At 46.9% G+C, this 119,115-nt stretch overlaps 8 protein-coding genes across 11 annotated transcripts in view; 3 read left to right on the forward strand and 5 right to left on the reverse strand.

Moving 5' to 3' along the window:
* rxrba (retinoid x receptor, beta a) overlaps nucleotides 1–1,238 on the reverse strand; it is a 12,832-nt gene extending 11,594 nt beyond the window's left edge. For all 4 annotated transcript variants that reach the window (XM_072448235.1, XM_072448233.1, XM_072448234.1 and 1 more), the window contains exons 1-3: nucleotides 1,136–1,238; nucleotides 324–456; nucleotides 1–185 (exon numbers count right to left, since the gene is read on the reverse strand). The exon at nucleotides 1–185 is cut by the window's left edge and continues 51 nt beyond it. In XM_072448235.1, coding sequence (XP_072304336.1) covers nucleotides 1–185; nucleotides 324–339 — 201 coding nt within the window. In that variant the 5' untranslated portion in view covers nucleotides 340–456; nucleotides 1,136–1,238. The remainder of the gene's footprint in view (nucleotides 186–323; nucleotides 457–1,135) is intronic.
* A 14,270-nt stretch (nucleotides 1,239–15,508) lies between these two features.
* Nucleotides 15,509–17,493, reverse strand: LOC140361487 (major histocompatibility complex class I-related gene protein-like). Its single transcript, XM_072447200.1, has 2 exons — nucleotides 17,187–17,493; nucleotides 15,509–15,666 (listed from the first exon to the last, which is right to left on the reverse strand). Exons 1-2 carry the CDS (start codon nucleotides 17,407–17,409, stop codon nucleotides 15,524–15,526), a joined length of 366 nt encoding a protein of 121 aa, XP_072303301.1. The 5' UTR covers nucleotides 17,410–17,493; the 3' UTR covers nucleotides 15,509–15,523.
* A 4,021-nt stretch (nucleotides 17,494–21,514) lies between these two features.
* slc39a7 (solute carrier family 39 member 7) lies at nucleotides 21,515–29,690 on the forward strand. Its single transcript, XM_072448237.1, has 7 exons — nucleotides 21,515–22,134; nucleotides 23,105–23,273; nucleotides 23,891–23,959; nucleotides 25,016–25,150; nucleotides 25,465–25,566; nucleotides 26,516–26,712; nucleotides 29,399–29,690. The coding sequence occupies exons 1-7, from the start codon at nucleotides 21,523–21,525 to the stop codon at nucleotides 29,651–29,653; spliced, it is 1,539 nt and encodes a 512-aa protein (XP_072304338.1). The 5' UTR covers nucleotides 21,515–21,522; the 3' UTR covers nucleotides 29,654–29,690.
* Nucleotides 29,691–35,753: 6,063 nt separating this feature from the next.
* On the forward strand, nucleotides 35,754–55,452 carry LOC140362174 (chitin synthase chs-2-like). Its single transcript, XM_072448238.1, has 22 exons — nucleotides 35,754–35,805; nucleotides 36,113–36,248; nucleotides 36,353–36,541; nucleotides 36,628–37,504; nucleotides 37,585–37,768; nucleotides 37,866–37,961; nucleotides 38,050–38,211; nucleotides 38,298–38,472; nucleotides 41,995–42,096; nucleotides 42,405–42,546; nucleotides 45,096–45,296; nucleotides 49,053–49,168; nucleotides 51,835–52,003; nucleotides 52,159–52,338; nucleotides 52,468–52,746; nucleotides 53,195–53,354; nucleotides 53,451–53,482; nucleotides 53,561–53,625; nucleotides 53,752–53,862; nucleotides 54,131–54,342; nucleotides 54,434–54,527; nucleotides 54,973–55,452. The coding sequence occupies exons 1-22, from the start codon at nucleotides 35,762–35,764 to the stop codon at nucleotides 55,141–55,143; spliced, it is 3,897 nt and encodes a 1,298-aa protein (XP_072304339.1). The 5' UTR covers nucleotides 35,754–35,761; the 3' UTR covers nucleotides 55,144–55,452.
* A 10,039-nt stretch (nucleotides 55,453–65,491) lies between these two features.
* LOC140361528 (fMet-Leu-Phe receptor-like) lies at nucleotides 65,492–67,316 on the reverse strand. The gene is made up of 2 exons (XM_072447240.1): nucleotides 67,142–67,316; nucleotides 65,492–66,376 (listed from the first exon to the last, which is right to left on the reverse strand). Exons 1-2 carry the CDS (start codon nucleotides 67,310–67,312, stop codon nucleotides 65,492–65,494), a joined length of 1,056 nt encoding a protein of 351 aa, XP_072303341.1. The 5' UTR covers nucleotides 67,313–67,316.
* A 7,498-nt stretch (nucleotides 67,317–74,814) lies between these two features.
* On the forward strand, nucleotides 74,815–77,905 carry LOC140361530 (sialic acid-binding Ig-like lectin 14). Its single transcript, XM_072447241.1, has 7 exons — nucleotides 74,815–74,820; nucleotides 75,165–75,321; nucleotides 75,518–75,684; nucleotides 76,294–76,447; nucleotides 76,708–76,844; nucleotides 77,341–77,479; nucleotides 77,808–77,905. Exons 1-7 carry the CDS (start codon nucleotides 74,815–74,817, stop codon nucleotides 77,903–77,905), a joined length of 858 nt encoding a protein of 285 aa, XP_072303342.1.
* Nucleotides 77,906–87,526: 9,621 nt separating this feature from the next.
* On the reverse strand, nucleotides 87,527–88,840 carry LOC140361531 (C3a anaphylatoxin chemotactic receptor-like). The gene is made up of 2 exons (XM_072447242.1): nucleotides 88,694–88,840; nucleotides 87,527–88,339 (listed from the first exon to the last, which is right to left on the reverse strand). The coding sequence occupies exons 1-2, from the start codon at nucleotides 88,838–88,840 to the stop codon at nucleotides 87,527–87,529; spliced, it is 960 nt and encodes a 319-aa protein (XP_072303343.1).
* Nucleotides 88,841–91,376: 2,536 nt separating this feature from the next.
* Nucleotides 91,377–92,687, reverse strand: LOC140361532 (C3a anaphylatoxin chemotactic receptor-like). Its single transcript, XM_072447243.1, has 3 exons — nucleotides 92,541–92,687; nucleotides 91,738–92,186; nucleotides 91,377–91,449 (listed from the first exon to the last, which is right to left on the reverse strand). The coding sequence occupies exons 1-3, from the start codon at nucleotides 92,685–92,687 to the stop codon at nucleotides 91,377–91,379; spliced, it is 669 nt and encodes a 222-aa protein (XP_072303344.1).
* Between the last annotated feature and the right edge of the window lie 26,428 nt (nucleotides 92,688–119,115).

Consider the following 119,115-nt stretch of genomic DNA (forward strand, 5'->3'; position numbering starts at 1 on the left):
GGGGGAGCCGAGCGAGGAGCTGATGACGGAGAAGGGCGAGCCGATGCTGCTGATGGGGCTGTTGACTCCTGTGCTGGTGATGGGAGGCAGCGAGGTCATGGAGGCTGCGGGTGAGGGCACCAGGGGAGGAGAGCGCTGTCCTGAAGGAGGAGAGGACACCGACGAACTGTCCGGGCTGTGAGAATCTGAACACAGAGGCATTTACAGATGAGGCAGTTATTATGGCACTTTTTTCATGAACTAAAATACTACATTCTAGTGTATTATGAGGGTGAATAGTTTAAAAACATGATGCATTTGCATTAACATACAGATGTACTCACCCCTGCTGTCTCCCATGATGGTGGATGTGACCAGAGCAGCACTGCACACAAATACCTCGCCTGGAGCAGAGTCAAACTCTAGACCGCGGACTGAGGCCCGGGCCTGAGCTGTTTTAGGAAACCAAAAATGGCTCTGAAATTCCGACACAAGAAAAGATGAGCTAGTTTGATTAGGGTAAATGTCTGCACTGACTTTTCTGTCTGTGTGGTAATGAGAAACAAACATTCTGCACCTTAGTTTATCTCAGTTTATTCATAATGTTCTTAGTATTACATTCAGTTTGATTTTGAGAGGAAAATGTGAATGCCGCAGGACAGAGCCACATCGACAATGTTCTTCACTGTAAAAGGTGATGAAAATCAACTACAGAACGTTGCCTAATACACGTGTAATAGTGTATTAATGTGTATTAAACACTTTAATAAAAGAGCATTTTCTGAGAATTATCAGCTGCAAACAGAAAAAAAACAAACCGTCTGAGCAGGCTAATGTTAGCAATAGCCCAATATCTCTCCAGACAAATGCGCGCAACGCAACATTTACATGAAATCACATCCGTTTGGATCAAACAGAAGTGACTGCACCTGGTACAAGAGCAAAGGCAGGTGAGCTCTTCTCTACACATGATGTCGCATGTGTTCCAGTGGAAAAGCTGGAAAAGCTTCTTTAGCTACAAAGGTTAGCCTCAGCTAGCCCGAAGGCTCGGGCCAGGCGCACCTCCAAAAACACGATTTAAAAGCAGGGCCAGGTTCAGTCAAGCAAAGCGAGGTCATTAATTACAGCAGGAATAATATTTATAACAGATACACACGTTTCTGATGTCCCGGTTGTTCGCATGAAAAGGATGAGCGGACCGGGCCCGTGTCTGCCTCCCCCCGCTGTGCCGCTCCGTCCGCCCTCCCTCCTCTGCACGGATGAAACATGACCACTGGATATGGCTCTGGACCAAGGATCTATTATATTATCATCATAATATATGTACACGTGATGTTTTACAAACGGGACATCACTTATGGCCTCGCCCTCTGAAGGACAGGCGCGGGGACATGTTATGCCCGCGTGTCTCTGCTGGAGACCGGACCAGTGGAAGAGGTCACGAGGTCAAGACAAGTTCAGCGACTGAGAGTCAGGCCCGGGACTAGGACCAGGGACCAGGGACCAGGACCGGGACTAGGACCAGGACCAGGACCAGGGTCTGGGATCAGGACCAGGACCAGGACCAGGACCAGGACCAGGACCAGGACCATATTATAATAGACCCATGACCAGGACAAGGACCGGGACCAGGACAAGGACCGGGATCTGGACCAGGACAAGGACCGGGATCGGGATCGGGACCAGGACCAGGACCAGGACCAGGACCAGGACCAGGACCAGGACCATATTATAATAGACCCATGACCAGGACAAGGACCGGGACCAGGACAAGGACCGGGACCAGGACAAGGACCGGGATCTGGACCAGGACAAGGACCGGGATTGGGACAGGAACAAGGATCAGGACAAGGACCGGGACCGGGACAAGGACCAGGACCAGGACAGGAACAGGGGCCGCGGGTTATTCTCGGGCACAGCCTCCTCATCCGCCGCCCGGAGACACGCACGGGACTGATAGAGTCTATTTGACTTTTTAACAGACTTTCTTGGACTATGAGCCTGGTAGATTGGGTGGTCCCGGGGTGGTCTGCTCACGTGCCTGCAGCTCAGACTCTTTTACACTAGATTTAAATCCTGAATAATTTTTCAATCAAGTTCTACTACTGAACACAGGTTGATTATTACAATACAGCCTATGCACTTTTTGTTATCTGATTTTAGGGTTTTATATTCTTGTCACACTGCACATTTACTTTAAGTTTATTTAATTCTATTCTATGAACTGAAATATGTACCATAATCTTACATTTCACACATAGTTTATAAACAACAGTGGGTGTTTTTAATAGCCTATTCTTAAAGACATTCACAGTTTTTAATAAGTGTGATTTTAGCTGGTAGATTTACATGATTTAGCACTTTCAAAAATAATAAGCAACGCAATAGGCATTTATTTCCGCTTTGAATCCCTCTTAAATACAGCAATGTTTGGTGTCATTCAAACGTTTGATTCAGTTGAATACCAATTATAATATCTCCCTAAAGTATTACTCATAATAATGTGAGTTTGATGCAATGTTAACAAACAGTAAATTACTTTTCCATGCTATAACAGTAGAGTAGAACTTTCATATACACAGATTTTTTTAATATATTTGATGAAATTATATATATATTATATTTAATTGCAAAAGTTTAATAGTTTGATTTTATTTATTCATAGAGCCACAAAGCATAACAATGGCACACATTCATATCACATAAAAATATCACACAAATGATGCACTATTTTTAACCAAAACAGTTCCCTTCTAATGACTTACTTATTTTTACAATCCCTCATTTAAGAACACAGTTTCAGGTGAATCCAGGGGAAAATCTGCAATAATTAACTGTCCAAATATTTTCAGATGCTCAGTGTGCGCGGCTGCCCGTGAGTGGGCCTGCGTTAAGGATTAGCCTCAGTGTGCGTCCACCAGTGATTAGCCTGGTCAGTGGGCCTGTTGTGCAAAGACTCAGCCCATTAGCATATTAATACAGCCTCACTCTTGATCTCCTTCCCGCCCTCTCTCCGTCCCTCGCTCTCTCCCTTTCTCCATACATATTTCCCAGACCCAGAGTTGTCGCTTCCTGCAGTTTCAATCTATAAATCTCACCAATTTACGCCATCCGTGCTGTGCGGTAGAGGGCTTCTTCGCCACACAAATTTGAAGGTGGCCACTTTTTTTTTAAATTTTCCCTCCAAAATATCCCCTTGTCCTTGTCCTCAATCTGTTGGATCTCCGGCTTCTTTTTGAGCGCGCCGTCTCGCTCAGTCTCTGGCCACTTCATTCAAATCCTCTACTTTCCCTCATTTTCCCCGTTTCTTTTTGTCAAGTCTGCCCCCTGAACTTTGTCAAACATACAAACGCACACAGACAAATTCACAGGACTCCACACCTCCTACGCTTTCATTCAAACCCCTTTTCTCACTCGTCCAAGGCACTTTTCCCCTCTCTCTCTCTCTCTCTCTCTCTCTCTCTCTCTCTCTCTCTCTCTCTCTCTCTCTCTCTCTCTCTCCTTCACTGCATATATCTGAAGAACGTACCAAACACTTTCACCTGATGCTTTTCAGTTTGAAACATCTAATCTTTCCATCCAAAAACATCGTCTCTGTATCCATGCAATATCGCCCACCTGCAATCAGAAAAAACAAAACAATGTCATATTCAATCCGTTTCCTGATATGGTTCTATACATTATGCCAGCTTCAGCATCAGCTATTAAAACGTCTTTCTTGTGGAATTTTAGTACATCAATTTGCAAGTTCATAATACGTCAGTTTTAATCCAATTTGACTTTAGGCTTGTTAGATTTTTGTAGTCCAAAAAAGCCTCCAAAAGCCTCCAAAAAGTCTCAAAAAAGTCTCAAAAAAAGTCTCAAAAAAAGGCATAAGATAAGATAAGATAAGATAATCCTTTATTGTCCACACATGGGGAAATTTCATTGATACAACGCAGTAGATACAGAGGAAAAGGACAGATCACAGAATATAGGAAGTTTAAAAAACACTCTCAATAGAAGAACTCTTATAAACAAAAACTCCTATAGACAAAACCTCCCATTTCCCAACAAGGGATGGAGGGGAAAAATTAGAATGTCCGCCGGGATAACGTGACAATCTCCGGGTAAGACGATGGTTTTCCGCAGTTTCATGAACATAGAAGATATATAGAACATATTGTTTCCCCCGATAGCATTTAAAACACTCATAAAGTTTCAATTCTTCGTGAATATGTAGAGGCCAGGGGCATGATGTCCATCCACAACTCCTGGTTTCACTAAGTCAGACGCAAGAATTGCGTTTGGACAATCAGCTCCGGACCTCCATGTCGCTCTGTTTCTGCTCTGAAGTCATCTGAAATTTACCATATGAACTGGAGTTTTCATATCCGTCCATTCATTGTTGACTTTGGGGTTTAAAAATGGCCTTTGACCCCTTGTGGCCTCAGGTCAGTGATTGTGGACAAGAAAGAGTGACAGAATAGAAGTGAGGATGGAGCGGGAAAGAAAGAGAAAGAAAGGAGAGAAAAGAATAGTGGAGAAAGCTCTAACTCATGCTTGTCCTCTGTGTGGGTGACACCATGATGAACGGAGGGGTCACCACCCGGGGGCAGGCCTGTCCAAAAGGAGCCGCGATGTGACCTCATACAAAAGAAGAAGTGGGTCCCCCAACGGTCACACAGATCAAAGAAAACAAAGGCCTGAGATGATAACTCAGCACAGCAGTAGAGCGCATTATCATCAGACACATGAGCAGCAGCAGTAGTAAATTTAACCGAGGAGGCGGGAGAGCGCTGGTCAGGAAGAAAAAGTGAAAATGCAAAAGTAAAGCTGTGACTGGCTCTAATCTGATTTGCAGTATGCAACATTTTCTCTTTCTCTGATTCTCTCCGTGAGGCGGTTTCTCTTTCTGTGGGAGCCTTCTTTATCCAAATGATGTGGTCTTTGGTGAGGCCTGGCCTATTCATGGGAACCCCATGTGCTGTGTGCCCACCATTGAGGTGCAGAGCAGCATGGCCACAAAGGAGGGCAGCATTTCAGAGAGTCTTTCCCAACACTTATTTCTGCAGATCAAAGTTTTGTGTTAAATTACAAAACAATATGTAATCTTGGCATGACTATACAAAACAATGCATACATTTACTATCATGATTTACCAGTAATCTGCTATGCTGTGCAACTTTGAACTTACATTACTTTTGAACACCTGCATCACCACATGAAAAGTCAGTGCAACATGACAATCCTCCATTATTAGCCTAAGATCAGCAAATTAATTGTTCTAAATCCATTTTAACTTCCAGATAACAATGTTGAAGCTGTGTTTTAGGCCACTCCATCTGTTCATGTCACAAATGCTCCAAACTGAAAGATTTGTAACCAATTGGAAGCAGGACGAATTTCGAAGCGGCAGTTGAAAAGACACAAAGCAAAGTAAAAAATATCAAAAGTGCACTAAATGTTTGAACCTTTGGGCCTAAGCTCTAGAGTCACTGCATAAAGCTGATGCTGAAGTGGCTGAAGGCCTCAGAGGTTTCATCCTTACGTGTGCGGTGGCGTCGCCGTGGCCTCCTGGTCTCCAGCGGCCGAGCTGAGTTGAGTTTAAGTTGACCACGGCTCTCGATGTCTGAATGCACTTGTCCTGCTCCTCCATCTTTCCCCCTCAGAGTCTGAGCCTCCACTGATCCTGCGTCCTCCAGCCTCCCCTTCTTCAACTCTTCCAGCAGCCCCCTCCCTCCGCCTTTACATTTCCTTTACCCCGGCTCTGTGGCCCCGCCCTCTCTCTCTCTCGCCTTCACTGGTTGACTGTCTCTCGACCTCTCCCGCTCCTCATTTCATGCAGCGGTGGGGTTACCTAAGAGACTGGGCATCAATAGAGAAAATCTCCTTTGGTACAATGAAGTGGGTGAGAGGCAGAGGGAGGGAGTGGGTGAGAGGAGTGATGGACAGAGCTTTGGGGGTGTAAAACTGAAGTGAAAGTCCGATGCAGAAGCCTGTAGAGTTGTAGGAACACATGATACTAAATATATATTAAGTTAGTGATCTCTAAATGTAGTGCTTATAAAAATGTAGCATGCTTTTAACCATTAATGCTTATACCCATAAATATTTCAACCAGGAAGGCCTCCTAACATGATCCTTTTTTTTTTTGCAATTTGCTGATAGATCCTCCAAAACATCTATTCTATTCCAATCCATCAAATTACAGTCGTAGTGTTGTTTGTTTGTTGAGGCCGTTGGGAGACAACAATAAAACAATTACATCAATGGTGCTAAACCATCAGTGGGCCCCTCTCTTTAGTAATTACACTGTTCCCCGTTAATCTATTCATTAGGCCTGTATAAGAGGTGTTCCCCAAAGATGAGGACAAAACACACACAACCTTGTTCAGAGGTTAGTTACTGATTAGCGCCAAAACTGTTGCAGTTAATTTTCCGGCTGCACCTTATTGAGCGGCTCGGATGCTATTCAGCTCATCATTTGTTTCTGAGTTGGCAAACAGATCTCCCACTGCTCAACTCTGTGTCTTTACAACTCTCTCCCTGCGCCTTTTCTCATCTGAGGATGTGAGAAAACAATAGGGCTAATAAAAGAAGCAGGGAGATAATTACGGCAGCACCACAATGTTAGTGCTCCTACGCCCCTTACCATAAATACCAGCAGTGTGAAATGGGATATGCTGGTGACTTTGGGATGTCTTTTATGCGTTCATGTGCCAACAGCGGCGTGTATTCTTGTTTTCATGTATGGTCCGTGTAGATGCCAGGGTGAATCTGGGATCTGTGCAGTAATGACTCTATCAGGCCTGATTTCTGAGGCCCCTGCTGCGGGAGCCGGTCCAAGGGGACGAGTGTTTGAATGTGGCCCAGGAGGAGCTGGGGGTGCAGTGTGCTCGTATGTATATGTGGGACAGAGAGGAGAGGGTGAGGCCGGATTGTCCATGGTCCACGGTCCTCACCCCTCCGGGCGGGGCTGAATGAAGTTATTTCCAGGCCCCTGTCCATCTGTTACCGTGGCAGCAGCAGTGACCAAGGTGTTGCCATGGCGAGGCGGACACAAAAAGGCGTGGCGTGGGAACGGGTCCAGGGGTCAGGAGTAAGGGTCAGGGGTCAGGGGTCATAGCCAGCTGGACAGCACACAAGAGGAATCCAGGGTGAGAAAAGAAGGAGGGAAGCTTTGGTTCTCTTTCACTTCTCTGGCCTTTCTTCTCTGGGCCTATGCAAAGGAGGGACAGGTCCAAGGAGTGGACTGCACTGGACATTAACATTGAACTGGGCGGTGAGATGAAAACCTCTGGGGTTGAAGGGGGTGATCGGGAGAGCGGAGGGCCGTGGGGTTCACAGAATGGGGCCCCATAAGGCTTTGGGGGGTGCCCCTGTGTTTGGCCTGATACCTACTGGTGTCTAATCGCACATTGCATTTGACAGGCAATTGACTCTGTTCAGTGTGAACGTAAATGTGAGCATTGAGGGGATCGGCTGCGTGTGTCTGTCTGTGTGGTCAAGGCCAGCACTTTAGCCGGATAAATGATACCACAGGAAAACAAAAGCCCATTGGACAACATTTCAGTCTGGCCCTGCTCAATATAGACAGGTCTGATTAAAGGGGTAATAAATCAATATTTGCCTCCACATCATGGGAAAATTCTCCTGAAACGTTCACGGATACAATTCATTTGCATTTCTCTAATATGATATGGTTATTATATTTGATAGAATGGGAATTTGAATTAATTTAACTGGATTTGATTTTCAATTATTTTGTTTTATGACTTACATCTAAGCCAAAGCAAGCTGTGCCCTCCTCTGTCATGTTACAATGTGGTAACTCATTTGAAACAGAGTAATTAATAATGTGTTATGATTGGCATGTCACGATATCAAATTTTAGGGTTACGATTGTTGTGAGAAAAAACATAATGACTTAATGATTATTCATGATTATTGTGACAAACAGCAGTGAAATCTTTAATTTTCTTTGAGTTTCTTTCATTCCCGCGGTCTAACATGTTACTATGCCTCAAGTGTGAAACTGCTTTTATGAAACGGAACTTTCTCAAAGACAAAATAAAGTTAAATTTGGCAAAAAACAGATGGATAAAAAAGTTTTTTAACCGAAGATTGAACTAAAAAGTCTTGCTTTTGCTTCTAAAATTGTCACCATTATTATTTTTTGGTTCTTAGGATTATATCTGAACCTGAATATCTGATATATGATTATCGATTAACCTAATGATCTTTTGATATGTTTAAGTTACTTTCATGCTTCAACATTTGAGAAAGCATATATAAAGCAATAAAAACAATAAATGCTAAAACATCAGAATGATCTTTTAACTGTTTCATAATTAATGCAATGTCCTGTGAGTAATGAGTATTCTACGTCTTAAGCAGATTTAAGCAAATTTTCCAAATTGAAATGTCCCAAGACCCGTGGCGAAGTGAAGATGGCGGCCAACCTTGATCCGCATCAGTTGATAACACATTATGACAACATGGATAAGAAGTCGCTTACAATGCAATTACACACAAGAACACGCACATGCAAACCTGCAGGCAAACACAGGCCTGGTAGTTTTATGGCTGCTGGGGTGGTGGGTCTGGGGCTGCCTTGCTCCTCTGCAGCCCACAGTAATAGGATTAGGAGCAGGCCAAGTCCAGAGCTCTGTTTGACACCTTTTGTCCCTTAGCCCCGAGACGCACATCACAGCAATAGGATGAAGGACAAAGGCTTTTCAACATTGTGTTGTAGCTACAAATATTCCTCGTTAGGAGAACGCTGGGCCCCAGCACTAAGAAAACTAAGGGTTTGACGTCTTAATAAATGAAACCCCCATCAAGAAATCTTAAGGCAATGTTTTATTTTTGGAAAAATTCTGACAAAATCATGATTGTGATGACATTTTAAAATTAAGATTCAGTTCACAATGTTTAATCACATCATGAAGTCTTTTTATATGAGAAATACATAGTTTGAAACTAAACATAAAAACCAGATACATTTCAGAACAGGTTTAGCGGGTTTTATTTATTTTTCATCCATGCAATAAAGATGGGATATTTGCAGAAAACATGACGATTAGTTCTATTACAGTGGAGGGTCCGCCACTTCCTCCACAGAGATGTTATTAGTTTGCATGGAAGCCACCTGCTGGTCCACGGAGATGTAACTCTGAATACAGTATTCCATTAACCCGGCACAGCAAGCCAATGAATGCACCTCCTTTCCTTTTGTATAACTTTAAAAAAGGTATCTTGAAAAACCCCCTTTGTCTTTGTTGACATAAACGGCAGAACGTGGCTGAGTGACTAGCACTTTTGCCTCACAGCAACAATATCCGGGTCTGACTCTGGTGGAGTTTGCATGTTTCTCTCTCAGGTTTCCCTCATCAACCCAAAACATCCACAATAATCCTCCAGCTAAGGTCGTCATGACCAAGCCTGCCAAAAGATCCCCGGGGCTGCACTGCTCCTGACAGGTCGCCCCCGCGGCATTAAAGGATGGGTCAAATGCAGAGGACAAATTATTCTACAGGGACAATCAAATGTACCTTAACCTTAATCTGTCGACAAAACGTCATCAGAGGGTGCGTGGACTTCACCTGCTGGAAGTGTAGTCGTTTATATGGAGCCAGAAACGGTGGTAGCGCTCATGAAAAATGCTAAACTACAAAGTGGAGGCAATTTGAGCACTGACATGAAAAGAAAAAGTCTGTGGACTTTAGAAACGCAAAGGAGCTTGGTTGATTACAACATGCTGGTTTGGAATAGTGAGGGCAGGTGTTCTGAGTTCTAGAGAGGGAGATAGACTAAAGATGAAGGTTACTACACATGTCAGGGCTGGGCTATCGAAGGCTAACACATAACACTCACATTACATATCCACCTCCAGATCATGAGCTTGACCGACCTTCTCATTGTAAAGCACGAGCATCGACCACTCATATTGATCAATCTTGATTTTCAATTCGATTTTGATTGCTTTCCAAAAAGTAAAAATGGCGTTTAGTAATGATTTAATGAACATAAACAATACAATCTTTTAATCTGTGCCATTTAACACAAACAAAAAGAAACGTTTTCCTCCAAAGTCTGACCTCGGCTCAAAACCACATGTTTTTGCTGACAGAGGATCGACTGTGGACTCTGGATTCAAACCGCCCCCCAAATAATTGAGGATTTCACATGACTTGATTTCGATCCGTGTATCTTTCGATTATTTACCCAGCCCTTATTAAACCATTATATCCTGGCATGAGCATGAGCTAAAAAGTCATAATATACTGACGATGCAGGCCACTATTTTCTTATAGCGACTCTTCCAATATAATCTTAGACTTTAGTGACCGATCTTTCCTCCCTATAGATTATGGCAAAGATAGCAGGGCTTTCTACAGGTGTCAGTGGTGTGTCAACATTGATATTCAGGTGGTTTTTGCTTCTCTTCCTCAGATCCAGACCCTGCCACGTGAGATGACACAGGGATGCTCTGTCCTCCAGCTCCAGTGCTCCAGACGCCAAAGCAGTTTATGACCAAACGTCCTCTTCCTGCACAACCACAGGCACGGATCAAAGTGCAGCACATAGACAAAGTAGTTGAGGTATTTTGAAAGTTTAAACGTTTGATATTTTACATAATATTGTATCTACAGCAGGGCATCTGATCAACTCTAAAATATTTTTTTTACGTGCAAGAACTAATAACTGTTGTGGAAATAATTCAAATAGCCCAAAACAATTGTAAACAGAAGCAGGAGACTATGAATGTCTGAGGCAGGAGGAGTTTATTTACATGCTGACCATATTTCCATTGTAGAGAGTATTTGAAATGACACCCAGAGTTTGAGGCGTCCTTGGAGATGGAAAATTGAGCTGCTTTGGAGAAGTGAATATGTTGCAAAGGTATGTTGAGATTACGGTTGCCAAGCAAACGGTTAAGAGTGAGTCCAAGGAGTAAGTTTATGAATGTTGTCAAAGTGTACATGAAGTAAGTGGGTTTGATAAAAGGAGGAGGAGGAATTGCACACACAGTGCAACAGTTTAAAGACAAAGCGGGAACAAGTGTAGCTGCTTTGAAACCTCTATAGACCAGGTCTGGCATTTGGCGCTTGGCATATTTGTCCAACATTTACAAATGATAGGTAAATATATATCAATTTTTTAATTATAATTATAATACATTTTTGTTCATTTTATAAATGTCCATTGCTATTTGAGCCCAGTCCTTGATAGTTGGTTCATTCTGTCTTTGTTATGCAGAATAGTTCGTTTGGTGGTGTCAACAATACACACAATTTAAAAGCAAGGACAGTTTGTATCTGATAGTTCAATCAATCTTTTGAAAAATGAAATTGTGGAAGTAAAATTATATTTGTGTATTCACATAATAACGATTATGTAAATTAGATGAGATTTTGCCCTTGTTTACAGTATGGTTACTCGGTAACAGCTATGAAATGACCTCTACATGTCAAATCTGCTGCTCATGTCCAACCAAGAAGTAAAATTATAATAATGATTATGATTTGTCAACGATAAATGACATACTTGCTTTAAACACACCTGAGCGTAGCTATGGGATTTCACAAACTCTCTCATTCATACTTCAGCACTGGAGGAAAAGTGGGCGTGTTTTATCTAAGGACACAATGACCAGCCACACCCGCCTCACTGTGCTCAGGCCAAATCATTAACTTAAAATTTAATTAACTTAACTTCCAAGTTCTGACAAGATCAGTCAGAAAGGGAAAACAGGCAAGATTTTCTTTTCTTTAACATCTTTAACATACATAACTATGATTTAGTTGCACTTTAAATTATGACTTTTTCTCACATCTGTAATTATATGCATCTTTCCCATCTTTCCCAGACCTCTGCCATGTTCTAGAAAGCTTGGAATTATTGTATTAGTTAGGATAATGTATTTTATATATATATATATATATATATATATATATATATATATATATATATATATATATAAAAACTTTTCCCCCTGGCCCCTGGGAGCTTCAACTTCCAGTTTGGGGGTCACTGCCCCAAGTGCTCCGGTCACGTCGGGCACCACCGATACTTTCAGGCTCCAGGCCTTCTCCAGCTCCTCCCTGAGGCCTTGGTGTTTCTCTAGTTTCTCATGTTCCTTTTTCCGGACGTACCCATGGTACTGCAATGTCCACCACCACGGCTTTCCTCTGACCCTTGTCAACCAACACTATGTCCGGTTGGTTCGCCATTACCATTCGATCATGTATTCGGTCTGTATCTGGAAGCCCCAGAGGACCTTGGCTCGGTCGCTCTCCACCACCTTTAGAGCTGTTTCCCACCTTGTCCTTGGGGTCTCCAGCCCGTACTCTGCACAGATGTTTCTTGTACACGATGCCAGCTCCTGGTTATGGCGCTCCATGTAAGCTGTCCCTGCCAGCATCTTACATCCTGCAGTTATGTGTGGGATTGTCTCACAGCCCTTTGAAACATGACAATAACAACCTATATCCCAGTGGACAGTTTGGATCTATACAGAGCAAAATATTTAATATTCATACTCTCATACTGTATGAAGCAATAGATGGAGCAGCATCAAACATATTTCCAGTGTCAGCAAAGTGCTGGTTAAACGCATATCAAATATATTTTTCCTTGCCAGATTAATTGCATCTTTAATCATTTCATTGGGTAAAGAAGGAGCAGAGTTATGTGATAGGGTTTTAACTTTTAACAGCCAAAATGGAGAAGAATTGCTCAGCGAGATGCTTTGGCTTTATGAACAGTAGAGACATATTTATTGTGCTTATGACAAAACTGCTGCTGATTTGGTTGCTGTGGCTTTTGTCCAGGCTTTGTCACATTTTCGAGATTCTGCAGCGATGTCTGGACAAAACCAGGGATTATTCTTATTTTTGTCCCTGACTCTATAGGACCTATTAACAGTTATACATGCAGTTATACATACTTTAATTTACTTTATAAACAATGGCCAGTAAAATCATGAGGAAAGACACAGCTACATTGGGAGTTCTCAGGTTTGTTAGTAAGATAATGTCCAGTAATGTTGCTTTAAGTGGGTCTTAAGGGTCAAGTCGGGTGGGAGCAGTAATACGTTATGTCAGGTTTAACCCATTAGATTCAATAGTTTTTTGAAATGTTGGAAGTTTTTGAAAACTAATCAGTATTATTACCTAAAACCAGTAATTAAATTCAAGTGTATTTATGTAGTACTTTTAAAACCAGCCCAGTTGACCAAAGTGCTTCACATAACAAAAGACCATACTGTACAAAGTACAAATTCAGAATTATTATTTACGTGAAAATAAGTCCTCTAGCTCATGTCTCATGAAATAGCATTTTCTTAAATTAGAATATACAAAATTATTTTGAGCACAAATATTTAGCTATAATCTGGTGCGGAACTTCTCTGTTTCTCTGTTTCCTGTCCCTTCAAATAAGACTAAACTAAACTATGCATTTTAATTAGGCATGCACGTCTTGATTGACAGTGACCATACCCCATAGTTTTTACCATTGTAAAGAGTGGTCCCCCAAAAGTATAATTTATTACTCTTATTTATTATTATTCATTATCTGTACCAGACACATATGTCATGCTTTAAATGTAGTCAAATGTATGTGACTTCCCTGTTCGTGGATGAATGTCTTTCAAAGTGTATATAGCAGTGCATGGTTAATTAGTGTCTATAGGTTTCAGAATGGGCTGTTGCCATAGCGATGAACAGTGTAAAACAAATAGTCTTTTGAATTGGAAAAAAATCCTCCAAATGCTGCATGTAACAGGAAACTGAAACCCACAAAGTGTCTCCATGATCTTAGTTGTGAGGAGATAAGTTTTGTACCTGTTTTCACTTGGAGTTGTTATGTTCCTTCTCAGATAAAGCTACAGCTCTCAGGTTGCTGGGAGATCCATGTTGCACCTGCAAAACTGTGAAAGCATTTGTGAATTGCGTAAGAAATAGTCATTGTTCACAAAGATTCTGTCTTATTATCCTCCTATATATTAATATATTAACTACTTCTGTCATAGTCAAAACCGCTGTATTCAATATTTGAAGTTGTACTTTGGGTAAAATAAATAGATTTATAGCAAACCAAATGCACAGCAAATAACGGCTTTTGTATTATAACTGCTCTCCTGATGATGACGGGACAAAAGCATTTACTGCTTTTTCCACATGGTATCATTTAAATATGTGAAAATAAACTGTAAATAAACTCCATTTTAGTTGTTATTTTTGTCCAACAAACCCAAAGTCTGAATAAGAAAATCAGTCCGAGCTGTAGTGGGTCCTGAGTGAGGCCTGAGGTCAGACAGTGACAGAGACGCTGCAGAGGAAAGTCACATGGTCAGAAAGTCTGAGAGAAAGAGCGGTACATACAATTATGAGACCAGGACTGGACAGGGCCAAAAGGGCAGCCTGCAGACAGCCTCAGAAAAGGACATTTACCTTGAACTCCAGTGTCCCGTCTGTGGGGCGGGGCCAGGCATGACAGGGTCAAAGACGGGAGGCGGTTGAGGAGCAGGGCTACTGCTGCCCGCAGGGTCATGGGGTGCTAACCCAATGGGGGCAGAGAGTGTGGGCAGTGGGGGAGGGTGCTATGATTTTGTGAGGTGCAGATGCTCAATATGCAGATGTCTAATCGAATTGTGTGACAATGAATTGGCTCCTCGTCCTCATTTGCATCAGGACAATCCCAGCCGGGACTTAGGGGTCAGCGGAGTTCCCCTGGACAAAATGAGCAGCCGGCTGCAGACACCCCTGAGAACGTGTGAACTTGAAGTAGACTTTACTCAATGACAAGAATATTGATTGATTAAAATTTCTGTCTGTCTGTCTGGGAGAACGTTGGACATCTGTCCTGGAAATGTTTTTTAAATCATTGAGAGCTTGAAATATTTTCTCAGCGCTTTTTAAATAGGCTGTATGGGCAATTTAGGAATGCACTAAAATAGTGTAAAAACAAGGAGTTTAATTAAAGAGCCACATAATAGTTTTTGTAGTGTGTGTACATACTTCAGAATTGGTCCCTTTAGTTTAATTCAGTCTCACATCTTAAAATCTATACATAGATTAAAAAATAAGTATTGGAAGGTTTGTTTTGCTGCAGTGAGCCAGGACAACAAGGTGATGAGCAAAAGAGACACAAACTAAAGTATTTAAGATTAATGTTAAAAAACAACAAAAAGACAACACTGAAACAGAACAAAAGAGATTACAAGGTAGTAAGTGAGTTTTATTAAACGTTGTTTCAACATGGATTGAATAGTTTGTTGCTTCTCCTTGTGGCAAAAAAATAAAACAAAACAGTAATACTTTCTCTTCTTTACACATACATTCACACTTGTGTGGTATACATATTTACATGGTTCTAGTGGTGTCAGTTAAAAGAACACAAATGCTTGACACAGACTTGAGTCTCTTCAGCAGGTCTGAGACTCTGTGATGCAGATGTGAAGTGCGTTTGGTTAAACATTTGAATCACTCACTATATTAGTAACAATTGACTTACATTCTTGATAGTGTCCAAATCTGATTCCTCCGAGAAAGGATTATATTGTAGTGTCTTGACCACAAATGTCTGACCTGTTTAAACTTTGCTTAAATTTCCAGGCCCCGAGACAAACAATGGTAATAATCAGGGCCCCTACAATGGCTCCGATGACGAGGCTGATGGGAAACTTTGAGGACGGATCTAAAAGCAAACGAAACTGTGATGACATATATATATATATATATATATATATATATATATATATATATATATATATATATATATATATATATATATATATATATATATATTGCATTTTTAGCTACCAAGCTCCTGTGTTATGGAATCAGCTCCCGACCCATGTTAAATATGCTGACACAGTCTCTTCATTTAAGTCTAGGCTTAAAACGTTCCTCTTCGAAATCGCTTATGGTCGGACTAGTTAGGAACAGAAACATAAACCCACAGCTTTAGCTACGCTGCCCTAGGAGTAACTATGCTGGGGGAAGTATGACAGCTTGAGCACTATCCTCTTCTTCTTCTGACTACTTATGCTATCAAACAATATTTATTTTTTAATTCCACTTGCAAACTGTTCACCGCCTTCTTTTTCTTTCTCTCACTCCTGAGGACCTGTGGACCCAGATGTCCCTCCCCTGGTGAAGTGGTCCCTGCCCTGTGTGGACGGTCCCTCATCTGCCTGAAGAGTGGCTCCAGTTCGCCTCAGTCGGTCCCTCATCTGCCTGAAGAGTGGGTCCAGCTCGCCTCCGACGGTCCCTCATCTGCCTGAAGAGTGGGTCCAGCTCGCCTCCGACGGTCCCTCTTCTGCCTGAAGAGTGGGTCCAGTTCGCCTCAGTCGGTCCCTCATCTGAAGAGTGGGTCCAGCTCGACTCCGACGGTCCCTCTTCTGCCTGAAGAGTGGGTCCAGCTCGCCTCAGTCGGTCCCTCTTCTGCCTGAAGAGTGGGTCCAGCTCCAGTCTCCTTGTGTCCGTCTGTCCGTCTGTGAGAGTCGGATCTCTCCTTCACTGGAACTCCTCCAGGTTTCTACGCTTTTTTCCCAAAGAGGTTTTTTTTGTAGTTTTTCCTGGCCGAGAAGGAGAGTCTAAGGACAGAGGACCCTGGGACATCGTCCCTCGCCACCACAGACATTGTCTGACTTCATCGCCACCACAGACATTGTTGATTCATTTCTCCCTGTGGCCCTCAGAGGCAACTGTTGTTGTGATTTTGGGCCTTACAAAAATAAAATTGATTTGATTTGATGATTTTTGTACTTGCACTTTTAATTTTGCTTAAGGAAGTAAAGACTGGTGGGCTGTACTCAAAATGATCAACCGACACAAAAGCTGTTCCATCCCAAAATGCACTTGTTCATTTATCTATTTCTCATAGTATTATTGCAACTTTTTTGCTATTTGGCACATTGTGGCCTACAACCCTGTGTGGTCATTAAGACATGAGTTCACTGCCAGAACAGGGCATCAACATGGTATCCAAAGGTGGAGGAAATTACTTTAGATATTTTAACCCTTGTGCGATCCTCACAGTGGGTTAAAAACACATTTAATTTTTTTGATTATTTATTTTTTAAACACAAAACGCCATATCACGAGGGCTTTAACTATGTACTGTGTGAAATTAATTACTTTGTTAGTTTCTGAGGGGCCATTTGTTAGCTATACATTTTTAAAAGAAATGCAATGTACTTTTATGTGACTTACGAGAGTTGGACTTGATGACGTCTTTGTCCAGTTTGACGCTGATGGTGTCCTCTGTGTTGTTACTAAACTTGAACACACAGTGGTACCTGCCCCAGTCTTCAGATGGGATGGAGGACACGTCCAGCTCCACACTCTTCTGGAAGGTCCCGTCGTGGTTGGGCAGAATCTCCCCGGGGTCCACGTCCTCAAGGAGCTCGTCTCCATCTTTAGTCCAGAACAGCATGGCTCTGTCGGGGAAGAAACCTGTGGCGTGGCAGGTGACGGGGGACGAGGAAGACTTCTGCAGGAGCGAGATGGAGGGGAGAACTGGAGAAAGATATCAGGTGATGAATTAAAACTGGAAAGTCTGAAACAGTTTGAAACGAACATCTTAAAGAGCATTCTGGGGGTGACTTTTACAGTCATTAGGATTTGCATATTTGTACAGTGATAATCTATAGAATGTTTTGGATGCTCAAAGACACTTTGTATTAATAATTGTAATGTGCCCCATCCGCCGATCACCACCAATCACTCACATTCATTCAGTCATTGAATGGAAGTGTCCAAGGAAAAAAGAATGCTCTCGTCTCTGTCTGTGTTGGGATCAAACTGCTGACCTTTGGGTTGCTTTACTTTGTACAAATTACAGCTGGTTTTAGTATCTTATTCTTATAATGATGTTGTTTGAGCTTCATATTTGATCCTACTTGTCATTGTCTTTACTTGCATTGATTGCAGTTCCTTGAGACTCTTTAGAGACTCTACCACATAAATATCTTATTTATTCCTTTTGGAGACAGGGCAGGACTTCACACAAAAATGTTGACTTGGACAGGAAACAGTGACTTGACTAACAGGAAACAGTTAGAAAAAAACACTGACAACTGTCCAAGGCATGAAAACATTGTTAACTTTACATCTACAGTAACTATGTTGTAGTTACCATGAAGTTAAGTTACCACACACACACACACACACACACACACGAGCACACACACACGCACGCACGCACACACACACACACACACACACACACACGAGCACACACACACACACACACACACACAAGAATACATTGCCCTGCCCAGTAAGAATGCATACAATTTAAGTTAAGAATTATTATAATGTACCAAAATGTGGTCCAAATTAAAAGGGTTTTCATTCGTTGACCATTGCAGGCTGTCAATAACAAATATGTTTTACCTGAAGAGGAAACCTTAGCGATGAGCAGCAGCATAATGACAGTTGACACAGCAGCAGCCATGTTACGGCCGAATGGCTTCTATGTGCAGATGAATGCAGGCGTGTCATCTCCAGTGAAGGTGTGGCCACATCACACAAACTGGTCAAACCTGAGAGACAGTTTTATGAACTGTGTGTGGCCTTGTTCTCTTTCACTCCACCTAGTTTTTTTTTTTTTTTTGCAATGCTTCTTAGATGTAGATATACATATAATGTTGAATTCTTTGTTTATTAGTGATTCATAGAAAAAAAAAACATGTAGTGCGGGTTTGGCTGCTGAAGCCTGGGAACCCTGAGAGAACGTACATTTTTACCATAATGGGAAAATTCCAGCAGGAGATAGAAGGATGCAATCAAAAAGAAAGATAAATAACAATTAAAAATCATAAGTCGGTAAGTGCAAGTTCAAGTTCAAGTAGGTAATAAACATATAATGCTACAACGCAGTGCAGCACAGGGAGAGAAAAAATAGATACATACATCAAATGAATATCCCTGTCAATATTGGGCTGTTTTCATGCTGCATAATATTAAATTCAATCATCCCAGACAATGTGGGCCTAAATGAACTTTCCTAGAAGATGGACTTTTCCTGTCTTTGGTCTGAGTTTTGCTGCCCCCTCCTGTACAAACATTGCAGTGACCTTTTCCCCCTGGCCTTGTCCTACACTTGGACAAATCTTTTGAAATTATATTTATCCAATACTGACAAGAAAAGAAAGATGTATATACTTAAATCAAATCTAAGAACCTTTTTGATATTGATATCAGTCTATTTTACTTGAATATGAGCTTTAAATAACACATAGGCCAAAATAAACAATGGTTTAATAAGGGCTATGGAGATCATGGATTCTGTTGTCGTGACAATTACGGTCCATGTGACAGGTTTGTATGTTTTCTGATTATTACTTGGTTTGTTGGTATAAAACCTATGGTAAATATTTATCACAGTTTTAGATAACTCAAGTTAGAGTTCGAGAAGGAAACTGAAAAATAAAAAGTTGCCATATCTGCTATTCATGTCCAAAATATTCATATTAAATATATTTGGTTCACTTTGGGGAAATGTGTAGTCTAAGCTGTCATCTAATGGTAGATATTAGTGGTCCTAATAATACAGTAATATACAATAATACAGGAGTGATTTTCACCCTAAAACACTCCACTGCAGTGCAGTTTGTGTGCCACGACCACCTAAACCAACATATGAACTAAAAAGATCATTTATTTTATCATGTTTACATTAGTATAGTAGGGAACGCGTTAGATACAGCACAATACGTGGTATTTTATATGCATTTTAATAGATCCATGAATCTCCCAGTCAGAACATGGCTCCTGGAACCGGATGTCGGTACGTTGCCATGGCGAAAGTTCCGTGTTCTTCTCGCGCGATTTCATTTGGAGTAAAACTGTAATGCCACGTCTTTCACCGCAGGGACCAGTGTCTTTGTAAAGAGTATATCTGTGGAGTTGGCTGTGCAGAGAGGATCCTGCAGCGGGCACACGGACACATCCGCACACTTTGGTAAGGAATGGCTTTGATTGGAGACATTGTTTGGCTGCAGCAACATATTAGCATGACATGTAGCTAGTTAGCATCTTTAGCCAAACTTAATTGAAGCCACCGATGATGGCTGAGTTGTCACAGTTTGACAGATAAAATCACCTCATTAATAGTTTAAGCTAAACTCTCTTTCAAGTACGGCTGACGTGGATAATAAAAGATTCAGCACATCTCCATCTCTGCGCGTCTGAGCAGCTGTTTGTAACTCATGAGGCGGAAGACTGAAGACAAACATGGATTTCCCCCGTGGATCGTGAGAGTGACACAGCTTTTACAACCAGTGCATTGTCGCTCTATTTAAAGTAAAATATATTGTGTAAAATGTACTTATGAGTTCCAACTGTTTTCTTTTATCACCAGCTTAATTGTAGGATCCAGGCGTGTTTGAATAACTCTGTATAAGTTACATCTGAAACAAGGGTCAGATTTACTCCAGCAGACAGCTCATGGTAACCAGAGTGTAATACCTTTGGAATCATTCAATTGTCCCAAAAAACAAGGGAGATATTCAGATTTTAAGAGTGTCAAAATGAGGCTGAAGTGTCCTCACATTTCAGCCAAAGTTGTGACCTCTGACCTCTGCTGGCCAGTGGTCAGTGCTGCTGTGCAGGGGTCACCACCACGGTCAGTGTCACTGGATACATGCATCTGACCACATCATGATATGTCAAAAAGTTATTGAAGGAGTTTCATTAAACGTTGATTTCCAAGTTATAAATGTATTAATTAAGGAGGTAACAGAGTCGTATATCTGAACTTTCTGGGCATGTATTTTCACAAACTTGATCATTTCATACAGATAGTCAAGCATTTTGAGCTTCATGAGGCAAATATTTCTGACCCGACGCCTCGACTAGACGAGCAATATAGGAACCGCTAAAAACATACTTCAGTACTTCAATTTTCATTTGTTGCATTAGATCACAAATCTTCTGTAGTTTATCTTTCCTTAAAGAAAATTAGGGTGGTAAATGATCTTATCTGTATATTTTCAGCATTTTCGTGAAGTACATTTTCAATCCTTTTATATTCCTTTTTATATTGTGAATCATCATGACTTAGGTGGTTATTTACAGCTGTAGCACAATTTCCATCGATGGTATTGGTTTGTGTCGCGAGATGAGCAATTTCTGTAAAAGTTGGCAAACGCAGTCCAGCGGGCACAGGCGGGCACAGGCGGGCACAGGCGGGCCAGCACTACTGCAGGATGAATTATGAATTTGCAGTGCGCCTCTCGTGGATTCGGACATACCTCTATTGTCCTGCATTGGAGGCGTGCGATTGGGTCAGACATGTGGTGTAATGTAAGGGCTAAACTCACACTGGACACATGTCTAAGAGAGAGAGAAAACTGACCAAAGAAGAAGAGTTTTGCTTGCAGCGTCTCCTTTAAATTGTTTATTTTGCAACAAAATGTTTATAGTTTAATACTAAATAAAGGCATAATATGATTCTTTTAGAGAAACTCCTACTTTTAAACCTTTCATAATCAATGTTGCATTTAATATTGTTTCTGATTTTGTTTTTTCTGCAGTGGTTAACATGGGCCGTGCACATCTACTGGCACTGACACTGGCCACATCATCCATTCTGCTGTTTGCCTCTCGGACAGCCGTCGCTCACAGCCATTCCCACGGAGACCATCACCATGGACACCATCACCATGGACACTCGCACGATGACCACGATCACCATGAACATGAGCCTCAGGTGAAGATGTTCCACGGAGCGAGCAAATGGAGCGCAGAGGCCAATGTCCCTACAGAGGAGGACCACGACCACGGGCACGACCACGGGCACGACCACGGGCACGACCACGGGCACGACCACGGGCACAACCACGGGCACGACCACGGGCACGACCACGGGCATGGACACGACCACGGGCACGACCACGGGCACGACCACGGGCACGACCACGGGCACGACCACGCCCACGGGCACAACCACGGGCACGACCACGGGCATGACCACGGGCATGGACACGCCCACGGGCACGCCCACGGGCACGACCACGGGCACGACCACGACCATGGACACAGTCATGACCACATTGCCCGCGTGCACAAAGAGGACGTCGGTCATGAGCACCTACATGGGGAAAAGATGGAGGGTGGAGGAGAGAAGAGAGACACGGTGGAGCTCTGGACACAGGTCTGATTGGCAAAGAAATGACGTCATCACTCTTACTTCCATGTCCAGCTCTGGTCATCATGGCAGCTTGGTGATTTTGAACAAAGCTGAGCAAAAAACAGATCCTCTACAGATCGTTTTTAGAAATAATTGGCAAATTATTTTTTCCATTCAAATCTGGGCAAAAAAAAAAGTTATACACACTGATATTGTTCAGTCTGAAACAGTTTCAGTTTCTTAATATGGCTTTAATTCATCAGGAAGCTCAGACAAAAACATTTGGACTTGTGATGTCAAAGGTACTGCTTTGAGACGGAGGGTCCAGAACCTTCTTTAATGAGGATGCTGCTGTTTTGCCTGTCATTTCCCACAAAATAGCACAAAGCTGAGCAATCTTTACGTAAAATGCAGTTAACTTTACCAAAATCTGGTATTTTAAAAATACAAAATGCCTGTAATAGAATAAATCAGTTTAATGTTGTACGATGAGAAGTTCCAGCCAAAGCAAAAACATTTCCCTGAGTCAAGCGGGTGAGGGACCACCACCAGAAAACACACAGAGTGCCTTTAATAGTCGGCTGAAGCATTCTGTTCAATTCATCAATCAAATGACAAATGTTAAACACAGTATTGGTGCCATTAGGAGAAGGGATTTTGCCAAAAAACAATGAGTCACATTTTACTGTGATTGGTTAAATCCATCTATCAATCACTCAGCATGATGAAGGCTAACCAATCCGAAGAGTGGGTGGGGTTAAGTGTCTGTGTTTGAATTGATTGTAGATTAAATCCATCATTCAGTCATGAACACGGCAGAGGAATGTTCAGGCTCCTAAAGGAAAAGCAATTACCATACGGTGTTGAGAGAGGGACATTACAAGTCCCTTACAATACAAACAATATTTCAATGTTATTATTTTTGTTCTGTGGTTCTGTGTCGGGCAGCACGGTCAGATTAGTTTTTCCATTTGTGTTCTTCTCTTTTCTTCAGGCAGTGGGGGCCACGCTGCTGATCAGTGCGGCCCCGTTCCTGATCCTGTTCCTGATCCCGGTCCAGTCCAACAGCGACCAGCACCAGAACCTGCTGAAAGTACTTCTCAGTTTTGCCTCCGGGGGGCTCCTGGGAGACGCCTTTCTCCACCTCATCCCCCACGCTCTGGGTGAGTCCTGCTGTTTCTGCCCTTCAAAGTTCATTTATACATAACATGGCTTTGTATTTGTGTGCACCAAACACACACATAATAATGATAATAATGATGATAATTTTATTATTTATATAGCACTTTTCCTATGATTTTTTTTTTTATTTTATTTAATTTTATTAGTAAATTTGTAATTGTTTGCATGCCTTATATGATATATTTTGATGTTTTTATTATTCGTTGTTGTGTGTTGCACTTTGCCGCCAAATCAAGGTCCTAGTTTGTGAATTTTGTTCACCCACAAGGGCAATAAACCTTTTCTGATAAACATAGACTCAATGTGCTAATGCCATGAAAGAACAAATATGTCAAGAAAAAGGGCTCTCAAAAAACATGATAACAAATTACTTATTTATCTGTTTGAGTGATGTTTACTGATGATTAACATTTAAATATCCCCGGCACCAAAATTATAATTTTTATTCATCGATTAATCTGTCAAGCTTTTTTCCCAAATAATCCTATTCTTAGGTGCATGGCATTTTCAGAGAAGGTATTCTATAATGTGTGCACACATATTTGACCCTGTAATAGTCTTTATTAATCTAATGTAATGCCATGTTCTGTTTGCACAGCGCCCCATTCGCATCATGGTGAAGATCACGGACACTCGCATGAAAGTGAAGACCACGGACACTCTCACGGTGTGTAACCTTCATATCAGTTTAGCAGCGGCGGCTGATGGTGCAACATATAGGGGGCGCTATTTAACATTGACTGAATAAATACATATTTTAAATACACATTTACCACTGAATTATTTAAGTAAACACAATTTATTTCCACTTTCGTTAATGATAATACAATGACTAAGAGGCAGATCCCATTTGTGAGAAAATACATTTGACATAAAATGACATTTTACACTTTATAAAATATCAGATTGTAAAGAGCATAACAAAAATCCCAGTGATACTGTAACTTACAGTGCAGAGTAGCAATTAAGTGGCATTAGTTACCCTGAACTACTTAAAGACATGTCATTTATAACATTCTTTCATGGGTTTTCTAATATCCAAACCATATTTTCATGAATAAAAGCTAAGCGATACTTAATGCTTATGTAATAAACTAAAAAAAACTCCTCTTTCAGTCAAGGTAACGGAGCACGACGTTTGACACATCTGGGATTGATATGAAATCAGCCGCTTTCACCTCAACATGAATTATTTATTCACAGCAGCAAACAGTCGAGGAGCTCACTCTGGATCGTTTTGGACGTACCTTTTGTACACAGACGTCTGTAGAAGCAGTTTAAAAATGTAAACACGGAAAACAAAGCGTGTGGCACTTCCGCGTACACATGTCTCTGTCTCCAGCGTAAACTGCGTAGCTCTGGGGCGTAACCACGACGCTGAAAAGATAAAGAAATCGCTCATTTCAGATAGTCTTACAATGACTTTTCCCAAAGTGTCAGTCACTTTTTCTCAGAATGTGATTGGCTAAAGATTCTCATTGCTTTTCTATGTGGCTCAGGGGCGCTTTTCAAACAGCCCCACTGGTACGTACGAAAAGTGACACAGGCAAAGTAGTAGTACAAAAGATAATTTTATAATATATATATTTTTTTAAACTCGTTTTACCTGAACAAAGCATAATATTTCCTGCGTCGATGTATAAAACCTACACAATAATAGTAAGAAGGGACAGTCTCCAAATGTCTGAACCAGTTGTGACTGGAGTGACTCTGACGTTCACAGGAGCAGCCCACGGTCACATGATGTCTGTGGGTCTGTGGGTTCTGGCTGGGATCATCGCCTTCCTGGTCGTGGAGAAGTTTGTGCGTCTGGTGAAGGGAGGACACGGCCATGGACATTCTCACAGCCCCTCACACGGTAAAAGACTATTTACATTTTCACATGACTTATTTTGACTTGGTTTGTTGCTGAAGGCATGAACGAGGCATAAAGTGAATGTGCTCTTTGAAAGGTCACATGTTATATTGCATAAAAACAAACATCTTAGTATGTCAAAGGGGCCAAACCTGTAGTTAAGACTGACGCATGCTTTTCAGTCTGTTTGGATGTGAACAGATTCCTACTGTTAAAATATAAAATCTAATCACAATTGTAATGTTAAGTCAGAAAAAATGCAATTGATTGATGTTCAACAGTTTTTGAGTTGACACATTTAATTTTTTTTTTTTTAGCAGCACCAAAAGAAAAAGACAGTGATGGTGAGGAGAAGAAGGAGGAAAAGAAGGACGACAAAGTGACTAAAGACAAGAAGCAGGAGGAGAACAAAAGTACAGGTAAGACAGAAAAACACCAGATACTATGAGCCGGCATTCAGATAATATTACTGTTTGGTGATTTTATCTGATCATTTCCATTACATTTTCAGACCCACTTTACACAGTTGTTGTGCAAATAAATGCATGCATAAATAAAATAGATAAATAAATAAATACATACATAAGAACATTATGGGAAGATGATCAAAAGGATTGTCGAGACACTATAGTTTTTATGTTGCCTTCTGTCAATGGCAAGTTAACACCCCATAATCTAATGGTTAAACATAAAGGATTGAATGACTTAAAGATACACTATGTAACCTTTCTGGTGGATGGTACGCCACGTGCTTGTCTTCCACAGCAAGTGTTGCCACCAGCTCAAGGTCAAGGTTTGAGGTCTTTTCAATAACACTTATTGTGGAATTCTTTCTAAAAGTGTCTGTACTTCCTCAAACTCGCTCGTTTTAAGTGAGGATTTTGTCTTTGTGAAAGCCTCCACAGGAAGTCAGGAAGTGTGGGGAGTCGAGGCATCTCAAGTCTCAAGTCAAGGCATATCTCAATATTTGTTTGTAGTATCTTCATAACAATATTCAGACAATGCACCAAAAATGTGGCTGTATATGTCTGCTGAGGTTCAAGTAATAATAATAACAATACCTTTTATTTATATAGCGCTTTTCAATGACCCAAAGACGCTTTGACATAGCCAATAAGAGGGGTATTTACAAACGGGGGGGACGGCACGTACAATACACATTAATATACACAGTCCGATAAGAGAACAGATAAAAAAGTACTGTACCAAATGTTGAATGGACCATGAAAGAAACCTCTTTATATGTTTAGTCTGAACAACACGGCCATTGTATGACCTTTATATGTTTCTATAAGTTTGTGTTGGTTTTTACATCCAGTTCTTTACATCTGTCCTGAACATCTGTTGCGGTTGTTGTCATTGGTGCAGATATCAAGGTGTCTGGGTACCTGAACTTGGCTGCAGACTTTACACATAATTTCACGGATGGCTTGGCGATCGGAGCGTCATTCTTGGTCAGTCCAGCAGTGGGCGCTGTCACCACAGTCACAATCCTGCTTCACGAGGTCCCGCATGAGATCGGAGACTTTGCCATCCTTGTCCAGTCGGGATGCACCAAAAAAAAGGTAATGGAATAAAGGCTGTTAAGTCTAATTATTTATATATATATATATATATATATATATATATATATATATATATATATATATATATATATATATATATATATATATATATATATATATATATATATATATATATATATATATATATATATATATATATATATATATATATATGAGATGGAGATGTATACGCATAAAGTTGTAACAATATCATTTCAAATTAGTCCTTCATTTTGTTTATACAGACATTAAGAATAAGATGAAAGATTTCTACCAAAGTCATGATGAAACCAATACTTTGTTCCTCCTTTATCGTAACATAAACTGAATCTCAAATGATCAGAGTTATGAAGCGAGTTACATTAGATATTTAAAGTTTGAATAATTTTGGTTTGTTAATGTGAAGTAAGATTGTTTTAGTATGGTTTGTATTTTCTATGATACAGTAATCAAGATTGTACCCTCAAACTGGCCAATTCATACTTTATAAGTATAAATTATCATTTGTGAAATTCAGATTAAAACCAAAAAAGAATGGCATTATATTTTTCTGTTCTATGTTCTAACCAGCCATTTTGATGAACATTACAGTTAAAACTTAAAATCACCGTACTTTACTGTACTGTACTTCTTGCTTCTTATGAAGTATGAATTGGCTTTACTCGGTGCTTAAGTATATTGTTTTTTGAAATATTATTCTGAAAGCATACTTTTACTAGCCTACACGTGTACATGTCACTTAAATCAATAATACCGGTCCATCGGGAGTGGCAGGTTTCGGCTGTAATATAGAAAGTGGAACCAGTCGTGGTGCAGATAAGAGCGTAGATAGACATAAAGCACATTGTTTGGTGCTTGAAGTTGAACGCAGTTGCTTGTGACTCATGCTTTGTTGTGTAACTTAATAATACGTTTATATTTAGGGTTGAACTACTTCAAATATACAACTGCAAATAATCTTATTGCATTTGGGGTTAGATTCACTTATTATTTTGAATGAAGATTCACTTATAATGTGCCACAGGGTGAACTTTGCCCTCCCTGTGTCGCGCAGTCAGACACGCTGTCTGTGACACTTCTGAAACATCATGGGTCATTTGTCATTGAGAACAAAATCAAACTTCTCTCTTTGCCCATTGATTCTGCAGTGTTTTTCAGTCCATGTGATTTTTTTCCTTTGTTTGCTTTGATATGGACAGACCATGCTTGTCTCTGATTGGCTAACCTGTCAACCACGCTCATCTGAACGAGAGATGAGTCCCTCGGGGCTCATACTAAAGCATGAAAAATGTTCTAGCAATAACACTTCCACATATGATATTGCTCTGGTTTCCACAAGGCGAGCGCTTAGCAATGAACCAAACTAGCTTGTCAATCAAACCTGCAGCAAACACAAGCTGGAGCAGACTTCGGGGGAAAAGGCACAAGATTGGTTGGTTATTATTGTTGTTCATGTCTTGATTTCCAAAGACAATAGCAAAATAAAAAATGTTAGTATCATAAAGAGCATTGTCCAGAATGATGAGTCTGACAGCAGCATTTACTGAGATAGTTTCAGCTGAATTTGAGCCAGTCTGCTCACTTCCTGTTTGAAATGCGGCGGGTTTTAGGCTAGCGCTGTCCACTCGTATATTTATGGATCCAAAGTGATATCACACACTTGTTGCTACTGCCATCTTCAGGATGAAAACCACATGCTCACTGCATTGCTCACCGTTGATTGTGCCAACAAAAAGACTCAAAACAAAAGATTTCTCTTCTGTAACATCCCCAATGACCCCGTTTGTCCAGAAATGTCCTACTGCGGTCAGGAGGGACCAGTGGACTTACAGCGTCATTTCCGACTGTCCGGGTGTTTTTAGGATCAGAGTTACTCATCCGCACACAGTCTGTTCCCCTTAAAGCTTTGAGGGTTTGTCCCAGTTAAACACAAGACATGTCCCAGTCCCGGTTTTTGACCCCTTTGAACCCAGCAAGAGTAATTGGTGTTTCTTTAGCCAAAATGGATCAAATCAGTCTTTAGAATAAACGGAACACAAAGCTTCCTTCATTCTCTCTGATTCTCTCTCGAAGTCTCTTAGATTAAATAGTGACTCACAAATGAGGCCTGGAAGAGGCGTGAATGAGCCATGAATATAATGGAGAGTTTACACATTTGACCTGTTTTTAATTTAGAAAATCTGGCTTGATATAAATGTCAGCAAAAGTTTGTTGTGGTAAGTTGTGCCTGCTTTTAGGGGTCAGCGACTGTAGATGAAGATCTAACTCCATATCAATCTTTTTCCTTTGCAATTATTTGTGCCGTTTTTCATGACCATCTAAAGGAGGAGAGGAAACAGCATGTGACCTGGATCTATTATAATATCGGTGGTGACGTCTTCAAATGTTGACTTCTTGACCTTTATTTAACCAGGAAACTCGCACTGAAATGTAGCATCTCTTTTTCCTGCAGACATGAAAAGGTAAATCAATCCCGGGACCTTTTTGCTGCGATGCGCTAACGTGTCCAAATATTATAGTCACATGACTGAAACCCATGACTGCAGCCTATGGTCACAATGCACTGCTTTTGTTATACACTTAATGGGGGAAAGAAAACGTAATAACTTACAAGACAAACATGTAGCTGCCTTTATCCGTAGCTTGTTCATATGCTTTACATTTTGAACCTCCTCTGTCCCCGTAGGCCATGTGTCTGCAGCTGCTCACTGCCTTGGGGGCTCTGGCCGGGACCACGTGCTCTCTTTTGGCTGAAGGAGTCGGAGCTGCGGCCACGGCCTGGATCCTGCCCTTCACCGCCGGGGGGTTTGTCTACATCGCCACGGTAACGGTGCTCCCCGAACTGTTGGTGGGTCGGGCTAGTTTCGGACAATCCCTGATGGAGATTCTGGCTCTGCTGTTTGGAGTTGGAATGATGGTGTTGATAGCCGAGTATGAATGAAAGAATCGGCAACGACGTGGAACGCACGGCCAAACGGTTGAATTAAAACACAAATATTGTTTTTTTTTGTATGTTAAATTGTCTTTTTTTCCCCCCATCAGCACTTGCTTTACTTTGTCCCCTTTTTTTGATGTAAAAATGGAATGTAAAGAAACTCCTGTGTCCAACACGCACTCTCAGGTGACGTACTAATGCTGTTTTCCAGTTGTCCTCAGAGGTCAGAACTCGGGCCTCGGAGCGACGTTTTCTCAGAGTTTCTGTGATTCAGCCGAGTCAAAGTCAAGTCGGGGACAAACTAGGAGCAATACATAACAGTTTAAGGAATGTAAAGACTCAAAACGAACAATAAAACCCACAAGAAGGTGCTTTCAATTCAACCGAAATATGGATCCAATTAAGTTACTTTATTAACGTGGACAGTGTTGTTACATCTTTAAGCTGTGAATCAACATTTGAATGCTTTTGTTGTCGTCGGCTCCGGCGGCAGTGGCACAGGAGCAGGACGGTAAAGGGTAACGAAAGGGAAAATAACACAAGTACTATCAATATTTTAACTGACGGCTGTATAAATATAACTTTAATTTGAACTGACTCTGATAAACTCTGGTTTCTGAAGTGCGGGTTCTGAGTTCTGTGGCTGTTTCCGTGTTAATTATGTCAGAACTTGGACAATCCCACCTCCGAGGACAACTGCAAGAAAGTCTGTAAGAATGTTGCTCACTTTATATTGGTAATTATAAAATGTATGCCTTTTACATTCCGCTGAATAAAAAAAAGAATATCTCATAAAGAAGTTTAATTATTTGATGTATTTGAGCAGTTTGTAAATGAGTCCTACAAGTATCAGAAGTACAATATGTACACACTCACCCTCCTCTCCCTTGTTTTACATGTTTTAAGTGTTAAGTAGAGCGCTAAGAGTATTTGCAAAACAACCGTGCCCATAAATCTATCTACACGGTAAATCTTTTTAGATAACCACAGTAATGCACTTAATGCTCCTCTGAAGGGGCGCGGCTGCTATTTCAATAACTGGTGCAGATTAACGCTAACACATGAAATATGATGGACTTTGACAGATTAAAAATACTTTGGTGCGTCACACCTGCAGCCTGACAAGTTTACAAAGGAGTGTCGCCTTACGGTTCATGAATATTTCCTGGTGCAGCCTTTGTCTTTGCTCAAATGCGTCGACTGCAAAATTCCCCCCTGAAAATAGTTGATTATCCAGGATGTGCTTTTTCAAGTTTCGAGTGAAGTTATTAATATCTACAGACAATTTCAGACTCTCTGGGAGTTGATGCCACTGTCTGATGATTAAAAAAAAGGAAAAGGCCCATTGTGCATTTCGTGCCTGTGGAGAAGACGCTCAACTTTGTACCAGCAAAGTTATTATCATATATCATAAACCCTGAGGAAGGGAACACGAGCGTTTATAGCAGAGGTTCATATAAGTCAGTTTTATATAATGCGTCTCATAATAAATCATCTTCAAATGTTTTATTCATACGTGATTTTATGGGATATTTTGTAATTACATTTTTGCTGATTTGTTTTCGGGCAAAAGATATCGACTATGACACTCACCAGCAAACTAATGTAACGTGAGACCGAACTGGGAGCGACTGGTGGCAACAGACAAAAGCCTTTCCAGACATGGTTGTTATGAGAAGTGGCATTTCTGGTATTAGATCTTAGATATGTGATGTTAGATATGTGATACGTGAACTCTGCTTAGGCCGGGTTATTGTTCAGGGCTTTGTTGGGTTTCTCTCCTCCTTATGGTACGGTCATTTGAGTCAATTCCTGGTGATTGCTTCCTATCGTTTCTACTCTTACACCCGTCTTTCGTGGGGATTTAGTCCAATGCAGTGAAGTCAACCGCGAAATATGAATTCAGGGGAATTTAAATAGACAAAAAGGGCTTCCTGGTTCCTCACTTCTGCATACTTTAAACCTGTATTTACTTTAAACCTGTGCGTACTTTAAAGGAAGAAAGGAATCGATTATGATATCATGACATAAGTCGTTTGCCAAGTCTGCTTTATGTCACTTTTCTGGTAGTCTGGGCTCTTATGTCATGTAACGTTAGATTATTGCTCAGTACAAGTCCTTAATCCAGCCACAAAAACAAAGCTGATATAATTCACTGGCTTTATTAATTTCATGAACATATTACGTACAGCAAAACTAGTCCACTGTATCCCTCCAAAGTCTGAACTCAGACACTCAAACTGATTATTCAAATGATTGGATCTCGGTTCATTTAAAATGGCATTCTCAATATTAGTGTCATGTGAAGCTGAAGAAGATGAAGAAGACGAGTCGACCAGAGATTCTGAACAAGCCCGAGTGTCAGAAAGAAAAAGAGCTTCTGTTTTGAGTTTCAGTGGAGCTGTTTAGCAGGTTTGGAGATCTATATTTGAATATATATTTGCAAAATGATCAATCCATAGTGTTATAAAATGAAGTCTAAAGTCAAACAGATCTCACAGAGGACTTGTCTTACGCATGTTCTTCTCAAAACACTGCAGCCGTTTCTGACGCTGTCGAGAACATGGCATAAAACTGTATTTATAATGTTCCATGAGTGCAGGCAGAAAAAGACCAACATTGTGAAACAACAGCATCAAAATCCTTTCCTCTGTTCAAATATATCAGGTGTTTAATGTGCTCCGTCTCATGTCCAAAGGTTTGCTGTGGGGATTTCACATTATATCAGGCATTTTAATCTTACACTGAATCGACTTCATATTTCAGGAATCACACCTGAGAGTTCTTGCTGAAATGAAATAAATAAAGCCGTTTTGATGTTTACAGACCAACATATCCCACAACTTCTTCCACTTTATGCTGGAATATGACGTAAGGAAGTGTATAATTGTAGGTCTTAATCTGTCTGTGATTTGAATGCTTTTTGAACTGTCACGTGACGCACTTTGAATTGCCTTTTGTATGAATTGTGGTCTACAATAAACTTTCCTGGCCTCATAATTACTTTTCTGGTAACTACGGCATGCTGTCATCAGAAGAATGTCTCGTGAGATGCCACCAACCATATTTTTGAAAGCGTTCAGAGTTTCTGGTTCACCTCAACGTTTTACTGCCGTCAAATCAAGTTCACAAATTGATGCGCGACAGATTTCAATCAATCGACCTTTATTTCTAGAGCCCTTTACGATACTCGAGGTGACAGAGCGCTTCACAATAAAAAGGCAGTACAAAAGCATCAAACAAAGTAAAAACAAACTGCAAAATAAAGTTTCGATACATTACTGAGCGTTAAAAGACGGTCCGAACAAATACGTTTTGAGCCTGGATTTAAAAAGGCTAAAACACAATACTATCTCTCGTACGCACTGCTAATACACACAACACTTTTAAGCATATGTTGAAGTCATGTTTACTGGAGAATCAAACTTGTGACAATAATGCTGCTGTTGTGCTGCTGCCCGATGTGTCTCCGTCCAGTGTCATCTTTTATATTTGTCTCCTAATGCTAATTGTACTGTATAATCATGTAAATGTATGTTTTGTATATTGCTGGCATTCTACACCTTGCCTGGGACTACAGTTGGAAACTAGCTGAACATAAGCAACAGTGATTGTGGCATAATTACGTAAAATACCATGTCAAAGCTGCTAACAATGTGAAGCAAAAAAATATAAAAAGCCTTTATTTATTTTTTTTGCAATTACTCTGATCCTGCATCTGAAGAGCACCAAGAAAACATTTGGATAAAGGTGAGCAAGATTCCAGCAGCTTTCAGCTTTCTGTGAGCATCTGCTAAGAAAGTAGTTTAGACCTCGACAAAAACTTAAATGTGATCTAAACAAGTGTAAAAAGCGAATGAGAACTTTTAAGCTTTAAGGTCACAGTAAAGAATCTAAGCCTAAAATAAAAGATCATATTTATCATTGAGGAATTGAAATCAGTCGAGAGTATTTAGCCTTTTACTCAATGTCTGAATCAAGTTTGAAAGTTTCGTATCGTGACAGCATAAACTCAATCTCTCTCTATCTCTTTTCTTCAAGTTTTTTGCTCCAGTTTACGATCAAAAGAATGTCTCTTTCCCCGTGCTTTCCTCCAAACGTTTTTCTTTCCAGACGTGCACTTGAAAAGCCCGTTCATCTGTCACGGTAATGGTTAAGTTTGTTGCGGGAAAATAAAAACACAGCGACACCGTGGAGATGTGGGTGGATGTCGGGAAGACGGTGCATGACGCCTGTAATCAGAGCGCCATGTTGGTGCTGGGTTTCATATGAGTCACGATTTAAAAGAGCAAAGGCAACAATCTGCAGTTTATACCAAATACATTTTCCACTTTTGTTTATTTCTATGGATGTTTATAGTTTATTTTGTTTGGTTTGGTTCATTCACACTTGATCTTCTTTACTCTTCGTATTAGCCCAGTTTGAGTCCCAGTTTGATACTTGGTCTTTTCCTCTTTTAGTCCCGGGTTTAGTCCCAGTTTGAAACTTGGTCTTTTCCTCTTTTAGTCCCGGGTTTAGTACCAGTTTGATACTTGGTCTTTTCCTCTTTTAGTCCCAGTTTGATACTTGGTCTTTTCCTCTTTTAGTCCCGGGTTTAGTCCCAGTTTGGAGCCAATTTGGTGATTGTGCAAATGTGAACGCCTTAAACAAGAGCAGGCCTGTAAATGTGCACTGTGGTGTGTGGTGCTGGTGGTTGGAAACGTTGCTGAACTCGAGGTGTTCATGAGTTTACAGAAGCTCTTTATTACAGCTCATTATTATACTTAAGCACTGAATACTTTTAAAGTCTTTCAGTTGTGTTTAGCTGCTGTTTGACCACATGCAACATATTTTTGCTTGAAAATGTTACCACTTGAATTTTGGATTTCTGTAACTCTTCTCCAGCTCATTATAACCTTTAGGTTTAAAAAAAGAAAAGTATTACCCTCTTGAAATGAATTCCTCTTGAAATGAATTCCTCTTGCGAAGTAAGTAAATAAATACCTTCAGCAGCCTGTCTGTCAGCGGCCTGTCAGCGGCCTGTCAGCGGCCTGTCAGCGGCCTGTCAGCGGCCTGTCAGCGGCCTGTCAGCGGCCTGTCAGCGGCCTGTCAGCGGCCTGTCAGCGGCCTGTCAGCGGCCTGTCAGCGGCCTGTCAGCAGCCTGTCAGATTTCCAGTCAGCTGGAGAAAGTTGTTTTGCATCCACACACTGATCTGTTGGATGCAGTGACAGAGTGAATCCACTGGTCCATATTCACCTGCCGACAGTGAAAGATCTGACTCTTCTGCATAATTGTGATAGGACAAGTCAACTGACCTAATGGCAGCATGTAGAGGTTGAACAGAAGGGGCCCCAGGACTGACCCTTGGGGCACCCCACAGGTCAGGGACACATGTCCCTGAGATGTACTTCCTGTCTTCCAGATAGGACCTTAACCAGATTAGGGCAGTGCTAGTGATGCCCACCCAGTCCTCTAGTCTCTGTAAGAGGATCCCATGATCGACAGTGTCAAAAGCAGCGCTCAGATCTAACAGACTTATAAGATAATCCTTTATTGTCCACACATGGGGAAATTTCATTGATACAACGCAGCAGATACAGAGGAAATTAAGACTGAGGCTTTGCCCGTGTCAGTGTTCAGACGGATATAATTTGTCACCTTGACAAGAGCAGTCTCAGTGCTGTGATGAGGTCTAAAACCTGACAGAAAAACATCTAATGAAATGTTTATTAAGAGGAAATCTGTGAGCTGTTGTAAACAACCTTTTCAAGGACAAACTGTCAGATTAGAGATGGGCCGGTAATGACTCAGTATCAAGACTGCTCTTCTTAAGGAGAGGCTTTATGACCGCAGTTTTCCTACCCATTTTTTTTGTCAATATAGGCTTTTTCTGGTTGTTTCACCTACACCACTTTCCGAATATCACTGACATTATCTTTTTTAACAGGAAACAGCATGATCAGCTTCTCGTAAACTTGGTAAACCAGGTCACGCTCATATCACATTGAGAGTTTTTCAGCAGTGCCTTTCAGGAGCAATGGGTGGAGTCCTCTCACTGACGTCCCAGTAGGAGGAACTCAGTACAAATAGCAGTGCAACCCTGATCCATCCATTCGACATCAGCTAAAAGCACCATGGACGAGGACATGGACAACTTGGATAGCAGAGAATTCCCCAAGTAACTTCCTTTTAATACTTTAAGATTTGTGTTCATTTGATTGTTTAAATGTTTTATTCTTTCTTGCTTTTTTCTAAATTATAATTATTTCTATAGATTTTTTAAATTGTTGCTGTGTGTTTCATTACATACATTACAGTAATGTATATAAAGGCCATATACCACATTTACATATACTTTACTGTATATTTTACTTTACTAAACAGGATTGTACAAGTGTGGAATTGTTAACATGCATCACTTTCTCATGTTACTAATACATAGTTATTACAAAGCTTTATTCACTGTGGATTTTTGTGTGGAACAGGAGGCCGTGGGATACAGCCCGAGAGATGCCCATCATCGAAGATGAAAACACACCATGGAAACTGATCAAACTGCTGCGCTTTGTCACGCTCTGTGCAGTCGCCTTCATCGTGTTTGGATTAGCCCTATGCAGCAAGGTTTGGCAAATTTATAGTACTTATTTGAAACTTTCAAGCAGATTCTTCTTCTTTTATGTGTTTAATTTTATTCAATAATTAACGTTTCATTCACCCCACCTCAGACCTCCTTCCTGCTCCTAATCACCCTGTCGAGTGAGGGCACACAGGTGATCTCTGAGAAGCAGAAGCCAGTGTCTCTGCTGTGCATCGGCTGTGCCCTCGTCACCTCCAGTGTCCTCCTCTTCATCAAGAGCGCCTGGAAGGCCTGCTACAAAACCTCCAAGTTCCCCCGTTTAACCACAACTGCTCTGGTGAATATTTATCATTATTTATATTTATGAACACTACTGGAGTTGTGAAATTCATCAAGACATTGATATTTATTGTCATATTCCAGGTGTTATTTTTGGAGTTTGTGGCCTCTGCAGGAGCAGCGATCCTCACTATAGTGGCCATGCCACATCTGGACATTGTGACCAATGTGACCATCTTGAATGGAGCGGCCTTTCTGTCGGCGCTGCTGCAGATGGTTGCTCAGTGCACGGCTAAAGAGAGAAACCGCTTCCTGGTTCCCTCCATCATTGCCCTTCTCTTCATCCTGCTGGGCTATGGCCTCTTTCTGGCTCTCTACATCATGAAGGACCCCAAGGACTTAAAGATGGCCGTCTGGGTGGGGCTGGCAGTGGGCTCCTCGTTGCTGGTGTCATTTAACTGGTGGGAAAACTACTTTGGACTGATTAGTGAGAACAGCAGCTCCATAGTGGTCGAAGGACTGTATCATGACATGAGGAAATGCCAGAACATTCTCAACATGTTGTCCAGCCTGCTCCGGATCGCTGTGACCGCCTCAGTTCTGGGAGCCTACGTCCCTCTATCCCAGATGGACTGGGACGTGGTCAGGTCCATCCCGGGGCCACAGACCCAGGTCATAGCCATCACGGTGGGGGTGCAGCTGGTGTCCTCGGCCCTGTGCCACTGGTTCTCTTTGGCGGCCTGTAAAATGCACGCCATGCGGCGCTGCTTCGTCCTGCCTCTGTACCTGGCCTCTCTGTCTGTCGTGGCTGTGCTGGTGATCCCTGTGATCGTTTATTATCAGGACTACAGGCTCAGCCTGAACGGCACTAGCACCAACTTCTCTCACTACTGCAATGTGGTGGTGGAGGCACGAGACGCCTCCCTGAACTCCAGCGTGTTCTCTGAGCTGGTCTATGACGTCACCCAGACATTGTGCTTCCTGGACATGTCTAAGATTAGCGACATTGGCTTTCTCACAGGTACAAACAGCTCTTAACAAAGCTCCAGATGCACGGTTCTGTCTCTGAGGGAAAGTCACTGAACATCTCGTCTTCCTCAGGCGCGGCAGTGTCGTGGTGGCTCGGCTTTGTGCTGTGTACCTTCCACCTGTGGCACCTCAGTCTGCACCGCATCCAGAGGACTCAGGACCTGTTTGTGCGCAGGTTCTACGAGGGGGGCTTCATAGAGCAGTCTCTGCTGCTCAACACACGCTTTGAGGTCAAGTCCTCAGGAACGCTCAAGAGGTAAGTGATTTTCAAGTTCAATGAGGTCTAGGAGTCTGGGATCTGATTTTGTGAGTTGAATAAATCAATACTGATAGTTATACATGTTCTCCATAAGCGCCAGAGCCTTTGATCCTGCCATGATTTATCTGTGTGCAACGATGTGGCATGAAACCTATGAGGAGATGATGAATATGATAATCTCCATCTTCAGGTCAGTGCTTTGGATGTTTGCATGCTTGTACTTATTATAATTATACAATAATTAACACAGAGTAAATACACATTTCTTCACTTTTCAGATTGGATAAATACAGACCACGAGACCAGGCAAAGTTTACTGACTTCAGCTTTGAGGCACATATCTACTTTGACGACGCATTTTTGGACATAAAGGGAAGTCGAGGGCGTCACCTAAATGAATACGGCAAGAATCTTGTACAAATCATTGCTGAGGTTTATGGGTAAGAGAACTGCGTTTTATTAATTTATATTGCACACATTTTTAATGTGTATTTAATATGTTTTTTTGTTTGTTTATGGTTTAAAGTATTTTCACAAACATAGATGAGAAAATTTTCATAAAGAAACAGCAGCTTCCAAAACAGAAGATCGTCAAAACGCCGTATGGAGGTCGTATTGTTGTTAAAATGCCTCACGGGAATAACATAGTGATTCATTTCAAGGACAAAGACTGCATCCGCCACAAAAAGAGGTGGTCACAGGTAAAACTAATCACATCTTCCCACATTTCTAATATATATGTATTTATTTTATATTCAGTTTAGAACTTACAGTAACATCTCCTGTCCAGCTCGGTCATAATAGAATGGAAACAGCATTATTAACAGAAGCCTCTTATGACGACGACACAATCAAGGCAGTTCACGTCGCCCGGATCGGCGTCACCGGGGCCCCATCCTGGAGCCAGGCCTGGGATGGGTGCTCCATGGCGAGCGCCTGGTGGCCGGGTCTTACCCCACGGGGCCCGGCCGGGCACAGCCCGAAAGAGCGACGTGGGGCCGCCCTCCCGTGGGCCCACCACCCGCAGGAGGATCCATAAGGGGCCGGTGCAGAGAGATCTGGGCGGCAGTCGATGGCAGGGGCCTCGGCGACCAGATCTCCAGACACAGAGACTAACTCTGGGGACATGGAATGTCACCTCGCTGGGGGGGAAAGAGCCTGAGCTTGTGCGGGAGGTTGAGCGATACCGACTAGATATAGTCGGCCTCACCTCCACGCACAGTTTGGGCTCTGGAACCCATCTCCTCGAGAGGGGCTGGACGCTCCACTTCTCTGGTGTTGCCCGCGGGGAGAGGCGGCGGGCTGGTGTGGGCTTGCTGATAGCCCCTCAGCTCAGCCGCCACGTGTTGGAGTTTACCCCGGTGAACGAGAGGGTCGCGTCCCTCCGCCTTCGGGTGGGGGACAGGTCTCTCACTGTTGTGCCGGCCTACGGGCCGAACAGCAGTGCAGAGTACCCGGCCTTCTTGGAGTCCTTGGGAGGGGTACTGGACAGTGCACCGACCGGGGACTCCGTTGTTCTACTGGGGGACTTCAACGCCCACGTGGGCAATGACAGTGACACCTGGAGAGGGGTGATCGGGAAGAACGGCTTCCCCGATCTGAACCCGAGCGGTGTTCAGTTATTGGACTTCTGTGCTAGCCACGGATTGTCCATAACGAACACCATGTTCAAGCACAAGGGTGTCCATCAGTGCACGTGGCACCAGGACACCCTAGGCCGGAGGTCAATGATCGACTTTGTTGTCGTGTCATCAGACCTCCGGCCGCGTGTCTTGGACACTCGGGTGAAGAGAGGGGCAGAGTTGTCAACCGATCACCACCTGGTGGTGAGTTGGATCCGCTGGCGGAGGAGGAAGCCGGACAGACTTGGCAGACCCAAGCGCATTGTGAGGGTCTGTTGGGAACGTCTAGTGGAGCCCTCTGTCAGTAGGGTATTCAACTCGCACCTCCGGGAGAGCTTCTCCCATGTCCCGGGGGAGGCTGGGGACATTGAGTCCGAGTGGACCATGTTCTCCGCCTCCATTGTTGATGCGGCTGCTCGGAGCTGTGGTCGCAAGGTCTCCGGTGCCTGTCGTGGCGGCAACCCCCGAACCCGGTGGTGGACACCGGAAGTAAGGGATGCCGTCAGACTGAAGAAGGAGGCCTATCAGGCCACTCTGGCTTGTAGGTCTCCGGAGGTCATCGACGGGTATCGGCAGGCCAAGCGAGCCGCGGCTCGTGCTGTCGCAGAGGCAAAAACCCGGGCCTGGGAGGAGTTCGGGGAGGCCATGGAGGAGGACTATCGGTCGGCACCAAAGAAATTCTGGCAAACCGTCCGGCGCCTCAGGAAGGGGAAGCAGTGTCTCACAAACACCGTTTACGGTGCGGGTGGAGGCCTGCTGACCTCGACTGGGGATGTCGTCGGACGGTGGAAGGAATACTTTGAGGATCTCCTTAATCCCTCAGTCACGTCTTCCGAAGAGGAAGTAGAGACCGGGGACTCGGAGGCTGGCTCATCCATCACCCAAGCTGAAGTCACTGAGGTTGTTCGCAAACTCCTCGGTGGCAGGGCTCCGGGGGTGGATGAGATCCGCCCTGAGTACCTAAAGTATCTGGATGTTGTAGGACTGTCTTGGTTGACACGTCTCTGCAACATCGCGTGGCGTTCGGGGACCGTGCCTCTGGACTGGCAGACCGGGGTGGTGGTCCCTCTATTTAAGAAGGGGGACCGGAGGGTGTGTTCCAACTACAGAGGGATCACACTCCTCAGCCTCCCGGGTAAGGTCTATTCCAAGGTACTGGAGAGGAGAATCCGACCGATAGTCGAACCTCGGATTCAGGAGGAGCAGAGTGGTTTTCGTCCCGGTCGTGGAACACTGGACCAGCTCTATACCCTCCATCGGGTGCTCGAGGGTTCATGGGAGTTTGCCCAACCAGTCCACATGTGCTTTGTGGATCTGGAGAAGGCTTTCGACCGTGTCCCTCGGGGTGTCCTTTGGGGGGTGCTCCGGGAGTACGGGGTCCGGGGCCCTTTGCTCAGGGCTGTCCGGTCCCTGTATGACCGGAGCAGGAGCTGTGTTCGCATTGCCGGCAGTAAGTCAGACCTGTTCCCAGTGCATGTTGGACTCCGCCAGGGCTGCCCTGTGTCACCGGTTCTGTTCATAATTTTTATGGACAGAATTTCTAGGCGCAGTCAGGGGTTGGAGGGGGTCCGGTTTGGGGACCACAGGATCTCATCTCTGCTGTTTGCAGACGATGTTGTCCTGATGGCTCCATCAAACCCGGACCTGCAACATGCACTGGGACGGTTTGCAGCCGAGTGTGAAGCGGCTGGGATGAGAATCAGCACCTCCAAATCCGAGGCCATGGTTCTCGACCGGAAAAAGGTGGCTTGCCCTCTCCAGGTGGGTGGGGTGTCCTTGCCCCAAGTGGAGGAGTTCAAGTATCTCGGGGTCTTGTTCACGAGTGAGGGAAGGATGGAGCGTGAGATCGACAGGCGGATCGGTGCAGCGGCTGCAGTGATGCAGTCGCTGCATCGGACCGTTGTGGTAAAGAGGGAGCTGAGCCGAAAGGCAAAGCTCTCTATTTACCGGTCGGTCTACGTTCCTACCCTCACCTATGGTCATGAGCTTTGGGTAGTGACCGAAAGAACAAGATCGCGGATACAAGCGGTCGAAATGAGTTTCCTCCGCCGTGTGGCTGGGCGCTCCCTTAGAGATAAGGTGAGGAGCTCGGCCACACGGGGGGAGCTCGGAGTAGAGCCGCTGCTCCTCCACGTTGAGAGGAGCCAGCTGAGGTGGCTCGGGCATCTGTTCCGGATGCCTCCTGGGCGCCTCCCTCGGGAGGTGTTTCAGGCATGTCCCACCGGGAAGAGGCCCCGGGGAAGACCCAGGACACGCTGGAGAGACTATGTCTCTCGGCTGGCCTGGGAACGCCTCGGGATCCCCCCGGAGGAGTTAGAGGAAGTGTCTGGGGAGAAGGAAGTCTGGGAGTCCCTGCTCAGACTGCTGCCCCCGCGACCCGGCCCCGGATAAAGCGGCAGAAGATGGATGGATGGATGGATGTTCACAGCTTGTTTCCTGGTTTTCTGTGATTCCTCAGACTGGGTTGGGTTTAGGCTTTAATCAATTACATAAAGTAGACATTAGTGTTCTATTTCCATTCTATTTCCATGATTAATTACATGTACTTAACATAATTATTGTGTGTAAAGCATAGTGTCTTATCCTGTACTTTATTTGAAGGTGATGTACCTTTACTACCTTCTGGGATTCAAGCTCATGACCAAATATTACTCCCGTTGGAAGAAGGGAGAAGATGAGGCTTTTTTAAAGCAGAATCTCCAGGTAAACTACACCAGGACTGATACTGTACGTCTGAATTATATGTTATGATTAAAATCTACAGACATATTATGTAAAATCCTCTTTAAGCAGTGTTCCCTTGTCATTTACTTACTCAGAGTTGAATTTTGAGTGATTCATGCAGGTGAACCTAAAAGCTTTAGAGGCTTCAGTGCTCAATCCTACTTCTCCACACACTTTCCTCTATTTGCAATTGTTCTAAAGAGTCAGAGTCCAGGTCATACATGAGTTAAACAATGTCCCGTAGCTCCCACCATGAAGCTCAATAGTGTGCTTCCTTGTTTGAACAGAAAGAGAAGCGCAACACGTACCTCCTGGCTTTAGACGGTGACACAGACTTCCAGCCCACTGCAGTGCTTCTCCTTGTGGACCGGCTCAAAATGTACCCTCGAGTGGGGGCAGCGTGTGGCAGGATTCACCCCACCGGGTCAGGTCAGTGCTCATGTTGTGGGACGGTAAATAAAGAAGATAAATAATACAGAGAATCGTTTCCTGAATCCCCCCCTTTGGAGAGTGTTAGCAACCATTTGAACTTTGTCAGTTATTAACCATATATGGTTCAGTTTAATACAGTTTTGACTTGTGATGTTTCAAATGAATAATTCATTTACAACATGTAGGTAGAATCATCTATCGCTTAACAAAGCCTATCATGTCTAAACCACACACTTAGGACACACACTCAAGACACACACTTAGGACACACACTTAGGACACACACTCAGGACACACACACTTAGGACACACACTCAGGACACACACTCAGGACACACACTTAGGACACACACTTAGGACACACACTCAAGACACACACTTAGGACACACACTTAGGACACACACTCAGGACACACACACTTAGGACACACACTCAGGACACACACTCAGGACACACACTCAGGACACACACTTAGGACACACACTCAAGACACACACTTAGGACACACACTTAGGACACACACTCAGGACACACACTTAGGACACACACGTAGGACACACACTTAGGACACACACTTAGGACACACACTCAGGACACACACTCAGGACACACACTCAGGACACACACTCAGGACACACACTCAGGACACACACTCAGGACACACACTTAGGACACACACTCAGGACACACACTCAGGACACACACTTAGGACACACACTCAGGACACACACTTAGGACACACACTCAGGACACACACTTAGGACACACACTTAGGACACACACTCAGGACACACACTTAGGACACACACTTAGGACACAGACTCAGGACACACACTCAGGACACACACTTAGGACACACACTCAGGACACACACTTAGGACACACACTCAGGACACACACTCAGGACACACACTCAGGACACACACTTAGGACACACACTTAGGACACACACTCAGGACACACACTTAGGACACACACTCAGGACACACACTCAGGACACACACTCAGGACACACACTTAGGACACACACTCAGGACACACACTTAGGACACACACTCAGGACACACACTCAGGACACACACTTAGGACACACACTCAGGACACACACTTAGGACACACACTCAGGACACACACTTAGGACACACACTCAGGACACACACTCAGGACACACACTTAGGACACACACTCAGGACACACACTTAGGACACACACTCAGGACACACACTTAGGACACACACTCAGGACACACACTCAGGACACACACTTAGGACACACACTCAGGACACACACTTAGGACACACACTTAGGACACACACTCAAGACACACACTTAGGACACACACTTAGGACACACACTCAGGACACACACTTAGGACACACACTCAGGACACACACTTAGGACACACACTCAGGACACACACTTAGGACACACACTCAGGACACACACTCAGGACACACACTCAGGACACACACTTAGGACACACACTTAGGACACACACTCAAGACACACACTTAGGACACACACTTAGGACACACACTCAGGACACACACTTAGGACACACACTCAGGACACACACTTAGGACACACACTTAGGACACACACGTAGGACACACACTTAGGACACACACGTAGGACACACACTTAGGACACACACTCAGGACACACACTTAGGACACACACTCAGGACACACACTTAGGACACACACTCAGGACACACACTTAGGACACACACTTAGGACACACACTTAGGACACACACTCAGGACACACACTCAGGACACACACTCAGGACACACACTCAGGACACACACTTAGGACACACACTCAGGACACACACTCAGGACACACACTCAGGACACACACTCAGGACACACACTTAGGACACACACTCAGGACACACACTCAGGACACACACTCAGGACACACACTTAGGACACACACTTAGGACACACACTTAGGACACACACTCAGGACACACACTTAGGACACACACTCAGGACACACACTCAGGACACACACTCAGGACACACACTTAGGACACACACTCAGGACACACACTTAGGACACACACTCAGGACACACACTCAGGACACACACTTAGGACACACACTCAGGACACACACTTAGGACACACACTCAGGACACACACTTAGGACACACACTCAGGACACACACTCAGGACACACACTTAGGACACACACTCAGGACACACACTTAGGACACACACTCAGGACACACACTTAGGACACACACTCAGGACACACACTTAGGACACACACTCAGGACACACACTCAGGACACACACTTAGGACACACACTTAGGACACACACTCAGGACACACACTTAGGACACACACTCAGGACACACACTCAGGACACACACTTAGGACACACACTTAGGACCATATGCACTTAGGAACTTTAGTTTCATGCAACATTCAAATATGTTAAATATGGTTTGATATATTTACGAACTCCACATAATAAAAACAGCAGAACGTATTTTGTATACACCAACTTTATACATATTTGTCTGTTTTTTTCAGGCCCGGTAGTGTGGTTTCAGAAGTTCGAGTATGCTATCAGCCACTGGCTGCAGAAGACGGCCGAGCACGTGATTGGCTGCGTGCTGTGCAGCCCGGGATGCTTCAGTCTGTTCAGGGCTGAAGCGCTCATGGACAACAACGTGATGAAGAGGTACTCCAGCAAGTCCATCGAGGCCAGCCAGTACGTCCAGTACGACCAAGGTGAGAGCGCTGCTTAGATCATGACCGTTTACTTAAACGCTAAGGAAACTCAGCAGTAGGACTTTAGCTACAAGAGTAGAGAGAGTTCATCCAGGCAGATGTGAAGCTGTTCATCTAGATTAGAGAGAGTTCATCCAGGCAGATGTGGAGCTGTTCATCTAGAGTAGAGAGAGTTCATCAGGTAGATGTGAAGCTGTTCATCTAGAGTAGAGAGAGTTCATCCAGGCAGATGTGAAGCTGTTCATCTAGAGTAGAGAGAGGACATCAGGCAGATGTGAAGCTGTTCATCTAGAGTAGAGAGAGTTCATCCAGGCAGATGTGGAGCTGTTCATCTAGAGTAGAGAGAGTTCATCCAGGCAGATGTGGAGCTGTTCATCTAGAGTAGAGAGAGTTCATCCAGGCAGATGTGGAGCTGTTCATCTAGATTAGAGAGAGTTCATCCAGGCAGATGTGAAGCTGTTCATCTAGAGTAGGGAGAGTTCATCCAGGCATATGTGAAGCTGTTCATCTAGATTAGAGAGAGTTCATCCAGGCAGATGTGAAGCTGCTCATCTAGAGTAGAGAGAGTTCATCCAGGCAGATGTGAAGCTGCTCATCTAGAGTAGAGAGAGTTCATCCAGGCAGATGTGAAGCTGTTCATCTAGAGTAGAGAGTTCATCCAGGCAGATGTGGAGCTGTTCATCTAGATTAGAGTGAGTTCATCTAGGCAGATGTGAAGCTGTTCATCTAGATTAGAGAGAGTTCATCCAGGCAGATGTGAAGCTGTTCATCTAGATTAGAGAGAGTTCATCCAGGCAGATGTGAAGCTGTTCATCTAGAGTAGAGTGAGTTCATCTCGGCAAATGTGAAGCTGTTCATCTAGATTAGAGAGAGTTCATCCAGGCAGATGTGAAGCTGTTCATCTAGAGTAGAGTGAGTTCATCTAGGCAGATGTGAAGCTGTTCATCTAGAGTAGAGAGAGTTCATCTAGGCAGATGTGAAGCTGTTCATCTAGATTAGAGAGAGTTCATCCAGGCAGATGTGGAGCTGTTCATCTAGAGTAGAGAGAGTTCATCAGGCAGATGTGAAGCTGTTCATCTAGAGTAGAGAGAGTTCATCCAGGCAGATGTGAAGCTGTTCATCTAGAGTAGAGAGAGTTCATCCAGGCAGATGTGGAGCTGTTCATCTAGATTAGAGAGAGTTCATCCAGGCAGATGTGAAGCTGTTCATCTAGAGTAGGGAGAGTTCATCCAGGCATATGTGAAGCTGTTCATCTAGATTAGAGAGAGTTCATCCAGGCAGATGTGAAGCTGCTCATCTAGAGTAGAGAGAGTTCATCCAGGCAGATGTGAAGCTGCTCATCTAGAGTAGAGAGAGTTCATCCAGGCAGATGTGAAGCTGTTCATCTAGAGTAGAGAGTTCATCCAGGCAGATGTGGAGCTGTTCATCTAGATTAGAGTGAGTTCATCTAGGCAGATGTGAAGCTGTTCATCTAGATTATAGAGAGTTCATCCAGGCAGATGTGAAGCTGTTCATCTAGATTAGAGAGAGTTCATCCAGGCAGATGTGAAGCTGTTCATCTAGAGTAGAGTGAGTTCATCTCGGCAAATGTGAAGCTGTTCATCTAGATTAGAGAGAGTTCATCCAGGCAGATGTGGAGCTGTTCATCTAGAGTAGAGAGAGTTCATCCAGGCAGATGTGGAGCTGTTCATCTAGAGTAGAGAGAGTTCATCCAGGCAGATGTGGAGCTGTTCATCTAGAGTAGAGAGAGTTCATCTAGGCAGATGTGAAGCTGTTCATCTAGAGTAGAGAGAGTTCATCCAGGCATATGTGAAGCTGTTCATCTAGATTAGAGAGAGTTCATCCAGGCAGATGTGAAGCTGTTCATCTAGAGTAGGGAGAGTTCATCCAGGCATATGTGAAGCTGTTCATCTAGATTAGAGAGAGTTCATCCAGGCAGATGTGAAGCTGCTCATCTAGAGTAGAGAGAGTTCATCCAGGCAGATGTGAAGCTGCTCATCTAGAGTAGAGAGAGTTCATCCAGGCAGATGTGAAGCTGTTCATCTAGAGTAGAGAGTTCATCCAGGCAGATGTGGAGCTGTTCATCTAGATTAGAGTGAGTTCATCTAGGCAGATGTGAAGCTGTTCATCTAGATTAGAGAGAGTTCATCCAGGCAGATGTGAAGCTGTTCATCTAGATTAGAGAGAGTTCATCCAGGCAGATGTGAAGCTGTTCATCTAGAGTAGAGTGAGTTCATCTCGGCAAATGTGAAGCTGTTCATCTAGATTAGAGAGAGTTCATCCAGGCAGATGTGAAGCTGTTCATCTAGAGTAGAGTGAGTTCATCTAGGCAGATGTGAAGCTGTTCATCTAGAGTAGAGAGAGTTCATCTAGGCAGATGTGAAGCTGTTCATCTAGAGTAGAGAGAGTTCATCCAGGCAGTTGTGGAGCTGTTCATCTAGATTAGAGAGAGTTCATCTAGGCAGATGTGAAGCTGTTCATCTAGAGTAGAGTGAGTTCATCTCGGCAAATGTGAAGCTGTTCATCTAGATTAGAGAGAGTTCATCCAGGCAGATGTGAAGCTGTTCATCTAGAGTAGAGTGAGTTCATCTAGGCAGATGTGAAGCTGTTCATCTAGAGTAGAGAGAGTTCATCTAGGCAGATGTGAAGCTGTTCATCTAGAGTAGAGAGAGTTCATCCAGGCAGTTGTGGAGCTGTTCATCTAGATTAGAGAGAGTTCATCCAGGCAGATGTGAAGCTGTTCATCTAGAATTATGAGAGTTCATCCAGGCAGATGTGAAGCTGTTCATCTAGAATTATGAGAGTTCATCCAGGCAGATGTGAAGCTGTTCATCTAGATTAGAGAGAGTTCATCCAGGCAGATGTGAAGCTGTTCATCTAGATTAGAGAGAGTTCATCCAGGCAGATGTGAAGCTGTTCATCTAGAGTAGAGTGAGTTCATCTCGGCAAATGTGAAGCTGTTCATCTAGATTAGAGAGAGTTCATCCAGGCAGATGTGAAGCTGTTCATCTAGAGTAGAGTGAGTTCATCTAGGCAGATGTGAAGCTGTTCATCTAGAGTAGAGAGAGTTCATCTAGGCAGATGTGAAGCTGTTCATCTAGAGTAGAGAGAGTTCATCCAGGCAGTTGTGGAGCTGTTCATCTAGATTAGAGAGAGTTCATCTAGGCAGATGTGAAGCTGTTCATCTAGAGTAGAGTGAGTTCATCTCGGCAAATGTGAAGCTGTTCATCTAGATTAGAGAGAGTTCATCCAGGCAGATGTGAAGCTGTTCATCTAGAGTAGAGTGAGTTCATCTAGGCAGATGTGAAGCTGTTCATCTAGAGTAGAGAGAGTTCATCTAGGCAGATGTGAAGCTGTTCATCTAGAGTAGAGAGAGTTCATCCAGGCAGTTGTGGAGCTGTTCATCTAGATTAGAGAGAGTTCATCCAGGCAGATGTGAAGCTGTTCATCTAGAATTATGAGAGTTCATCCAGGCAGATGTGAAGCTGTTCATCTAGAATTATGAGAGTTCATCCAGGCAGATGTGAAGCTGTTCATCTAGAATTATGAGAGTTCATCCAGGCAAAACTGATACTTTCTTGGAACACACAAGTCAAAAATCCTGCAGACTTACTGACAGAATGATCCTAAACTATTCAAAACTACTTCAACGACGATCGATGAATTACAACACATTGCATATAGTATGTAAATACATATTCTGCATGCAATGTCCCTCACTACATAGATTCATTCTACTTGTTTTCTGCTGTACAGGGGAGGACCGCTGGCTGTGCACTCTGCTGTTGAAACAGGGCTGGAGAGTTGAGTACAATGCAGCTTCAGACGCGTACACCAACGCACCCGAGGACTTTAAAGAACTCTACAACCAGGTCAGTGACACAAACTCACACACTATGACACAAACACACACACAAACTCACACACTATGACACAAACTCACACACTATGACACAAACTCACAAACTCACACTATGACACAAACACACACACTATGACACAAACACACACACAAACTCACACACTATGACACAAACTCACACACTATGACACAAACTCACACACTATGACACAAACACACACACTATGACACAAACTCACAAACTCACACTATGACACAAACACACACACTATGACACAAACACACACACTATGACACAAACTCACACACTATGACACAAACACACACACAAACTCACACACTATGACACAAACTCACACACTATGACACAAACTCACAAACTCACACTATGACACAAACACACACACTATGACACAAACACACACACTATGACACAAACACACACACTATGACACAAACACACAAACACACACACTATGACACAAACACACACACTATGACACCAACACACACACTATGACACAAACACACAAACTCACACACACTATGACACAAACACACACACTATGACACAAACACACACACTATGACACAAACACACACACTATGACACAAACACACAAACTCACACACACTATGACACAAACACACACACTATGACACCAACACACACACTATGACACAAACACACACACTATGACACAAACACACAAACTCACACACACTATGACACAAACACACACACTATGACACAAACACACAAACTCACACACACTATGACACAAACACACACACTATGACACAAACACACACACTATGACACAAACACACACACTATGACACAAACACACACACTATGACACAAACACACAAACTCACACACACTATGACACAAACACACACACTATGACACAAACACACACACTATGACACAAACACACACACTATGACACAAACACACACACTATGACACAAACACACACACTATGACACAAACACACACACTATGACACAAACACACACACTATGACACAAACACACACACTATGACACAAACACACACACTATGACACAAACACACAAACTCACACACACTATGACACAAACACACACACTATGACACAAACACACACACTATGACACAAACACACACACTATGACACAAACACACACACTATGACACAAACACACACACTATGACACAAACTCACACACTATGACACAAACACACACACAAACTCACACACTATGACACAAACTCACACACTATGACACAAACTCACAAACTCACACTATGACACAAACACACACACTATGACACAAACACACACACTATGACACAAACACACACACTATGACACAAACACACACACTATGACACAAACACACACACTATGACACAAACACACAAACTCACACACACTATGACACAAACACACACTCTATGACACCAACACACACACTATGACACAAACACACAAACTCACACACACTATGACACAAACACACACACTATGACACAAACACACACACTATGACACAAACACACACACTATGACACAAACACACACACTATGACACAAACACACAAACTCACACACACTATGACACAAACACACACACTATGACACAAACACACAAACTCACACACACTATGACACAAACACACACACTATGACACCAACACACACACTATGACACAAACACACACACTATGACACAAACACACAAACTCACACACACTATGACACAAACACACACACTATGACACAAACACACACACTATGACACAAACACACACACTATGACACAAACACACACACTATGACACAAACACACAAACTCACACACACTATGACACAAACACACACACTATGACACAAACACACACACTATGACACAAACTCAATAGTTTCAATCCCGACTCTCTCATCTCCATTTCATCTTAGCGTGAAATGGAGATGAGAGAAATTAATCTTACCGGCCACAAAATCCTTAAAAAAAGAGACAGTTTTACATTCAAGACACAAGGGGGAGGGGCCTGTGTAACTATAGGCAATTACCGTATTTTCCAGACTATAAGTCGCACTGGAGTATAAGTCGCACCAGCCAAAAAATACATAATAGAGAAGAAAAAAACGTATATAAGTCGCACTGGAGTATGAAATGCGGTTGTAAGTGTGAAAATAACAAACAATATCACATATAAGTAGCTCCAGAGTATAATATATAAGTATAAGTCGCACCCCGGCCAAAACTATGAAAAAAGGTGCGACTTATACTCCGGAAAATACGGTATCTTTTCTTTTTACAGAAATCGCTAACAAAATCCTCAAATGTTGAACCATATCTTTATGTGTTCAATTGGGTTCAAAAAACTGCATTACTAAGATAAGACAAGATAAGATAATAAATACTAATCTTATGGTAAAAAATATCTTGCAAAGGCTATTTTATATTATTATAAAACATCTATTATAGCACATCTTTGTGAGCTTAAGGACACATTTTATCATAACATTCTCACCTGACCTGCCGCTGTTTAGAATGTTATAACAAATGAACTTAAACTGTTAGCTTTAGCCTGTTAGCTTTAGCCTGTTAGCTTTAGCCTGTTAGCTTTAGCCTGTTAGCTTTAGCCTTACACTGTATCATTATGTACTCACTGGTTCACAGCGGCGACGTTGGGGTCCTTCTACCATGGCCAACGTAGCGGATCTCCTGGGATCCACCACAGGGATCTCCAAGAGGAATCCATCCATATCCAAACCCTTCATGTTTTACCAGCTCTTTGGCATGTTTTCAGCCATTTTAGCCCCAGCCACCATCTGTCTCATGACAGCAGGTTAGTTTTGGTTTTGTGGTTTTAAATATCTGCTGGATAAAATCGGAATTACATTAAGCCCTGGATGTCTCCCATTTTCAATCTAGAAATGACCTTTTTATTTTGATCATTTGCATTTTTGTATTCGATTCACTCCATTTGTGTTTTGTTTTCAGGAAGTATTTCTTTTATGTTCGACTTCAATTCGAGCCTGGCCCTGGTCCTGTCTGTGGTCCCACCTGCCATTTTCCTGGGCCTTTGCTTCAAGTTAAAGTCAGATACACAGATCACGGTTGCAGCCATTCTCAGCATGATGTACGCCTTCCTCATGCTGGTGGTGTCCATGGCAATAGTTGGTAAGTCATTCAATTCATTGTGGCACATTTGGAGCCCTTATCACTAACACATGATGATATTACAGTTAAACATAATATTCATCTTTAAGGATGGCATTATATTCTTCTGGAAGTATGTTTTCTTTTTAGGTGCAATGGTGAAAGACAACACCATTTTCACTCCCAGCAGCATGTTCGTCATCACTATGGCGACCATTTACTTTGTCACTGCGTTGATGCACCCCCAGGAGTTCCCTCTAGTCTTCTACGGCCTCCTCTACATTCTCTGCATCCCCAGTGCGTATCTGCTGCTCACCATCTACTCTATGGTCAATCTGAACAATGTTTCATGGGGAACACGAGAAACCAAAGCTGCTGCTGAAGCTGCTCAGCCGGACTCCACGGCGCCCGAGACCCCCAAAGAGAAAGGTACAAACGTCAAACTAATAATGTGAATGTGAAATGTCACTTCATATCCTTGTTTTGGAGATCAAACTGGAGGTTTCTGTCTCTTTATCATCTGATTCTTTATAGTTTTAATCCAAAATGACACTAGATTTTTCAGATTTCCAAAACAACAAATGCGACACTTTTTCTAGACATGTCCCGCCTTTAATTCAAACTCAGCCAAATATGGTTAAAGTAAAATACCTATTTTTAAGGATTTTGATATTACAGTACAATTAGTTATGTCTGACAAAATCCATCCATCCATCCATTTTCTACCGCTTGTTCCCTTTCGGGGTCGCGGGTGACTGGAGCCTATCCCAGTGACTTCGGGCCTTAGGCGGGGTACACCCTGGACAGTGGCCAACTTTGTCTGACAAAATGAAAGAAAGAATAATAATAATTGGTTCTAAACTACATTTGTTTACAGCCAGGAGTGCCATCCAGTGCTTGGTCTCGTGGGCTCAATGCTGCTGTAAAAAGTCCAGTGAGAAGCGGGCGGTCCCACAGGGGCCCCAGGAGGAGGAGGAGGAGGAGTGCGGGCCCCAGAACACCATAGTGGACGACATCCCCCCGTACGACGACCCCCGGTGAGCCACGACACACAACAAAGAAACATGATATCGGAAATTCAGTTATATTATATTATTTTAACTCATTTTGTGCCGTCGTGTGATTTGTTGCAGAGATGTGCCGGTTTATGACTCCCTACATCAATGTGAGTATTTGGCTGTTTCATTGTTGTTAGATTTGATGGTTTTGGATGTATTTATATATATTTTGTTGTTTATTGCAGGCTGGGTGACAGAGATGCAGCAGCTTTCCACTGACATGGAGCTGGAAGAAGACACTCTTGAAAAGGTGTGCGTGCGTGTGGATAGTTGTTACAGAAGCTTCACTCGACACACCTTTATAAAGCTCTTTAAAGATTCTCCCTGCTGATAATTATAGCGATTACACACAAGACTAAACTAATCTTTCAAACAGGAAGAGGAGCAGTTCTTTATTGAGCTGCAGCTGAAATATCTTGAACCTTTGCCAGCGGACAAGGCCAAACAGGAAATGGTCAAAGAATCACTTAAAGAACTGAGAAACAAGGTAAGATGAAATCAAATGTGCATATTTTGCTCTATTTATGTTAGCATTTTCTTAATTAAAAAAACATACAAACCATATTTTGATGTTGTCCTACTTTTAAACTAATCTCAACACATTTCCACCCCAAAGTGCTCATTTAAGTGAATTATCTAATTAAATTGCCCTCATTACCACATGTTTTTGCCTGTTTCTTCACTTTATTCACAGCTATTTTGACATTAAAAGGTTATTATTGCACGTGACTTGACGAAACGCCTTCTTCCTGCAGGTGAACTTTGCCTTCTTCTTCCTGAACGCCGTGTGGCTGGCAGCGACGTTCACGCTGCAGACATTTGACGTGGCCATCTTCATCGAGGTGCCCAAGCTGAGCGTGGAGCTGCAGGACCTGGGCCAGGTCAAGATCGACCCCATCGGCTTCATGTTCATCATAGGCTTCGCCGCTTCGGTTCTAGTACAGTTTGTGGCCATGCTGTTTCACAGGTCAGCTCCTGGAAACGATCGGACTCGTTAAAACACCTTTCGTCACAAAATGGAACCGTTAAATTGATGGTGTCGTGCTAATGTCTTTTAGACTCAACACGCTGATCCATTACGTGGCTTTCTTGAACACGGAGCCAAAACCAGTGTCCAAAACTCAGGAGCAATATCTGCCACACAAAAAGAAGGTACAGTATAAAGTAACTACAACTGTAATATTGAAAACCTGCTACATTGTTACTCAAGTAGAAGTAAAAGTATCACAGTATTTCTCCTATAAATAAAGTAAAAAGGGCAAAAGAAGCACAAATCTCTCACAAGCTTGTGCTGTGATGACTCTGAGTAAATATACAAACTCACACAAAAACACAATATCTATATAAGACTTATGCAATATTATTAAGTTCAATAAAGACAACTGTAGTCAGGTGGATAAAGACAGTCAACAGCGAGTCTTTGCCCTTGTTTTTATTCACCAGTGCCACTTATGGAGTTTAGCACTTAAGGAACCGGTTGGCCTGGTTATTAAATGGATGAAAAGAACACACAATGATTTGCATAATAGTTGAATTACTACTGCATTGCCTTTGTGACACTCTCACTGGCTTTATTAATCCCCGACTTTGTTTTCAGGCCTTCTCCAGCGCGTCCAATAGCACAACGCGCTCGGACTACGGCTCCGGGTCCATCCAGATGTCCGAAAATGCCAGCAGGTCGTCGCCGGTAGAATCAGAACTCTACGAGAGCGACGACGACATGTATTTCCATCCGAGCAGGATCAGTAACGTAGACGCGCTCGTGTAAAACTGAACGGACTCTAGCACTTTAACAAATCCAGTTGTGTGACAGTTTTACATGTTATTTATGTTTACAATGGTTGATATTAATGCTTTTTATGTATTTGTGGAGCACTTTGTTCAACAGATCAACCTCTTTTAATCTCGATATTTAATTTACTCTCATGTAAACGTATTAAATGAAGAATCTTACTGAAAAGCACTGGGACAAATGAATGGATGAAGTAAACACTATGTGATTGTATTTTAAAATATAAAAGTGTAAAATGTTTCAAATGAACAGCTCAGGGCATCAATTAATTATGAATATAATTTATTTGTTTCAATACAGTGTTAAACAAATGTAAATATGAAAGGATCAAACTAAGTTGTATTTACTGTTGAATGTGATCCATGTAATGATATTTTGACAATAAAACAAATAACTAAAGATGTAGTAGATTGGTTCATTAATAAATAATTATAATATTAAGAATTATTCAGGCCAAATGTCCAGTTAAATTAACACCGTTGGTTCATGGCTAAAGAAGCCGACATATTTTATGCTTTGGAACAGTTTTCAGCACAAAGTGTCACAATGTGATGCACACAGCTCTTTTACAAGTTTACTATTCATCATGTTTTACAAGTCTGATTTCATCACTATTAGCCTAGTGCTATAATACTTATACTATTACTATTATTGATTTAAAAACAGAAAATAATTTCTGTTTTTTCCAAAGAATAGACCAATTTTTTTTTTTAAAAAGGAACAATGTCCGAGGTACATCTGGTTATACTGGACTTTAACGAAATATCACTGACAACAACACATCAGGGCATAAAACACACATGAACCACAAAAAATAAATCATTACATGCATAAACATAAGATATTCCTTTATTGTCCCACATGGGGAAATTTCATTGGTGCAACGCAGGTAGATACAGAGGTAGATACAGAAGAACAGATCACGTATAGGAAGTCTGAAAAACACTTTCAGTAGAAGATCTCCTATAAATAAATAAAAACTCCCATAGACAAATAAATAAATACCATTGCATGTACTCCTCCTTGAACCGACACCTTAACGTGGTGAAGGGGTTTGAGTGCCCGAATGATCCCGGGAGCTATGTTGTCGGGGGCTTCATGCCCCTGGTAGGGTCTCCCAAGGCAAACAGGTCCTAGGTGACGGGTCAGACAAAGATCGGTTCAGAAGCCTCTTATGACGACGACACAATCAAGGCAGTTCACGTCGCCCGGATCGGCGTCACCGGGGCCCCATCCTGGAGCCAGGCCTGGGATGGGTGCTCCATGGCGAGCGCCTGGTGGCCGGGTCTTACCCCACGGGGCCCGGCCGGGCACAGCCCGAAAGAGCGACGTGGGGCCGCCCTCCCGTGGGCCCACCACCCGCAGGAGGATCCATAAGGGGCCGGTGCAGAGAGATCTGGGCGGCAGTCGACGGCAGGGGCCTCGGCGACCAGATCTCCAGACACAGAGACTAACTCTGGGGACATGGAATGTCACCTCGCTGGGGGGGAAAGAGCCTGAGCTTGTGCGGGAGGTTGAGCGATACCGACTAGATATAGTCGGCCTCACCTCCACGCACAGTTTGGGCTCTGGAACCCATCTCCTCGAGAGGGGCTGGACGCTCCACTTCTCTGGTGTTGCCCGCGGGGAGAGGCGGCGGGCTGGTGTGGGCTTGCTGATAGCCCCTCAGCTCAGCCGCCACGTGTTGGAGTTTACCCCGGTGAACGAGAGGGTCGCGTCCCTCCGCCTTCGGGTGGGGGACAGGTCTCTCACTGTTGTGGCGGCCTACGGGCCGAACAGCAGTGCAGAGTACCCGGCCTTCTTGGAGTCCTTGGGAGGGGTACTGGACAGTGCACCGACCGGGGACTCCGTTGTTCTACTGGGGGACTTCAACGCCCACGTGGGCAATGACAGTGACACCTGGAGAGGGGTGATCGGGAAGAACGGCTTCCCCGATCTGAACCCGAGCGGTGTTCAGTTATTGGACTTCTGTGCTAGCCACGGATTGTCCATAACAAACACCATGTTCAAGCACAAGGGTGTCCATCAGTGCACGTGGCACCAGGACACCCTAGGCCGGAGGTCAATGATCGACTTAGTTGTCGTGTCATCAGACCTCCGGCCGCGTGTCTTGGACACTCGGGTGAAGAGAGGGGCAGAGTTGTCAACCGATCACCACCTGGTGGTGAGTTGGATCCGCTGGCGGAGGAGGAAGCCGGACAGACTTGGCAGACCCAAGCGCATTGTGAGGGTCTGTTGGGAACGTCTAGTGGAGCCCTCTGTCAGTAGGGTATTCAACTCGCACCTCCGGGAGAGCTTCTCCCATGTCCCGGGGGAGGCTGGGGACATTGAGTCCGAGTGGACCATGTTCTCCGCCTCCATTGTTGATGCGGCTGCTCGGAGCTGTGGTCGCAAGGTCTCCGGTGCCTGTCGTGGCGGCAACCCCCGAACCCGGTGGTGGACACCGGAAGTAAGGGATGCCGTCAGACTAAAGAAGGAGGCCTATCAGGCCACTCTGGCTTGTAGGTCTCCGGAGGTCATCGACGGGTATCGGCAGGCCAAGCGAGCCGCGGCTCGTGCTGTCGCAGAGGCAAAAACCCGGGCCTGGGAGGAGTTCGGGGAGGCCATGGAGGAGGACTATCGGTCGGCACCAAAGAAATTCTGGCAAACCGTCCGGCGCCTCAGGAAGGGGAAGCAGTGTCTCACAAACACCGTTTACGGTGCGGGTGGAGGCCTGCTGACCTCGACTGGGGATGTCGTCGGACGGTGGAAGGAATACTTTGAGGATCTCCTTAATCCCTCAGTCACGTCTTCTGAAGAGGAAGTAGAGACCGGGGACTCGGAGGCTGGCTCATCCATCACCCAAGCTGAAGTCACTGAGGTTGTCCGCAAACTCCTCGGTGGCAGGGCTCCGGGGGTGGATGAGATCCGCCCTGAGTACCTAAAGTATCTGGATGTTGTAGGACTGTCTTGGTTGACACGTCTCTGCAACATCGCGTGGCGTTCGGGGACTGTGCCTCTGGACTGGCAGACCGGGGTGGTGGTCCCTCTGTTCAAGAAGGGGGACCGGAGGGTGTGTTCCAACTACAGAGGGATCACACTCCTCAGCCTCCCGGGTAAGGTCTATTCCAAGGTACTGGAGAGGAGAATCCGACCGATAGTCGAACCTCGGATTCAGGAGGAGCAGAGTGGTTTTCGTCCCGGTCGTGGAACACTGGACCAGCTCTATACCCTCCATCGGGTGCTCGAGGGTTCATGGGAGTTTGCCCAACCAGTCCACATGTGCTTTGTGGATCTGGAGAAGGCTTTTGACCGTGTCCCTCGGGGTGTCCTTTGGGGGGTGCTCCGGGAGTACGGGGTCCGGGGCCCTTTGCTCAGGGCTGTCCGGTCCCTGTATGACCGGAGCAGGAGCTGTGTTCGCATTGCCGGCAGTAAGTCAGACCTGTTCCCAGTGCATGTTTGACTCCGCCAGGGCTGCCCTGTGTCACCGGTTCTGTTCATAATTTTTATGGACAGAATTTCTAGGCGCAGTCAGGGGTCGGAGGGGGTCCGGTTTGGGGACCACAGGATCTCATCTCTGCTGTTTGCAGACGATGTTGTCCTGATGGCTCCATCAAACCCGGACCTGCAACATGCACTGGGACGGTTTGCAGCCGAGTGTGAAGCGGCTGGGATGAGAATCAGCACCTCCAAATCCGAGGCCATGGTTCTCGACCGGAAAAAGGTGGCTTGCCCTCTCCAGGTGGGTGGGGTGTCCTTGCCCCAAGTGGAGGAGTTCAAGTATCTCGGGGTCTTGTTCACAAGTGAGGGAAGGATGGAGCGTGAGATCGACAGGCGGACCGTTGTGGTAAAGAGGGAGCTGAGCCGAAAGGCAAAGCTCTCTATTTACCGGTCGGTCTACGTTCCTACCCTCACCTATGGTCATGAGCTTTGGGTAGTGACCGAAAGAACAAGATCGCGGATACAAGCGGTCGAAATGAGTTTCCTCCGCCGGGTGGCTGGGCGCTCCCTTAGAGATAAGGTGAGGAGCTCGGCCACACGGGGGGAGCTCGGAGTAGAGCCGCTGCTCCTCCACGTCGAGAGGAGCCAGCTGAGGTGGCTCGGGCATCTGTTCCGGAAGCCTCCTGGGCGCCTCCCTCGGGAGGTGTTTCAGGCATGTCCCACCGGGAAGAGGCCCCGGGGAAGACCCAGGACACGCTGGAGAGACTATGTCTCTCGGCTGGCCTGGGAACGCCTCGGGATCCCCCCGGAGGAGTTAGAGGAAGTGTCTGGGGAGAAGGAAGTCTGGGAGTCCCTGCTCAGACTGCTGCCCCCGCGACCCGGCCCCGGATAAAGCGGCAGAAGATGGATGGATGGATGGATGGACCATTGCATGTGATCCCGACAGTAATTGCACATGAATATGTGTCACGACAGCACATAGATTGCACATGAATTGCACATGAATTCCAACAGCAATTACACATACGACAGAATTGAAACATATGGAATGTATATATGACTTGTAGGTTATCAAAATGCACACAAATCAATACAAAGCACAATAGACCACAAATATTGCCCAGAAGTATGAGTACTGCTACTTCAACTAGGTCTAAAAGTATATATATATATATATATATATATATATATATATATATATATATATATATATATATATATATATATATATTGCTGGAAAAGGACTGAGGATGATGTGGGTTTTAGACAAAACTATTTAGACGTAGATATTTCTGGAAGGTGCAGCGTGTTAAACCAGCAACAACATTTAATAATAATAATAATAATAACTTTTATTTATATAGCGCTTTTCAGTGACCCAAAGACGCTGAACATATATAAAAAAGGGGGGGGTATTTACAGACAGGGGGGACAACACGTACAATACACATTAATATACAGATAAAATGAACAAGACAGAAGAAGTAGAGAGAAAAAGATGGGGATGTAACAGGCGGGTAGAAGAGTAGGCATTTGTGGCCTGAGGCTGTTTGCGCTTTCCAAACAAGAAAAAGGATTAAATTCTCAAATACAATTAGGCAAGGAAAGTGTATTTGTAGAGCACAATTTGTAAACAAGGCAATTCACACAACAGAAAAAAATATACAATGCATAAAACATAAATAACTAGACCACTACGTTCAGAGGATATGCGACAGGTTAAAAAGCGAGTCACAAATTTAAAATTTGTCATAAGACACTATTTTCACCTTTTATTTCATCATTGTGGTCAAAACTGTATTCAGTACAAAAAAGTATAAATGCTAAAAATGTACATATGACCTGTTGACAATGTTTATTTCTATTGGCTGGCGGAAATGTGTGATATGCGCCTGCGCAAAACTTCAGTGTTCTTTCCTGAAATTAAACGGAAGAGTATTTAAAGGATGTGAACGTCTCTGTCCTTCATTTTCTCATTCAAAAAGCAACCACGTACCTCCATGGATGAACCTCTCCCAAACTGTCGGAGCAGAGGGCGCAACAGATACAGATGCATTTCTAATGTCTGGCACTAGATGGCAGTACAGACTATACGCACATACTATGTATATGTAGAGTTTGCCCCAAAGGGCCCTGCTCACTCTTGAGAGTGACTGTTCAGAGAGATCGGATTGACTCAGGGACAGTTTAGTTTATTTTCCTGTTTCACGCTTGAAGTCGCACTTGATTTAACATACTTTAAATTAACACTATTGTAAGATGTACGGTAAAAACAAGGACATTAAATATGTTCATATGAACGTTGCATGTCCTGCTGTTGCACTGTGTTCATGTCTGTTGTATCTAGAGCTTCTTTGCACTTCTGGTTGGATGCTAAACTTCCTTAGGTTAAACTGTATTAAGTGTGTGGAAAATAAAGTGGAATCGAATCTACTCTAATCCAGCCTGTGACTTTAGTATTACCATCTGCTTGTCTCCATGGAGATAGATTTGTTTAGTTTTTATAGGATTTTTTGGCCCGTAGTTTTTATAAAGCCCCTTTCACACATAATTCCCAGTAAATGACCACGTCCAGCTCGGCTCTGACCCCACACGCTGCAGTCGGGTCAGATCCACTCCAGGTCAAACAGTGAGTGCAGGAGATGGCAGTAAATGAGAAATCCTGATTGTCTCATAGAGCTGCTACTAAGTTAATGAGTGTTAACTTTAATATTAATATCATTCATATGTGTGTGTGTTTTTATGTCACGCGACACATTCAGTGTAATTAGCTCCTTAACAAATCTTTTGGCTACAAATGAATCTGAACTCGCTCATTACATTAAATCTATACATTTATGAATCAATGACAGTTTCACTCCTCTGGAACCAGTGACGCTGTATCATGTGACCCTAAGACCTGAGATGATGAAGATCATAATGTTTACCTCCTGTTTAAACTCCTCAGACTTGACCAGTCCGAAAACCAACGATGAAAAGGAGGACCTGACTTTTGAGGTTCACGTTTATTTATATTATTATTTAGTTTTGATTATTTAATAATGCTTTTATTCCTGGAAGCCTGGGGCGTCACCTCAATGAGATGCCGGTCACATGATCAGTTAAGTCATGGGTGTCCAAACTTTTTTCACCAAGGGCCGCATTCTGACACTTAAACAGGGCAGAGGGCCACAAACAACTTGACAATGTCGAATTTATTGAATGACAAAGTGAATCATTTGAAATTTTGAATTTGACGTAATTGCGATGAGCCTCCACACCTTTAATTAGACATAGAACATTAATATTAGGTTTTCATAACATCAATATGCCTGAATTTTCCCAATTTCACAGTAAAAAGTACTACTTTTTATTGTTTGGGCCGACATAGCAGGAAACTGGAGGGCCAACAAAAATTGGTCATTTGGCTCCCGGGCCCTAGTTTGGACATGCCTGAGTTAAGTCTATGTGGAAGAATTATTTATATTATTTGGATCACAATATGATCATGTATTTCTTAAATGTTTAAGCAAATGTGTACTAGATGTGGTATTATTGTAGTATAATATAATATATATTATCAGGTTATATTTGTGGATGTTCCTGTTTGAGTCTAATTCCACATGAGATGAGTCAATGTCACACAGTGTTATACTTATAACGATGTTATGAATGGACTGAAGGTTTTGAATTACTATTAAATATCTCAAGGCATAAAACATAATGATGCTGGAGCTGTATCCAGGCCACAGGAGTCATGGGAACTCTGCTCTGAGCAAAGACCAGTGTAAACACAACGCTTTAAACACACCACCTCCAGGCCAGAGGCTCTTTCCTACTCTAAATACAGAAAATACAGCTTTGCAACACAAGTGCAGCAGAACATTTGGACCCTGGAAATCCTCTCGCAAGAAAACATATCCAAACAGAAAAAACACAAATAAAAACCTGATTCAGCAACAAGCAACAAGCAACCCACACACATATATATATATATATATATATATATATATATATATATATATATATATAACCCTGACCAACACTATGTTGTATTGTGTGTTTTGTGCTCTACAAATAAAATGTGGTTTATTGAGGTCAGTAAATATGACGCCTGCTACTTTCACGCATGAGAAAATCAAACGGTCACATTTATACAGTGCAAAGGTGTGAGTGGATCTGACCGCTCGACCAGGACGTTATCCAAGCATCGCTGACAAACAAACAAATAGAATGTTTTGCATGTATTATTTTTTGGATTTTGCATATTACTAGTGCTACAACTACAACTGCTACTACTTTGCATACATTACACAGTCTAAACATTTCTTTAGTAAAACTTTAGTAAGACAATATACAACCTTTGCTGTTGATGACGTGCAGTTACAAAGAGTGGAAGAAGAAGGTTGTGTCTGTGTGAACTTTATATTGGCATATTTGTTCAGATTGAGCAAATATGGAGGATTATTCAAAACACAACTCCAGGGATGCTTTTCATGCAGGTTCATCTGGAGCAGGGCGTGATGGCACAACATTTACATCCTGATATGAAAAAGAAAGAGCAAAAACCATATCATATGCAACTCTACAGAATAGTTAACAGTCTATTCTAATCATATTTGTACCAACTTGTTAAAGGCATAATTAGATTAGATTGTTAGTGTGTGTGTGTGTCTCTAGTTGTTCAAAATTAGCTGCAATCTCTGCGCCGCTTCACAAATGCAAGGGAAATCAGATGCAGTGCGCGCAAATGATGTCACAATATTCTAAATTCCATGTTGCCCGAAAGCAGTTGATAGTAAAGCATGATATGGAACCTTCATTTAACATTTTAACATGGATAAAAGATAGTGGTTAATAAGTGGCACTAATTCCTGTTTACATCCGTGTTTGGGTGAACAGAGTTTATATTATTTGTCTGAACCCGTTGCTATTAAAACATGTGCATTAACTTAAATGTTTCCATGCAAATAACGCAACATATTTTTAAGTGTTTTAAGAGTTTCGTTGATTTCTTTGTTAAGGTTTTTCATGCAAAAATATGAGGAAAAGGATGTTTATTCGCAGCCTGTCAGCAACGCTAGAATTCCCCTCCCAAGAGACACATTAAGTGATGGAGCAGGTTTAATGCCATAAACAGTCATTATGCTCTAATGGAGAAAGTGACTACGTGATCAAATAGGCAGAAGAACCCACTCAGTTTCACTTCTTGTAACCCCAAATGTGACCCTTGAACCAGACGTCAAGCACTGGGACGTTTCCTTTGTAACAGTCCCAATTCCCCCCACTGGTTTGTGTTGTCATGGGGCATATTCACAGCCCACACCTACACCCTGGCAACCACACAACCGCAATGTTTCCAACTAACTCACTTTGGATAATTTTAGAAGCAGCAGAGACTGTGGACACTGTGGCTTCATTTGTTTGTTAAATACATGAAAATATTTGTCTCGTTCAAAACTCAGTGGATAATTGTCTCTCATATGGAGTATTTTATTGGTATTTTGTGTTTTTATTTTGATGGTATTTTATGCACTTTATTTGAGTGGTATTTTGTGTTTTTTTCATGGTTCAAATACTTTGAAGATCATTAAAGTACTCATTTAGATGATTTCTCATGTATGAATTGTAGCCCATGATTCACATCTCGGTTGGTGGTGTTTAAGGTTGTTTTATACCTGGATTAAAGTCCTGGTGTTTGTGTTTGCTGTGTGTCTCTTGCACAAACATGGAAGAGTGAGACATTTCATTCTTATTATTATTGGAAAATAAATTATAAGGCATTAACCGTCAATTATATTACTATTTTTACATACATTTAAAATAAAATATACACTTTATTTTGATCTTGTTTGATTCTACACTGACACCAGCCGCATCATTTCATTGTACAACAAGTATATTAAAAATGCACATGCACATGCGCACCCTCACACCCCACCCTCACCCCCACCCTCACCCCCCACCCTCACCCCCCACCCTCCTGTTGTTTCCAAGACGCCACCCACCATCAAACCTTGTGCGTGAGCACGCAACAGCCCCACTTCTACACGTGCTACACGTGCTACACGTGCGTTTGTTTATTAGCGCGACGAATCGCATCGCATCTCTCGTCTTCGCAGATTTCCGTCTCTTCTGAGCTCTTTCTCTGTCGTCATGTTTGTACCGTTCACTGAAGGAACTCGCTAAACACACTCCAGCATTTCAACCACGCATGCGCAGCCAGGGAAACGTGCTGCTATCCTGAGCAGCACGAGGCTGCAGGTGTGCAGAAGCACGCAGGGAATGATTGACATGTGGGAGAACTACTCGGCTGTCCACGTCACGAGGAAATGAGACTCAGATTATGCGCCAACAATCCTCTATTATTCCTTTAATTTTATCAACATTTTTGCAAAAAATAAAATAAACCATGATTTTTGTTGTTGTCATTTTGGTTGTTTTTCTTGTGCTGAAAAAAGAAAACCCTGAGTCCTTATTGTGAGCGAGCTTGCATCTCCACAAACCTGACTCATACATGGCCTGGAGGAGCCTCCACCTGAATGGGTTATAGAATAGAAAGTTCCACACTGTTTAACTTGAACTTAAGGTTATCTTGTATTACTATGTAACTTGAACTTACTATGTGAGAGTGGATTGTCTCCATCAGAAGTTACAATGTTCCACAGAATGAAATTAAAGGTCTTTTTTATTATTATATAATTCATTCTACAGATGTTTTTATTGCTTTAGTAACATCCTGAAAAATACTGTGAGTGGGGTTGCCCTTCCACAGATCTGACCTGTAGCTTGGCCAGATGAAGTAAAAATATCTCCATGGAAACAAACAGGTGATGTAACTCTTTCCCTTTATACATTGCATAATAATCGACATAAAACACAAAAATACCTGATTGTGTTTGGTACTTATGATCGAGCCGTGAAGTCAAAGTTTATCCACCTCTTCTGTGGGCCGCTTCCTTCTGTCCTCTCCACTGTGTCTGGAGCTCGTGATCTCCTCCACAGTGCCCTCCACAGTCTGGGTGGGCCCCTCCGCATCACCCGCCAGCACCCTCTGGTACGCCCTGGCCACACTGCGGCCGGACCTGCCCTGCGCCCTCATGCCCATGCAGTAGTACAGGATGGGGTTCACGCAGCTGTTGAAGTACGCCACGCCGCTCGCCACAGGATGCCAGATCCTCACCACCGCACTTTTGCTGTTCACCATCTTCGCCAGCAGGAGGCAGTGGTACGGAGCCCAGCACAGGAAGAAAGCGACCACTAAGGTGACGAGCATCCTGAGTGGGCGGGACTTCCCTGACAAGCGGGTGCGTTTGATTCCCACGCCCGCCATGACGTAGCAAATGAGAACGACCAAAAAGGGCAAGAGGAAGCCGCAGAGGAAGCGGGCGGTGTACAGGGCCAGTTTGGCACTGTTGTCACCACTTTTAGACTCCTTCACGTCAAAAGAGCACTTGCTTAGATTGTTTTTCCCCAGGTAAACTCGGCGATACATGAAATAAGGAGTGCTGAAGAGAAAAGCGAGCGTCCACACGCACACGGCGACGGCTCGGGCCACAAACAGGGTCCGTCTCTGTTTGGTGTAAATGGGTCTCCACACGCAGAGCACCCGGTCCAGGCTGATCACGGCCAGCAGGGACACGGAGCAGAACATGTTGGAGTATTTGAAGAAGCCGTTGAACTTGCAGAGGAAAGATCCAAAAGGCCAGTGGTCGAAGAAGAGCTTTTTGATGAGGGAGGAGATCCGTGTGAAGCAGAAGATGAGGTCTGCCACGGCCAAGTTCACCAGCCACACGTTTGTGACTTTAGGCTGGGAAAACAGACAAGACCTTCTTAAAGATCTTATTCAGACATTTTGCAGACATTTTAAACTTTTTTCTAGAGTTTTTTCATAGTTTTTTGGCATAGTTTTGTACTTATATTCATACTTATATTTAAACTTATACTCCGGAGCGACTTATATGTGATATTATTTGTTATTTTCACACTTGCGACTGCATTTCATACTCCAGTGCGACTTATATATGTTTTTTTCTTCTCTATTATGCATTTTCTGGCTGGTGCGACTTATAGTCCGGAAAATACGGTACTTTAGCCGCCACTTTAGCCGTGGTAATGAATGAAAAAGAGTTATTCAGTTCCTAAAACATGAAACATATGAGTGACTAGAGCTGTACATTTTATGATTGAGGCATCACAGATTCAAAGCATGAAACAAACACAACTCTGTATTTGGAAAAGGAACAGAGTTGAAGTGGCAACTGAATTATATATAGTAGTATTTTAATGAATTTGGGGTGAATATATGGTTAGTAGTACCGGTACTTGAGTAGTACTAACTGTAGTAGTAGTCTTTCCAATTACTTTCACTCCCAGATCGAGGTGGGCAATATTATTCTGTCGAAATATATGTAATATTTGAAAATAAAAAAAATAAAATGGTAATGTTGTAAACTGTAAATTATTTTCCATTCATGTTACATACAAAGTTTACATTTATCAGCTAATACATTTAAAGTCATGTTTATTTTCTCTTAAATGGATAATAGTGAATATGATCAAAACACAATTCTACCTTGAGCTTGAACCCTGCCACCCAGATGACCATGGCGTTGCCCGGGATACCCAGTACAATGGTGAGCGTGTACAGGACGATGCTGATGTTCTCCATGATGGCGTCAGTGGTCACTTCCTGGTCAGGTGGTTTGGTGGACTTCAGAATGAGCTGCGAGTTGTTCCAAGACATTGTGAATCTGTGGAACACATCCGCATCTTTAATCACTTCTTCACTAATTATCTATCGATCTATACACGAGTAGAAAACATGGAGTTATGCTTTTCCCAGTTTCACAGTTGGGCATTAAATGTATCAATCTCCATGGAGACAAGGTAAAAAAACATATATTTCAAATCATTTTCTGTATTTCAGTTATTAAATAGAACAAAAATAAAGAAATAGAACTTGACACATAGAGATGGAGCAAAAGAGATAAAGAAAAACGCCCGAACGTCATTTTTTCCATTTGTCTAATGTCTGTTACTCTTGTTACCTCGCAAAACACTGAATATTTTTTTCTATTAAGCTTCATATTCTGGGTCACATCAGTTCAGCAATGCACTGGTTTGAAATGAAATAAAGTTATATTATAGACAAGGTAAAGCCCAAACTCCTTTTGATCATTTGTGACAGTTTGTGATTCAGAGATCTTGCCATACAAATACTTTTATTTTATTACTTTTAAGCCGATTGGGAATATGAATTGGAATCTAGGTCTGGAATAGAGAAGAGACGTTTGGGCAGCACATTCATCTTTATAGTTTCCTTTGGCTTAGACTGAAGTACGGGAGCATCTTTTCCCAGGTATTAAGAGTAATAAAAACATGTAATAGAATAATAAATAATGAATAAATGCCAGAGGCTGTTTGGTGGAACATTCAAGGCAAAGCAATAACATGACTTTTTATTTGTGACATATTATGCAGATTGTAGATGCCTTTGAGCCTCTGCACGACTGGAGTGCCTCTGCGTCACTCCTGCTTGTTTCCATGGAAATGTTGTTTGGATTTAACCCTCTGTTTCCATGGAATTGTGCATTTGAGCATTTCCACCTCCATGAATAATGTGCCTTTGAGTGTGATAAAGCTCCAGTTTGATCCCAGTGTGTCAGAGTCACGCGCCTTGAGTCAGCGTCTGCTTTTATCTGGACATAAAGACGAGAGAAGATCAAGGAAACTGAAGATGGTCCAAGCTCAAAGCACTTGAGTAAATACATCTCTGAGGTTTGCAAAGCTGACGAAAATATAACTATGAAAATCACGTTTAATGCACTTTACTGAGATTATACAGCTTCACATATTGTTTTGCTACAGTTTATTCAGATCAACATATGAACACATTTGACCTTTTTTCTCAGACCTTTTATCCCAGAATATTTAGCGTGAAAATAATGATATATTTACATTTTACATTTTACATTATATTTATATTAATATAATGCTTTTCTACCTTCAAGGTCGAAAAGCTAAATTAATATCGGAAGCTGAATCAGAAAACAAGCACCGTGCCTCTAAGCCACAGCATCACATTATTATTAATTATTCATCAATTATTCAGATAATAAAAATGTGCAAATAAACTACACCAAGTGGCAGTTTATTCCACTCAGTTAGGAGCAAGTGTGATGGATCTTACCAGCGGGAAAGCTGCAGTTGTAGATGAGCAGACTCAAAGAGGAAGCAGACACATGTCAGTGTTGTTGCTTCAGTCTGAGCCTGTGGTCAGTGGTTAAACCGGACAGACCACGCCCACAAAACAAAATAGCTGAACTCTGTATTTAACTACATTCGACCCACTCGGGCTCATCAGACGCTCACATGATCAGGGCTATTTTAACAACACAACACTTTTTGGCACAATCAGAGCACATGTTAATACATCTGTCTCTGTATTTGTATTTAAAGACACACTCTGTGACTTTCCTGGAGCTGCTCTGCCACCTGCTTGTCTCCATGAGGATATTAATGCTGTTCTTCTCTGTCATAGTGTTTAACGTATTAATATTTGTATGTGTTCATGTTTTTATTGCTAAATGATACCTTGATGCTGCTGACCTGTGTCGTGGTCAGGTCCTCGTCTCCATGGTAGAGGTGGATTTATTTATGAACTATATTATGATTCATACAGTGCACAAGGAGAGCATCAGAACAGAATTAATAATGCAATAATCCAACACACAATGTATTACTATTGGACATCATTATTGTGAACTGCCTTTTAATACTCGATATGTGGTGGATGAGTGTTCAGATGACGCATTATTAGCCTGGTTCGTTTGAACTTAGTATTAAACCACAAAGATGTTGCATGAAACCACTGTTTGAATGACTCAGGCTCTTGAGCATGAGCTGCAGAGAGCTAAGAATCAAAACACAAACTGCTCTCCCCATGTGGGCCATGTGTGGACATAAAGGGCAAAGGAATATAACAATAATAGCATGTTTGTCAATGCTAATAAGAGTAATTAGCCACATATGTTTTAATTCTTTGCAGAGGTGAGACAGATCATAAACCTAACTTTAAATCACTCTTAAATCTTAGTAACAAATCATGTCGTTCTTCTAATTTTAAAGGATTCACGCCTCGATCTGATGTTTGTCTGCAGAAGAGAGGCAGGTCTGCATAAAGGAGTGTTTATACATTGTACTGTTCATCATCACACATTCGTCAAAGGTGCAAAATACACCGTCATGTGACCAAAAAAAACAAACAGTCTAGGTGTGAAACTCATTATCTGGCTCATAATCTGTTGATCATCATCATGAAGTCTGCAGCCGGCCAATTCTGCGCGTGGCTTTGTGCAATCAAAAGTCCTGTTTGTTTAGGAATAATACCATTACAACTTGTGTATCTCAAATTTGTCCAATCAGAGGTTAATCTAACACACGTTATAATCTGCAGCTGTGGGTTTGTGCGACACGAACACTGTCCCATATCGAAACAACACGGACCTCTTACTCGAGTCAGAGTGAGACTTCCTCTTTTCCTCTTCCATTCGTCTGCCTGAAAACACTTCTGTCTGTTTCTAAAGTTCTCAGTTAAAGGGGCAGTATGTAACCTTTATGGTGATTTTAGTACTGTGCCTGAAATGATCCACCATATCAACTCAACAAATACAGAAACGCTCTGCACAAGCTGTGGAGCCGTCACTGCATGACTCTTTGGGATGAGCCCTGATTGGCTGTTGATGATGTCGCCCTGGTTCTATTTTGTGTCTGAAATGTGAGAGCGAATGAGGTAAAACGGTCTAAATCCTAATTTCATTGAAAAAAATTTCTTGAAAATGAGGAACCCTGGTTTTTATTCTCTGATATTCATTTTTTTCCCCCCCTTAAAGCAGTATTATTCTAAACACCATCAAAGTTGTTATCTCCTGGTCATGTTCTCCTGGTCATGTTCTCCTGTTCATGTTCTCCTGTGCATGTTCTCCTGGTCATGTTCTCCTGGTCATGTTCTCCTGGTCATGTTCTCCTGGTCATGTTCTCCTGGTCATGTTCTCCTGGTCATGTTCTCCTGTTCATGTTCTCCTGGTCATGTTCTCCTGGTCATGTTCTCCTGGTCATGTTCTCCTGGTCATGTTCTCCTGGTCATGTTCTCCTGTTCATGTTCTCCTGGTCATGTTCTCCTGGTCATGTTCTCCTGGTCATGTTCTCCTGTGTTCTCCTGGTCATGTTCTCCTGTGCATGTTCTCCTGTGCATGTTCTCCTGGTCATGTTCTCCTGGTCATGTTCTCCTGGTCATGTTCTCCTGTGTTCTCCTGGTCATGTTCTCCTGTGCATGTTCTCCTGGTCCTGTTCTCCTGGTCATGTTCTCCTGTTCTCCTGGTCATGTTCTCCTGGTCATGTTCTCATGTGCATGTTCTCCTGGTCATGTTCTCCTGGTCATGTTCCCCTGGTCATGTTCTCCTGTTCTCCTGTGCATGTTCTCCTGGTCATGTTTTCCTGTGCATGTTTTCCTGTTCTCCTGGTCATGTTTTCCTGTGCATGTTCTCCTGGTCATGTTCTCCTGGTCATGTTTTCCTGTTCTCCTGTGCATGTTCTCCTGGTCATGTTCTCCTGGTCATGTTTTCCTGTTCTCCTGGTCATGTTCTCCTGTGCATGTTCTCCTGTGCATGTTCTCCTGGTCATGTTCTCCTGGTCATGTTCTCCTGGTCATGTTCTCCTGGTCATGTTCTCCTGGTCATGTTCTCCTGGTCATGTTCTCCTGGTCATGTTCTCCTGGTCATGTTCTCCTGTTCATGTTCTCCTGGTCATGTTCTCCTGGTCATGTTCTCCTGGTCATGTTCTCCTGGTCATGTTCTCCTGGTCATGTTCTCCTGTTCATGTTCTCCTGGTCATGTTCTCCTGGTCATGTTCTCCTGGTCATGTTCTCCTGTGTTCTCCTGGTCATGTTCTCCTGTGCATGTTCTCCTGGTCATGTTCTCCTGGTCATGTTCTCCTGGTCATGTTCTCCTGTGTTCTCCTGGTCATGTTCTCCTGTGCATGTTCTCCTGGTCCTGTTCTCCTGGTCATGTTCTCCTGTTCTCCTGGTCATGTTCTCCTGGTCATGTTCTCATGTGCATGTTCTCCTGGTCATGTTCTCCTGGTCATGTTCCCCTGGTCATGTTCTCCTGTTCTCCTGTGCATGTTCTCCTGGTCATGTTTTCCTGTGCATGTTTTCCTGTTCTCCTGGTCATGTTTTCCTGTGCATGTTCTCCTGGTCATGTTCTCCTGGTCATGTTTTCCTGTTCTCCTGTGCATGTTCTCCTGGTCATGTTCTCCTGGTCATGTTTTCCTGTTCTCCTGGTCATGTTTTCCTGTTCTCCTGGTCATGTTCTCCTGTGCATGTTCTCCTGTGCATGTTCTCCTGGTCATGTTCTCCTGGTCATGTTCTCCTGGTCATGTTTTCCTGTTCTCCTGTGCATGTTCTCCTGGTCATGTTCTCCTGGTCATGTTTTCCTGTTCTCCTGGTCATGTTTTCCTGTTCTCCTGGTCATGTTCTCCTGTGCATGTTCTCCTGTGCATGTTCTCCTGGTCATGTTCTCCTGGTCATGTTCTCCTGTGCATGTTCTCCTGGTCATGTTCTCCTGGTCATGTTTTCCTGTTCTCCTGTGCATGTTCTCCTGGTCATGTTCTCCTGGTCATGTTTTCCTGTTCTCCTGGTCATGTTTTCCTGTTCTCCTGGTCATGTTCTCCTGTGCATGTTCTCCTGTGCATGTTCTCCTGGTCATGTTCTCCTGTGCATGTTCTCCTGGTCATGTTCTCCTGGTCATGTTCTCCTGGTCATGTTTTCCTGTTCTCCTGGTCATGTTCTCCTGGTCATGTTCTCCTGGTCATGTTCTCCTGGTCATGTTCTCCTGGTCATGTTTTCCTGTTCTCCTGGTCATGTTTTCCTGTTCTCCTGGTCATGTTCTCCTGTGCATGTTCTCCTGTGCATGTTCTCCTGTGCATGTTCTCCTGTGCATGTTCTCCTGGTCATGTTCTCCTGGTCATGTTCTCCTGGTCATGTTCTCCTGGTCATGTTCTCCTGGTCATGTTCTCCGGGTCATGTTTTCCTGTTCTCCTGGTCATGTTCTCCTGGTCATGTTCTCCTGGTCATGTTCTCCTGGTCATGTTCTCCGGGTCATGTTTTCCTGTTCTCCTGGTCATGTTCTCCTGGTCATGTTCTCCTGGTCATGTTCTCCTGGTCATGTTTTCCTGTTCTCCTGGTCATGTTCTCCTGGTCATGTTTTCCTGTTCTCCTGGTCATGTTCTCCTGTGCATGTTCTCCTGGTCATGTTCTCCTGGTCATGTTCTCCTGGTCATGTTCTCCTGGTCATGTTCTCCTGGTCATGTTTTCCTGTTCTCCTGGTCATGTTCTCCTGGTCATGTTCTCCTGGTCATGTTCTCCTGGTCATGTTCTCCTGGTCATGTTCTCCTGGTCATGTTCTCCTGGTCATGTTTTCCTGTTCTCCTGGTCATGTTCTCCTGGTCATGTTCTCCTGTGCATGTTCTCCTGGTCATGTTCTCCTGGTCATGTTCTCCTGGTCATGTTCTCCTGGTCATGTTCTCCTCCTCCAGTTGTATCTTCAGAGCTGCTCATGTAAAGTTTGAAATGTGTTTCTGTTTTATGTAAATACTTTTGTGTAGAATTTGTATTTGGACTAAACCCTTTAAAAGATGATGGACAGGGACGAACACTGAGCACAATCAGGTGTCAATATAATTGTTATGTCCATATCAAATAAAAACAATAGAAAATAAAAAAGAGTAATTATATAGAAAAAACGATTGGTGACAATTACTAAAAATAAAATAGTCTAATAAATATAAAGAATAATACAAAAGGAAGACGTAGATACACAAAATACTTCTTGAATGGAAATATTTGAGTGAAAATGCAACAGAAAGAAGAAGACAGATGATCAGGTTGGTGTTTTTTAGTAGCAGAAAACATCTGCCCCCTTGTGGAGGAAAACAAACTGTGCTATTCGATTGTTGTACCCTGTTTAAGCCATAAAAGCATATTTGCATTAAAATTGGTAGAAGGATCTTATGCAGACAGATGAGAAGCAATGTAAGAACCAGCTTTCCTAAATGTTCAAAGAGATAAAAAAGACTATTGAACTACAACTTTCTTTCAAACACAAAGTTGGTCCGTAATCAATGCTTTTCTATCTTTCTTTTTTTAAAATGAATTTTCTATATCTTGGATCAACCGTTGTTTACAATATTCCACAAATGCAATATAACTCAAAACACTTGGAACTTGTTTTACAGTTAATATAATTGAATATAAAATGCTTCTTATTCTTTTCTCACACCCTGCAGCTGTTTGGAAATCTGTGTTTCTCCATCTTCTACAGTTACCTCTTGGGGAAGTCCTCTTTTTCTTCAGTGTACTCGTTCATCACACTTAGGGACTTTTTCATGTCCTGTTGAGGTAGTGAAATTCATTATTCGATGATAGTTTTAACTCCATTGTGAAGTAAACAACAGTGTCATTATTCCTTATAGTTCTCCAGAAGATGTCTGCTGAATGGATCCTTTTGGTCTGGGCTCTAATTCATGGTAAGACTAAAGTTTTTCTTTGTTGTACATGTATTATCTAAGTTAAAGTATCCATAAGTCTGATTATGTGAGAATAGACACAAGATGGACAGCAGTTTTTATTTAATTCAGTACAAGTTGCAGTCAAAAGTACGGTATGTGCTACGCCGTAACAGGAAACTCTTCAAGCAGAATATTTCTTTTTCTGACATTGTTTTCCATTATTGTGAGTATTTTTTTCAATGCTTTCATATTTACATTCCACGTGTAGAAAGCCTAGATGTATTTTACTTTACTTATTATTTATTTACTTCAATTTTGTTTACTTTGCTATCTTTTATTTTGCTCTTTGTAAAAAAAAACTAAAAAACACTGGAATAACTAGGAAAATATATGAAATGTTTATATTCTCTTGTGTACTTTTCATGTGTACTTTTCATGTGTACTTATCACATACTTATTCCTATGATTGAATCTTAGACTTTGTTAGAGCCAATCAGATGTCTTCTTCTTGCAGGTGTGAATAGTGAGCCCTGGAACGTGACAGTGCCCCTGAGGATCATGGGAATTTAAGGCTCCTGTGTGTCTGTGCCTTGTAGTTTTGTCGTACCTGATCCTCTCACTCCAGCGCTGAGCACCTGCTCTGGAGGCGCCGTCTGGAGGAGAGGCCTGCTCGGCCCAATTATGACAGTGAGCCTCTTTAAAGCTGCACTATGTCACTTTTCTGACCAGAGCTCTGAACTCTCCTCTCTCTACAGTGAGCCTCTTTAAAGCTGCACTATGTCACTTTTCTGACCAGAGCTCTGAACTCTCCTCTCTCTACAGTGAGCCTCTTTAAAGCTGCACTATGTCACTTTTCTGACCAGAGCTCTGAACTCTCCTCTCTCTACAGTGAGCCTCTTTAAAGCTGCACTATGTCACTTTTCTGAGGCTGAGGTGCACAACAGTATTTCAGAAAGCTTCTAGTATATATCTGTACTGTATCTTTTACTGTACTGTTACTTTGTAGTAGTCAGAAGTATCTCTTGTTCCAGGGTAATGTGTTAGGTGACGTGAAAAGGAAAAACTGCACCACGGTTTTCGGGAATTTCACCGAGGAACAGAACGGCGTTTACTTCTTCAGACTGGACTGCCCTAAATCCCTTTTAAAATACACTTTCACACAAGGGGTACACATCACCGTCAAACAAGGTATTCATCAAATACCCACAATTCAAGTAAATGTATTTTTGAAATCATAGGAGGGAGGTTTCCATCTTAACACCCCCATTAATGCGCCTGATGTCAACAATAACACATATTTATCATTGATCGTCACATCAAATGTTTTCAATATTGACTGAACAACTCCATCCGAGGAAACACATTCACGCTGTGTTTACTGCAGGTGTGGCCCCGCCCTCTCTGACCTCTGTGACCTCATTGAGTCATGTGACAGAGGGAGGTCAGGTGAGGCTGCAGTGCTCCGTCATGGTGCCCTGCCCCTCTCTGCCCCCCTCTGTCACATGGACCGCCCCTGAGAGCAAACGGCACGAGCGAGTACAAATACTGCAGGTACTACACAAGAAGAGGTCACTTTATATTCAGTCACAGCTTTAGTCCTGTTTAGACCTGGTTTAGTCCTGCTTTTGTCCTGCTTCAGCCCTGCTCTAGACCTGCTTTAGTCCTGTTTAGACCTGGTTTAGTCCTGCTTTAGCCCTGCTTTAGTCCTGCTTCAGCCCTGCTTTAGTCTTGTTTAGACCTGCTTTAGTCCTGGTTTAGTCCTGCTTTAGTCCTGTTTAGACCTGGGTTAGTCCTGGTTTAGTCCTGCTTCAGCCCTGCTTTAGTACTGCTTTAGACCTGGTTTAGTCCTGCTTTAGACCTGGTTTAGTCCTGCTTCAGACCTGGTTTAGTCCTGCTTTAGACCTGGTTTAGTCCTGCTTTAGACCTGGTTTAGTCCTGCTTCAGACCTGGTTTAGTCCTGCTTTAGACCTGGTTTAGTCCTGCTTTAGACCTGGTTTAGTCCTGCTTCAGACCTGGTTTAGTCCTGCTTTAGTCCTGTTTAGACCTGGCTTAGTCCTGGTTTAGTCCTGCTTCAGCCCTGCTTTAGTCCTGCTTTAGTCCTGCTTTAGCCCTGTTTTAGACCTGCTTCGTTAACACTACACACTGTGTGTCCTCTGTCAGACTTCAGATGGTCAGATGATGCTCAGGTCCACATTGACCTTCACGGCCGCAGCTCGACATCACAACCGGACCGTGGCCTGCTCCGTGTCCCATCCACTGCCAGCAGGGGGCAGCACTGAGTCCTTTATCAGCTCCCACACGCTCAGTGTTTTGTGTGAGTTACTGAACGTCCATCTTCCCCTTTTTCACTTGAATGTTCCAGAAGAAAAGCACATGCAACACAAACATCAAACCTGATCAAGTCTTATTATTTTACTACATTAATCAGTTGTCAATGAACCCAAAGGTGCATTTTAGTGATGACAAAACTATAACATGTTTCTCTTATTATTGTAGTGACTGTAAAATGAAAACAAATGCAGTCCTCCACAGGTTTGTAGCCGATTGTGTGGTGAAAGTGTGTCCTTTGTCCAGACGGTCCCAGCAGCACCGCAGCAGAGGTGAGCGTCTCAGGCCCAGTCTCAGAAGGTCGTGTGGTGGTCTTCAGCTGTTCGAGCAGAGCAAACCCCCCCGTGTCGGCCTACGCCTGGTTCAGCGACACCAACGGAACGGTGCGAGCGACATTCATCCAGCTGGCGGTGCTCTTATGATTCAAAATGCCGTTATTAATCATGACAGGTTTATATTTGGGGGAGACACGCTCAAAAACGTGATATGACCTGTCTCCATGGAGATACATGAGTACACTGTGCAACATTCCATGCAAAAGCTATCTACATGGAGAAGTCCCAAAACTACATCCAAACCAGAACTAAACCAGGTCTAATCTGGGACTCGGCGGTTTAGAGGAATAATAAGACTAGATCAACCTTTGTGTTTCTTTCTTTTGCAATTCTCTGGACTTTGGTGAGTTTGACGGTCGGTGCTGCTGTCTACACTTGGCCCTAAACCGGGCTACATCGAGCTCATTATGGGTGTAAATGCCCTGCGCTGTATTTTCCCTGCGTGGATCATTCTCTGTAGTATTCCCGAACTGCCGAGAAGCAACAGCGAAACGACTGCTTTACAGTCATCGGTTGGAAAGAAAGGTCCGTGTGTGGTTTTCAGATGGTGAAGGTGGGTGACGGCCGGACGCTGCCCCTACAGGTGACGCAGTCCCACAGCGGCTTGTACCAGTGCCAGGCCCGGAGCGAGAGGGGGGCGCAGAGGTCCGAGCCCCTGGTCCTGGAGGTCACGGCGCAGACAGGTAAAGCATGAGTCTAAACGCTGGAGCTGGGCGTGAGGGCGGGGCTGGACCGTGACACAATAGAGGACTCTTGGTCATTCTCCCATTTTTTTTTTTATTGTTCAGGGGTAATTAGCGCCGACATGTTTCTGCTCAACATATTCTAAGCCTGATGCAGTAGTCAGCAGGTGTTTCACTTTGCAGTCTGTAATACATGACTATGATTTAAAACTCTTCACTGTATTAATTTGCGCACGGTCCAGGCGAAGCAGTGACATTCCCATGAGACGAGCAGGTGACGAACCCTCCAGCAGAAAAGTCACAGAGTGCACCTTTAAACTGTCCGCAGGCCCCTGTGCTGGACTCTGGCTCTTTGTTGTGTGTGGAGCCTTGTCTGCCCTGTACGTCCTCACGGTGGCGCTGTTCTTCCACAAGTACGGGAGGTAATCATAGCTTTTTATATTCATATTCATATTACTCTTTTATAAAACAATCATCTTCATTTTCTTCCTCAAAGTCTTTCAAAAAGGCTGAAGGTAAGCTCATCATTTATACTGACGACTTATTCTGGCATTTTAAAACTCTTCTCTTCATAAATGTCCAAACTTTCAGCAGGTGGAGCAAAGAGGTGACAACATCTACTCTGAGTTACAAACCAGCTCCTACTCCTCAGTTTACGACAAACTTCAGGTACTGCACTTGTTTACAGCAAATGAGACGACATTGTGTGCACATTTCTGATGAGTTTGTCCTGTTTTTAAGGCCTGTCGGCCAAATGTGAAGTCTGCGGAAGTGTTGAACTATGAGAACACTGTTGTTTTCAAGGAAAATCCAGGAAGAGCCTCTGAATGACATTCATGTTTTAGCTCAATTTAAGGAGAAAAACAAGAATAAAAACACATTTTTGTTATTGTTGTTTTTTATTCCTGTACTTTTGTAGAAAATTTGTGTGTAAAAACATTTAACAGAAAATATATGACATTTAATATTGAGGAATTACACAACTAACGGAACAATTAATCAGCATCACTTTATTGAATAAGTTTCAGTGAAAACATGAAGCACATCGTTTCTTCTGGTTGGATTTTGAAAGCAAACAAATTGACCAGGTAAATACTGGACTCTGTGTTGGATCTCACCTCTGCAGGAACTTAAGCAGTTTATAATCCAACAGTCATCACCACAGAAACTGTCCTATAATAAACGCCCTATTTTTGTATGTAATGTCGTACTATTTTCACAATCAGTAAAAGACAAAGCTGCATGTTTATAAGGGAGAATGTACTGTTCAGTTTATGAATAATAAAAGAACAAAAGGTTCATGAATACTTAATCCTCTTTCTGGCTGTATCCATGACCATATCACCGTGGCACAGACACAGATATTATGTGTTTTCAAACGCTGTGACGGGCAGTTGACTCGTTTGTACACTGTTGCATCACAGATCTCTGGTGGCAGTACTCGGGGTGCCCTCCCCATGAGGGGCCTCTTCGATGACCATTGCTCTGCTGTAAACTCTGTGCTGACGCTGCCTGAAGCATCCCCCCAGCTCCATCCCCAAACAGTAATACAGGAACGGGTTCACGCAGCTGTTGAAGTAGCCTATGGCAGAGGTGATCCGTTGCCACGGCTTCAAAACCTGCTTATATGTGTCAGCTATTTTGAAAAGCTGGAGGCAGTGGTAAGAAGCCCAGCACAGGAAGAAGGAAGTGACCAGAACCACCAAAATCCTTAAGGAGCGTTTCTTCCTGGATAAATTTATACGTTTGATTCCTAAACCGGCCACGACGGAGCACACAAGAATGACCCAAAAAGGCAACAGGAAGCCACACACAAAACGAAGCACGTACAGATATATTCTAACATCCTTCTCCTGTCCCTTATCAATGTTGCACTTTGTTTTGTTGTAATTGTCCGTGTTCATGCCGCGATACATAAAATAAGGAACGTTGAGAACAATGGCGAGCGTCCAAACACACGGCAACGATCTCGTGGTGATTGACAAGGTGCAGAGGAAAGCCGTGGTGGTGGACATTGCAGTGCCATGGGACGGTAACATCTGGAAAAAGGAAAATGAGAAATTTAAAGAAATACCAAGGCCTCAGAGAGGAGCTGGAGAAGGCCTGGAGCGTGAAAGTATCGGTGGTGCCCGTAGTTATCGGAGCACTTGGGGCAGTGACTCCCAAACTGGAAGAATGGCTTGAGCAGATCCAAGGAAGGACGTCAGAGATCTCGGTCCAGAAAAGTGCAGTGCTAGGAACAGCAAAGATACTGCGCAGAGCCCTCAAGCTCCCAGGACTCTGGTAGAGGACCCAAGCTTGAAAGGGGACCACCCGCAGAGGGTGAGAGTTTTAGTTTATTTATATATATGGCTGATGGCTCTGAGAGAGCACCACAGCAACTTCCCTGAGGAGAATCCAGTTACCATCACTGCGGCAGACATACAGGAAAGAGTCTCAGGTATGAAAAACTGGACAGCACTGGGCCCTGACATGATACATGCATATTGGCTCAAGAAACTCACCTCACTCCACAAGCGCCTAGCAGCCCAAATAAAAACACTGCTAAGAGACAGGACGCACCCTGAATGACTAACCAAAGAGCGTACGATCCTGATCCAGAAGGATCCGTCAAAGGGTGCAGTCCCGTCCAACTATTGGCCAATAGCCTGTCTCTCCACAACATGGAAGCTTCTGTCGGGCATAATGGCGGCTAAGAAAAGCGGCCATATGGATCAATACATGAGCAGTGCTCAGAAGGGTATCGGCAAAAATACCAGAGGTGCGAAACATCAGCTCCTGGTAGACAGAACAGTTGCACGGGATTGTAGAACCCGACACACCAACCTGAGCACTGCCTGGATTGATTACAAGAAAGCCTACGACTCAATGCCACACACTTGGATCATGGAATGCTTGGAGTTGTACAACATCAAGGGGGCTCTAAGAGCCTTCATAGGGACCTCGATGAAGCTGTGGAAAACCACCCTTGAGGCCAATGGCAAGCCACTTGCACAAAGTGACCTTCAAATGTGGCACACACCAAGGTGATGCTCTGTCCCCACTGCTGTTCTGCATAGGTCTGAACCCCCTCAGCCAGATAACCAACAAGACTGGCTATGGATACCGACTCGGGAATGGGGCTACGATCAGTCACCTCCTCTACATGGATGACATCAAGCTGTATGCTAAGAGCGAGCGCGACATTGACTCCCTGATCCACACCACCAGGATCTACAGCTCAGATATCGGAATGTCATTCGTACTAGAGAAGTGTGGGCGGATGGTGACTAAGAGAGGGAAGGTAGTCCAAACAGAGGGGGTCTCACTCCCAGAAGGAATGATAGCAGACATTGAGGACAGTTACAAGTACCTGGGAATACCACAGGCAAATTGCAACCTCGAAGAGTTAACCAGGAAAGCAGCTATGGCCAAATACCCACAACGAGTGAGGCAAGTCTTTGAAGCCAGCTCAATGGTAAGAACAAGTCCCGGGCAATAAACAGCTACGCCCTGCCAGTGATCAGATACCATGCAGGAATAATCAGTTGGCCAAAGGAGGAGATATATACCACAGATGTTAAGACATGAAAGCTCCTGACCATGCATGGAGGGTTCCATCCCAAACCCAGCACCATGAGACTGTACACTAGCCGTAAGGAAGGAGGCCAGGACTAGTGAGCGTAAGAGCCACTATCCAGGACGAAACGTCCAAGATCCATAAGTGCATCAAGGACAAGGCTCCTACAGATGACGTGCTCAGTGAATGTCTCAAACACTGGGGAATAGAGAATGATGAGGTGCTGGAGGGACCATCATGGGAGGATAAGCCCATACACGAGATGTACCATCGGAACATAACTGAAGTGGCTGATATCACGAAATCCTACCAATGGCTAGAAAGGGCCCGTCTGAAGGACAGCACAGAGGCCCTGATCATGGCAGCACAGGAGCAGGCCCTGAACACCAGATCAATAGAGGCCCAGATCTACCACACCAGACAAGACCCAAGGTGTAGGCTGTGCAAAGGGGGCCCTGAGACCATCCCACACATAACTGCAGGATGTAAGATGCTGGCAGGGACAGCATACATGGAGCGCCATAACCAGGAGCTGGCATAGTGTACAGAAACATCTGTGCAGAGTACGGGCTGGAGACCCCAAGGACAAGGTGGGAAACACCTCCAAAGGTGGTGGAGAACAACAACCGAGCCAAGGTACTCTGGGACTTCCAGATACAGACAGAATGGTAATGGCGAACCAACCAGACATAGTGGTGGTTGACAAGGGTCAGAGGAAAGCCGTGGTGGTGGACATTGCAGTACCATGGGATGGTAACGTCCGCAATAAGGAATACGAGAAACTAGAGAAATACCAAGGCCTCAGAGAGGAGCTGGAGATGGGCTGGAGCGTGAAAGTATTGGTGGTGCCCATAGTGATCAGAGCACTTGGGGCAGTGACCCCCAAACTGGAAGAATGGCTTGAGCAGATCCCAGGAAGGACGTCGGAGATCTCGGTCCAGAAAAGTGCAGTGCAGGAACAGCAAAGATACTGTGCAGAGCCCTCAAGCTCCCAGGGGCCTCTGGTAGAGGACCCGAGCTTGAAAGGGGACCACCCGCAGAGGGTGATGTGAGAGTTTAAAAAAAAAAAAATAAAAAAAAAAAAAAATATATATATATATATATATATATATGTGCCTCTCTATATATATATATATGTATATAAGATGAGATATTTCTTTATTGTCCACACATGGGGAAATTTCATTGTTGCAACGCAGGTAGATACAGAGGGAAAGGAACTTATAGGAAGTTATGTATGTCCTGTAGTTAGAGGAAGTGTCCCCAGACACTTCCTCTAACTCCTCCGGGGGGATCCCGAGGCGTTCCCAGGCCAGCCGAGAGACATAGTCTTTCCAGCGTGTCCTGGGTCTTCCCCGGGGCCTCTTCCCGGTGGGACATGCCTGAAACACCTCCCGAGGGAGGCGCCCAGGAGGCATCCGGAACAGATGCCCGAGCCACCTCAGCTGGCTCCTCTCGACGTGGAGGAGCAGCGGCTCTACTCCGAGCTCCCCCCGTGTGGCCGAGCTCCTCACCTTATCTCTAAGGGAGCGCCCAGCCACACGGCGGAGGAAACTCATTTCGACCGCTTGTATTCGCAATCTTGTTCTTTCGGTCACTACCCAAAGCTCATGACCATAGGTGAGGGTAGGAACGTAGACCGACCGGTAAATAGAGAGCTTTGCCTTTCGGCTCAGCTCCCTCTTCACCACAACAGTCCGATGCAGCGATCCGCCTGTCGATCTCACGCTCCATCCTTCCCTCACTCGTGAACAAGACCCCGAGATACTTGAACTCCTCCACTTGGGGCAAGGACACCCCACCCACCTGGCGAGGGCAAGCCACCTTTTTCAGGTCGAGAACCATGGCCTCGGATTTGGAGGTGCTGATTCTCATCCCAGCCGCTTCACACTCGGCTGCAAACCGTCCCAGTGCATGTTGCAGGTCCGGGTTTGATGGAGCCATCAGGACAACATCGTCTGCAAACAGCAGAGATGAGATCCTGTGGTCCCCAAACCGGACACCCTCCGACCCCTGACTGCGCCTAGAAATTGTGTCCATAAAAATTATGAACAGAACCGGTGACAAAGGGCAGCCCTGGCGGAGCCCAACATGCACTGGGAACAGGTCTGACTTACTGCCGGCAATGCGAACACAGCTCCTTCTCCGGTCATACAGGGACCGGACAGCCCTGAGCAAAGGGCCCCGGACCCCGTACTCCCGGAGCACCCCCCAAAGGACACCCGAGGGACACGGTCGAAAGCCTTCTCCAGATCCACAAAGCACATGTGGACTGGTTGGGCAAACTCCCATGAACCCTCGAGCACCCGATGGAGGGTATAGAGCTGGTCCAGTGTTCCACGACCGGGACGAAAACCACTCTGCTCCTCCTGAATCCGAGGTTCGACTATCGGTCGGATTCTCCTCTCCAGTACCTTGGAATAGACCTTACCTGGGAGGCTGAGGAGTGTGATCCCTCTGTAGTTGGAACACAACCTCCGGTCCCCCTTCTTGAACAGAGGGACCACCACCCCGGTCTGCCAGTCCAGAGGCACGGTCCCCGAACGCCACGCGATGTTGCAGAGACGTGTCAACCAAGACAGTCCTACAACATCCAGATACTTTAGGTACTCAGGGCAGATCTCATCCACCCCCGGAGCCCTGCCACCGAGGAGTTTGCGAACAACCTCAGTGACTTCAGCTTGGGTGATGGATGAGCCAGCCTCCGAGTCCCCGGTCTCTACTTCCTCTTCGGAAGACGTGACTGAGGGATTAAGGAGATCCTCAAAGTATTCCTTCCACCGTCCGACGACATCCCCAGTCGAGGTCAGCAGGCCTCCACCCGCACCGTAAACGGTGTTGGTGAGACACTGCTTCCCCCTCCTGAGGCGCCGGACGGTTTGCCAGAATTTCTTTGGTGCCGACCGATAGTCCTCCTCCATGGCCTCCCCGAACTCCTCCCAGGCCCGGGTTTTTGCCTCTGCGACAGCACGAGCCGCGGCTCGCTTGGCCTGCCGATACCCGTCGATGACCTCCGGAGACCTACAAGCCAGAGTGGCCTGATAGGCCTCCTTCTTCAGTCTGACGGCATCCCTTACTTCCGGTGTCCACCACCGGGTTTGGGGGTTGCCGCCACGACAGGCACCGGAGACCTTGCGACCACAGCTCCGAGCAGCCGCATCAACAATGGAGGCGGAGAACATGGTCCACTCGGACTCAATGTCCCCAGCCTCCCCCGGGACATGGGAGAAGCTCTCCCGGAGGTGCGAGTTGAATACCCTACTGACAGAGGGCTCCACTAGACGTTCCCAACAGACCCTCACAATGCGCTTGGGTCTGCCAAGTCTGTCCGGCTTCCTCCTCCGCCAGCGGATCCAACTCACCACCAGGTGGTGATCGGTTGACAACTCTGCCCCTCTCTTCACCCGAGTGTCCAAGACACGCGGCCGGAGGTCTGATGACACGACAACAAAGTCGATCATTGACCTCCGGCCTAGGGTGTCCTGGTGCCATGTGCACTGATGAACACCCTTGTGCTTGAACATGGTGTTCGTTATGGACAATCCGTGGCTAGCACAGAAGTCCAATAACTGAACACCGCTCGGGTTCAGATCGGGGAAGCCGTTCTTCCCGATCACCCCTCTCCAGGTGTCACTGTCATTGCCCACGTGGGCGTTGAAGTCCCCCAGTAGAACAACGGAGTCCCCGGTCGGTGCACTGTCCAGTACCCCTCCCAAGGACTCCAAGAAGGCCGGGTACTCTGCACTGCTGTTCGGCCCGTAGGCCGCCACAACAGTGAGACACCTGTCCCCCACCCGAAGGCGGAGGGACGCGACCCTCTCGTTCACCGGGGTAAACTCCAACACGTGGCGGCTGAGCTGAGGGGCTATCAGCAAGCCCACACCAGCCCGCCGCCTCTCCCCGCGGGCAACACCAGAGAAGTGGAGCGTCCAGCCCCTCTCGAGGAGATGGGTTCTAGAGCCCAAACTGTGCGTGGAGGTGAGGCCGACTATATCTAGTCGGTATTGCTCAACCTCCCGCACAAGCTCAGGCTCTTTCCCCCCCAGCGAGGTGACATTCCATGTCCCCAGAGTTAGTCTCTGTGTCTGGAGATCTGGTCGCCGAGGCCCCTGCGGTCGACTGCCGCCCAGATCTCTCTGCACCGGCCCCTTATGGATCCTCCTGCGGGTGGTGGGCCTACGGGAGGGCGGCCCCACGTCGCTCTTTCGGGCTGTGCCCGGCCGGGCCCCGTGGGGTAAGACCCGGCCACCAGGCGCTCGCCATGGAGCACCCATCCCAGGCCTGGCTCCAGGATGGGGCCCCGGTGACGCCGATCTGGGCGACGTAAACTGCCTTGTTCGTGTTGTCATCATAGGGGGCTTCTGAACCGATCTTTGTCTGACCCGTCACCTAGGACCTGTATGCCTTGGGAGACCCTACCAGGGGCATGAAGCCCCCGACAACATAGCTCCCGGGATCATTCGGGCACTCAAACCCCTTCACCACGTTAAGGTGTCGGTTCAAGGAGAGGATGTTGGGAGAGTGTTGGGGAAAAGTAAGAGTTACCCAGGCTTGTTACTAGGCTTATGTTCTGCCTCAAGAAAGTAATTTAGTTGCATTACTTGGGGAATTCTTAATTTGTGATACAATATAAATGTATTACATATGTGCTTTTGTGTTTTATTGATGCCCTTTAAATAGAAGAAATAATGCTCAAGTTGTTCAAACTGGCTCAATCATCACTGTGGACACCCTCTGCTTCCACTGCACCACCATCACCAGGACCTCAAGTGGGGGCCCACCATCACCAGGACCTCAAGTGGGGGCCCACCATCACCCAGGACCTCAAGTGGGGGCCCACCATCACCAGGACCTCAAGTGGGGGCCCACCATCACCAGGACCTCAAGTGGGGGCCCACCATCACCAGGACCTCAAGTGGGAGCCCACCATCACCAGGACCTCAAGTGGGGGCCCACCATCACCCAGGACCTCAAGTGGGGGCCCACCATCACCAGGACCTCAAGTGGGGGCCCACCATCACCAGGACCTCAAGTGGGGGCCCACCATCACTCAGGACCTCAAGTGGGGGCCCACCATCACCAGGACCTCAAGTGGGGGCCCACCATCACCAGGACCTCAAGTGGGAGCCCACCATCACCAGGACCTCAAGTGGGGGCCCACCATCACCCAGGACCTCAAGTGGGGGCCCACCATCACCAGGACCTCAAGTGGGGGCCCACCATCACCAGGACCTCAAGTGGGAGCCAACCATCACCAGGACCTCAAGTGGGGGCCCACCATCACCCAGGACCTCAAGTGGGGGCCCACCATCACCAGGACCTCAAGTGGGGGCCCACCATCACCAGGACCTCAAGTGGGGGCCCACCATCACCAGGACCTCAAGTGGGGGCCCACCATCACCAGGACCTCAAGTGGGAGCCCACCATCAGCTCCCTCATCAAGAAGGCCCAGCAGAGGATGTACTTCTGCAGCAGCTGAGGAAAGACAAGCTGACAGCTGAGATGATGGTGCAGTTCTACACGGCCATCATTGAGTCCATCCTCACCTCCTCCATCACCTCCTCCATCACCTCCTCCATCACCTCCTCCATCACCTCCTCCATCACCTCCTCCATCACCGTGTGGTACGCTGGAGCCACAGCCAGGGACAAACAGAGACTACAGCGCCCTCTGCTGAGAAGGTGATCGGCTGCAAACTTCCATCTCTGCAGGACCTGTAATGTCTCCAAAGCTCTGGGACGAGCAGGTCGGATCACAGACGACATTATGTGCACATTTCTGATCAGTTTGTCCTGTTTTTAAGGCCTGTCGGCCAAATGTGAAGCCTGCGGAAGTGTTGAACTATGAGAACACTGTTGTTTTCAAGCAAAAACCAGGAAGAGCCTCTGAATGACATTCATGTTTTAGCTCAATTTAAGGAGAAAAACAAGAATAAAAACACATTTTTGTACTTGTTGTTATTGTTGTTTTCATTCCTGTACTTTTGTAGAAAATGTATGTGTAAAAACATTTAACAGAAAATATATGACATTTAATATTGAGGAATTACACAACTAACGGAACAATTAATCAGCATCACTTTATTGAATAAGTTTCAGTGAAAACATGAAGCACATCGTTTCTTCTGGTTGGATTTTGAAAGCAAACAAATTGACCAGGTAAATACTGGACTCTGTGTTGGATCTCACCTCTGCAGGAACTTAAGCAGTTTATAATCCAACAGTCATCACCACAGAAACTGTCCTATAATAAACGCCCTATTTTTGTATGTAATGTCGTACTATTTTCACAATCAGTAAAAGACAAAGCTGCATGTTTATAAGGGAGAATGTACTGTTCAGTTTATGAATAATAAAAGAACAAAAGGTTCATGAAAACTTATCCCTCTTTCTGGCTGTATCCATGACCATATCACCGTGGCACAGACACAGATATTATGTGTTTTCAAACGCTGTGACGGGCAGTTGACTCGTTTGTACACTGTTGCATCACAGATCTCTGGTGGCAGTACTCGGGGTGCCCTCCCCATGAGGGGCCTCTTCGATGACCATTGCTCTGCTGTAAACTCTGTGCTGACGCTGCCTGAAGCATCCCCCCAGCTCCATCCCCAAACAGTAATACAGGAACGGGTTCACGCAGCTGTTGAAGTAGCCTATGGCAGAGGTGATCCGTTGCCACGGCTTCAAAACCTGTGTATATGATTCAGTCACTTTGAAAAGCTGGAGGCAGTGGTAAGGAGCCCAGCACAGGAAGAAGGAAGTGACCAGAACCACCAAAATCCTTAAGGAGCGTTTCTTCCTGGATAAATTTAAACGTTTGATTCCTAAACCGGCCACGACGGAGCACACAAGAATGAGCCAAAAAGGCAACAGGAAGCCACACACAAAACGAAGCACGTACAGATATATTCTCACATCCTTCTCCTGTCCCTTATCAATGTTGCACTTTGTTTTGTTGTACTTGTTCGTGTAAATGTCGCGATACATAAAAAAAGGAACGCTGAGAACAATGGCGAGCGTCCAAACACACACGGCAACGACTCTGGCCACAAAAAAGGTGCGTCTGGTTTTGGTGAAAATAGGTCTACACACACAGAGAGCTCGGTCCAGGCTGATCACGGCCAGCAGGAACACGGAGCAGAACATGTTTATGTACTTGAAGAAGCCGTTGAACTTGCAGAGGAAAGATCCAAAAGGCCAGTCGTTGAAGCGCAGCCTGTGGACCAGGGACAATATCCGAGTGAAGCAGAAGATCAGGTCTGCCACGGCCAAGTTCACCAAGAACACATTCGTGACTTTGGTCTGTAAGAGAGAACTTTCATTCAAAATGCACAAAGAATGTTTCAGCAGAAAGGTTTCAGCTCTGGGGCTCCTCTTTTCCTAAGACGAGGCACATCTAGACTTTACGACTCGCTCTCGGGTTAAGAATATAGCGGGTCGTCATTATATGTAATAAAAAATGTTCTACTAAAGATGCTTGTGGGTCATCCAGACCCAAAGAGAGTGAGGGTTGATCATTCAGCAGGCAATGTCTGGTCAGTGTGTTAATGATGCTGAAGCCTAAAGTTTCTCCTCAGAATAACTATAACATTAAAATGTTATTATTGTATTATTGATGATCTATACTTGGCCTTCAGATGTCTTTGTGTTACACACCTTGATGTTTCGTGCAGAGTAGATGACCACAGAGTTTCCACCGATGCCCAGGACCACAGTCACAGAGTACAGCAATAAAGTGACCCACCTGGAGACCACAAGCATGTCTAAGGGCTCCTGGGCTCCGGCAGGCGCGTTAGCAAACATGACTATAGGAAAGAGGTCATATTATTACAATGTATTACAACCTTAAAGCTGCACTGTGTCACTTTTCTAACACCACCAGGCAGAGTTACAGGTCAGGTCAGTGGAGCGCGACCCGGTGTAATTATAGTTTTTCAAGATATTTGTGAAAAATAAAACACAAAAAACTGAATAATGCCCTTCTGTGGATGATTGCAGGCAACAACTCCATACAAGGTGGTGGACGCTCCACCAGAAAAGCTACATTGTCCCTTAATGGTACAGAAAATATACTCTTAGCTACAGGTCACCATATTACATTCATAAAATACATTTACATGAAAAAAAAAGATCTAAATAAATGTGTTCACTTGACAAAATGCACAGACTACACACACTGTATATATATATATATATATATATATATATATATATATATATATATATATATATATATATATATCTTATATATATATATATATATATGTATAGATATACATACATACATACATACATACATACATACGTACATATACATACATTATAATTACCTTTAAATGCTATGAGTTTCCAGTGTTGCTCCTCTGTTTGATGCACTTGTATCAAATGATTATAAGATGATTGCGACTGCTACAGGAAGTGAACATAGACTTTATCTGTGTGTTCCACGTCGGCGCTCTGAGGCTTTTCCCACATACTCTTAACACAGAAAAAACACAAAGACACATACATGTACTTTAAGGCTTTCTTTTTTCATTGTAAATTTTGTTTAATTTTAGTCACTGCCTCAAAACCGTAATTTAGTTGCATTACTTTGAGATTACTTAATTAGTAAATCAATACAAATGTATTAAATATGTGCTTTTGTGTTTTATCAATTCCATTTAAATAGAAGTAAATAATGCTCCAGTTGTTCAAACTGGCTCAATCGCCACCGTGGACTCCCTCCACTTCCTCTGCACCACCATCACCAGGACCTCAAGTGAGGGCCCACCATCACCAGGACCTCAAGTGGGGGCCCACCATCACCAGGACCTCAAGTGGGGGCCCACCATCACCAGGACCTCAAGTGAGGGCCCACCATCACCAGGACCTCAAGTGGGGGCCCACCATCACCAGGACCTCAAGTGGGGGCCCACCATCACCAGGACCTCAAGTGGGGGCCCACCATCACCAGGACCTCAAGTGGGGGCCCACCATCACCAGGACCTCAAGTGGGGGCCCACCATCACCCAGGACCTCAAGTGGGAGCCCACCATCACCAGGACATCAAGTGGGGGCCCACCATCACCAGGACCTCAAGTGGGGGCCCACCATCACCAGGACATCAAGTGGGGGCCCACCATCACCAGGACATCAAGTGGGGGCCCACCATCACCAGGACCTCAAATGGGGGCCCACCATCACCAGGACATCAAGTGGGGGCCCACCATCACCAGGACCTCAAGTGGGGGCCCACCATCACCAAGACCTCAAATGGGGGCCCACCATCACCAGGACCTCAAGTGGGGGCCCACCATCACCAGGACCTCAAGTGGGGGCCCACCATCACCAGGACCTCAAGTGGGGGCCCACCATCACCAGGACCTCAAGTGGGGGCCCACCATCACCAAGACCTCAAATGGGAGCCCACCATCACCAGGACATCAAGTGGGAGCCCACCATCACCAGGACATCAAGTGGGGGCCCACCATCACCAGGACCTCAAGTGGGGGCCCACCATCACCAGGTCCTCAAGTGGGGGCCCACCATCACCAGGACATCAAGTGGGGGCCCACCATCACCAGGATCTCAAGTGGGGGCCCACCATCACCAGGACCTCAAGTGGGAGCCCACCATAACCAGGACCTCAAGTGGGGTCCCACCATCACCAGGACCTCAAGTGGGGGCCCACCATCACCAGGTCCTCAAGTGGGGGCCCACCATCACCAGGACATCAAGTGGGGGCCCACCATCACCAGGATCTCAAGTGGGGGCCCACCATCACCAGGACCTCAAGTGGGAGCCCACCATAACCAGGACCTCAAGTGGGGGCCCACCATCAGCTCCCTCATCAAGAAGGCCCAGCAGAGGATGTACTTCTGCAGCAGCTGAGGAAAGCCAAGCTGACAGCTGAGATGATGGTGCAGTTCTACACGGCCATCATTGAGTCCATCCTCACCTCCTCCATCACCTCCTCCATCACCTCCTCCATCACCTCCTCCATCAGCGTGTGGTACGCTGGAGCCACAGCCAGGGACAAACAGAGACTACAGCGCCCTCTGCTGAGAAGGTGATCGCTGCAGACTTCCATCTCTGCAGGACCTGTACGTCTCCAGGGCTCTGGGACGAGCTGGTCGGATCACAGCCGACCCTTCTCACCCTGGACATGGACTATTTGAGCCACTCCCCTCAGGCAGGAGGTCCCTCCCCTCAGGCAGAAGGCTACGGTCCATTTAGACCAGAACCTCCTGTTTTAAGGCCTGTCGGCCAAATGTGAAGCCTGCGAAAGTGTTGAACTATGAGAACACTGTTGTTTTCAAGCAAAAACCAGGAAGAGCCTCTGAATGACATTCATGTTTTAGCTCGAGCCTTTCTTCCTGGACAAATTTGTACGTTTGATTCCTAAACCAGCCACGACGGAGCACACAAGATAAGATAAGATATTCCTTTATTGTCCCACATGGGGAAATTTCATTGGTGCAACGCAGGTAGATACAGAGGTAGATACAGAAGAACAGATAACTTATAGGAAGTCTGAAAAACACTTTCAGTAGAAGATCTCCTATAAATAAATAAAAACTCCCATAGACAAATAAATACATAAATACATAAATACCATTGCATGTGATCACGACAGTAATTGTACATGAACATGTGTCACGACAGCACATAGACTGCACATGAAAATAAAAGAATGACACAAAATGAAAATGAAAAGAATGACCCAAAAAGGCAACAGGAAGCCACACACAAAACGAAGCACGTACAGATATATTCTCACATCCTTCTCCTGTCCCTTATCAATGTTGCACTTTGTTTTGTTGTACTCGTCCGTGTAAATGTCGCGATACATAAAAAAAGGAACGCTGAGAACAATGACGAGCGTCCAAACACACACGGCAACGACTCTGGCCACAAAAAAGGTGCGTCTGGTTTTGGTGAAAATAGGTCTACACACACAGAGAGCTCGGTCCAGGCTGATCACGGCCAGCAGGAACACGGAGCAGAACATGTTTATGTACTTGAAGAAGCCGTTGAACTTGCAGAGGAAAGATCCAAAAGGCCAGTCGTTGAAGCGCAGCCTGTGGACCAGGGACAATATCCGAGTGAAGCAGAAGATCAGGTCTGCCACGGCCAAGTTCACCAAGAACACATTCGTGACTTTGGTCTGTAAGAGAGAACGTTCATTCAAAATGCACAAAGAATGTTTCAGCAGAAAGGTTTCAGCTCTGGGGCTCCTCTTTTCCTAAGACGAGGCACATCTAGACTTTACGACTCGCTCTCGGGTTAAGAATATAGCGGGTCGTCATTATATGTAATAAAAAATGTTCTACTAAAGATGCTTGTGGGTCATCCAGACCCAAAGAGAGTGAGGGTTGATCATTCAGCAGGCAATGTCTGGTCAGTGTGTTAATGATGCTGAAGCCTAAAGTTTCTCCTCAGAATAACTATAACATTAAAATGTTATTATTGTATTATTGATGATCTATACTTGGCCTTCAGATGTCTTTGTGTTACACACCTTGATGTTTCGTGCAGAGTAGATGACCACAGAGTTTCCACCGATGCCCAGGACCACAGTCACAGAGTACAGCAATAAAGTGACCCACCTGGAGACCACAAGCATGTCTAAGGGCTCCTGGGCTCCGGCAGGCGCGTTAGCAAACATGACTATAGGAAAGAGGTCATATTATTACAATGTATTACAGCCTTAAAGCTGCACTGTGTCACTTTTCTAACACCACCAGGCAGAGTTACAGGTCAGGTCAGTGGAGCGCGACCCGGTGTAATTATAGTTTTTCAAGATATTTGTGAAAAATAAAACACAAAAAACTGAATAATGCCCTTCTGTGGATGATTGCAGGCAACAACTCCATACAAGGTGGTGGACGCTCCACCAGAAAAGCTACATTGTCCCTTAATGGTACAGAAAATATACTCTTAGCTACAGGTCACCATATTACATTCATAAAATACATTTACATGAAAAAAAAAGATCTAAATAAATGTGTTCACTTGACAAAATGCACAGACTACACACACTGTATATATATATATATATATATATATATATATATATATATATATATATCTTATATATATATATATATATGTATAGATATACATACATACATACATACATACATACATACGTACATATACATACATTATAATTACCTTTAAATGCTATGAGTTTCCAGTGTTGCTCCTCTGTTTGATGCACTTGTATCAAATGATTATAAGATGATTAAGACTGCTACAGGAAGTGAACATAGACTTTATCTGTGTGTTCCACGTCGGCGCTCTGAGGCTTTTCCCACATACTCTTAACACAGAAAAAACACAAAGACACATACATGTACTTTAAGGCTTTCTTTTTTCATTGTAAATTTTGTTTAATTTTAGTCACTGCCTCAAAACCGTAATTTAGTTGCATTACTTTGAGATTACTTAATTAGTAAATCAATACAAATGTATTAAATATGTGCTTTTGTGTTTTATCAATTCCATTTAAATAGAAGTAAATAATGCTCCAGTTGTTCAAACTGGCTCAATCGCCACCGTGGACTCCCTCCACTTCCTCTGCACCACCATCACCAGGACCTCAAGTGGGGGCCCACCATCACCAGGACCTCAAGTGGGGGCCCACCATCACCAGGACCTCAAGTGAGGGCCCACCATCACCAGGACCTCAAGTGGGGGCCCACCATCACCAGGACCTCAAGTGGGGGCCCACCATCACCAGGACCTCAAGTGGGGGCCCACCATCACCAGGACCTCAAGTGGGGGCCCACCATCACCAAGACCTCAAATGGGAGCCCACCATCACCAGGACATCAAGTGGGAGCCCACCATCACCAGGACATCAAGTGGGGGCCCACCATCACCAGGACCTCAAGTGGGGGCCCACCATCACCAGGTCCTCAAGTGGGGGCCCACCATCACCAGGACATCAAGTGGGGGCCCACCATCACCAGGATCTCAAGTGGGGGCCCACCATCACCAGGACCTCAAGTGGGAGCCCACCATAACCAGGACCTCAAGTGGGGTCCCACCATCACCAGGACCTCAAGTGGGGGCCCACCATCACCAGGTCCTCAAGTGGGGGCCCACCATCACCAGGACATCAAGTGGGGGCCCACCATCACCAGGATCTCAAGTGGGGGCCCACCATCACCAGGACCTCAAGTGGGAGCCCACCATAACCAGGACCTCAAGTGGGGGCCCACCATCAGCTCCCTCATCAAGAAGGCCCAGCAGAGGATGTACTTCTGCAGCAGCTGAGGAAAGCCAAGCTGACAGCTGAGATGATGGTGCAGTTCTACACGGCCATCATTGAGTCCATCCTCACCTCCTCCATCACCTCCTCCATCACCTCCTCCATCACCTCCTCCATCAGCGTGTGGTACGCTGGAGCCACAGCCAGGGACAAACAGAGACTACAGCGCCCTCTGCTGAGAAGGTGATCGCTGCAGACTTCCATCTCTGCAGGACCTGTACGTCTCCAGGGCTCTGGGACGAGCTGGTCGGATCACAGCCGACCCTTCTCACCCTGGACATGGACTATTTGAGCCACTCCCCTCAGGCAGGAGGTCCCTCCCCTCAGGCAGAAGGCTACGGTCCATTTAGACCAGAACCTCCTGTTTTAAGGCCTGTCGGCCAAATGTGAAGCCTGCGAAAGTGTTGAACTATGAGAACACTGTTGTTTTCAAGCAAAAACCAGGAAGAGCCTCTGAATGACATTCATGTTTTAGCTCGAGCCTTTCTTCCTGGACAAATTTGTACGTTTGATTCCTAAACCAGCCACGACGGAGCACACAAGATAAGATAAGATATTCCTTTATTGTCCCACATGGGGAAATTTCATTGGTGCAACGCAGGTAGATACAGAGGTAGATACAGAAGAACAGATAACTTATAGGAAGTCTGAAAAACACTTTCAGTAGAAGATCTCCTATAAATAAATAAAAACTCCCATAGACAAATAAATACATAAATACATAAATACCATTGCATGTGATCACGACAGTAATTGTACATGAACATGTGTCACGACAGCACATAGACTGCACATGAAAATAAAAGAATGACACAAAATGAAAATGAAAAGAATGAGCCAAAAAGGCAACAGGAAGCCACACACAAAACGAAGCACGTACAGATATATTCTCACATCCTTCTCCTGTCCCTTATCAATGTTGCACTTTGTTTTGTTGTACTCGTCCGTGTAAATGTCGCGATACATAAAAAAAGGAACGCTGAGAACAATGACGAGCGTCCAAACACACACGGCAACGACTCTGGCCACAAAAAAGGTGCGTCTGGTTTTGGTGAAAATAGGTCTACACACACAGAGAGCTCGGTCCAGGCTGATCACGGCCAGCAGGAACACGGAGCAGAACATGTTTATGTACTTGAAGAAGCCGTTGAACTTGCAGAGGAAAGATCCAAAAGGCCAGTCGTTGAAGCGCAGCCTGTGGACCAGGGACAATATCCGAGTGAAGCAGAAGATCAGGTCTGCCACGGCCAAGTTCACCAAGAACACATTCGTGACTTTGGTCTGTAAGAGAGAACGTTCATTCAAAATGCACAAAGAATGTTTCAGCAGAAAGGTTTCAGCTCTGGGGCTCCTCTTTTCCTAAGACGAGGCACATCTAGACTTTACGACTCGCTCTCGGGTTAAGAATATAGCGGGTCGTCATTATATGTAATAAAAAATGTTCTACTAAAGATGCTTGTGGGTCATCCAGACCCAAAGAGAGTGAGGGTTGATCATTCAGCAGGCAATGTCTGGTCAGTGTGTTAATGATGCTGAAGCCTAAAGTTTCTCCTCAGAATAACTATAACATTAAAATGTTATTATTGTATTATTGATGATCTATACTTGGCCTTCAGATGTCTTTGTGTTACACACCTTGATGTTTCGTGCAGAGTAGATGACCACAGAGTTTCCACCGATGCCCAGGACCACAGTCACAGAGTACAGCAATAAAGTGACCCACCTGGAGACCACAAGCATGTCTAAGGGCTCCTGGGCTCCGGCAGGCGCGTTAGCAAACATGACTATAGGAAAGAGGTCATATTATTACAATGTATTACAGCCTTAAAGCTGCACTGTGTCAGGTGTAGGTGTAATTATAGTTTTTCAAGACATTTGTGAAAAACACAAAAAACTGAATAATGCCCTTCTGTGGATGATTGCAGGCAACAACTCCATACAAGGTGGTGGACACTTATACTCTTAGCTACAGGTCACCATATTACATTAATAAAATACATTTACATAAAACAGATAGAACTAAATAAATGTGTTCACTTGACAAAATGCACAGACTACACACTCTGTATATGTATATATATATATATATATATATATATATTATATATATATATATATATATATATATATATATATATGACCATAGACTTTATCTGTGTGTTCCACGTCGGCGCTCTGAGGCTTTTCTCACATACTCTTAACGGAAAAAACATAAAGACACATACATGTACTTTTAGGCTTTCTTTTTTCTTTATACATTTAAAAGAAATGTTGGGAGAGTGTTGGAGAAAAGTAAGAGTTACCCATTACCTTTTAAATAGGCTTAGTTACTACCTCAAGAAATTAATGTAGTTACATTACTTGGGGATTGCTTAATCTGTAATACAATATAAATCTATTAAATATTTGCTTTTATGTTTTATTAATTCCATTTAAATAGAAGTAAATAATGCCGGCGTTGTTCAAACACTCTGCCTCTGAGGAACAGAAACAAGACTTAGCCCAATGCTTGCTAAATCTAGTCTTAGAAGTGCACTACTCGGTTACAGGCCCTTCTGCCTTCATCTGTGCAGTCCACGTTTACACCTGCAGTTCCACATTGGTGAGGATAGAGGGCGCAGTTCACAGCTTGAATGTGGGGGATTTTCGGAGCAGGTTTGAACTTGTCTTGACATGCAGCTGAAGGAAGTGATTACTTACAGAGGCATAACTCAGCACAATGACAAAAACACTTAGTTTTACTGCGGGCCATAGAAATAAGTGTCACTTTTCAGACTTTAGTGGATGATAAAATACACCAACAACAGTGAATCACCTGCTGCTGACTCAGGCCTTTCCCTCAGACAAAATACCATTAATAATGCGTCAGACACTTTGCATCAATTTCATCATATCAAAGCAGGTTTGAATGTTTCCATAAATATATGTACTTTTTAGACACGTTTGAAGACCTTCACATCACATGTTTTATCACTTATAGTTATGTGAGCGCTAAGTCCAGAATGTTCCGCAGCATGGCATTATGGGTACAAGCAGGTGACGCCAGCAGGACAAGCCAAGTTATGGGTCAGATCTGTGGAGAGGCGACCCTGCTTACAGATGTTTTTGAGGTATTTTTGAGTAGATACTGTACCAAATGCAAAATAGATCCCTTTAATGCCAGGATCCATGGAGACAGGCAAATGTTGCACTGTGCACCTTTAAACTATCTACAGGTAAACTTAATACACTGTGCACCTTTAAACTATCTACAGGTAAACTTAATACACTGTGCACCTTTAAACTATCTACAGGTAAACGTAATAGAATGTGCACCTTTAAACTATCCACAGGTAAACTTAATACACTGTGCACCTTTAAACTATCTACAGGTAAACGTAATAGAATGTGCACCTTTAAACTATCTACAGGTAAACGTAATACACTGTGCACCTTTAAACTATCTACAGGTAAACGTAATACACTGTGCACCTTTAAACTATCTACAGGTAAACTTAATACACTGTGCACCTTTAAACTATCCACAGGTAAACGTAATACACTGTGCACCTTTAAACTATCTACAGGTAAACTTAATACACTGTGCACCTTTAAACTATCTACAGGTAAACGTAATACACTGTGCACCTTTAAACTATCTACAGGTAAACGTAATACACTGTGCACCTTTAAAATATCTACACCTGGAGAAGCTGGTCCAGAACTCTGCAGCGAGGATCTTAACCCGCACAAATAGAAGGGCCACATTTCACCCTCAGAGCCCTGCACTGGAGCCCGTCTCCATGGAAACAGTTTAAAATTCTAGTTTTAACTTTTAGAGCTTTAAATGGTCAGGTCCCATCGTACATCAGCGATCTGATTAAACCATACGCTCCCTCTCGCTCACTAAGGTCCTTGGATCAGAAACTGTTGCTGGTTCCTCGCACCCGTTTTCGGACCAGAGGAGACAGATCCTTCCAGGCTGTTCCAGACTCTGGAACGATCTTCCGTTCTCCCTACGGTCACTGGACTCAGTTACTGCTTTTAAGGGTCAGCTTAAAACCTTTTTATTTAGTCAAGCCTTTTAAATGCACTTGTTTTAGGGACTGATTTTACTGTATATTGTTGTATATGTATTGTTCACTGTAAGTTTTTTGTGTTTTTATTGTTTTATTCTGTGTTTTGTGAAGCACTTTGTGACCTCTGTCTGTGAAAGGTGCTATATAAATAAAATTGACTTACTTACTTACTTACTTACAGGTAAACGTAATACACTGTGCACCTTTAAACTATCTACAGGTAAACGTAATACACTGTGCACCTTTAAACTATCCACAGGTAAACGTAATACACTGTGCACCTTTAAACTATCCACAGGTAAACGTAATACACTGTGCACCTTTAAACTATCTACAGGTAAACTTAATACACTGTGCACCTTTAAACTATCTACAGGTAAACGTAATAGACTGTGCACCTTTAAACTATCTACAGGTAAACTTAATACACTGTGCACCTTTAAACTATCTACAGGTAAACGTAATAGACTGTGCACCTTTAAACTATCCACAGGTAAACGTAATACACTGTGCACCTTTAAACTATCCACAGGTAAACGTAATACACTGTGCACCTTTAAACTATCTACAGGTAAACTTAATGCACTGTGCACCTTTAAACTATCTACAGGTAAACTTAATACACTGTGCACCTTTAAACTATCTACAGGTAAACGTAATACACTGTGCACCTTTAAACTATCCACAGGTAAACGTAATACACTGTGCACCTTTAAACTATCTACAGGTAAACGTAATACACTGTGCACCTTTAAAATATCTAGAGGTAAACGTAATCGAGCTCTGTTTCAGTGCACAGACATTATTTATGCTTTCTATTGACCTCAGGGGTTGATACAGTTTATAAGACATTCACTTATACAGCTCTTATAGATTATATATAAGTTCATCTTTTGTTCTAATATATTCTTTGTTGGTCCATTGTATATCTGCCACTAAAGGAGTTCACGCTCAGGGATCAGAGACCTTTATCCGACTCTTTTGACAGTATTTTGATGAAAAACAGCGTAGTGTGTTGATATTTCAGTAGTTTCTTTAGGAGCACTTTCTCTTGCTCTTTATGTGGTCAATTTGTAACTTTACTTTCAACAATTATGAGAACACAAAACATGATAAACAAACTGGGCAAACTTTTAGAACAATACTAAATCCTGAAATGCCAACACTTAAGTTGGAACATTTCCATGGGAATTATCCGGAAGTTATGGGAAGTGACGGGAGTTTATGGGAATCGATCAGTTTCATCTGAGAACATGTGATCAAAACAAATGACTCAAGAAACAGTAAATAACCGTTAAACAGTGACTAGAGCGAGACGATTAGGATGTAAGTCACTGAGACCTGACACGGTGAGCGGGTGAGCGGGTGAGAGGGTGAGCGGGTGAGAGGGTGAGCGGGTGAGAGGGGTGAGCGGGTGAGCGGGTGAGCGGGTGAGCGGGTGAGCGGGTGAGCGGGTGAGAGGGTGAGAGGGTGAGCGGGTGAGAGGGTGAGCGGGTGAGCGGGTGAGAGGGTGAGAGGGTGAGAGGGTGAGCGGGTGAGAGGGTGAGCGGGTGAGCGGGTGAGAGGGTGAGAGGGTGAGCGGGTGAGAGGGTGAGCGGGTGAGAGGGTGAGAGGGTGAGCGGGTGAGAGGGTGAGCGGGTGAGCGGGTGAGAGGGTGAGCGGGTGAGAGGGTGAGAGGGTGAGAGGGGTGAGAGGGTGAGCGGGTGAGAGGGTGAGAGGGTGAGCGGGTGAGAGGGTGAGCGGGTGAGAGGGTGAGAGGGTGAGAGGGGTGAGCGGGTGAGCGGGTGAGCGGGTGAGCGGGTGAGAGGGTGAGAGGGGTGAGCGGGTGAGCGGGTGAGCGGGTGAGCGGGTGAGAGGGTGAGAGGGTGAGCGGGTGAGAGGGTGAGCGGGTGAGAGGGTGAGCGGGTGAGCGGGTGAGCGGGTGAGAGGGTGAGAGGGTGAGCGGGTGAGAGGGTGAGAGGGTGAGAGGGTGAGCGGGTGAGAGGGTGAGCGGGTGAGAGGGTGAGCGGGGTGAGCGGGTGAGCGGGTGAGAGGGTGAGCGGGTGAGAGGGTGAGCGGGTGAGAGGGGTGAGCGGGTGAGCGGGTGAGCGGGTGAGCGGGTGAGCGGGTGAGAGGGTGAGAGGGGTGAGCGGGTGAGCGGGTGAGCGGGTGAGCGGGTGAGCGGGTGAGCGGGTGAGAGGGTGAGCGGGTGAGAGGGTGAGAGGGTGAGAGGGGTGAGCGGGTGAGCGGGTGAGCGGGTGAGAGGGTGAGAGGGGTGAGCGGGTGAGCGGGTGAGCGGGTGAGCGGGTGAGCGGGTGAGAGGGTGAGAGGGTGAGCGGGTGAGAGGGTGAGCGGGTGAGCGGGTGAGAGGGGTGAGCGGGTGAGCGGGTGAGCGGGAGAGAGGGTGAGCGGGTGAGCGGGTGAGAGGGTGAGAGGGTGAGCGGGTGAGAGGGTGAGCGGGTGAGCGGGTGAGAGGGGTGAGCGGGTGAGCGGGTGAGCGGGTGAGCGAGTGAGCGGGTGAGCGGGTGAGCAGGTGAGAGGGTGAACAGGTGACCGGGTGAGCGGGTGAGCGGGTGAGCGGGTGAGAGGGTGAGAGGGTGAGCGGGTGAGCGGGTGAGCGAGTGAGCGGGTGAGCGGGTGAGCGGGTGAGAGGGTGAACGGGTGACCGGGTGAGCGGGTGAGCGGGTGAGCGGGTGAGAGGGTGAGAGGGTGAGCGGGTGAGAGGGTGAGCGGGTGAGCGGGTGAGAGGGGTGAGCGGGTGAGCGGGTGAGAGGGTGAGCGGGTGAGAGGGTGAGCGGGTGAGCGGGTGAGCGAGTGAGCGGGTGAGCAGGTGAGCAGGTGAGAGGGTGAACAGGTGACCGGGTGAGCGGGTGAGCGGGTGAGCGGGTGAGAGGGTGAGAGGGTGAGCAGGTGAGAGAGTGAGCAGGTGAGCGGGTGAGCGGGTGACCGGGTGAGCAGGTGAGCAGGTGAGAGGGTGACCAGGTGAGCAGGTGAGCAGGTGAGAGGGTGAACAGGTGACCAGGTGACCAGGTGAGCAGGTGAGAGGGTGAGCAGGTGAGCAGGTGAAAGGGTGAACAGGTGACCAGGTGAGCAGGTGAGCAGGTGAGAGGGTGAGCAGGTGAGCAGGTGAGAGGGTGAGCAGGTGAGCGGGTGAGAGGGTGAGCGGGTGAGCAGGTGAGAGGGTGACCAGGTGAGCAGGTGAGAGAGTGACCAGGTGAGCGGGTGAGCGGGTGAGCAGGTGAGCAGGTGAAAGGGTGAACAGGTGACCAGGTGAGCAGGTGAGCAGGTGAGAGGGTGAGCAGGTGAGCAGGTGAGAGGGTGAGCAGGTGAGAGGGTGAGTGGGTGAGCAGGTGAGCAGGTGAGCAGGTGAGAGGGTGAGCAGGTGAGCAGGTGAGCGGGTGAAAGGGTGAGCAGGTGAGCAGGTGAAAGGGTGAACAGGTGACCAGGTGACCAGGTGAGCAGGCGAGAGGGTGACCAGGTGATCAGGTGAGCAGGTGAGCAGGTGAGAGGGTGACCAGGTGAGCAGGTGAGAGACTGAGAGGGTGAGCAGGTGAGCAGGTGAGAGAGTGAGAGGGTGAGCAGGTGAGCAGGTGAGAGGGTGAGCAGGTGAGCAGGTGAGAGGGTGAGTGGGTGAGCAGGTGAGCAGGTGAGAGGGTGACCAGGTGAGCGGGTGAGCGGGTGAGCAGGTGAGCAGGTGAAAGGGTGAACAGGTGACCAGGTGACCAGGTGAGCAGGTGAGAGGGTGACCAGGTGAGCAGGTGAGCAGGTGAGAGGGTGAGCAGGTGAGCAGGTGAGAGAGTGAGAGGGTGAGAGGGTGAGTGGGTGAGCAGGTGAGAGGGTGAGCAGGTGAGCAGGTGAGAGAGTGAGCAGGTGAGCGGGTGAGCAGGTGAGCGGGTGAGAGGGTGAGCGGGTGAGAGGGTGAGAGGGTGAGAGGGGTGAGCGGGTGAGCGGGTGAGCGGGTGAGCGGGTGAGCGGGTGAGCGGGTGAGAGGGTGAGAGGGGTGAGCGGGTGAGCGGGTGAGCGGGTGAGAGGGTGAGAGGGTGAGCGGGTGAGAGGGTGAGAGGGTGAGCGGGTGAGCGGGTGAGAGGGTGAGCGGGTGAGAGGGTGAGCGGGTGAGAGGGTGAGCGGGTGAGCGGGTGAGCGGGTGAGCGGGTGAGCGGGTGAGAGGGTGAGCGGGTGAGAGGGTGAGAGGGTGAGAGGGGTGAGCGGGTGAGCGGGTGAGCGGGTGAGCGGGTGAGAGGGTGAGAGGGGTGAGCGGGTGAGCGGGTGAGCGGGTGAGCGGGTGAGAGGGTGAGAGGGTGAGCGGGTGAGAGGGTGAGCGGGTGAGCGGGTGAGCGGGAGAGAGGGTGAGCGGGTGAGCGGGTGAGAGGGTGAGAGGGTGAGCGGGTGAGCGGGTGAGCGGGTGAGCGGGTGAGAGGGTGAGAGGGTGAGCGGGTGAGAGGGTGAGAGGGTGAGCGGGTGAGCGGGTGAGAGGGTGAGCGGGTGAGAGGGTGAGCGGGTGAGAGGGTGAGCGGGTGAGCGGGTGAGCGGGTGAGCGGGTGAGCGGGTGAGAGGGTGAGCGGGTGAGAGGGTGAGCGGGTGAGAGGGTGAGAGGGTGAGAGGGGTGAGCGGGTGAGCGGGTGAGCGGGTGAGCGGGTGAGCGGGTGAGAGGGTGAGAGGGGTGAGCGGGTGAGCGGGTGAGCGGGTGAGCGGGTGAGCGGGTGAGAGGGTGAGAGGGTGAGCGGGTGAGAGGGTGAGCGGGTGAGCGGGTGAGAGGGGTGAGCGGGTGAGCGGGTGAGCGGGAGAGAGGGTGAGCGGGTGAGCGGGTGAGAGGGTGAGAGGGTGAGCGGGTGAGAGGGTGAGCGGGTGAGCGGGTGAGAGGGGTGAGCGGGTGAGCGGGTGAGCGGGTGAGCGGGTGAGCGAGTGAGCGGGTGAGCGGGTGAGCAGGTGAGAGGGTGAACAGGTGACCGGGTGAGCGGGTGAGCGGGTGAGCGGGTGAGCGGGTGAGAGGGTGAGAGGGTGAGCGGGTGAGCGGGTGAGCGAGTGAGCGGGTGAGCGGGTGAGCGGGTGAGAGGGTGAACGGGTGACCGGGTGAGCGGGTGAGCGGGTGAGCGGGTGAGAGGGTGAGAGGGTGAGCGGGTGAGAGGGTGAGCGGGTGAGCGGGTGAGAGGGATGAGCGGGTGAGCGGGTGAGAGGGTGAGCGGGTGAGAGGGTGAGCGGGTGAGCGGGTGAGCGAGTGAGCGGGTGAGCAGGTGAGCAGGTGAGAGGGTGAACAGGTGACCAGGTGAGCGGGTGAGCGGGTGAGAGGGTGAGAGGGTGAGCAGGTGAGCGGGTGAGCGGGTGAGCGGGTGAGCGGGTGAGCGGGTGAGCAGGTGAGAGGGTGACCAGGTGAGCAGGTGAGCAGGTGAGAGGGTGAACAGGTGACCAGGTGACCAGGTGAGCAGGTGAGAGGGTGAGCGGGTGAGCAGGTGAGAGGGTGACCAGGTGAGCAGGTGAGAGAGTGACCAGGTGAGCGGGTGAGCGGGTGAGCAGGTGAGCAGGTGAAAGGGTGAGAGGGTGAACAGGTGACCAGGTGAGCAGGTGAGCGGGTGAGCGGGTGAGAGGGTGAGAGGGTGAGCAGGTGAGAGAGTGAGCAGGTGAGCGGGTGAGCGGGTGAGCGGGTGAGCGGGTGAGCGGGTTAGCAGGTGAGAGGGTGACCAGGTGAGCAGGTGAGCAGGTGAGAGGGTGAACAGGTGACCAGGTGACCAGGTGAGCAGGTGAGAGGGTGAGCGGGTGAGCAGGTGAGAGGGTGACCAGGTGAGCAGGTGAGAGAGTGACCAGGTGAGCGGGTGAGCAGGTGAGCGGGTGAGCGGGTGAGCAGGTGAGCGGGTGAGCTGGTGAGAGGGTGACAAGGTGAGCAGGTGAGCAGGTGAGCAGGTGACAGGTGAGCAGGTGAGAGGGTGAGCAGGTGAGAGGGTGAGTGGGTGAGCAGGTGAGCAGGTGAGCAGGTGAGAGGGTGAGCAGGTGAGCAGGTGAGCGGGTGAAAGGGTGAGCAGGTGAGCAGGTGAAAGGGTGAACAGGTGACCAGGTGACCAGGTGAGCAGGCGAGAGGGTGACCAGGTGATCAGGTGAGCAGGTGAGCAGGTGAGAGGGTGACCAGGTGAGCAGGTGAGAGACTGAAAGGGTGAGCAGGTGAGCAGGTGAGAGAGTGAGAGGGTGAGCAGGTGAGCAGGTGAGAGGGTGAGCAGGTGAGCAGGTGAGAGGGTGAGTGGGTGAGCAGGTGAGCAGGTGAGAGGGTGACCAGGTGAGCGGGTGAGCGGGTGAGCAGGTGAGCAGGTGAAAGGGTGAACAGGTGACCAGGTGACCAGGTGAGCAGGTGAGAGGGTGACCAGGTGAGCAGGTGAGCAGGTGAGAGGGTGAGCAGGTGAGCAGGTGAGAGAGTGAGAGGGTGAGTGGGTGAGCAGGTGAGAGGGTGAGCAGGTGAGCAGGTGAGAGAGTGAGCAGGTGAGCGGGTGAGCAGGTGAGCGGGTGAGCAGGTGAGAGGGTGACCAGGTGAGCAGGTGAGCAGGTGAGAGGGTGAGAGGGTGAGCAGGTGAGCAGGTGAGAGAGTGAGAGGGTGAGCAGGTGAGAGAGTGAGCGGGTGAGCAGGTGAGAGGGTGAGAGGGTGAGCAGGTGAGCAGGTGAGAGAGTGAGAGAGTGAGAGGGTGAGCAGGTGAGAGAGTGAGCGGGTGAGCAGGTGAGAGAGTGAGCGGGTGAGCAGGTGAGCAGGTGAGCGGGTGATCAGGTGAGAGAGTGAGCAGGTGAGCAGGTGAGAGAGTGAGCGGGTGAGAGGGTGAGCAGGTGAGCGGGTGAGCGGGTGAGCAGGTGAGCGGGTGAGCTGGTGAGAGGGTGAGCAGGTGAGCAGGTGACAGGTGAGCAGGTGAGCAGGTGAGAGGTTGACCAGGTGAGCAGGTGAGCAGGTGAGAGGGTGACCAGGTGACCAGGTGAGCAGGTGAGAGAGTGAGAGGGTGAGCAGGTGAGCAGGTGAGAGAGTGAGAGGGTGAGCAGGTGAGAGAGTGAGAGGGTGAGCAGGTGAGAGAGTGAGCGGGTGAGCAGGTGAGCAGGTGAGCGGGTGAGAGGGTGAGCAGGTGAGCAGGTGAGCAGGTGAGAGGGTGAGAGGGTGAGCAGGTGAGCAGGTGAGCAGGTGAGAGGGTGACCAGATGAGCAGGTGAGAGGGTGAGAGGGTGAGCAGGTGAGCAGGTGAGAGAGTGAGAGGTTGAGCAGGTGAGAGGGTGACCAGGTGAGCAGGTGAGCAGGTGAGAGGGTGAGTGGGTGAGCAGGTGAGCAGGTGAGAGAGTGAGAGGGTGAGCAGGTGAGAGAGTGAGAGGGTGAGCAGGTGAGAGAGTGAGCGGGTGAGCAGGTGAGCAGGTGAGCGGGTGAGCAGGTGAGAGGGTGACCAGGTGAGCAGGTGAGCGGGTGAGCAGGTGAGCGGGTGAGCAGGTGAGCGGGTGAGCAGGTGAGAGGGTGACCAGGTGAGCAGGTGAGCAGGTGACAGGGGAGCAGGTGACAGGTGAGCAGGTGAGCAGGTGAGCGGGTGAGCGGGTGAGCAGGTGAGAGAGTGAGCAGGTGAGCAGGTGAGCGGGTGAGCAGGTGAGAGAGTGAGCAGGTGAGCAGGTGAGAGAGTGAGCGGGTGAGCGGGTGAGCAGGTGAGCGGGTGAGCGGGTGAGCAGGTGAGCGGGTGAGCTGGTGAGAGGGTGACAAGGTGAGCAGGTGAGCAGGTGACAGGTGAGCAGGTGAGCAGGTGAGAGGTTGACCTGGTGAGCAGGTGAGAGGGTGACCAGGTGAGCAGGTGAGCAGGTGAGAGAGTGAGAGGGTGAGCAGGTGAGCAGGTGAGAGAGTGAGAGGGTGAGCAGGTGAGAGAGTGAGAGTGTGAGCAGGTGAGAGAGTGAGCGGGTGAGCAGGTGAGCAGGTGAGCAGGTGAGCGGGTGAGCAGGTGAGAGGGTGACCAGGTGAGCAGGTGAGAGAGTGAGAGGGTGAGCAGGTGAGCAGGTGAGCAGGTGAGAAGGTGAGAGGGTGAGCAGGTGAGCAGGTGAGCAGGTGAGCAGGTGAGAGGGTGAGAGGGTGAGCAGGTGAGCAGGTGAGAGGGTGAGAGGGTGAGCAGGTGAGCAGGTGAGAGAGTGAGAGGGTGAGCAGGTGAGAGGGTGACCAGGTGAGCAGGTGAGAGGGTGAGAGGGTGAGCAGGGGAGCAGGTGAGAGAGTGAGAGGGTGAGCAGGTGAGAGAGTGAGAGGGTGAGCAGGTGAGAGAGTGAGCGGGTGAGCAGGTGAGCAGGTGAGCGGGTGAGCAGGTGAGAGGGTGACCAGGTGAGCAGGTGAGCGGGTGAGCAGGTGAGCGGGTGAGCAGGTGAGAGGGTGACCAGGTGAACAGGTGAGTAGGTGAAAGGGGAGCAGGTGACAGGTGAGCAGGTGAGAGGGTGACCAGGTGAGCAGGTGAGCAGGTGAGAGAGTGAGAGGGTGAGCAGGTGAGCAGGTGAGCAGGTGAGAGAGTGAGCAAGTGAGCAGGTGAGAGAGTGAGAGGGTGAGCAGGTGAGCAGGTGAGCGGGTGAGAGGGTGAGCAGGTGAGCAGGTGAGAGGGTGAAAGGGTGAGTAGGTGAGCAGGTGAGCAGGTGAGAGGGTGACCAGGTGAGCAGGTGAGCAGGTGAGAGGGTGAGAGGGTGAGCAGGTGAGAGAGTGAGAGGGTGAGCAGGTGAGAGGGTGAGCAGGTGAGCAGGTGAGAGAGTGAGAGGGTGAGCAGGTGAGAGAGTGAGCGGGTGAGCAGGTGAGAGGGTGAGAGGGTGAGAGGGTGAGCAGGTGAGCAGGTGAGAGAGGGAGAGGTTGAGCAGGTGAGAGAGTGAGCGGGTGAGCAGGTGAGAGAGTGAGCGGGTGAGCAAGTGAGCAGGTGAGCGGGTGAGCAGGTGAGAGGGTGACCAGGTGAGCAGGTGAGCGGGTGAGCAGGTGAGCGGGTGAGCAGGTGAGCGGGTGAGCAGGTGAGAGGGTGACCAGGTGAGCAGGTGAGCAGGTGACAGGGGAGCAGGTGACAGGTGATCAGGTGAGCAGGTGAGAGGGTGACCAGGTGAGCAGATGAGCAGGTGAGAAGGTGACCAGGTGAGCAGGTGAGCAGGTGAGAGAGTGAGAGGGTGAGCAGGTGAGCAGGTTAGAGAGTGAGAGGGTGAGCAGGTGAGCAGGTGAGCAGGTGAGCAGGTGAGAGGGTGAGAGGATGAGCAGCTGAGCAGGTGAGCAGGTGAGAGGGTGAGCAGGTGAGAGAGTGAGAGGGTGAGCAGGTGAGCAGGTGAGCAGGTGAGAGGGTGAGAGGGTGAGCAGGTGAGAGGGTGAGCAGGTGAGAGGGTGAGCAGGTGAGAGGGTGACCAGGTGAGCAGGTGAGAGAGTGAGAGGGTGAGCAGGTGAGCAGGTGAGCAGGTGAGAAGGTGAGAGGGTGAGCAGGTGAGCAGGTGAGCAGGTGAGCAGGTGAGCAGGTGAGAGGGTGAGAGGGTGAGCAGGTGAGCAGGTGAGCAGGTGAGAGGGTGACCAGGTGAGCAGGTGAGAGGGTGAGAGGGTGAGCAGGTGAGCAGGTGAGAGAGTGAGAGGGTGAGCAGGTGAGAGGGTGACCAGGTGAGCAGGTGAGAGGGTGAGAGGGTGAGCAGGGGAGCAGGTGAGAGAGTGAGAGGGTGAGCAGGTGAGAGAGTGAGCGGGTGAGCAGGTGAGCAGGTGAGCGGGTGAGCAGGTGAGAGGGTGACCAGGTGAGCGGGTGAGCGGGTGAGCAGGTGAGCGGGTGAGCAGGTGAGAGGGTGACCAGGTGAACAGGTGAGCAGGTGACAGGGGAGCAGGTGACAGGTGAGCAGGTGAGAGGGTGACCAGGTGAGCAGGTGAGCAGGTGAGAGAGTGAGAGGGTGAGCAGGTGAGCAGGTGAGAGAGTGAGAGGGTGAGCAGGTGAGCAGGTGAGCAGGTGAGAGAGTGAGAGGGTGAGCAAGTGAGCAGGTGAGAGAGTGAGAGGGTGAGCAGGTGAGCGGGTGAGAGGGTGAGCAGGTGAGCAGGTGAGCAGGTGAGAGGGTGAGAGGGTGAGCAGGTGAGCAGGTGAGCAGGTGAGAGGGTGACCAGGTGAGCAGGTGAGCAGGTGAGAGGGTGAGAGGGTGAGCAGGTGAGCAGGTGAGAGAGTGAGAGGGTGAGCAGGTGAGAGGGTGAGCAGGTGAGCAGGTGAGAGAGTGAGAGGGTGAGCAGGTGAGAGAGTGAGCGGGTGAGCAGGTGAGAGGGTGAGAGGGTGAGAGGGTGACCAGGTCAGCATGTGAGCGGGTGAGCAGGTGAGCGGGTGAGCAGGTGAGCGGGTGAGCAGGTGAGAGGGTGACCAGGTGAGCAGGTGAGCAGGTGACAGGGGAGCAGGTGACAGGTGAGCAGGTGAGCAGGTGAGAGGGTGACCAGGTGAGCAGGTGAGAGAGTGAGAGGGTGAGCAGGTGAGCAGGTGAGCAGGTGAGAAGGTGAGAGGGTGAGCAGGTGAGCAGGTGAGCAGGTGAGCAGGTGAGAGGGTGAGCGGGTGAGCAGGTGAGCGGGTGAGCAGGTGAGAGGGTGACCAGGTGAACAGGTGAGCAGGTGACAGGGGAGCAGGTGACAGGTGAGCAGGTGAGAGGGTGACCAGGTGAGCAGGTGAGCAGGTGAGAGAGTGAGAGGGTGAGCAGGTGAGCAGGTGAGAGAGTGAGAGGGTGAGCAGGTTAGCAGGTGAGCAGGTGAGAGAGTGAGAGGGTGAGCAAGTGAGCAGGTGAGAGAGTGAGAGGGTGAGCCGGTGAGCAGGTGAGCGGGTGAGAGGGTGAGCAGGTGAGCAGGTGAGCAGGTGAGAGGGTGAGAGGGTGAGCAGGTGAGCAGGTGAGCAGGTGAGAGGGTGACCAGGTGAGCAGGTGAGCAGGTGAGAGGGTGAGAGGGTGAGCAGGTGAGCAGGTGAGAGAGTGAGAGGGTGAGCAGGTGAGAGGGTGAGCAGGTGAGCAGGTGAGAGGGTGAGAGGGTGAGCAGGTGAGCAGGTGAGAGAGTGAGAGGGTGTGCAGGTGAGAGAGTGAGCGGGTGAGCAGGTGAGAGAATGAGCGGGTGAGCAGGTGAGCAGGTGAGCGGGTGAGCAGGTGAGAGGGTGACCAGGTGAGCAGGTGAGCGGGTGAGCGGGTGAGCAGGTGAGCGGGTGAGCAGGTGAGAGGGTGACCAGGTGAGCAGGTGAGCAGGTGACAGGGGAGCAGGTGACAGGTGATCAGGTGAGCAGGTGAGAGGGTGACCAGGTGAGCAGATGAGCAGTTGAGAGGGTGACCAGGTGAGCAGGTGAGCAGGTGAGAGAGTGAGAGGGTGAGCAGGTGAGCAGGTGAGCAGGTGAGAGAGTGAGAGGGTGAGCAGGTGAGCAGGTGAGAGGGTGAGAGGATGAGAAGCTGAGCAGGTGAGCAGGTGAGAGGGTGAGCAGGTGAGAGAGTGAGAGGGTGAGCAGGTGAGCAGGTGAGAGGGTGAGAGGGTGAGAGGGTGAGAGGGTGAGCAGGTGAGAGGGTGAGCAGGTGAGAGGGTGAGCGGGTGAGCAGGTGAGCGGGTGAGCAGGTGAGAGGGTGACCAGGTGAGCAGGTGAGAGAGTGAGAGGGTGAGCAGGTAAGCAGGTTAGCAGGTGAGAAGGTGAGAGGGTGAGCAGGTGAGCAGGTGAGAGGGTGAGAGGGTGAGAGGGTGAGCAGGTGAGCAGGTGAGCAGGTGAGAGGGTGACCAGGTGAGCAGGTGAGAGGGTGAGAGGGTGAGCAGGTGAGTAGGTGAGAGAGTGAGAGGGTGAGCAGGTGAGAGGGTGACCAGGTGAGCAGGTGAGAGGATGAGAGGGTGAGCAGGGGAGCAGGTGAGAGAGTGAGAGGGTGAGCAGTTGAGAGAGTGAGAGGGTGAGCAGGTGAGAGAGTGAGCGGCTGAGCAGGTGAGCAGGTGAGCGGGTGAGCAGGTGAGAGGGTGACCAGGTGAACAGGTGAGCAGGTGACAGGGGAGCAGGTGACAGGTGAGCAGGTGAGAGGGTGACCAGGTGAGCAGGTGAGCAGGTAAGAGAGTGAGAGGGTGAGCAGGTGAGCAGGTGAGAGTGAGAGGGTGAGCAGGTGAGCAGGTGAGCAGGTGAGAGAGTGAGAGGGTGAGCAAGTGAGCAGGTGAGAGAGTGAGAGGGTGAGCAGGTGAGCGGGTGAGAGGGTGAGCAGGTGAGCAGGTGAGCAGGTGAGAGGGTGAGAGGGTGAGCAGGTGAGCAGGTGAGCAGGTGAGCAGGTGAGAGGTTGACCAGGTGAGCAGGTGAGAGGGTGACCAGGTGAGCAGGTGAGCAGGTGAGAGAGTGAGAGGGTGAGCAGGTGAGCAGGTGAGAGAGTGAGAGGGTGAGCAGGTGAGAGAGTGAGAGGGTGAGCAGGTGAGAGAGTGAGCGGGTGAGCAGGTGAGCAGGTGAGCGGGTGAGCAGGTGAGAGGGTGACCAGGTGAGCAGGTGAGAGAGTGAGAGAGTGAGAGGGTGAGCAGGTGAGCAGGTGAGCAGGTGAGAAGGTGAGAGGGTGAGCAGGTGAGCGGGTGAGCAGGTGAGCAGGTGAGAGGGTGAGAGGGTGAGCAGGTGAGCAGGTGAGCAGGTGAGAGGGTGACCAGGTGAGCAGGTGAGAGGGTGAGAGGGTGAGCAGGTGAGCAGGTGAGAGAGTGAGAGGGTGAGCAGGTGAGAGGGTGACCAGGTGAGCAGGTGAGAGGGTGAGAGGGTGAGCAGGGGAGCAGGTGAGAGAGTGAGAGGGTGAGCAGGTGAGAGAGTGAGAGGGTGAGCAGGTGAGAGAGTGAGCGGGTGAGCAGGTGAGCGGGTGAGCAGGTGAGAGGGTGACCAGGTGAGCAGGTGAGCGGGTGAGCAGGTGACAGGGGAGCAGGTGACAGGTGAGCAGGTGAGAGGGTGACCAGGTGAGCAGGTGAGCAGGTGAGAGAGTGAGAGGGTGAGCAGGTGAGCAGGTGAGAGAGTGAGCAAGTGAGCAGGTGAGAGAGTGAGAGGGTGAGCAGGTGAGCAGGTGAGCGGGTGAGAGGGTGAGCAGGTGAGCAGGTGAGAGGGTGAGAGGGTGAGTAGGTGAGCAGGTGAGCGGGTGAGAGGGTGAGCAGGTGAGCAGGTGAGCAGGTGAGAGGGTGAGAGGGTGAGCAGGTGAGCAGGTGAGCAGGTGAGAGGGTGACCAGGTGAGCAGGTGAGCAGGTGAGAGGGTGAGAGGGTGAGCAGGTGAGCAGGTGAGAGAGTGAGAGGGTGAGCAGGTGAGAGGGTGAGCAGGTGAGCAGGTGAGAGGGTGAGAGGGTGAGCAGGTGAGCAGGTGAGAGAGTGAGAGGGTGAGCAGGTGAGAGAGTGAGCGGGTGAGCAGGTGAGAGAATGAGCGGGTGAGCAGGTGAGCAGGTGAGCGGGTGAGCAGGTGAGAGGGTGACCAGGTGAGCAGGTGAGCGGGTGAGCGGGTGAGCAGGTGAGCGGGTGAGCAGGTGAGAGGGTGACCAGGTGAGCAGGTGAGCAGGTGACAGGGGAGCAGGTGACAGGTGATCAGGTGAGCAGGTGAGAGGGTGACCAGGTGAGCAGATGAGCAGTTGAGAGGGTGACCAGGTGAGCAGGTGAGCAGGTGAGAGAGTGAGAGGGTGAGCAGGTGAGCAGGTGAGCAGGTGAGAGAGTGAGAGGGTGAGCAGGTGAGCAGGTGAGAGGGTGAGAGGATGAGAAGCTGAGCAGGTGAGCAGGTGAGAGGGTGAGCAGGTGAGAGAGTGAGAGGGTGAGCAGGTGAGCAGGTGAGAGGGTGAGAGGGTGAGAGGGTGAGAGGGTGAGCAGGTGAGAGGGTGAGCAGGTGAGAGGGTGAGCGGGTGAGCAGGTGAGCGGGTGAGCAGGTGAGAGGGTGACCAGGTGAGCAGGTGAGAGAGTGAGAGGGTGAGCAGGTAAGCAGGTTAGCAGGTGAGAAGGTGAGAGGGTGAGCAGGTGAGCAGGTGAGAGGGTGAGAGGGTGAGAGGGTGAGCAGGTGAGCAGGTGAGCAGGTGAGAGGGTGACCAGGTGAGCAGGTGAGAGGGTGAGAGGGTGAGCAGGTGAGTAGGTGAGAGAGTGAGAGGGTGAGCAGGTGAGAGGGTGACCAGGTGAGCAGGTGAGAGGATGAGAGGGTGAGCAGGGGAGCAGGTGAGAGAGTGAGAGGGTGAGCAGTTGAGAGAGTGAGAGGGTGAGCAGGTGAGAGAGTGAGCGGGTGAGCAGGTGAGCAGGTGAGCGGGTGAGCAGGTGAGAGGGTGACCAGGTGAACAGGTGAGCAGGTGACAGGGGAGCAGGTGACAGGTGAGCAGGTGAGAGGGTGACCAGGTGAGCAGGTGAGCAGGTAAGAGAGTGAGAGGGTGAGCAGGTGAGCAGGTGAGAGTGAGAGGGTGAGCAGGTGAGCAGGTGAGCAGGTGAGAGAGTGAGAGGGTGAGCAAGTGAGCAGGTGAGAGAGTGAGAGGGTGAGCAGGTGAGCGGGTGAGAGGGTGAGCAGGTGAGCAGGTGAGCAGGTGAGAGGGTGAGAGGGTGAGCAGGTGAGCAGGTGAGCAGGTGAGCAGGTGAGAGGTTGACCAGGTGAGCAGGTGAGAGGGTGACCAGGTGAGCAGGTGAGCAGGTGAGAGAGTGAGAGGGTGAGCAGGTGAGCAGGTGAGAGAGTGAGAGGGTGAGCAGGTGAGAGAGTGAGAGGGTGAGCAGGTGAGAGAGTGAGCGGGTGAGCAGGTGAGCAGGTGAGCGGGTGAGCAGGTGAGAGGGTGACCAGGTGAGCAGGTGAGAGAGTGAGAGAGTGAGAGGGTGAGCAGGTGAGCAGGTGAGCAGGTGAGAAGGTGAGAGGGTGAGCAGGTGAGCGGGTGAGCAGGTGAGCAGGTGAGAGGGTGAGAGGGTGAGCAGGTGAGCAGGTGAGCAGGTGAGAGGGTGACCAGGTGAGCAGGTGAGAGGGTGAGAGGGTGAGCAGGTGAGCAGGTGAGAGAGTGAGAGGGTGAGCAGGTGAGAGGGTGACCAGGTGAGCAGGTGAGAGGGTGAGAGGGTGAGCAGGGGAGCAGGTGAGAGAGTGAGAGGGTGAGCAGGTGAGAGAGTGAGAGGGTGAGCAGGTGAGAGAGTGAGCGGGTGAGCAGGTGAGCGGGTGAGCAGGTGAGAGGGTGACCAGGTGAGCAGGTGAGCGGGTGAGCAGGTGACAGGGGAGCAGGTGACAGGTGAGCAGGTGAGAGGGTGACCAGGTGAGCAGGTGAGCAGGTGAGAGAGTGAGAGGGTGAGCAGGTGAGCAGGTGAGAGAGTGAGCAAGTGAGCAGGTGAGAGAGTGAGAGGGTGAGCAGGTGAGCAGGTGAGCGGGTGAGAGGGTGAGCAGGTGAGCAGGTGAGAGGGTGAGAGGGTGAGTAGGTGAGCAGGTGAGCAGGTGAGAGGGTGACCAGGTGAGCAGGTGAGCAGGTGAGAGGGTGAGAGGGTGAGCAGGTGAGCAGGTGAGAGAGTGAGAGGGTGAGCAGGTGAGAGGGTGAGCAGGTGAGCAGGTGAGAGAGTGAGAGGGTGAGCAGGTGAGAGAGTGAGCGGGTGAGCAGGTGAGAGGGTGAGAGGGTGAGAGGGTGAGCAGGTGAGCAGGTGAGAGAGGGAGAGGGTGAGCAGGTGAGAGAGTGAGCGGGTGAGCAGGTGAGAGAGTGAGCGGGTGAGCAAGTGAGCAGGTGAGCGGGTGAGCAGGTGAGAGGGTGACCAGGTGAGCAGGTGAGCGGGTGAGCAGGTGAGCGGGTGAGCAGGTGAGCGGGTGAGCAGGTGAGAGGGTGAGAGAGTGAGAGGGTGAGCAGGTGAGCAGGTGAGCGGGTGGGAGGGTGAGAGGGTGAGCAGGTGAGCAGGTGAGCAGGTGAGAGGTTGACCAGGTGAGCAGGTGAGCAGGTGAGAGAGTGAGAGGGTGAGCAGTTGAGCAGGTGAGAGAGTGAGAGGGTCAGCAGGTGAGCGGGTGAGAGGGTGAGAGGGTGAGCAGGTGAGCAGGTGAGCAGTTGAGCAGGTGAGCAGGTGAGAGGGTGAGAGGGTGAGCAGGTGAGCAGGTGAGCAGGTGAGAGGGTGACCAGGTGAGCAGGTGAGCAGGTGAGAGCGTGAGCAGGTGAGCAGGTGAGAGAGTGAGAGGGTGAGCAGGTGAGAGGGTGACCAGGTGAGCAGGTGAGCGGGTGAGCAGGTGAGCGGGTGAGCAGGTGAGCGGGTGAGCAGGTGAGAGGGTGACCAGGTGAGCAGGTGAGCAGGTGACAGGGGAGCAGGTGACAGGTGAGCAGGTGAGCAGGTGAGAGGGTGACCAGTTGAGCAGGTGAGCAGGTGAGAGAGTGAGCGGGTGAGCAGGTGAGCAGGTGAGCGGGTGACCAGGTGAGCAGGTGAGCAGGTGAGCGGGTGAGCAGGTGAGCGGGTGAGCAGGTGAGCGGGTGAGCGGGTGAGAGGGTGACCAGGTGAGCAGGTGACAGGGGAGCAGGTGACAGGTGAGCAGGTGAGCAGGTGAGAGGGTGACCAGGTGAGCAGGTGAGCAGGTGAGAGGGTGAGAGGGTGACCAGGTGAGCAGGTGAGCAGGTGACAGGGGAGCAGGTGACAGGTGAGCAGGTGAGCAGGTGAGAGGGTGACCAGGTGAGCAGGTGAGCGGGTGAGCGGGTGAGCAGGTGAGCGGGTGAGCTGGTGAGAGGGTGACAAGGTGAGCAGGTGACAGGTGAGCAGGTGAGCAGGTGAGAGGTTGACCAGGTGAGCAGGTGAGCAGGTGAGACGGTGACCAGGTGAGCAGGTGAGCAGGTGAGAGAGTGAGAGGGTGAGCAGGTGAGAGAGTGAGAGGGTGAGCAGGTGAGAGAGTGAGCGGGTGAGCAGGTGAGCAGGTGAGCGGGTGAGCAGGTGAGAGGGTGACCAGGTGAGCAGGTGAGAGAGTGAGAGGGTGAGCAGGTGAGCAGGTGAGCAGGTGAGAAGGTGAGAGGGTGAGCAGGTGAGCAGGTGAGCAGGTGAGAGGGTGAGAGGGTGAGCAGGTGAGCAGGTGAGAGAGTGAGAGGTTGAGCAGGTGAGAGGGTGACCAGGTGAGCAGGTGAGAGGGTGAGAGGGTGAGCAGGTGAGCAGGTGAGAGAGTGAGAGGGTGAGCAGGTGAGAGAGTGAGAGGGTGAGCAGGTGAGAGAGTGAGCGGGTGAGCAGGTGAGCAGGTGAGCGGGTAAGCAGGTGAGAGGGTGACCAGGTGAGCAGGTGAGCGGGTGAGCAGGTGAGCGGGTGAGCAGGTGAGCGGGTGAGCAGGTGAGAGGGTGACCAGGTGAGCAGGTGAGCAGGTGACAGGGGAGCAGGTGACAGGTGAGCAGGTGAGAGGGTGACCAGGTGAGCAGGTGAGCAGGTGAGAGAGTGAGAGGGTGAGCAGGTGAGCAGGTGAGAGAGTGAGAGGGTGAGCAGGTGAGCAGGTGAGCAGGTGAGAGAGTGAGAGGGTGAGCAGGTGAGCAGGTGAGCAGGTGAGAGAGTGAGAGGGTGAGCAGGTGAGCAGGTGAGAGAGTGAGAGGGGCAGCTGACATTCAACCCACAAAAATTCAAATTTGTTTAAACACGGTGCGTGCGACTAGGGAAGAATGTCTCAGACACCACCCTCATCGGACTCAGAGTCTGTCTACAGGAGGGAGGTGTTACAGGAGGGAGGGGCTACAGGAGGGAGGTGCTACAGGAGGGAGGTGTTACAGGAGGGAGGTGTTACAGGAGGGAGGGGCTACAGGAGGGAGGTGCTACAGGAGGGAGGTGTTACAGGAGGGAGGTGCTACAGGAGGGAGGTGCTACAGGAGGAGGTGCTACAGGAGGGAGGTGCTACAGGAGGGAGGTGCTACAGGAGGGAGGGGCTACAGGAGGGAGGGGCTACAGGAGGGAGGTGTTACAGGAGGGAGGTGCTACAGGAGGGAGGTGCTACAGGAGGGAGGGGCTACAGGAGGGAGGGGCTACAGGAGGGAGGTGTTACAGGAGGGAGGTGTTACAGGAGGGAGGGGCTACAGGAGGGAGGTGCTACAGGAGGGAGGTGTTACAGGAGGGAGGTGCTACAGGAGGGAGGTGCTACAGGAGGAGGTGCTACAGGAGGGAGGTGCTACAGGAGGGAGGTGCTACAGGAGGGAGGGGCTACAGGAGGGAGGGGCTACAGGAGGGAGGTGCTACAGGAGGAGGTGCTACAGGAGGGAGGTGCGACAGGAAGGAGGTGATACAGGAAGGAGGTGCGACAGGAGGGAGGGGCTACAGGAGGGAGGTGTTACAGGAGGAGGTGCTACAGGGGGGGAGGTGCGACAGGAGGAGGTGCTACATGAGGGAGGTGCTACAGGAGGGAGGGGCTACAGGAGGGAGGTGTTACAGGAGGGAGGTGCGACAGGAGGGAGGGGCTACAGGAGGGAGGTGTAACAGGAGGGAGGTGCTACAGGAGGGAGGTGGTACAGGAGGAGGTGCTACAGGAGGGAGGTGCTACAGGAGGGAGGTGTTACAGGAGGAGGTGCTACAGGAGGGAGATGCTACAGGAGGGAGGTGTTACAGGAGGGAGGGGCTACAGGAGGGAGGTGCTACAGGAGGGAGGTGTTACAGGAGGGAGGTGTTACAGGAGGGAGGGGCTACAGGAGGGAGGTGCTACAGGAGGGAGGTGTTACAGGAGGGAGGTGCTACAGGAGGGAGGTGCTACAGGAGGAGGTGCTACAGGAGGGAGGTGCTACAGGAGGGAGGTGCTACAGGAGGGAGGGGCTACAGGAGGGAGGGGCTACAGGAGGGAGGTGCTACAGGAGGAGGTGCTACAGGAGGGAGGTGCGACAGGAAGGAGGTGATACAGGAAGGAGGTGCGACAGGAGGGAGGGGCTACAGGAGGGAGGTGTTACAGGAGGAGGTGCTACAGGGGGGGAGGTGCGACAGGAGGAGGTGCTACATGAGGGAGGTGCTACAGGAGGGAGGGGCTACAGGAGGGAGGTGTTACAGGAGGGAGGTGCGACAGGAGGGAGGGGCTACAGGAGGGAGGTGTAACAGGAGGGAGGTGCTACAGGAGGGAGGTGGTACAGGAGGAGGTGCTACAGGAGGGAGGTGCTACAGGAGGGAGGTGTTACAGGAGGAGGTGCTACAGGAGGGAGATGCTACAGGAGGGAGGTGTTACAGGAGGAGGTGCTACAGGAGGGAGATGTTACAGGAGGAGGTGCTACAGGAGGAGGTGCTACAGGAGGGAGGTGTTACAGGAGGAGGTGCTACAGGAGGGAGGGGCGACAGGAGGAGGTGCTACAGGAGGGAGGTGCTACAGGAGGGAGGTGTTACAGGAGGAGGTGCTACAGGAGGGAGGGGCGACAGGAGGAGGTGCTACAGGAGGAGGTGCTACAGGAGGGAGGTGCTACAGGAGGGAGGTGTTACAGGAGGAGGTGCTACAGGAGGGAGGGGCGACAGGAGGAGGTGCTACAGGAGGAGGTGCTACAGGAGGAGGTGCTACAGGAGGGAGGTGCTACAGGAGGGAGGTGTTACAGGAGGAGGTGCTACAGGAGGAGGTGCTACAGGAGGGAGGTGTTACAGGAGGAGGTGCTACAGGAGGGAGGTGCTACAGGAGGAGGTGCTACAGGAGGGAGGTGCTACAGGAGGGAGGTGTTACAGGAGGAGGTGCTACAGGAGGGAGGGGCGACAGGAGGAGGTGCTACAGGAGGAGGTGCTACAGGAGGGAGGTGCTACAGGAGGGAGGTGGAGCGGCTGGTGTCCTGGGGCTCAACGCCCAGAAGACGGTGGAGATGAACGTGGACTTCAGGAAAGTTACAGCTTTCTGCACCACATCTTTACATCTGTACAACTGTAAATCTGTGTACATATTAAGCCTACTTTTTATTTATTATTTTATTCTTATTTCTCAATTTATAGCTTAGTGTTATTTTTATTTCCCATAGTGGATTTAAATTGTTTCTCTTTTATTCTTTGTTCACTGTTTTATGTTGCACAGAATCTTCCTATCTTTGTGAATTCTGTTCATTGACAATAAACTCTTTCTGATTCTGATTCTGACATTTTCTATTTCCGAGCTAAAATTCCCACTAAAAACCCTTTGGGGTTTTTCCACCCTTTGCATCCCTCGTCCAGTCCAAAGAAGTCATTTCCAGGATTTCTTAGAAAGTAAAATTTCCTTGTATACATTTAATTATTAACATCAAAGCAACATTAAAAATAGTTGCTCTTTTATCCGTGTACACATCTGTCACCTGCAGTTTGTCTTTCCAGGCGGCTGCATCACATTCCTCTCTCCTTCAGGCAAAACGGACGACCTCTGACCTCAGGAAGGAAATACTGTGTTTTTGACATATTTGCCTCACTACAGCTCAGTCACCGTCTCGTCTGAATCTGACTCTCACCGTGAGTAATGACTCAAATGTGGACCGCCGTTTAGCACAAAAGAACGTTTTCATTGAGTCTGAGCAGTGTGAATTTATTTCACCAGAAACTGAAATAAAGTAAGAATAAAAAGTGACAGAGCCAAAAATGTAACTTTTCAAAACAAACGATTGATCCTATTCGCGCCTCCACCAACCACACATTTCTTTGCCATTTCTTATAATTGCTTCTACTGGACATTTTCCTCTTTTGACTACACTAAGTCCCACCGAGCTTAAGTCCTGTTCGTTTGTCCAAAGACAGTATTTGAATGTAAAGCTTTCGGTGCAGCTGAATGAACGACTGCCTGACATTCCATAGATTTGAGTCACGCTCTTTGAATCCATGATGGATTTAGGGAAGAATTCAGTCACAGGGGGTCAAGGGCCTCCGAGTGAGTTAAAACAAACGTATTGCGTGGCTTTGTTGGAGCTTTCACCCACAAACCCAAAGGTCGCCGGTTCAACCCCCGCTCCAGCAAAGTGGATGATGTTGCGTCCTTGCGTGCCCCTTCACCCGC

This window comes from Eucyclogobius newberryi, unplaced genomic scaffold (genome assembly GCF_026437365.1).
Source record: "Eucyclogobius newberryi isolate DKJ021-1_F unplaced genomic scaffold, fEucNew1.0.hap1 SCAF_16, whole genome shotgun sequence".
In the NCBI taxonomy this organism is placed as follows: domain Eukaryota; kingdom Metazoa; phylum Chordata; class Actinopteri; order Gobiiformes; family Gobiidae; genus Eucyclogobius; species Eucyclogobius newberryi.

Excerpts from the sequence above, each read along its gene's own strand:
- LOC140361532 (XM_072447243.1), bottom strand. The coding sequence starts at position 92,687 with ATGTTTGCTAACGCGCCTGCCGGAGCCCAGGAGCCCTTAGACATGCTT. Across the intron at positions 92,187-92,540 it reads ACTCTGCACGAAACATCAAG|ACCAAAGTCACGAATGTGTT; the intron begins GTGTGTAACACA and ends TCTCTCTTACAG. Across the intron at positions 91,450-91,737 it reads CTGTTGCCTTTTTGGGTCAT|TCTTGTGTGCTCCGTCGTGG; the intron begins TCTTTTCATTTT and ends TATCTTATCTTA.
- LOC140362174 (XM_072448238.1), top strand. The coding sequence starts at position 35,762 with ATGGACGAGGACATGGACAACTTGGATAGCAGAGAATTCCCCAA. Across the intron at positions 42,097-42,404 it reads TTTTAAAGCAGAATCTCCAG|AAAGAGAAGCGCAACACGTA; the intron begins GTAAACTACACC and ends TTGTTTGAACAG. Across the intron at positions 53,863-54,130 it reads TTAAAGAACTGAGAAACAAG|GTGAACTTTGCCTTCTTCTT; the intron begins GTAAGATGAAAT and ends TTCTTCCTGCAG.
- slc39a7 (XM_072448237.1), top strand. The coding sequence starts at position 21,523 with ATGGGCCGTGCACATCTACTGGCACTGACACTGGCCACATCATCCATT. Across the intron at positions 25,151-25,464 it reads TTCTCACAGCCCCTCACACG|CAGCACCAAAAGAAAAAGAC; the intron begins GTAAAAGACTAT and ends TTTTTTTTTTAG. Across the intron at positions 26,713-29,398 it reads CGGGATGCACCAAAAAAAAG|GCCATGTGTCTGCAGCTGCT; the intron begins GTAATGGAATAA and ends CTGTCCCCGTAG.
- LOC140361531 (XM_072447242.1), bottom strand. The coding sequence starts at position 88,840 with ATGTTTGCTAACGCGCCTGCCGGAGCCCAGGAGCCCTTAGACATGCTT. Across the intron at positions 88,340-88,693 it reads ACTCTGCACGAAACATCAAG|ACCAAAGTCACGAATGTGTT; the intron begins GTGTGTAACACA and ends TCTCTCTTACAG.
- LOC140361530 (XM_072447241.1), top strand. Across the intron at positions 76,845-77,340 it reads TCAGCGACACCAACGGAACG|ATGGTGAAGGTGGGTGACGG; the intron begins GTGCGAGCGACA and ends TGTGGTTTTCAG. Across the intron at positions 77,480-77,807 it reads GGAGGTCACGGCGCAGACAG|GCCCCTGTGCTGGACTCTGG; the intron begins GTAAAGCATGAG and ends AACTGTCCGCAG.
- LOC140361528 (XM_072447240.1), bottom strand. The coding sequence starts at position 67,312 with ATGTCTTGGAACAACTCGCAGCTCATTCTGAAGTCCACCAAACCACCT. Across the intron at positions 66,377-67,141 it reads TGGCAGGGTTCAAGCTCAAG|CCTAAAGTCACAAACGTGTG; the intron begins GTAGAATTGTGT and ends CTGTTTTCCCAG.
- LOC140361487 (XM_072447200.1), bottom strand. The coding sequence starts at position 17,409 with ATGCTGTTCTGGACTAAAGATGGAGACGAGCTCCTTGAGGACGTGGAC. Across the intron at positions 15,667-17,186 it reads CGTCATCAAGTCCAACTCTC|ATCCGTCCTCAAAGTTTCCC; the intron begins GTAAGTCACATA and ends GTTTGCTTTTAG.